Source organism: Patella vulgata, chromosome 7 (assembly GCF_932274485.2).
Source record: "Patella vulgata chromosome 7, xgPatVulg1.2, whole genome shotgun sequence".
Taxonomy (NCBI): Eukaryota; Metazoa; Mollusca; class Gastropoda; family Patellidae; genus Patella; species Patella vulgata.
The window spans coordinates 56,746,738-56,876,822 of record NC_065885.2 but is presented as its reverse complement, the minus strand read 5'-3'; the positions used below and the strand labels follow the sequence as shown (position 1 = coordinate 56,876,822).

General features: G+C 37.4%; 5 protein-coding genes and 2 long non-coding RNA genes across 9 annotated transcripts in view; 6 read left to right on the top strand and 1 right to left on the bottom strand.

Annotated features, from left to right (window-relative positions):
• The first annotated feature begins 40,787 nt into the window (after positions 1–40,787).
• Positions 40,788–60,245, top strand: LOC126826798 (uncharacterized). Of its 2 annotated transcripts, XM_050555881.1 has the most exons (15): positions 40,788–40,833; positions 41,585–41,712; positions 42,392–42,539; positions 44,129–44,221; positions 45,137–45,167; positions 45,580–45,634; positions 46,776–47,606; positions 48,473–48,710; positions 49,836–50,014; positions 50,997–51,026; positions 51,826–51,897; positions 53,253–53,328; positions 56,063–57,038; positions 57,703–57,758; positions 58,900–60,245. In XM_050555881.1, the coding sequence occupies exons 2-15, from the start codon at positions 41,593–41,595 to the stop codon at positions 58,968–58,970; spliced, it is 2,976 nt and encodes a 991-aa protein (XP_050411838.1). In that variant the 5' UTR covers positions 40,788–40,833; positions 41,585–41,592; the 3' UTR covers positions 58,971–60,245. The 2 variants fall into 2 exon arrangements, with proteins under 2 accessions (XP_050411838.1, XP_050411840.1); XM_050555883.2 differs by lacking the exons at positions 40,788–40,833; positions 41,585–41,712; positions 42,392–42,539; positions 44,129–44,221; positions 45,137–45,167 and having other exon boundaries at positions 45,630–45,733.
• A 2,199-nt stretch (positions 60,246–62,444) lies between these two features.
• On the top strand, positions 62,445–71,406 carry LOC126826819 (uveal autoantigen with coiled-coil domains and ankyrin repeats protein). The gene is made up of 12 exons (XM_050555922.2): positions 62,445–63,212; positions 63,469–63,555; positions 64,190–64,411; positions 64,807–64,935; positions 65,115–65,204; positions 65,681–65,788; positions 66,216–66,335; positions 66,533–66,622; positions 67,978–68,154; positions 69,329–69,382; positions 69,850–69,885; positions 70,240–71,406. Exons 1-12 carry the CDS (start codon positions 63,150–63,152, stop codon positions 70,321–70,323), a joined length of 1,260 nt encoding a protein of 419 aa, XP_050411879.1. The 5' UTR covers positions 62,445–63,149; the 3' UTR covers positions 70,324–71,406.
• An 808-nt stretch (positions 71,407–72,214) lies between these two features.
• LOC126826811 (uncharacterized) lies at positions 72,215–77,121 on the top strand. Its single transcript, XM_050555910.2, has 2 exons — positions 72,215–72,859; positions 74,356–77,121. Exon 2 carries the CDS (start codon positions 74,393–74,395, stop codon positions 75,854–75,856), a length of 1,464 nt encoding a protein of 487 aa, XP_050411867.1. The 5' UTR covers positions 72,215–72,859; positions 74,356–74,392; the 3' UTR covers positions 75,857–77,121.
• Positions 77,122–79,178: 2,057 nt separating this feature from the next.
• Positions 79,179–89,989, bottom strand: LOC126826794 (uncharacterized). Of its 2 annotated transcripts, XR_007682397.1 has the most exons (4): positions 89,870–89,989; positions 81,030–81,184; positions 80,053–80,149; positions 79,179–79,302 (listed from the first exon to the last, which is right to left on the bottom strand). XR_007682397.1 is itself a non-coding variant. In XM_050555877.2 (2 exons), exons 1-2 carry the CDS (start codon positions 89,895–89,897, stop codon positions 85,737–85,739), a joined length of 3,054 nt encoding a protein of 1,017 aa, XP_050411834.1. In that variant the 5' UTR covers positions 89,898–89,989; the 3' UTR covers positions 85,346–85,736. The 2 variants fall into 2 exon arrangements, 1 of the variants encoding a protein (XP_050411834.1); XM_050555877.2 differs by lacking the exons at positions 79,179–79,302; positions 80,053–80,149; positions 81,030–81,184 and adding an exon at positions 85,346–88,762.
• A 3,988-nt stretch (positions 89,990–93,977) lies between these two features.
• LOC126826791 (uncharacterized) lies at positions 93,978–99,241 on the top strand. Its single transcript, XM_050555868.2, has 2 exons — positions 93,978–94,262; positions 94,969–99,241. Exons 1-2 carry the CDS (start codon positions 94,232–94,234, stop codon positions 98,217–98,219), a joined length of 3,282 nt encoding a protein of 1,093 aa, XP_050411825.1. The 5' UTR covers positions 93,978–94,231; the 3' UTR covers positions 98,220–99,241.
• Positions 99,242–113,020: 13,779 nt separating this feature from the next.
• On the top strand, positions 113,021–119,594 carry LOC126826857 (uncharacterized). Its single transcript, XR_007682430.2, has 4 exons — positions 113,021–113,260; positions 117,749–117,962; positions 118,628–118,704; positions 119,355–119,594. It is a non-coding gene; the product is annotated as an uncharacterized LOC126826857 (long non-coding RNA).
• A 6,436-nt stretch (positions 119,595–126,030) lies between these two features.
• Positions 126,031–130,085, top strand: part of LOC126826852 (uncharacterized) — a 7,599-nt gene continuing 3,544 nt past the window's right edge. The window contains exons 1-3 of the long non-coding RNA XR_007682422.2: positions 126,031–126,276; positions 127,377–127,579; positions 128,552–128,669. This is a non-coding gene — a long non-coding RNA (uncharacterized LOC126826852). The remainder of the gene's footprint in view (positions 126,277–127,376; positions 127,580–128,551; positions 128,670–130,085) is intronic.

The following is a 130,085-nucleotide window of genomic DNA, read 5'->3' as shown; positions in this document are numbered from 1 at the left end:
GCATTCAGCCCAACGAAAATTTGGGGAAAAGTTGAAGGTGGACAAAGAGGCAGGATTAACATAAAGTCAATGGGGAAATTATTGGTGGTCTGCCTCCAAATCAATGAAGTCGCATTTTCCCCATTTTTCTGCATGCGCCTTTCACACTTTCCTGCACATTAAACATCGATTTATTATATGGAATACAGTCAATATTTTATTACAGTACGACGTTACGAGAACTAGTCTTTTTGCTCTTAGATGTAAACGTAGCCTACCTGACAGTAAGTTGTTTTGAAAGTGTGAAATATTGCCCATAATATAAAGTTTGCTTTCACAATAGTAATATCACTGACAAAAAGCATGGGCGCCGTTCCGGCCTCTAGAAAATTTTGAAATTTGTCAATTCCGAGAACGCTGTTTAGAGCGCCCCTAGCATTCCAAATTCCAACATAAAAAAAGCCTTTAAAATACATGATAATGAAAGAGACAAAAGCCGGATTATTCACAATTTTCGTATCATGAGTAATTCATCTCATAAAACAATTGTGTAATTGATACCCGGGTACCCGGGTTCCGGCGCCCCTGGGAAAAAGAGCTTGCTCCATTTGCTGTCAAATAGGCCATGGGTTGGTTTACTGAGAATTTCTATCATTTTAGACAAACATCATGGATTCATCTTACCGAGTTGCCTCAATTGATAGCCATTACCTATCGTGGTTGTAGCCGCAGTGGGTGATTTAACGTCTGCTTCCACACTATCAATCTGATTAAAACACAGATGCTATTTCGTTTCGTTTCTTCCGATGGCCTACACTTATACACTAGTGTAGTACAGACAAATTAAACGAAACGAAATAGCATCTGTGTTTTAATCAGATTGCCACAGTATTTATGTAAATTAGCATTTTATTGCCTAACAAATAATTAATCGATTAATGAATGGATATACATACAGGCCTAGCGTTGGACCAAAGACATGCCAAAAAAATAATTACTAAAATAAACAAGGATTAACCACTTTATTCACAAGCTTATCCCCTGTTTGACACTAGCCGGGGATCACGTGGCTAAGTGGGTAAGACGCTGGCTCGGTAGCCTGGAGGTCTGGTGTTCGATCCCTGCATTGGCCGAGGAAATGAAATGAAATGGAAATGGGGTTTAACGTCCTACTGCTGACAAGGGGGAACCCGAGGAAGTTCATCCAGATTTTCCGGCGTGGTTTCCTCTTGTCAGTGATGCAGGACGGAGGGCCGGACAAGGGCAGCTGTCTAGTGGTTCGGATGGGACGACAAACCGAGGTCCCGTGTACATATTGGCGTGCACGTAAAAGATCTCTTGGCAGTTGGAATTCGATAAAAGAGTAGGCCGTAGCGCCGCTGTCCGGGCAAAATTTCCCTCATAGCACACTGTATGGCGTATGCCCGTCTTCATTATCCCAGTTTAGGAGCAAAACAGTAGGACGTTAAACCCCATTTCATTTCATTTTGACACTAGCCATGATATATTAATTTCTTCTATCCGTATTGACCATACCATACATGAGTCAGCTGGATCTTCTGTTTTATATTTTATTCTACACCATTCTATGGAATACAATTACTGCTTGTAATTGACTGACGTTTCGACTACAGCAGTGGTTCTCAACCCTTTTTTTTCCAACGGCACACCTTGGAACATACGAAGAAATAGCGATACACCTGGCTAAATATATATGAAAAATATTTTAATTTTGCAAAATAAAAACATGGCATACAACCGTCAGACTAGTCAGAGACACGTAGAATGACTCGAACTAAATAAAGAAAAACACCGCTATAAACTTATTTTATTGCAGTCTTTCGAATTTCATCAGTTAAAGATACATTATGGGAGATTCGGTAACGAGTTGGCAGTTCTCACTTTAATAGTTAAAAACTAGATAATGTAAAGGCAATTTGGTGAAAATTTCATTCAAATTGATCCACTATGAACCCAGAACTAAGCGACTGATATTGCCAGAAGCCTCGGTCATCATTACTAAAGTCAGTACGATAAACAGCATAGACTCGATTATCCATTTAATCGTTTAATCGAGAAGGAAAGTTATGCAGTAAATCGGCTTACAATCCACTAAAGATCGCAGGCTAGCGCTGCCATCTAGAGTTGATTATGGCCTGGATAGGTTAATTAATGTCTAATTAATAATTTAGATAACATTTCAGGCCTAAAGAAAGAACTGAAATAGGCAGATTTAGCTCTTGCATAATGTATGTTTAAATAGCTGGCTTCTTTAGTGAGAAATTTTCAAATTTCGCGGCACATTTAGGAAGATCTTGCGGCACGCAGGTTGAGAATCACTAGACTAGAGAATGGTCACCTGTGTATTCTAGTTCAATTACTAAATGCTATTAAAACAATTGATTTTATTCTTACGAAGAAGAATTTTAAAGCAAAACTTGTACATACAACAACGTCTTTACGTTATTACCTTTATTATGCCTTCTACAAATGTAAACAATCTTAAAAGCTCAATACCACTCTCGTTGTAACCGAATAATATGTCCCAATATTTATTCTGGTCAACAAATTGTACTATTTTACAATATTCCAATTAATTGATGATACAAATATTATCTTAACACACCTAATTTAGAAAAAATGGAAAAATTCAACTAAATGATTTGAAATGCCTGACGTAAAGCTTTTCAAATGTGACTTGGATTTAAAAATATTTTTGAACCCACTGGACAAGTAAAATAGGTGTTTATGGATAATTTACACAACAGGTAAGACACTAACACCTCTAGTACTTAGAATAAGGCTATTTTTTTATTTTCTGGAGCTGTCAAGCCAGCAAGAGTGTTATTGTCCCTTTAAGTAAATCAACCTGTCCATAATAATATATTGGACGTTGAAACTGGTCAGAATATTAAGAACATAATCAGTAGCGCGGCAATTAAAATGGGATTGGGCAAAGGTTGGTCGGTACCGGCGGTGTGGGGTTTAGAAATGGCGATCAAGTTGTACTCCGAGCATTTATTGATATTGCAAACTTGGCGCACCATAAAACACACCGAAATGTTGCCATAAAAACTCGACGTTGAAAGTGCCTTCTTTAAAGAAGAAGAAAAAGTCTTAATAAAGATGGCCAGTTGACTAAAATATTTGGCCTGGTTGTTGAACTCTGTTATAGAAATAATAACTTTGGGTTTTGAAACTGTTTCACTTTCATTAAAACTCGTATTGAACGGTTGGTTTGTAACGCCCAATAGACGTGATGTTTCTTCTGCTGCTAGAGAGAATGCTATGATCAATTCGCTGTTGTCGATTACTGAATCATGTCCCATACTCCATACCTTAGAGATTATTAGGAAACATTGTATTTTATTCTTGTAATCGCACATTCCATCTTTCATTAGTATTTCTGGCCGACATCGAACAATCTTGCAGTCAGTTACATCTGTGATGATATCATTTAGATATGTACACTCTGATTCCAACCAGGGCATAATGTTTCTAGTTCCATCACTGGTCACCCTCAACTTGTTATTCGGCTTTATTTCTATATTAATGGACCACAAATGGTGGAATCTGCCAAAGATTCCGGGTATGATGTTTATAATGCAGTTATCTGGATAAACGGCCAGGTGACACTCAGCACAGAAAAGATTTTTGATATATCTTTCACCATTATATAAATACATTGAGTGTGCTGAAGAACATTTGTCTTTTAGTTCGTCCTTGACCCCTGTTTCACAATAATCTATTACAGTCGTAAAACAGGTGATCAGGTCAACCCCTTCCGGTGGTGTATGGGTTGCAGAGACGTGCTTTGTCTTAATAAATGTCTCCAACCCCTGTCCGTTAGTTATTAATTCATAGTTTTTGGTTTCCGGAACAACCTGAAGGTTCCAATAAATCACATCATCCGATTTGAAGTCATTACAGATTAAACAGTTTATATTGATGAAATGTAGACTTGTATTGGCTAATGTCACGGGTTTTATTATGGTTGACAAACACAATTGTTTTGATTCTTCGGGGGCATTGATTCGACATCCACTGATTACCTATGAAAAGACAAACGTGAATCCTGCGTTATGAAAGAGACAGAGTGAGAAATGGGGTTTAACGTTCACTCGACACAAACTAGGTCATTTCGGGACTAGCATATGGTTCAATTTTATTTCAATAATTCGCTTGCGCGTACGGGTATTTAGCTGTAGGATAGGAGGAAACCGGAGGACCAGGAGAACATCCACGAGGTTGGACAGGCCACCCTACTTCTTGTCATGTACAACCAATGATTCGAAACCACGCCTGTTCTCTCAATGACAGACCTTATGATACAACGCACAAGCGGTTACCATCTGGACCTGGTTCTTGTAAGAAATATGAAAGTAGCCATTGCGCATGTAACTAACTTCCAGATGTAACGCGAAAGTTGACTAGCACGACGGGTATGACGGCAACTCGCGACAATTTACAGAACATCAATGGAGCAGTGGTGACACAGTGGGTGGCTTCATAGACCTAATGCAAAATGAAATTTTTCTCCCTTGGATATCCTGGGAAAGGTGTTACGTCATGCCGGACAAAATTATCAAAAATCATTATTTGTCAAAATCAAAATAAATACTGTGCGAAAAAAAATTAAAATAGTGTCAATAGATTTCTCCCTTAGACATTCTGAGAAAAGTGTCACCTCATGGCGGACAAAATTATCAAAAATATTTTTTTGTCAAAATCATAATAAATACCCCGCCAAAATACAAATTAAAATAACATCAATAGATTTCTTGTAAAACCTCAATCTGATTAAAATACAGATCTATATTTCGTTTCGGTTTTTTTTTTATACTTTTGATGGCCTACACTACATCAAGATCCAACCGGGTGTAGTGATAGGTCGCGTCAGAGGTCATACGAGCGGCTTTTGACCCTATGACATCAGATTAATCAATCAGCATTGATGTTTCTAGTGGACTACCCACAGTTCCGTGCACCAAACGCCAAAAGCTCGATGTACAGACCGTTTCATTGCCTAAAACATCACATCATCCAGAACACGTCAATGATAACAACTGTTCCAGATCCTAGTGTAGTAAAGATAAGTAAAACGAAATATTTTGAACTATTAAAAAACGAAACGAAATAGGATGTATAAATGTAATACTTACCTGCAATCTGATTAAAATACAGATTTTGAACTATAAAAACGAAACGACATAGAATCTGTGTTTTAAAGGCTCAATACCACTCTTCTTGTAACTGAATAATATGTCCCAATCTTTATTCTGGTCAACAAATTGTACTATTTTAGAATATTATTTCAATTAATTGATGATACAAATTTCATCTTAACACACCTTATTTAAAAATTTTGAAAAATTCAACATAATGGTTTGAAACGTCTAACGTAAACCTTTTCAAATGAAACTTCGATTTAAAAATATTTTCGAACCCTCTGGACAAGTAAAATAGGATGTAATGGATAATTTACACAACAGGTAGGACACTTAAACATCTAGTACTTAGATAGAGATATAATTTATTTTCTGGAGCTTTCAAGCCAGCAAGAGTGTTATTGTCCCTTTAATCAGATTGACTTACCTGAAGCCCCATGTCATTTTCTTCAGAACTTTCAGTTTCTATGCAGGTGAATTCTAAATTTAGGTGATCAGGGAATACCTCTTGGATCATCTCCATATCTTGGTGACAGACATCTTCGTAATCTGGACAGCAATTTTTATTGATTAAACAGAACTGATCACAGGAACAAGGGAGTGAAATATATTCACCACATTGTTTCTCACAGGAAATAATTTCCACGTTAGAGCAGTTGTTGAGGGACCTTGTTCCTGACGCATGATGATTTGTATCCGTTGTCGCTTCATTTGAACGGCACAAACCCGTCGTGCTGATTTCCTTGTCATTGTCCAAGGTGGTCATATTATAAAAATCGTCTTTATGAGACGGTAGGAGATTCGTATTATCCAAATCTGAATTCTCTTCAACTGCTGCCCTGAAGTCTTCTGTAATATTGACAACACTGGACCTATCTTCATTTGAACGGCCCAGACCCTTCGTGCTGATTTCCTTGTCATTGTCCAAGGTGGTCATGTTATTCGTATTATCCAAATCTGAATTCTCTTCAACTGCTGCCCTGAATTCTTCTGTAATATTGACAACACTGGATCTATCCACCAGACGGACGTTGCCGATTAAACTGTTACCAGTTTCTTCCCATTTGTTTTCTGTTGTCACACTAGTATCAGTATTGGCATCTTCACCGAAGTTTACTTCTCCCGAGCTTTTGTTTTCAATTTTTGGGTTCCTTGCCATATTTCTGGACAAGAGTCGGTGTGGCTTAAAATTTTGAGCTTGTTTTACATCGGTGAATATTCGACAAACAAGACAAAATGCTAAACCCATGAAGAAAATCAGAGATATTTTACCCATTGTTGTATCAGTAAAAACTAGACAGTAAATGATATTGAGATGAACAAAAAACACACCTCCTCGTTACGGAGTAATATGATTAACTGCCATAAGCATTGGTTATTAATTTAGAAATATACACTAAAAGATATTGGATTAAAGGATCTTTAATCATTAAGATGAAACTTCATTTCGATTAACTGCCACAGAAATTGCTTGTAACTTGAAACTCATTATTAATTTTTGAACTTGAGAATTGTTTTTCGCTTTTATCATTCTTGACAATTGTTGAACTTATGAACTGAAACAAATGAAATGAAATGGGGTTAAACGTCCTACTGCTCTGCTCCGAACTGGGCTAATGAAGACGGGCATACTCCATACAGTGTGCTATGGGGGAAATTCTGCCCGGACAGCGGCACTACGACCTACTCTTATATCGAATTCCAACTGTCAATTGATCTTTTACGTGCACGCCAATGTGTACACGGGACCTCAGACTTTCTCATATCCGAAGGACTAGACAGCTGTGCTTGCCAGGCCCTTCGTCCTGCATCACTGACAAGGGGGAACCACGCCGGAAAATCTGGATGAACTTTCTCGGCCAATGCAGTGATCGAACACTCCGACCTCCAGACTAGCCAGCCAGCGTCTTACCCACTTACCCACTTAGCCACCGTGACCCCCCGAACTGAAACAAACTGAAACACTATAATATGGCTACATGGAACAAAGTTGTCTATTGATCGATGAGGGCCGTGGTGGTCGAGAGGATGAGGATTCATCCAGGTATAGACGAGAAAAATCTTTGGTATTGTTTAAGCCAGATTATCCCTTGTTTGGGATGTCACTTGTGGGGTTGGCAAGAAAAGTGTGCATAGTCCTTCGGATGGGATACAAAAGCGCAATCCATCTGTGTACACATTGTCAGTTGAAATTCGAGAAGAGTAGGCAGAAGCGCTTTATTAACGCATTTATTAATTTCTGTGTAAATTTCTATATTGTCCATTTTGGTGTTAAATAATAATGCTGATTAATATAAGGCCTGGGGCGGAACATCAGCAGGCGGAAATGCCGCAGTCTTGAATGAACAACATTCTAATCCCCGCTCTCGCATAGGTAGTAGCCTAAAATTTTTGAAGCTTTGACAAGATGTGTCAAATTTTGTTTATTACCGTAGCAACATTACTTGTTAATCGAGACTCAGCCTCGCTTCTCCATTTGTAAATTAAATCATTAAATGGCGATCGGTTTAAATGTTTGTCATCCGACATCCCGGAGATTATAGGCTTCTCATGTGATATAAATATCTAAATAATAATTTATATAACACATCCAATGGGCAGATTTAGCTTTTGAATAATGCATTTTTAATGTGAAAGTTGAACCTTGAACGGGACGTCATGCGCAAATGGTTGAATTCCGTTCACCATTGACAAAGATATGATAAATTGAAAGTTGTCAACATTCGGCATCCCCTGCTGACGATATAAATGGGATATGGGCAAAATACCTCACCTCTTAATTCGAGGGGTGTTGGGTGGTCTAGTGGTTAAGCGCGTGAAACCATAAGGTATGTCATTGAGCCAAGTGGCATGGTTTCGATTCCCCGCTTCTACGTGACAAGGAGTAGAGTCGACTGTCCAACCTTGTGAGTTTTCTCTGCCCCCCCCCCACTGCTAAAGACCCCTACGCCCCAGCGAATTATTGAAATAAAATGGAACCATATTTTAGTTCCGTAATTGACCTAGTTTGTGTTGAGTGGACGTTAAACCTCATCTCTCTCTCTCTTTCTCTCTCTCTCTCTTAATTCGATTGATATATTCAGTATTATCTATTAACTGTTAAATGATCAATTTAATTTGATTGCCTTTTAGCCTAGATCAAACCTTAATTTTTAAGAAAATGAGCTAAAAAAATTTTTGAGGGAAAGGCGATAGAAAAAAGAGTGGGGCTTCATTCATATAAGTACATGTGCAGGTCTCGGCTCGGGTTAGCTCCAGGTGTCTGCAGAGAAAGTTCCTATTAATTTCTGGCGTGGTTTCCACATATCAGTGGTGCATGACGGAGGGCCTGGCAAGCATAGTGTCTAGTTATTCGAATGGGACTAAAAAACCGAGGTCCCGCGTAAAATAATCGTTGCCAGTTCGAATTTGAAATAACAATAGGCCGTAACACCTAGCTAAATCTATTTGTTAAGGCCAGTTCAATTTTCGTCGCTGAAATATAAATAAGCTTAGGGCACGTGAGTGTTGGCGAGATTGTAGGTTAGGGTTAGGGTAAGCATTGGGGCTAGGCCCTGGGTTAGGGTTAGGTTTGGGATTAGCGCTAGCCCTGTTTAGATCTCGTGACCTCTGACCAAACTTGAAGTTGGTCTTATCAAATAGATCTAACCCGTAGCACCGCTGCCCTGGCAAATTTCCTCATTAGCCCAGTTGGTACAAAAAAGTGGGACGTTAAACCCGATTTCATTTCATTTCATGCATATTATTTGTAAGATCTCTCGAGATGCGACTTAAATTGTTGTTGAATAGTTGTATATTACGTCCGCTTCCACCGAAGTGATATCGCAGACAATCACGTGTTATGTTTGATGATGTTTTTTTTTGTTTTTTTGTTTTTTTAAAATTCGAATATCTCTTGGATTTTGTAGATGCCCGGCGTTGAAGTGTGGATGCTGGCCTCCGTGCGACTTAAACAATTTTCTCTCGAGATATTGCACATCGTAAACCGTACGAAGGTCAACACACATCAGAATGATGATGGTCTGAATTCACGAGCCGATGCCTCGGAATGATCTTTCCTAATGATGTAAAACACACACTCATCGACATCCACGAGACGTCTTTATTAATGGCATCAACCTATTCGTTGCTGACAAAGACGAGGTTTTATATTAATTGACCGGCATTCAGCGACACATTCTTACTATACTTTATGTGAAGGAGATATCGGTCTAGGGTCTTAGAGTCAATTTAAATAAACCCCGTCTTCACATTGTGATCTATTGTCGATAAACTTGTAGTGACGAGAACTTGTCACGAAAACACTTAGAGGGTTTCACGAAATCAGTAGTCAGTACGGTTATCTTTATATCGATGTATTAACAGACATAGAATCTTCAAGCTAAATATTACAACGTAATCTTGTTTTACTCGGTTTCTTATTGAGTTTACAATTCAAATAAACAAAACCTTTCAGAGAAATTCGAGTAAATATCGGAGAGAAAAAATTAGATCGCATTTCGGGACGTAAACGAGGAAAATTAGGTCGAAAAAAATCCCAGACGATATCCACGAGTTTCAACATACCAACTTTCACTTATATATTGGCTTTAAACAGAACCAACAGGAGGCCTACTGTCCAAAGATTCGATAAAAGGCTTCCTTAATTGACTGTCTATTAAATGTCAAAGGTACTATTTTGCTGACGTTATATTTTATCGGAACGACGATAACATTTAGTTTTTGTTATGGAGTGAAATGGAATGGAATGAAATTGGATTTAACGTCCTGCGCTACGGTTTTGGACCATTGAAGACAGACATAGAACATGCAGTGTAATTTGGGGGAAATTTTCCCGGACAGCGGCGCAACAATCTACCTCGTACCATCCAAACGAATAGACACACTTTCGTTACCAGAACCCACGTCCTCCAACATTGACATGGGCAACCACGCTAAGACATCCCGGTAAATTATATCGGCCAACACCCGGCTCGAATCCAAGATATTCTGTTTTGTGAGCCACACTGACGAATATACGAAAGGATAATAACCCCCCAGTTTTAATTACATTGGACAAGCTTGTAACACAATAACCCCCAGTTTTAATTACATTGGACAAGCTTGCAACCTAATAAACCCCAGTTCTCTCTCTTATTCACGATGTTTACCGACCAACGAACAACAATCACATGCGTATACCTTATCAGTATTCTTACAACATGTTGGAAACAAAATTCAATTAAGTAAGGAAAAGTAACTCGAACCGTAAAGATGGTAAAACACGAGATTGGTCGATCTATCGGTAAATGCCCAAATAATATTAACAACACTATATTTATTACTCGATATTGGTATTTTTAAATTCATTTTGATATATAAATTCGGGTCAAAATAGTTGAGCGTGAAATGTGCGATGTGGGAATCCCTAACAAACTACAATCTGATTAAAACACAGATCCTATTGTAGCACCATGGGCCTTTCTGTCTAACATGGAGAGCGGGGTGGGAAAACCGGTCGCCACATCTTACATACGACCCATGCATCTTTTCTTACTACATATTTCTGTAGCCTTGTGATCGTCTAGCTGTCTTTACTTCTGCTTCACGTTGTGTATTTACTTCTTACAGTTTTCTTAAGACGTTTGTCTTACCAGGAATAACAATGCAACAGTTCGCTTCTACATTTTATATATATATATATATATATATATATATATATATATATATATATATATAGCCGAATACATGTATACAAGCATAATAGATAACAATACTAGCTAAAACCATTTCTCCACCCTAGCCAGCCTCGCGGCTGTCTAGGAACTCAGATGGAGCCTCTCTGAAATCTAATGGAAGTCTGCTTGAAAGTTTCGAATAGATATCTTTCATAAGACTTATGGATATCGTGCACAATCAAGTGTGGTCATGGCCCTGAACCTATGCAATTAACGATATGATTGGTTAAATTAAGCCAAATGATGCAATGGTAAATTTCCATGCACGTGATATCTCGTGGTATTTTATAGACACATGTTTTGGCTAAATAACTCTTTTTATGTGTCAACTGTCAATTACAGACTAAGTTGATTTAAGTACAATTCTACATATATGTGAATCTACCAACTTGCCAAAGATATTAATTAATGAAATATAATATAATTGAAAACAATGTCGCAACGACAATATTGCTACACTATTTCGTTTCGTTTTTTATAGTTCAAAATTTCGTTTTACTTGTCTTTACTACACTAGGATCTGGAAGAGTTGTTATATTACCGGCGTTCTGGTTGAAGTGGGGGATTAGCCAATGAAACGGTCTGTTACGGCGAGTTCTTGGTGTGCAATGCACGGAACTGTAGGTAAACCACTAGACACGTCAACGCTGATTGATTAATTAATGTCTGACGTCATAGGATCAAAAGTAGCTCGTCGACCCCTGGGACGACCTTCCAGTACAACCGGTCAGATCTTCATGTAGTGTAGGCCATCGAAAGTTTAAGAAAACGAAATGAAATATAGATCTGGGTACCTATTCAAAGGATCTCTTAAGTCTATAATAGTCACTTAACTACTAGATTTCACTCAAATATACGTAACTTCCTGTAAGTTAAGGCTAAGTGGTATTCAAAGGCAGTGTCAAGTATCGAATTTTCCCTTAAAGTTAAGCTGCCTTAATTTATAAGTGTTTGGTCTTATAGTGGTATTCAAAGGCCGATTTAAGTGAGAAAACCCCACTTAACTTTAAGTGACCTATGTGAGGTACCTTAACCTTAAGTTAAGTGAGATTATAATGACTTCTTTTAACCGGAGTACACAATGTAGTAGCAGGTCCGTAATGGCGATTTTGAAAGTTAGGGAATTGAGATTTAAACAAAGACAACGTCGCTGAGCGTAGATGGCATCAAACTTTTTTTTTTTATTTCATCATCAGCTTTGATTTTGTACAGCCGTAATAGTGTTAGGTTGCTTAATCAATCATGTTTCCACGACTGTCATAATATAATAAAGTTTGATGCGTTAAATTTATTTGTGAAGTTCACATTGCGATGACATTCCATTGTAGTTTTGATTGCTATATGTTTTTGTCTTCGTTTGTATAAATTTACCAATATATGATGGTGTCTATAATATCCAAGTCTACTTTGACGTATGCTCTCACTAATACTGTCGTTATGTCGTGTTGACGGGTTATGAAAATGGCGAAAAATTACATGCCCACTATCAGCCACCATAGTATTGGAGAAAATCTGCGTTAGAAAATCGTGAGTAGAAAATCTGAAGTGGAAAGTCGAGAGTCAAAAGTTGACAGTAGAAAGTAGAAAGCGGAAAGTCGAAAGTAGAAATTATGTCCATGAAAGTTGAAAAGCTTGATGTTTCTGCAGACTAAGTACATAAATTTATAGGTTTTCACCATAAAAATACCCTTTTAGATAAGAATTTTCCCGTTTACTTTAGATTTTCTACTTTTTACTGTTGACTTTCTGCTTTTTACTCTAGATTGCATTTTGAACCCGATACCCCGCCATAGATGCGTACTATTATAATTTATCATAAATTATACTCATACTATTTCCGTGCGTTACAATATAATATTTTATAAATATTTTCCTAGTAATGACAACTAAGATTTTGATAGAGTATAGTGGTGCTCTTAAGGAGACATAACTTGCGTGCGACGTCAGTAATTCGTGATATTTAGCAGTGGAGGTCATTCCATAAGTTTAAAATTCACACTTTTTGGCTAATGTTGGTATTCCATATTTTAAGTCTGCAGTTAAGTTTTCACATAGCCAAGTATATGTATATATGTAAAATAAAGCCTTTGAATACCGATTTAAGGTAAGACACTAGGTTAAGTTGAAAAAAAATTAAGTATTTTTACTTAACTTTGAGTAAACTTTTGAATACGGACCCTGTATTATAATCAGATTGAACAAACTACACTAATGTAAAAGTTGAATCTCTAATATACAATTTCATAGATCTATGCTTCTCCCTATGTAAATATGCACCGCCATCTTTATGTTTCGTGAAATCTAATTGATGGGACTGTTTTAAATCCGAATGAATCTAAGCCTAGCGATTATCTAGCGTTAGTATTTTGATTTCTTCTCATACATAAATGTTAATTTAAAGGAGCTAAGTCGCTAATATTTGGGACCTAGAAATCGACACAAATGGGTCGCAACGCACACAAAAATAAAATATGAATGTATATAAATTGATTTACATCCATTCGTTTCTGTTTTTACTGTAATTTCTAATCAGTTAGGTTGGGCAAAATACGCCAGTTTTCTAAATCGAATTTCAATCTCTAGCGTCTGGTTATTCCAGTCTACGCCGATAGTATTTATTGGGCATGCTCTCCAGATAAGAATATAGCGTCACCGTTTGACATGACTTGTGGAATATGCCTGGCCTCTTTTTTCGAATCCCTTATTATAAATACCGCTGAAAAGCATTATGGTACAGGATTCGTGTACCAATTGTAAAATGTTTATTTTGTCTTAAATATTGGATATCAGAAGCTCATCTTTTCCCGGTAAGATTACAACATCAATGTTGATTTAAACCGACAAATAATTCGTGTTTTCAATGTTGAAGATTTTGGATGATATTGAGTTAGAGACTTAGCTACTTTTAACATGCATTATGCAAGAGCTAAATCTGCCTTGGGGCCTGAAATGTTATCAAAATTATCAACTAGACATTAATAAACTTACCAAGACCATAATCAACTCTCGATGCCACTCTCGACATTTAGTGGATTCGAATACGTTTTGTGGTGGATAAAATAACCGTAAAAATGGTTAAAATTGTATCGCTAATATCTAGGTTCAAAGTCAGGCGATATGACTGAAATTTTCAGCATATTTTTTTTTCATTATCTATTTTGTTTTAACTATTACCTAATGCCCCTTTAATAACCATTTCTTTATTGTTAAATCTATGTAGGCTACATATTAGCGTGGATTTAATAAAAAAAAATCTATAAATTCATTAGTTGTTATTCAATAATATCTGCGTATTTCCCTACAAAGTCGAATCCCATAAAAAAAAATTATAAGCCATTTAAAATTTTATGCCATAAGCAAACAGGAAATTCTAGTTTAATATGATGCCCGAAAGGGTTTATTTAAGAATTATATTCTCATGTTCAGCTTGTTATTGATGCCACTCACAAACCTCTACATATCAGTTTAAAATAATGTAAATGTATATCCTTCTTCGAGTGGTATTTAGTAATCGAACAGCAACACACTAAAAACCTATTATATGGAATAATAATTCCTGTTTTATTAACATGCAACGTTTAGAATATGGCATTTCTCGTATTTATCAAGCAAATGCCAAGTACATCATCTCAATTTCAGCTTGTTCATGATGTCATTCTCAATCCCCTTAGAGAGTATAAAGTATGTTATATTCGATCCTGTGTTTGAACCTAAAGAGTAGAGACACCTGCTTAACCTCGTGGGTTTTCCGCGGGTACTCCAGTTTCTTCCATCTTCTAAATATTCCTGGGTGAGAGTGGGGAGTGGGGAGTGGGGAGGGTCTAAAACGTTTCGCTTCTCTTATTCTGTCAAATTACTATTGGGACCAGTGTGTACACCAGAAAGAGTAGGTTCGCTTGAACCTAGAGAGTAAAGACACCTGCTTAACCTCGTGGGTTTTTCGCGGGTACTCCAGTTCCTTACATCTTCTAAATATTCCTGGGTGAGAGTGGGAAGTGTAAAACGTTGCGCTTCGATTCTTCTGTCAGATAACTATTGGGGCCAATGTGTCCACGAGAAAGAGTAGGTTCGCGTTACCATTCAAGTATTATTATTATCTGTGTTCTGTGAAAGAAAGTGTGTGGAAAGCAATTGATCTGTTATAACAACGTCTACGAGTCCGTACAAATACTAACTGATTGGCTAGACAACATCTGTAAACACTTCACACAATTTCATCTGAAAAATTTATCTTGTATCCAATCAAACCTTCGTCTGCTTTATGTCCGTCGTATTTTGAGAAACAAGAGTCACGATGGCTCGGTTAATGAAATGACATGGGGTTTAACGTCCTACTGTTCTGCTCCGAACTGGGCTAATGAAACGGGCATACGCCATACAGTGTGCTATGAGGGACATTTGCCCGGCACTATGGCCTACTCCTATATCGAATTCCAACTGCCAATGGATCGTTTACGTGCACGCCAATGTGTGCACGGGACCTCTGTTTTTCGTCACATCCGAACGACTAGACAACTGTTCTTGTCCGGCCCTCCGCCCCGCATCACTGTCAAGGGGGAGGCTCAGTTAATGATATAAGAGCTACATCTGCCTATTGCAAATCTTTCTTTGGGTTTCAAATGTTAAACAAGCTATTACACATACATTATTCAAGAGATAAATCTGCCTATTGCAGTCTTTCGTCAGGCCTTAAATGTTATCTAAATTATTAATTAGACATTATTAACTTATCCAGACCATAATCAACTCTCGATGTCATCGCTAGCCTGCGATATTTACTGGATTAGGATCCGATCTGCTGCTCTACGCTCATTCATGATTAAATCAAGAAATGGATAACCGAGACTATGTATTTTATTGTATCGACTTTAGTAATGGTGGTCGAGGTTCAGAGTGGTTCAATGCGACTAAAATTTTCAGCACATTCCCTTTACATTATCTTGTTTTTAACTATTATTGTGAGAACTGTCAGCTCTTTATCTAATCTCTCATAATGTATCTTTAATTATCAGACATTTATTCACATAAATCAACTCTCTAGACAATTGGATGGCTGGGATATTTTCTATCCTCGTATCTATGGCACTTGACAATGGAGACTTGATTATAGTTAAAACTTAAAGTATGCTGATACCTTCGCTCAGAATCAAGTAATTTGATTGAAATTTTTCGAATATTATTTTTTCATGATCTATGTTTGAACTATTATAGCAAGAACGGTCAGCTTTTTATCTAAATCTTATATAATGCATCTTTACTACGGCGCTGGCGCACTAATCAGGATATATCGGCTTCTGTCTCTGTGTTGGCCGAGAAAGTTCCTGAGATTTTTCTGGCCTGGTTTCCCCTTGAGAGTGGCCTGACTAAGACAGTCTTCTAGTCGTTCGGCACGTTAAAGATCCTTTTCAGTCGGAAATCAAAAAAAGAGTAGGCCGTATTGATGTTTAAATGTAAACGTTAAACCTCATTAGATTCGATTTTCCCCAATAAATCGATCCGAGTAGTAAATGAGTTTTCTTTCATAAATTGTTAGCTATCTCAACTTCTCAAATAAAAGAAAGGCTTCTCCAGTCATTATTAAGCAATAATGATAATGACTAGAGAAGCCTAGTCGAAACGTCGCTCAACAGCAGTAATTGTATTCCATAGAATTGTGACCAGTATCTTCCAGTTCAATTACTAAATGCCATATTTGAGAGCACATAAAATGTTCTGCTCCGACCGGAATAATGAAGACTACGCCATACAGTGTATTATGAGGGAAATTATTTTACTCGGACAGCGGCACTACGGCCTACTCGTATTTCACGGGTTCTTTCACGTGCACGCCAATATGTACACTGGACCTTCATTTTTCGTCCCACCCGAACGACTATACGTTGTCACTTGTCAGGCCCCAGGAGAACTTAAACGAACGTTTAGTATGTAGTTAGAATTTGAAGAAGAGCATCTGAAAACGTCTTTGTCTGGGTAATCCTCCCACCCCGTAATACAATTTTATAAATCTCCCATTTAATTCTTCAGCGAGAAGCCGAACGACGCAGAATGACCAGTGGCTTCACATAATCACACAGCTGTCGAAATTGTTTTAGATGCCATTGGTTCTCGGTAGACATTTTAGATAAAGTCAGTATTGATTTAGCGTGATACAAGACGAAGCTATCAGTCTTAGTTTGGTACTTGGCGTAGATAAAATGACACGTCCGATAATAGGATTATACTGCTTCTATATGGACATTATGACGGATTTATCATCTGGTTTATGTTTCAAATTACACTAGGTCTTCCGAGTGCCAGAATCTAAGTGCTGGGAAGAAATATTAGAGCTCTTACAGAATTTATAGCCTTCCGTCACATTGGCAAGTGCCTTGCAAGGAAAACAGTCTAATTGTTGGGGTGCTATTTTTAAAAAGTAAGTCAAAGTAAGAGATAGCCGTATCGCCGCTGTCCGGGACAAAATTTCCCAAATAACACACTGCTTAGTGTATGCTCTTCTTCCTAAGAACCGTTCTTGCAGATAACGTTAAATTGAAATGAAATGGGGTTTAACGTCCTACTGTTCTGCTCCTAGTGGAGTAAAATTCGGGACAGATTCTCTCGGACCTCGGTATGAAGGTGATTTCTATTATAATTTGACCCGCTGTATCTAATGAGCTTTGGTATTCCTCCTAAAAGTGACGGCTAATTTCGCTACGGGGCCAAATTCACAATGACGGCTCGTTTTTGAGGTAAACTCATAATTCTCCCTAATACGGTGTGTAATATATTGAAATATAGATTTTCTTTGTCGATATCGTCTGCAGACATAAACATAAAACCAAGTTCGACCAAAAAATATTCCAACCCGATGATATTCTTCCCCTTATATTCTTATAAGGACAGGGTCAAACACAATCAACTATCGGACCATCGTGAATTACAGAGAGAGAGAGGGAGAGAGAGAGAGAGAGAGAGAGAGAGAGAGGTTTAACGTCCACTCGACACAAACTATGTCATTTCGGGACTAACATATGGTTTAATATTATTTCAATAATTCGCTTGCGCGTAGGGGTCTTTAGCAGTGGGAGGAAACCGGAGGACCCGGAGAAAACCCACGAGGTTGGACAGGCGACCCTACTCCTTGTCACGTACAACCGGGGATTCGAAACCACGCCAGTTGACTCAACCACAGGCTTTATGATACAGCACGCACGTGTTAACCATTCGGCCATCCACCCCCCCCCCCCCCACACCTCCCCCTGGGCTAATGAAGATGAGCATAAAGTGTGCTATGAGTGGAATTTTACCCCGACAACGGCGCTATGGCCTACTCTTATTTCAAATTCCAACTTTTCAAGGATTCTTTTACGTGCAATGTGACAGGTACCATCCGAACGACTATACGTTGTCTCTTGCCAGGCCCTCCGTCCGACACCACTGACAAGGGGGAATGACGTCGGAAATTCCCGATGAACTTTCTCGGCCAAAGATGACGTTAATAATCTCCCCATTTCATTTCGTTTTGGAACACAAATTCAGTTATATGTTAAACGTCATTTACTTTATCTATAGCGGTAGGCGTATTTTCCGGGAAATCGATACATTTATGTTTGTTTTTGTGTTATTCTTTTCTCTTCATTAGCTTTCTTAAATATGGATTAGTTCCGAAGGTTAAATACCTGAAGAAACGTCTTTGGAATGGCGTATGAATCGTCCTTAAAGGAGCTAAATCTCTATTCTGTGGCGGCACCTAGAAATGGATACAAATGGGTCGCAACGCATATAATAATGTAATCTATATATGAATCTATATAAACTGTTTTACAAACAGTCGTTTCTGTTTTTACTGTAATTTCTAATCAGTTTATGTTCGGCGAAATACGCGAAGAGTCCAAATTCAATGGCAGTCTTTGGCGTCTGTTCCAGTCTACACCGGGGATCACGTGGCTAAGTGGGTAAGATGCTGGCTCGCTAGCCTGGAGGTCGGGTGTTCGATCCCTGCATTGGCCGAGAAAGTTCATCCAGATCAGTGGTTCTCAACCTTTCTTTGCCAACGGCACACCTTGGAACACATAAAAAAATAGCGGCACACCTGGCTAAATATATATGAAAAATATTGAAAATTTGCAAAATAAAACCATGGTATGTCATACGCCATACAACCGTAGACATAGACATATAGAATGACTCGAACTAAATAAAGAAAACACAGCTATGAACTTATCAGCAGACACCAGTGAATACTCATTTGGGATCACTGGTTTTTCGCATTTTCTTAGCGTGCCGTTCAAAATTTCGCGGCACACTTAGGTAGATCTCGAGGCACATAGGTGTCGCGGCAAACTGGTTGAGAATCACTGATCCAGATTTTCCGGCGTGGTTTCCCCTTGTCGGTGATGCATGACGGAGACCTGACAAGGACAGCTGTCTAGTCGTTCGGATGGGACGAAAAACCGAGGTCCCATTGGCATGCACTTAAAAGATCCCTTGGCAGTTGGAATTCGATATAAGAGTAGGTCGTAGCGCCGCTGCCCGGACAAAATTTCCCTCATAGCACACTGTATGGCGTATGCCCGTCTTCTTTAGCCCAGTTTAGGAGCAGAACAGTAGGACGTTAAACCCCATTTCATTTCATTTCATTTCCAGTCTACACCGGTAGTATTCTCCTGTTTAGCCTCGTTCATCTAGTTGCTTTATTATAATAATAATAATAAATTTTTATTCGTACACTAAGTACAATAAATATGAAAAAAAAAATACATATAAATATATACAAGTTCTCAATTAATACAGAGTTGATTAATTATTTCATTTAAGTTTATACATTCAGATGGTGAACAATCTCTTAAATCTATGAATTCCCGTATAGCATTTCCTATTCTCTTATCATTTTCCTTCCAGGATCTTTTATTACGACATGCTATTTTATCAACAATATTTAACAATGACTTACGTTCTAAATTGTATTTTGTTATATTATAATGATATGATAAGTAATTGATATTATTGCACATAGTAGACTGACTTCCCAACAACGCAGTACGTCCACATATATGAAGACATAAATTACTACTATGTATAATACTATGACAAAACTTAATAAAACGTTTATGAAGCTGAGTTTCAATTGACAAATCCTGACATATAATATTCAATAAACTATTGTGGGTTCTTGGGGAAATGTTGAATACTTTCCTAACCTGTTTTCTCCAGGCTACATAAAAACTCTCTAATGACTTTTGTGAGAAATCCCATAGTTGGCTCCCATACAGGGGCATACAATAAGTTTTGAATAATTTATATTTAACTTTAGATGAGGAGAATGTAAAATTTCTTAATGTTACATTACTTTTAACAGTAAAATTATTTATACATTGACGTAAATGTTCATGTTTTGACGAACTATGAAGCAGATTTCTTAAATGGGATTCAGATTCGACAAGTTTGATGGGGAGGCCGTTTATAAGAATGGGTTTAAGATCCTGATTTCCAGTTTCAGAGGGTTTGCATGGAAAATATATAAATCTGCTCTTGTCGGGATTAAAAGTGAGGTTATATTCTTCAGAATATTTACTTGCTATGCGCAATAAACCATTAAGAGAGTTTCTACTTGGGGCGATTAGTGTGAGGTCATCAGCATAGGCGAGTGCACCGACATATACATTCCCAATATGACAGCCATGTTTACTTTGTCTGCACCTTCTCAGAAGTTCATCGATATAGACGGTAAATAGTATTGGAGAGAGTACTCCCCCTTGTTTGACACCGTTAGTTACAGTAAAGGAGTTGCTAACTGTTTTGCCCCATCTTACTCGTATCCTCTGGTTAAGGTATAAATAAAGTAGAAATCTTGTAAATAAAGGACACAGACATCTAGAACGTAGCAGTTGGAAGAGTTTTACATAGTTTACCTTATCAAAAGCTTTGCTAGCGTCAAGTAAACTAACATACACATTAGAGTTGCGACTATTGTACTAATTATTGGTTTCATTAAGCACAAAAGAGCAATGACTTGTAGAGTGTTTCTCTTTAAAACCAAATTGTTGATCAGAACATTGAAATACGTGATTAAACTTATCTAATATAACTTTGTCAAATATTTTACCGAAAATACTACTCAAGGCAATTCCGCGATAGTTGCTGGAATCGTTGAGAGAGCGTTTCCTTTTTTTGGAATTGAGACAATAGTTGAGTTGATAAGATTGCTAGGTGAAAAGCCATGAACGACAAGAGCTGTCAGTAGCAATGATACATGAATAAAGAAAGAATATGGAGCATAGATAATATGATCAGAATATTGACCACTACAGCCATCAGATTTCTTATGTTTTAGAAATTTTGCGGCTTTTGAAACTTCGGTTGGTGTAATATTATGATCATATTTACATTTACCACTATTACACACATGATTGATACCAAACTCAATGTCTTTCTTTAACTTAATCATATCATTTTCATTATACGATACACTGTTAAAAAGTTGCTTATATTTACAGCTAAATAATGAGGCTATATTATCGGCTCCTATCTGGCCATCGACACTTTGTGGAAGCGAGTTACTGGATCCATTAATCCTCTTAATTTCGCCCCAAAAGTCTTGCATATTGCTATTGATAAGATTTTCAGCCATTTTGTTCGAACGGGTTTGATTCTCTTGTTTTCGAGCTAATCTAATGGAATAATGATACCTTGCCCGAGTCATTCTTCTGATGATGGCGAGCAGTCCTGATTGCGGACAATTATTCTCTTTCCACAACCAGTGCCAGAACATGGCACCCAGGAATAACCGCCTTTGAATTACACCTTTTTGTGTGTGGAATACATTTCTCGCCGGCATCGATAGTGATTCGGACAAGACTATCAAAATAGACCTCAAGTTCTGCTTTATGTTCTGTACATTTAGAATTTTGACAGTATAAAGCATTGTATGGTATACTAACATTATCAAGTGATTGACCTATAACGTCTTGATACTCTTGAATGTTTTTAAGCGTTGCTTTATTCCATCGAATACTAGGACGAACAGGATTTTTTATAGTCGTTTCATAATAGTCAGTTGGAATATTCAGGCAAACACCAATAACACTGTGATCGGATAGATTATCTACATCATGACTAGATTTATAGCTTATAATGTCACTAATCAAATTCTGAGATAGAAAAAGGTGATCTATAGTCGATTTTTCACCGTTAATTTTACTTTCAAAGGAGTATAACAAATTGCTTGATATGTGGTTGATACCGCACTCCAAAGAGAGATTTGTGGTGAATTCGGTTAGTCGAATCGTTTGGATAGACGAAAGGCGTTTTAAGTCTGTATTAAAATCCCCTCCTATAATAACATGATCTGTTGGGTTTTGTTCTACAACTGTTTGAATCTCTTGTAACGTGTGATCGAATTCGATCAGATTAGCACTATCACAAGGCATATAAACGTTACACATCAATATGTTTATATCTCTACATTTTACGGTTATAGCGCATATACGTTTCGACTGAAATGCTATTGGTAGTATACAGAAGGCTGCTACGCCAGAGAATTGAACAACCCCCGTATGGCCTGCCAAGAATCGGTTGATTGCTTTGCATGCTCGAGATTCCATGAGAACCTATGTTAGGGATTTGTTTTTCAAAGAGATCAAGCTGTTCGGTTAGAAGCCAATGTTCTTGGATAAACACAAAATCAAAGTCATCACATAGTTTTGAGATATAATTGATACGGCCAGTTCCTGAACCATGCGAGTTATATGTTGCGATATTAAGGGCCGCCATGAGTTAATTGCCTTGTTGTTGGGTGGTATCCTCGGTACGAGGAGCATGGGGAATGAATCGTCGAACTCGAACACCTTGGGGCCAAAGAGATTCATCAAAGAGTTTTCCAAATTCTTCTGATGACACGGAGAGCTTAAAGACACAACTGAGAATTTGGAATCCAAAAACTTTACAATAAATAAACTGGTATGTGTCTCGAACCACAATACATTTTTGCTATGAAATATTTCCTCATATGTGAAATGGCCTAATACAGCAGATTTTACATTATGGCGCTCGAAAGTATTCTGGCACGTTATTCCTGTGCCAATTTTAACATTTTCTTTTTTGTCTTAACATTGGATATCAGAAGCCCATTTTTTCACGGTAAGATAACAACACCAATGTTACAGACTTGCCTTCTTTAGTGTTTTGTCAACACAATACATCAGAGGACTTATTCACGAAAACTTAAAACTAAAATATGTTTAAAATGCAGCCTTATAATTGGTTTAGAGCTAAAATTTTCACTTGATTCTTCGATTTCTAAGCTTACTTTCCAAGTCATCCCCTCACAATTAATGGCCTGACTCAGACAAATTGTGATCCAAAACTAGCAAGACAATCGACCCCTTTCAAGCAAAGTCAATTGCTTACACGCAATCTCTGGTTTTGAAAAGAAAAGGAAACACTAACAATGTTCAGTCTAAATTGAAATATTTCAAGATGCATTATGTAAGTGCTAAATCGGCACATTGCAGGTCTTTTTTTTTTGGCTTCAAATGTTCTAACTATTTTATCGATATTTATTAACATGACAAGTCCATAATCAACTCTCTAGTATATCGGATGAAGGAGACATAAATGGATTAGAACGCCCGCGAGATTTACGAATTTAACGATAATATGGATAACCGAGAATTAGTCTTGTTTGTCAAGTACCGTTGCTAAGATAATAAACAACCAACGCTACATCTCTCAACACTCGTAACTTCGATCAGAACAAAGTAATTTGAATGACGATTTCGATCTACTTGTATTCATTTTGCAGTATCTATTTTTGAACTATTACAGTAAGAACGACTAGCTCCTTGGGGATCACGGTAGCCAAGTGGCTAAGACGCTGGCTCGCTAGCCTGGAGATCGGGTGTTCGATCCCTGCATTGGCCGAGAAAGTTCATCCAGATTTTCCGGCGTCATTCCCCCTTGTCAGTGATGCAGGACGGAGGGCCTGACAAGGACAGCCGTCTAGTCGTTCGGATGGGACGAAAAACCGAACCGAGGCCCCGTGTACACATTAGCGTCCACGTAAAAGATCCCTTGACAGTTGGAATTCGATATAAGAGTAGGCCGTAGTGCCGCTGTCCGGGCAAATATTCCCTCATAGCCCTCTCTATGGCGTATGCCCGTCTTCATTGGCCCAGTTCGGAGCAGAACAGTAGGATGTTAAACCTCGTACATTTCGACTAGCTTCTTATCTAAATCTTACATAATGTATCTTTAAGTGATGTGTTGACAAACACAATCTATTCAGCCAATTTATTCTGCATTTATAAACGCTAATGGGTGTGATTGTGAATATAGATATGTACATGGACGTGTCTATGAATAGTTATACAGAATTATGGAAAACTAACGGTGCCAATATTTGTTAAGCTAGAGTTAACTATAGCCTAATATCAACCCTTTCTGACAAAGAATGAATTAAATATAATGGACTGGTTTCTAGTCCTCTGGATATTAATTAAAATTCACAAATTAATTGCATTACAAATGCTGTATTTTCCAACAACTAAGGATTTGGTGAATATTTTCAAAACAATCCAAAAGTTTCTCTGCAAGATATTTGTCTTGGGTGACAGTCGGCGGCACGTGCTCATACTTATTATGAGATTACCGAAAGGGCGGTCGCTGTAATTCATAAAATCCCTGGAATATCGCTAGGGTTAGGTTGACAGAAATTGCGGAACATAAACGATGTTAGAAGTGAAACGAAATGTAAAACAATATTTATCATTATGACGACTAGGGTTAATCTATATCATGGAAATGTTGGGTTAGTAGACAATACGAACGGTGATTGATATTGATTTGTATTTTCAATTGGCCAACAAATAGTCTTTGTCTTCAAGACGTCGGTTTGAAACATCAAGTTACTATTACTAAATACAAGTCTGGGTAACTTAGTCTATGCCATTAACCGTTACTTTAAATCATTTTATTGGGCGTATAGAGAATTAAGTGAATTAGTAAACCAACTGTGGATGTCTACCACCTGCCTCACACACTTTCCATCCCCTAAACATAATTTCACTAATCCCTGGAAATAGATATGCAAATCGGTTAGTAAACATGCATTATCTAACCTTACACACTGGACCCTTTGTTTTGACTCGGGTGTTCAAGTTACTGATCAACCTGTAATGTGTTGTTTTAGCACGTGCACAGGTGATCATTTGAGGAAAAGTAGGTGTTCATATAAAAGAACACCCCAACATACTAACCCGGTGATTGTCAAAACAGACCATGCATTTTCGTGCGTTCACTGTATTATAAATAACAAGAAACACCGTGTTAGTATGCATGCAGTTAAAACAATAAATAAATATTTTTCAATGTAGATTGTGAAATAGTATCATTAGCTAGAAAACGCACCCAATAGTGTAAGGAACAAATACACAAAATCTAGCGAACTGGGATAAATTTCTGTTTGGCCATGTTTTAGATAATTTGTAATCTTGTAAAATACCTTTCCTACATCATCGCACATGCTATTTTTTTCGCACATGGTTATTTTGTTCTGTGGCTGACAAATCCTGAATGTAAAACGTATTCCAGTCAATGCAGCATACCCCATTCACACCAAATAATTATTATATTTTCATTGGCCTGTTGTGGATTTTAAAGATAGGTTGCCAGACAACGAAACATACGCCCACAGCAGTTAAGTCGTCCGGGCAGTCAATAAGGGTGTCGCATATTTTTTCTTTTGTGGGGAAGGAGAGAGAAATGGGGTTTAACGTCCACTCGACACAAAAGAGGTAATTTCGGGACTAACATGGTTCAATTTTATTTCAATAATTCGTTTGGGCGTAGGGGTCTTTAGCAGTGGGAGGAAACCGGAGGACCCCGAGAAAACCCACGAGGTTGGACAGGCTACCCTACACCTTGTTACGTACTACCAGGGAATGGAACCACGCCAGTTGACTCAATGACAGACGTTATGATACATTTACAAAACATTTACAACACATTAAAATATAAGTACGAATAACAACCCATTAAGTAATTGTCATACTTATTTGGCTTCTAATTCTGCCCCATACTGACGTTGAGTACTCAAAACATTAAATATCAAGGGCCACAAATCAGGAAGTCATTATCGGAAATCATTGAAAATCAATAGGATTCTTCGTCTCATGACCATAATTGTTCAGCCTCCAGGGCATGGACACCGGACGGGAGCGACATTAATATACGATCTGCTGAATAAACGACAATACGTGACAGTCAAAATAATATATTGATACCTGTTATAGACGAATTGGTAAAATTATTTTGTGTGATAAAAGGCCTCTGATTTTCGTCTCTCTCGTATCCGTCCATTTTCATTCACTCATTCATCTTCTTACAAAAACAAAGAATCCAGTATGTAAGTGAGTTATCGACCTTCGACCCTTGGGGTCAAGTTAGATGAACACCCAAGCTCGCGCAATTGAACACTTCGAACGCTAACGCGTTCTCAGTGTACAACCTTGCACGAGCTCGGGTGTTCATCTAACTTGAACCCCTCTGTCTCAGCCGATAACCCTTACACACCAAGACATAATAGATGTGCATCAAACTGATCTGCAGTGAATATTCGCTAGACCGCTACATTTATACTGAGAGGGGTGACATCGGTGCTGGTTAATTAGCTCACAATATTAACTTTTATTTGTTCTGCAAATGGAATTGTAGAATATTTATTTTTTGGAGTATTAGAAAACTAAATAAAGAATTATATCTCATAAAACATACGACGTATTTCTTATTTAGTGTAAACGAAAGCGTAAAATGAGTAAAAGGCACCATTCTGCCCAGACTAGTATACGTTACTACGTCTTATGTAAACAATACTCGACGCCGTCTAATGGGAAATGAAATGAAATGGGGTTTAACGTCCTACTGTTCTGCTCCTAACCTGGGCTAATGAAGACGGGCATACGCCATACAGTGTGCTATGAGGAAAATTTTGCCCGGGCAGCGGCACTACGGCCTACTCTTATATCGAATTCTAACTGCCAAGGGATCTTTTACGTGCACGCCAATGTGTACACGGGACCTCGGTTTTTCGTCCCATCCGAACGACTAGACAGCTTTCCTTGTCAGCCCCTCCGTCCTGCATCACTGACAAGGGAGAACCACGCCGGAAAATCTGGATGAACTTTCTCGGCCAATGCAGGGATCGAACACCCGACCTCCAGGCTAGCGAGCTAGCGTCTTACCCACTTAGCCACGTGATCCCCCCGTGTAATGGGACGTCACACGTAGAATACATTTGAACTTATAAAAGTAAGTTATCTTAGAGAGAGAGAGAAATTGGGTTTAACGTCCACTCGACACAAACTAGGTCATTTCGGGGCTACTCCTTGTCACGTACAACCGGGGATTCGAAACAACGCCAGTTGACTCAATAACAGGCCTTATGGTACAGCGCGCACGCGCTAACCATTCTGTCATCCATCCCACCCCACCCCCTGCCCCCTCAGTCAACTTAGAAGAAGGCTTCGGATTACCCCTGTCAAACAGATAGAATTCGGTAGTAGCGCAGCTGTCCTGGCAAAATTGCCCTCATAGCACACTGCAAGGCGTATGCCCGTCTTCATAACCCCGGATGGAGCAGGCCAGTGAGACGCTATTTTTTTAAACCTCATTTCATTTCATAATGATGTCTACTGAAATTAATGGGTTTTATGTCATGGAAATACAACACAAAAACAGTGAAATTACAATGCTAGTTTATACAATATTATGTGAAATAATAATATCACCTTTCGTAATATCTTATAATTATTTGTTATATTTAGATATCTTTCTATAACGTAATAAAATATTTAATAACTAAATCATATAGAAATAAAAAAAAGTATTAAAAAATCAATAATGAAATCAAACAAAAATGGCGGTTGTTTTGAGGTTATGCGATGTCACCTACATATCTTTGCTAGACATGCCACCGTCTAGCTTGGTTGTCTTATACCTCGGGCGAATCAAGAAATAGAATGTGTGAGGAAATATTGACATTATAAAATTAAATCAGAAAAAAAAAGATGCAGTGTCCGAGTTCAATCTTTTTCGTTGTTTGTTTGTTTGTGAGGATCCAGGGCAGGTGGGTCACTCTGGTTTGGCCTGAGCTTGGGCGGTCACGTGTTGAACTTCGCTGTCGGTAACTATCCCAAAGGCGAGAAATGGTAGGCTACTCTCGGAAACATTCAGCAGCCTGGCTACATCTGTTTGGGATTCACCTGCTTGTAGAGAGAGAGAGAGAGAGAGAAATGGGGTTTAACGTCCACTCAACACAAACTAGGTCATTTCGGGACTAACACATGGTTCAATTTTATTTCTATAATTCGCTTGCGCGTAGGGGTCTTTAACTGTGGGAGGAAACCGGAGGATCCGGAGAAAAACCACGAGGTTGGACAGGCGACCCTACTCCTTGTCACGTACAACCGGGGATTCGAAACAACGTCAGTTGACTCAATGACAGACCTTATGATACAGCACGCACGTGCTAACCATTCTCCCCCCCCCCCACACCACCACCACCTGCTTGTAACCGACCCGTAGCGTTGTTGCGTTGTATTCGTTCAGATGTGGCATCACTTGGCTCGTTGAGTTTTATAGCCCGTTCAGACGCTTAAGTTGAACTGGTTTAAAAACCCCGGGGATCGTTAAACCAGTTTAACTTAAGCGCCTGAACGCAAATGTGGGGCAAATAAACCAGTTTAGTTACATTCCTGTGAAAATATTGGGGTCAGACAGTGCCAATGTTATCGAAAGCGTGCAAGAACCGAATAAAGAATATGAAGCTACCCATGCGTAGTTAACTCTAACCTCCGACCGAAGAGGTCAGAATAGTTAAACTGGTTTGGCTTTTAGTACGTGTCAACGCAACACGATGCTGTCTTAAAAACCCCAGCGATTATGAACTGGTTTAAAAATAAGCGTCTGAACGGGCTATAACATGTCCAACTGATTTTGAAACCCCGGGATTCTAAAGGCGTTAGATTTGAGTTTCATGCGAAAAGCTTGCGAAGTTGTTAAACATATGTGTCTTGGTCAGGGCATAGCCGTGAAATATATATTTGGGGGGGTGTCCGCAACCCTAACCCTAACCCTATTTTAAAACCCCTAAAAAATATAAACAAACACCATGTGGCCTTGCTGTCTACAAACTCGTTTGCTGATTGGCCCACCGCGTGCAAAGTATTATGGTTACGTGGCTGGCTGAGCGGGCGATATATATTTGGTTTAGGCGATAATGTTTTTGGGAACCTACATGCGATTCACTCTGATAAGTGGCAGAAAAAAATTAACTAGACACAATTTTATGGAACACAGTTACTTTTCACTTCACACGTGTTTCAAGGATGATTCTCTCCGTGTTTTATTTTAGCAATGTAAACCATATTGGGATATGTACAGGTTTTATACAGATAGAATCTTAACTAACCCTAAAATTGTTATAAATAAATAGGAGTTAGCGGGGGGCAAGTATATTCAGACCCCCCCCCCCCCCCAATAAAAAAATTTCGGCAAAAAGTATGACCCTACATTTAAAACCAATTATGAATTTCTTTTATCCTTACAATGACATGAAAAACAAGTAAGATTTATGGCAACAACGACCCCGTTCAATTAAAAAAAAATGATTAAAAATGGGCTATGCGTTTCTTTTTTTTTTTTTGAAAGGTATATTTCCTTCGGCACGCTGTAATTTTATGGCATTTGACAGTCTTATTTATTCATTCCCTGTTGATGTTTGTTTAACTTGTATTTTTAAAGCATGCTTCTTTAGATCTATATATGGTTGTCGTGGCCATCTTTAAATGTCAGTGTGTTGCTTTGCGTGCTATAAATATCAAGATGTTGATTATTTCAACATAAACTGACAAGAACATGAAATGAAACAACGTTTTAGCTCATGATTTTATGATAGACGAATCTTTTCTTTACGTGAAACACATCTTTTGTTGACGTGAAACACATATTTTCTTAGCGTGAAACGCAATCTTTATCCAGTTTATATTTCATAAAAAAAATTCTGCGATTAGAAAATAACTCTTGCTTTTTCCAAGAACTATTTATCAAAGATATTTGTAACTTCAAAGATTAGCTCTCTTTCTTTACGCCTTACCATTTTTATACAAAAAATAAATAAATGGAACATGGTTTAAAGAAACGATGTATTCTATAAACAGCGCAATAACAGACCAGACAATATTAATCCCTTGGACGAAATGAAATGAAATGAAATGGGGTTTAACATCCTACTGTTCTGCTCCTATGCTGGGCTAATGAAGACGTGCATACGCCATACAGTGTGCTATGAGGGAAATTTTGCTTCGAACTGGGCTAATGAAGACCAGCGTAAGCCATACAGTGTGCTATGAGAGAAATATTTTGCCCGGGCAGCGGCACTACGGCCTACTCTTATATCGAATTCCAACTGTCAAGGGATCTTTTACCTGCACACCGATGTGTACACGGGACCTCAGTTTTTCGTCCCATCCGAACGACTAGACAGCTGTCCTTGTCAGGGCCCCCGTCCTGCATCACTGACAAGGGGAACCGCGCCGGAAAGTCTGGGTGAACTTTCTCGGCCAATGCAGGGAGCCCGCTTAGCCACCGTGATCCCCCGTTTTGGGGAAACAGTAAATGGAATGAAAGATTATTTACAACCCGTACTCTATGTTCAACCTGATCTAGGATTTGTAGGGAAAACTCACCGGAATATTTTCAATATTTTGTTTTTGAGAAAGGGACACGATGTTAATGAAATCAACAAAAGGGTTCGCGGAAACGACAAGTTCGTTGATGACTCAGAGGCAGACCTTATGATTGGAAGCGTACGTGTTAGAGCCCCCCTCCCCCTCCCAAAGGTTTCGCATTTAAATCCAACTAAAGGATCCCCGATGTAACTGTAGATATAATGTTGATATAATCAAGTCAAATTGAAAAATATATTTTCCGACCTGTGAAAACCTCCTGATTGGTGGTAATGCCTCTCTTTAATGTCTGGGTATTGAGTAGCAATGAAGTATTATGCTGACAGGAAATTATGTCTTTTCAGTTCGTTCGTCTTTCTTTTATCCACGGAAAAATGTCTCCTTTGAACAAAAATTGTTACATCAAATTCTCAGTTTTATTAAGATTTGACTTTTTTGTCCCATTATCGCTCTATATAAAGTTTATAATACAGCACAGAGAGAGAGAGAGAGAGAGAGAGAGAGATGGGTTTAACGCTCACTCAACACAAACTATGTCATTTCAGGACTAACATATGGTTCAATAATAAACTTGCGCGTAGAAGTCTTTAGCAGTGGAGAAACAGAAAAACCCGGAGAAATCTACGAGTTCAGACAGGCGACCCTGACATACTCATTGACAGACCTTGTGATTTCACGCGCACGCGGTAAACCAAAGACTTCCCCCTCCCCCCACACGACACGCCGCCATTTTGTTATCCACGAAAATTTTTTGATAGGCCTATATTAAATCCGATTAAGCGGATTAAGCCGTCTGATATTTTAGCGAAAAATATTACTTTAATAGTAAGTGCAGGGGGACCGCACTACACACAAAACAAAAATCTACAAGATAAACCTACGGATAAGACAGAAAATAGACATTGCACCAAATAAAACAAATATCAAATCAAGTGAATGGATCCGGGGACCAGCTGTAAGCGTCCACTGCGCTATACAGTCATGGGCCTGTGGTGACACAGACTTCACTCGAATTTGAAAAAAAAAATCAGGAATACAAAAAAAAAATAAAATAAAAATTTAACCTGGTGATAAATCATCCCATTATGTTGAATATTAATTGAATTGTAAAATTCCATTAATTTGTTATTCTGTGTAAATTGGGTTAGTCTTATAATCATGTGTCATTAATTAAATTAATAGTGTTTATAATTGTTTAATGGCATACTGAGTTCGTGTGAATTGGGTACCTAAGAGATAATCTAACAACAATAATTCTATTGAGTATTGGGTTATTGAAATGAAATGGGGTTTAACGTCCTACTGGGCTAATGAAGACGGGCATATTCCATACAGTGTATGATGAGGGGAATTCTGCCCGGATAGCGGCACTATGTCCTACTCTTTTACGTGCACGCCAATGTACACACGGGACCTCGTTTTTTTGTCACATCCAAACGACTAGACAGACTTGTTCGGCCCTCCTTTCTGCATCACTGACAAGGGGGAACCACGCTGGAAAATCTGGATGAACTTTCTCGGCCAATGCATGGATCGAAAACGCGACCTCCCGGCTAGCGACCCAACGTCTTACCCACTTAGCCACCTTGTTTAAAGGAAGCAAGTCACTAACTCAATATCATCCACAGTCTTCGGCATTGCAAACACGACCTATTGGTCAATTGAAATCAACAGTGATGTTGTTATCTTAAACCGTAAAAGGGTGAACTTCTGATATCCAATATTTAAGACGAAATGAAAATTTTAAAATTGGCACACGAATCGCGTACCGGAATGCTTTCGAGTGCCATTTGTAATGAAACGTCTGGATGAACGAGGCTTAACATATCCCACCGGAGAATACTACCGGTATAGACTGGAATTACAGTAAAAACAGAAACAATTGAATGTAAATCAGTTTATATACATTCATATAACATGCGTTTGCGATCCATTTGTCCCATCTCTAGGTGCCAAAGAATACAGGATTCACACCACTATGATTCGAGACATTTGATCTGATTTAAAGGGCGTATTGCTCTATGCTTTGGAACATTAAAATAGACGAAAATTGATCTAAAAGCACAATCATATTAATATAATATGAATGTATATAAAGTTATTTACATTCAATTTTTGTAATACATGAACAGTCTTAATAGAATCCTATATTTTCACTGCAAGATAACAACACTAATATTGAAATGAATCAAAATTGATTGAAATTGACCAATATTGAATTTTAATTCGTGTTTTTAATTTCGAATTCTATGGAAAATATTGAGTTAGAGGTTTAGCCCCATTTAAGACAAGCAAAGGATACGAATCTCACGTAAGTCAGTGTGATAAACAAAATCAACTTCATTTATTGACTTCCATTTATTCAACACAACGACAGAAGTATTAAAATCTAAGGCAAAATGTCACTGCAGTTACACCTCGTTAAATAGCGGGGTGGAGTCTTTAATCTTATAAAACATAGCTCGTGTTGCCATGGCGACCTTTAAATAGTCAAATTATTCGATGTAATGGCTGTGGTACTAAATGCTTCTAAAATCGAATGTAAAATCAAAGCAATAAGATCAAAGTGGATTTAATTCAGGTTGATTCGCCTGTCTTGTGTCGGGTATTTTGTGGTTTGAAATCGTTGATATATTTCTAGTCTTTAAAATAATATCATAATAAGTAGTAGCGTGCATAGGTCAGGGGCGGATCCAAGAATTTTTGCAGGAGGGGGTTTGCCAGGTTCCTGAGACAATGTACCCTCCCCCCCCCCCTCCTCCTGCATGGTCTCTATTGTCATTTAGGCGTATATAAATACACATTGAGCTTTTTAACAGAGAAATTCAACACCTCGTTTGACGTCATTTTTTATTATGAATTAATACAATGACATTGTGATTCAATTTCATGGATGCAAAGCATTAATTGTGATATCACATAATGTCTATATTATTATCTCGTGCTTTGAGTGCCCATCCTGCCTGTCCCATATCTGACGATAAAGGATAAAGCACACGGTCGATTTACAAAATTGATTTACAAAATAAATTATGTAGCTGAGCAGGGGGGGGGGTGTTTCGACCCCCCCTTCTGGATCCGCCCCTGTAGGTTAGCTGATATCCTGAGTCAACTCGACTGTTATGGCCAGCCCAATTTTCGTCAAGTTCGCTGAGATGTAAATAAGGTTAGGGCACCTGAGTTTTGGCGAGATTGTAAATTAGGGTAATCATTCGGGCTATTTCCTAATCAAATAGATCTAACCTAGCCAGCTCCTTGATTGTATGCCACGACACCAAGGCGTCAGTTTACAGCTTAGTAGTAGCCTACTCATCAGCAAAGCGTAAAAAGGTGACCATTTTAAATGTCAAAACAGATTAAATAAATAAATTAAAAAGGACAGCTTGTACAACAAAGTTAACATCGATAATTTAAAAAAGACAAACTTAAAGATACTTTCCCTCGTACAAGCTGGGTGATTTGATGATATGTTTGGACTAAAAGCACATTCAAACTAATTAATCTATCAAAATTCTGCTTCAGATCCTTCTCAAAACATTGTATTCACGAGGGAATACCCCTGCTATAAAAATCTATTAAAAGTGGTCATGTTTGTGTCACGTGACTTGGCTGACGCGGTACGTAATCGCTGATTATTTATCATAAATATCGATGCCTATTTAAATTCTCGGATTGTCCGCTGCCCACGTCTTTTTCTGCGCGCTGGTTTCTATCTCAGAAACTGTTGTACGTTTAAGCTCACCATCATGTTTATCAACATATACATCAAGCGCTCACTAAGCTGAGAGATCAGACAATCTTCGTGTGCAACCTTTGACGTGACTCGAGCTGATATCCCTAATCGACACCCTTACATTTTCATCATGTATGCGCTCGATGGGTGTTTTTCAGGGAACACACTATTTTTCAATTTGATTAAAATACAGATCTATATTTCATTTCGTTTTTTTATACTTTCGATGGCCTCTACTACATGAAGATCTGACAAGTTGTACACGAAGATTGTGTCAGGGGTCGTACGAGCGGCTTTTGACCCTATGACGTCAGACATTGATTTATCAATCTGCGTTGAAATTTCTAGTGGTTTACCCACAGTTCCGTGCATGGCACGCCAAGAAGTCGCCGTAACAGACTGTTTCATTGGCTTATCCCACACTTTTGTTATAGTATACAAATATTACGTTCAGATCTTTAGTCATACATGTCTTATCACATCTCCTCGAAAAGCCTTTTTCCTGCACAGTTCGTGTACAGTATAATTATTTAAATATTTAATGATTTTCAAGATCTCTTATTCAACTAGTTAGAGTCGAAACATTAATTGCGGTTTCCTGCAATTATAGGTTCAGACCAAGTTTAGAAACTAAGAGGATTAAAAGTTACTCAACACTGACGATAAGGGTTAGCGCAGATGGGACTGAGTCCCGCCTCTCTTTACTCATTCACACTGTATATACCAGCACCCGAAATAAACGTCTGTTGTTCTTAAAAGTATTCTTTTCCTCTAGGTAAGTTTAAACTACATTACGTCTATTTTGATATTTTAATTGTCTTATTGTAATGTTTTAACTGTCTTATATTTTATGTATATTACTTTATATTTGAGGAGCAAATAGAATACTCTCTAATATTGAGCATACAATGTTGGTACATTTTAAAGACCACATAAGTAGTGTATACATGTGTTTATAATGAAATCTTTGTTTCATTAATAATATCCACGAGCGTATTGGGTGACATATAAACGATGTACAATGTTCCAAGTAGAACTCTGCATATATAGATTACATCTAGAATTAATAATGTAAATATTCAGCAAATATTACACGCGCGCATGCCGGCGGGACGATTTACCCAATACTACCCAATACCACCCAATACCACCCGAATACCACTCCAATATCACCACATACTACCCAGTACTACAACATAATGGTGCCTAATGAGCACGTATGGTATCCTTAATGTTGACTTTATTACATAAAGTACGTTAGCTTTATTACATAAAACATTATATGACATATCAGTCGACATTTTATATTTCTTAAATTCACATTCATAACAATCAAGTATTTTGTATTTCCTATATTCATTATTATGCATTTAATATTATTAGACTCACTCACACTGTATATACCAGCACCCGAAATAAACGCCAGTTGTTCTTAAAAGTATTATTTTCCTCTAGTTTGTAGACGCTCCAGTACCACGGTCACCCCCTAACGACAAACATATCGTCGTATATTTAGTATTGCTGTGGCACAAGGGTTTCCAGTTGCGCATTATCAGAAGACGCCCCTAGGCATTATTTCCAAAGGATTATCAAGGTGTCCTCGAGTAAGGACGATAGATAATTGGAAATAAAAGACCCCGTTCCCACTTCAACCAAAACGCCGGTAATATAAAAACACTTCCAGATCCTAGTGTAGTAAAGACAAGTAAAACGAAATTTTGAACTATAAAAAACGAAACGAAATAGGATCTGTGTTTTAATCAGATTGCTATTTTTCTAGTAAGATTGGATGTTTCTACGTTCTATATACATGTATACCAAAATTGCCATACTTTTATTGGAAATAAACAACCGATAAATACTTCTGTGGGAAAGTATCTTTAAACCTCCTGTTTCATTATTTGAGTGGATGTCTGACTAAACTGAAATAAACGGTTAGCTGGCCACCGAGGCGCCCTAACAGTAAAAGTACTATCAAATCAAGCCAAATGACACGGGACAAGGCTTGTGGCGATACAAGTTTCGCCCATTGAAAAAAAACTGACTAACAAGTAAATACAAACAAAATCGATTCATAACCTTCAGGTCTGTGGCGACTCAGATTTTTATGAGATACAGTTTATCTGCATTTCATTAAATATTAGCCCAGGTCACACAGTTGCGCTTACTTAGAACTTGAATAAATAACAATCTAAAAGAAATAAAAATTTACACCAATTTCAAAGGGCATTCTTCACATCTCGTAGAATATGATCAGCTCATACTCTATCTCTGAATAAAATTACTAGTCAGGTTGCTTCATGTATTTATAAGTGTCTTCTAAAAATAATACCATGGCAGGGGTGGATCCAGAGATGGGGGGGGGGCAAACCCCCTCCTGCTTACCTACATATAGGTGTCAGGGTCGTGTACTTTATCCTTTAGTGTCAGATGGTGGGATGGGATAGGCATTCAAAGCGCGCGATAATGAGATAAGCATGTGTGATATCACAATTAATGCTTTGCATAAATGAAAGTGAGTCATAATATGTTCCTATTAATTCATAATAAAAACTGACGTCAAACGGGGTGTTGGATTTCTCTCTTTAAAAAGCTCAGTGTGTATATACATAGGCGTACGAGCTGGGGGGGGGGGGCTGGGGGGCGGCCGCCCCCCCCCCCCCCCCATTTTGGGCACCAAATGCTGGGAAAATTTGGGCACACAATTGTACTTTGTAAAAGTTGTATAAAAAAATATTGTGTTCTTGAATGTGTCCAATTTAACAGCGAATTTATTATTATTATGTAACATACTAAGAACCTAACTACATTTTTTGGGCACCAACCACCACCGCCCCCCCCCCCCCCAGTCAAAAATTTCCTCGTACGCCCATGTGTATATATATATATACGCCAAAATGACGATGGAGACCATGTATTTCTCAAATATTTCAAGACGGGGAAGAGACTGCCCCCCCTCCCCAAAGATACATTGTCTTAGGTACCGGATAAACTCCTTACTGCAAAAATTACCGGACCCGCCCCTGCATGGTTGCTTTTTAAGCAACTTCCTTAAATTATTATTGATCCATTATGTTCATTACGCTGGTGGTGTTAGTTAATTATAGAAGTGGATAAATAGTTGGTTTTCTTTATAGGTTAATTTAGAAAAGAGAGAGAGAGAGAGAAATGGGGTTTAACGTCCACTCGACAAAAACTAGGTCATTTCGGGACTAACATGTGGTTTAATTTTATTTCAATAATTCGCTTGCGCGTAGGGGTCTTTAGCAGTGGGAGGAAACCGGAGGACCCGGAGAAAACCCACGAGGTTGGACAGGCTAATTTAGAAAATTGTCGTTTTTAGCTGTTTAAAGATTATACCAACTATTATTCCTTTTTACACGTATATGAAATGCTCCGACTAATGAAGACGGCCATGCGACATACAGTGTGCTATGAGGAAAAGTTTGCACTACAGCCTGCTCTTATATAGAATTCAGTGCCATGGGACCTCGGTTTTTCGTCCCATCCAAACGACCAGACAGATGCCTTTTTCAGGCTCCCCGTCCTGCACCACAGCCGTAGTTCTGCTGTCCTGGCAAAATCTTCGTTAGTCCAGTTCGGAGCAGAACAATAGGACTTTAAACTCGATTTCATTTCATTCCATTTATCAACAGACACACAGACTTACGTTATTTCACACAAGTTCGCTCCACGTCAAAATATAACTGATTAACCCTGCATATAAGGGACATCAGAATGTAACAATCTAAACAACAAATCCACCCTACCTACAAAGAAGTTTTAAAAAAGCTAGCTACCAGTTAGTTTTCGAACGTCAGTTACGTACACAGAATATAACAAACAGTAACCTGCCACTTAATCCCACCTTCGTCTTCTTTGTCGTCCCCCCGAAGGTGTGTGGGTGGCCGAATGGTTAGCACGTGCGCGCTGTATCATAAGGTCTGTCCAGCCTCGTGGATTTTCTCCGGGTCCTCCGGTTTCCTCCCACTGCTAAAGACCCTACGAGAAAACGAATTATTGAAATAAAATTAAACCATATGTTAATACGAAATAACCTAGTTTGTGTCGTGTGGACGTTACCCCCCCCCCCCCCTCTCTCTCTCTCTCTCTCTCTCTCTCTTATGGGAGTTAACATACTGTTAAATACCTAAATCTTTTAAACAAGTTCGATCCCGTCTGTAGAAGGAACCAGGGCGATGGCTCCCTAACCGGTGTTGGCCGAGAACGTCCCCCGAGATTTTCCAGCGAATTGTTGAAATACAATTGAGCCATATGTTTGTCCAGAAATGACCTAGTTTGGGTGGAGTGGACGTTACCCTCTCTCACTCTTTCTTGCTCTCTCTTTCTCTCTTTCACTCCATTTTCCTTAGTCAGACCCAAAGGGTAATCGAGCTTGGTACACACCCCCTGCAAACAGGCCATCTATTCCAAAAATAAAGTCAGGTACTATTATAGAGAGAAGAACATCTATAACAGCCATATCAACTGGCGACACCAATTAACCGAAGACTTCATCTATAATAATAAAAAATCAATACCCTTGAATGACGAGAGATATAGATACTGCGTGATCAACACCCGAGATTAAAAGAAACAATCACCAAGAAAAAACCCCCAAACAAACAAATTGTTGATCAATGGGATGAGGTGTGGATTAACGCCATAATTTTACCATGGTTACATTGAGATTATCATATGGTTATTTGTTTTTATCTAGATTGCTCCCTTTCCAAAATGGACTAGAGTCGGCCTCGGCATCTGCCTAGCCACCACTAAAATATGTTGGGGTTTTTTTTGGAAGGGGGAGAGCGATTAAAAAACTGGTACATTTGCTATACGCAGTGCGTATCGATAGGAAAATTTGTTTTGACCGTGTCCTACCAAACCATCAAAATCTCAATGGAAAATGGTCAATTGCCCTTCATTGACAGATTTGATTAGTTACATGTGGGGAAAAATAAAAATGGCACTTAAATGTTATACTTAATATTTCGTGGTGGTGGTGGTGCTGTACCCAACTACCTACCCCTGCCGGCTCCAACATTTGGTTTCGCCCTTTAGATTTAGTTCGATGAATTATCTCTTTAATAAACAAATACGTCATTATTAAGACTGGGATTATATTACTAATAAGACGTCAATCTTTTTAGTATCACGTGATATGTGTAACGTTATTATCGTAATAGAAACTCATGAAATGTAGCGGGTATAATTTAACAGTTATTCGCGGAACAGCCTTTATTTGGCCAAACGAAGGCCGTTTGTGAGGAGGCTGTAACGGCATTATGTACCATGTCCCCTTGTTGACGTCTGCTCGCTCCAAAAATGACTATTCCAATTTTGATGCCCATGACGAATGGCACCACAATATAATAGGCATATATTGCTCTGGTGAGAGCTTGAATCCATTCTCATAAAGTCCTCTAAAGCAGTCAAGGTATAGACAAGTTATGATTTGCTTCAAATCGTACACGGATAAACACATAAGTACCAAAGCACCATTGATTTGCTCGAACCCATTCTCATAAAGTCCTCTTAAGCAGTCAATGTAGCCTATAGAAAAATCCTGATTCGCTCGAAGCTGTACACAGATAAAATCATAAGTACCAAAGCATTGATTTGATCGAACCTTTTCACCCGCTTCTTTCTCATCTCATAATGGATCAATTTGACTGAAATTTTCAGCAAATTACCTTTACACTATCTAGTTTTTAACTATTATAGCGAGAATTGTCATCTCTTTATCTTATCTCCCATAATGTATCTTTAAAGCGGTCAAGGTATAGACAAATCATGATTTGCTCGCAGATAGAAATATAAGCATCAAAGCACAGGAATTTTCCGTAGTAGAACAACATATACCTAATCAAATTATATTCCAGCAGGCTTAGAGACCCGTGAACTGAACAAAAAGTGGTTCTAAGGTGCGTGGTGTAGATTTAAATGACGACATATTCGACATGCTAACGAAAAGAAGACGCAATGGTGTCGTTTCAAGGACTTGTAACTGCGGTTGTAGTTGTGAATGAACTCTATAGGTGTGATTTTCAAACCCGAAAATGCTTGACAATAATTATGTTGGAGAAATGATTGAGTTGGATCAACTCCTTCACTCCTAAAAAATATTAATGAGGACAATTTTAAGAAGTTTGTTTACTGACTATTAACCGACAATTAAATTATTTATGTTTTAAATGCTTTTTTATGAATCTGCTTTGCTGACCTCCGACTCGTACGCCCAAGCGGAGATTCTATACAATCATTTTATCATATGGACATTATTATTAAAATGTCTATATATATATGACTCTGTTTTCTTCGAGATTTTTTATTGATTAATGGCACATTGGTTTATTATGGGTATGGAAGTGTTTTTTTTTTAAATGTAGGCCAATAGTTCAAATTATAGCTGTCTGATTCCGATTGTATTCCAAGGGGAGGTAATAAATCTAAAATCTAGTTATCCCGGAAGTTAAAATACTGAAAAGGGGAATTCCATGTGGATTGTTGCGGTAACATTTCTGTTATTGTTTATTTCTTTTATTTTCTGTAATTATTTATGACCAGAACAGTAATTAAGTGACAATAATCTTTGGGAAAAGAAAAATGTAAATTTGTATCAACAGGGAAATTAAATACGGGCTGTTTTCAATCTGTTCAGTGTTTATTTCAACTGACCTGGCTGTGGCTGTTGAATGTTTTCGTTCAGACTTGTTTGTTATTTTGTATTAAATTTAACTAGGCTATATGAGTAGACATATTTACGGAGTGGGTAAATCCTACCATCACTACCAATTTGATTAATTTCAAAGCAGAATATGAAAATCAGTGTCATTACCATGTTTGTTGTGTTTATTTAAATTTAATAAATATTTGATACAAATCTGAAACCAAAGCCTATATAATAATAGGCCAAGACAATAGTCTATAGACAAGGAAACAGATGCAAGGAAAAGATTTGAGCTAAATATATCCAGCCATTTGGTAATGAATGACAAAATTACTAAAGAAGTACATGTAATTAAATCTAATACAGTGACATGATAAAGGCGACAACCACGCTAAGGAAATATTCTACTGTTATATAGTCTACATGGTTATCCAAACACTATCGCAGGTGTCAATATGAAAACTTGTCCTTAATTAAAGGACTATATAGGATAAAGGATTTGTAAGAAACCTTCACATACAGTTTTATTCGTTAGAATGCTTTCCTTTTAGTGTATGTATGTACAGTAAGTCAATTTCTAATCTATTTTTCAGGTGACAAAATGAAGAAAATATGCTTGTCAGACGTAGATGCTGATTTCTTCGCAGATGAATTGGATCCAAGAGAGTTTGATTTTTTTCAGAAACACAAGGAAACCTTTAAATGCATGTGGGTTGAACAGGTAAAACATTCTGTTATTAATTAAGTCATAATTAATTACCAATCTATTTAAGATATTTTGATTAGAGCTAATCCCACTTAACACTGTTGTAAAGGAAGCAAATTTCTGTCCCAAATTATTACTGGTCAATAGTCTGATTAATAACCAATAGCTAACTGCGTAACAATATCATTACACGTTAAACAGAGTTCCAAATTGGACCCATTATGTTAATATAACGTTACGTCATGACTCACGATTTTGTTATGCCCAATTAACCAGTGCATAGCAGAATATTGCAGAAAAAAATAATTGTGTGACAAACGAGGTTATCAACATGGATACAATGTAAACAATGCTGTTTGGAGACGAACATACTTTCACCGTTTTTAATACCTTAAATCACTGTTCAAAGTTTTAGGGAAGGCCCCAGATTAAACGAAGGACAGTCATGTTGCTGTACTTAGGAGAGATTTGATTGAACAGGAAGAATAGACATACTTCCTCAAAAGCTCAAGTATCAGAAACCATTGCTTCATGAATATGCGGTACCTGATATTTTGAACTTTATGCCAAAATTTATGCCTGACAATGTCTGCGACAGGTGTCATGTATACAGGTTTTCAGGTATTAAAAATAGTCAGAGAACAGTTCTCTTGCACTGTACTTGTAACTTGACATATTTATTGATATTTTACAGGGTAAATCATTTTGGAACTGTTTTTTCATAACGTTTAGAAGTTATACATCAAAGCATGGTATAATAAGGGACATGCCTTATGAGTCAGATAGACTCAAAGATATCTTGGACTTTGCATTTATAGTTGTTCATGAACATTGTGTTGACGGTAAGTATGGTTTAAAATATAAAATTTGATGCATGTTCTAATTTTTGTTTCTTGTTGTTTAGAGAAAGCGGGTAACTATTAAAATGTATCTGTCTTTAGGTCCGTTACATTTTTTGGAACAGAATCACCCTGATTATGAATGCAGAGTGGATGTTCAAACTTGACTGAGTTTGATGTTAAGTATTTTCTGCTTAAGCTTAGAAGCATATAGGGTGCTTTTTGTGCTAGCACTAATATTACGCTTGGATGCATTGGAAGCAAACATCAATAATTGCATCGGTAAATTTGACCGTCGCTGAATCTTGCGCCGAACGAAAATTCTTTACTCAAATCTCGGACATAACTTCTGTAAACTTGTCATTCTGTACCAACCTTCGATACTACTGTCTACCATTGTGATGCATTCGATAATATTTATCCACTTTTGTGAAGAAAATCGATGAATGAATTTTATTTTATCAAAAAAGCACATGAACACAAAACCATCGCTAATTTTATCACCGATTTACAGGGGGTGTAACTCTGTATGTAATATTATAGGAGGCGCTAAACGTCTGTTTAACAACAAAGTGGCAATGGAAAAGAGATACTAGATGATCGTGACAAAACTCGCCTTCGCCGGTACTTTTATTTTATTCAGTCAGTATGAAATAATGTTTCGTTACGCGTGAAAAAAATGATCAGGTTAGTCGTTTAATAAAACAAAAGATTAATTAACAGATAATCCCGGGTTTATTGTTATTTCACATTTCTTTTTACCTGATCAGTGGGGGACCAGTTAATTAACTACTACTCACAGGATTAACAGGGCTGTTACGAAGAACGACAAGATGGTATCATTTAACATTGGCCGTTGAATGGGCGATGTTTTGTTAAATTTATTAGTAAAATAGTGACCGCTGGCCGCGTTAGAGGAGTGACTGTTGAATAAAGAGATGAAACAATAGAATTTTTACGGGGTGAATTTATCGTGACCGCTTACAAGGAGATGTTGCTTAATGGGAGTGGCTGCTCATACAGATTCTACTGTAATATCTTTCGAATATCAGCTTCAATACTGATAGATTCCATTATGGCTAATTCTTGCAGGGATTCTTTTCCATCTAAAAGACTTTTATACATTATGACTAGTTTTAATAGTTTATATAGATGAAAGTAAAAGAGAAAAAGGAAATTCCAGTAAATAATTATAATTTAGTACTTTTCAGTTATAAAAATAGATTTGAGAAAATGGAAATTCCAGTAAATAATTATAATTTTAGTACTTTTCAGTTATAAAAATAGATTTGAAAATTCCCGAAAATTCTCAACATTGAAAATTCCCGGAAAGTTTCCCACCCTTTGCAACCCTAGAAGCATACATGTAGATAGGCAATTTGACTTTTCGATGCTTTGGACTTTGGAGCATGATTAGTCGGATTCTAATTGAGCGAGAGTGATGAAACTTGGTGTATAGCTTCATTACATCGTTACACCTTGACTAAGTTCGATAATGAGCATTTTGTGCTCATGTTATGTAGAGTGATATATACATTGATGCTTTTAAATTTAAATTAGATTGATTTAATGTGTATTTATATGTTATATAGGTAGTGCTGCTACAGCTAAGAATTTTATCATAGATATAGCCAGATTGGCACAAAATAAAGATAAGCTACCGAATCTAGATTCCAAAAAGTTTTGTGAGTATTTATCCTTAAAGTAGCTTAAAGATATTTTCATACAAAGGTGATTAGCTTGTTTAATGCAACCTAAAAACTGGAGTTGTGGTCATATTTTATCATCGTCCCATGTCCATCGGTTGGTCAGTGAGAGATTTGATTAATAAGGATAGTGATATCATGATAAGGAGAGTGATTCCTTTTATTTGTAAGACAGAGGTACTTAGGAGTGCACTATTTAGAGTCTGTTTGAAAATTGGGGTTTGAAAAAAAAAAGGCTATTTTTCCAGCGTTAAAAATGACCGATGGGTCAGATTAGTTACGGTCATTTTCCATAGCCCTTGGTCCTGACCGGCATATACAGCTGACATGGAACCCATGGTCTGTACAGCTAGTACCTTTTTTGAAGATGCAATGTGAGTGACAGAAAACTCTCCTCGATCGAAATTTAGGCTGTCGGTCGAGATGGAGTGCCTTAAAAATAATGACTGTGAATGACAGAAACTCTAATTAGAATAAATGATTATTGCATTTAGTTATGATTAACAATTAAAATTTCTTTTTAATTGAAAGACTGACAGAAGAAATAGTTTTCCTGTGTGTAGTTGTAAAATTTTGTGTCCTGTTTATTATTGTTTTGCGGGGTGGGGTGGATGGCCGAATGATTAGCGCATCCGCGTTGTATCATAAGGGGTGTCATTGAGTCAACTGGCCTAGTTTCAATTCCCCAGTACTTGACAAGGAGTAGGGTCGCCTATCCAACCTTGTGGGTTTTTCACCGGGTCTTCCGGCTCCGGTTTCCTCTCACTGCTAAACAGCAACCGATTTATTGAAATAAAATTTTACCATATATTAGTCCCGAAATTACCCAGTTTGTGTTGAGTGGACTTTAAAACCCTCTCTCTCTCTCATTATTGTTTATGATCTTTTTTGCAGCTCGTGATCCATTTTATAAACATGAGACTAGGTAAGTGTAAATACTGTCATTTATTAAGCTGGGATATGGAGGATTATCTGTTCATTCTCTAAATGTGATCGATGACATTGAGAGCTGAATGACAGATTTATATGTGCACCATGGACAATGTTCAAACTGTACCCAGCATCTAACTGGCTTCTCATGACCTCACATGACGAGTGATACAATCAAATACTTCTGTATGAAATATGTTTTATCCTTTCCAACTCGAGCAGAAATAAACCGAAAATAATAATGGAAAATAGATCTATGTTTTTATTTGCAAAAATTAATTTGGAGTTGACTTACTTGCATAATTTGACTTTTTTATAAAAAGATCTAGTTTGAAGATTGTAAATGGGAAAGAAAAACCTTTGTTTTATTTGCTTTATGTATATTATATATCCCTTATATTTTCTAGAGATATTTTCCGAAAGTTTTTTGGTCCACCATCTGAGAAGTTGTCATATGTAAAGGTAATATTGCTTCAAATTGAGGGGGAGTTGCAGGGACTCAGTGAGTAAGGCCCCAAGTTGTAGTGACTCAGAAAGTAAGGCCTGAGTTGATGCAAGACGGTGAGTAAGGCCCCCATGTTGCAGTGACTCAGTAAGGCCCGAGTTGATGCAATCCAGTAAGGCCCTGAGTTGCAGTGACTCAGTGAATAAGGCCTCATTTTGCAATTACTCAGTGAGTAAGGCACTGGGTCACTAACCAGGAGGTCCCAGGTTAAGTCCAAGCCTCGATTTAAAAAAAGCATTATCTTTGATCCAGAAACACAAAACTTTGCACATAGTTTCTTATTGATGTATTTGATACTTTAAAACAAAAAAAATCTCTATATTTTAGTTAAAATAAGGCGAAAAATTTTGACTAAATTCTTAACTTATGTCTGGTAATGCTTTGTGAACTCGGGGCCCGGTCTTGGCTAGGGCCTGACAAGAACAGCTGTCTAGTCGTTCGGATGGGACGAAAAACCGAGGTCCCGTGTACACATTGGCGTGCACGTAAAAGATCCCTTGGCAGTTGGAATGCAATATAAGAGTAGGCCGTAGCGCCGCTGCCCAGGCAAAATTTCTCTCATAGCACACTGTATGGCGTATACCCGTCTTCAATTAGCCCAGGTTAGGTGCAGAAGAGTAGGACGTTAAACCCCATTTCATTTCATTTCATTTCCGGTCTTGGCTGAGAAAATGTCTCTAGATTTTCAAGCGTCACAGGCAGATGGGATGAAAAACCGAGGTTCTGTACACACATTGGCATGCAGGTTATTACAAAACCCTTGACAGTGAAAATTTCAACCCAGAGTAGACCGTAGCACGACTGTCCAGGAAAAATTTCCCTCTCCCTTTAAGTTATCCCCTCCCCCCTCTTAAATGGAGCAGAACACAAAATCGCGTCTTCTATAAAAAAAATAAATCTTATATGGGTCAGCATAATTTGATATCAGTAATCTTCAAAATCTAGCATCTCGGGGTCAAAACATCTGTTTCTTCATTTCAATGAAAGAGACAGCCCACATCAATTTTAAAAAGATATACGAATTACTGGTGAAATGAAAATAAAAGACAAACGGATATAAGGGTCAACATAATTTATCATCAGTATTTTTATTTTCAGGTCTATGTTTTGTTTCCAGTTTATTTACGATTATGTGGATCAGTTTGTCGATGTTTAATGAAGTGGATGGATGCTCCGAAACAAGATTCGGACGATGACTCGTACTGGATACCCCCGGAACCTATAGAACCGACGCTAATCGATAAGAAGTCCGACGAGGAAAGTACTCTTTATTTAAATCGTGTTTTAATGTGTGAGTCTTGTATTGAGAAATGTGGAATTTTGTTTTTGAAAGAAACACAGTTTGGTTCTCCGGAAGGACCGATGCATCTTCCATTGTGGAAGTTCGGAAATCCACGTCTAGAGGATTCGGAAAATCCTATTTATGAGGCCTCATTTTCAAAATCAGATTGGCGAGATGGCTTGGTTATTGATGAATTTCGTGATTTTATTTATTATCTGAAAATCCGTTATGGACTGCCAGACGATAAATGTAAAAGTTGTGAGAAGATCCGAAATGCCAAGGAAAGAATGATTGCGTTTGGTGACGATAAAGCGTCCAAGAAAAAAAAGAAACGATCAAGAAAAAATAAAGAGATTGAAGCGGGCAAAGAAATTGAGAATTTTATGGATAGCATTAGTGGAAGTGGACCAAAGGTAGACCAGTTGAAATATCTCCATGGTTTCGATGCTTCTAATCCGGCGGTTAATTCCTCACTGCTGGCCGACAAGCTTACAGATAGTCGCGTGAAATGTTTCTCACGGAAAGTGCGTATTGTTCAGAGTGCCCGTAATGGTATTACGTCTGGTGGATGTAAAGTTGTTAAGATATTGGATGAAAGTACGCGATGTCGGGAGACTACTATATACATGCAGTGTCAACACTTACACGTAAGTATTGTGGGGTGGGGGGAGTCGCAGTGGCTTGGTAGTTGGTAAGGTGCTGGCTCGCTGACCAGGAGTCCCTGGGTTCGATTCTCGTGTTGGCTGAAAAAGTTCCTAACGATTATTCGGTGTAGTTTTCCCCTTGTCAGTGTTGCAAGACCGAGGGCCAGTCAAGGGCCAAGTTGTGAACCAGGGGTCCCTGGGTTCGATTCTCATATGTTCAAAAAAGTTCCTTATCCGGTGTGGTTTCCCCTTGTCAGTGATGCAAGACAGAGGGCCAGTCAAGGAACGGTGTCGACTAACTTGGATAGGATGAGAAAAAAACGAGGTCCCATGTTGGTGTGCACTTAAACAGAGGGGATTCGATTCAGATTTTAAAATTCAGTACAGACTGCCTGACAAGCAAGTGTTTGGTCGTTTGGATGGAACGAAAAGTTGAGGTCTCGTGATATTTCTATGATATCCTTGTGGAAGTTGTACCTGACTTTTTTCAATTATTGACTGACATGTATTAAAAAGATTGATAAAAATACACAAAAGAAAAACAAATCTGTGCACAGCAAAATAAGATGGTCCACTCGACACAAACTAGGTATTTCGGAACTAAAATGGTTCCATTTTATGACAATAATTCGCTTGCGCATTGTGGTATTTAGAAGTCGGGGGAACTGGAGAAAACCCACGAGGTTGGATAGGCGACCCTACTCCTTGTCACGTCAAGCAGGGAATTGAAACAACACCACTTGATTCAATGAAAGACCTCGTGATTTCACACACACTTTACACCACTAGACCACCAACCCCTCTATGTACTTGTCCAAGCCTGAATTCCAGTCTTGATCATAAAATGTAAATTGTTGGATTTATTTTAGACGGAATTGTTGAGCAAGAAGAAAATTTCTGAACTTAAATCTGAAAGAACAAATATCTACTCTCCCAACTTGGTACCAAATCTGCCTAAAAAGTTTGAGTGGGCGGAAGGCAAGGGTTGGTGCGTAGCCGTCTTAAACTATTTTGAAGAGGAAAAGAAGATCCATAGAAACTACACAAACTTTACACTTAAGGTGGCTGGAAATAACAAGACAAATGTTGTTTCTATTATGGACTGTTGTAAGTATACATGGAGTCATGATGGCTAACTGGGTAAGACACTGGCTCGCTAGTCTGGAGGTCACAGGTTCGATCCCAATATTGGCAGAGATAGTTTATCAGGTTTTTTTTAACATGGTTTCCCCTTGTCAGTGGTGCAGGAAAGAGACTGATAAGGACAGCTGTCTAGTTGATTAGATGTCATGAAAATCTGAGGTCCCACGTACACATTGGCATGCACATAAAAGACCCCATGGCAGATGGAATTCGATATATGAGTAAGCCGTAGCGCCACTGTCCAGGCAAAATTTCCCTCATAGCACACTGTATAGCGTATGCCCGTCTTCATTAGCCCAGTTGGAGCCGAACAGTAGGACATTAAACCCCCATTTCATTTTATTTCACTTTGTAAGTATACATGTTTGTAATAGTTAGGGAACCACGAATCTAAGAAGTTCTGGGTATGCAATGGTTAGGGTGTCACAATAGCTTGATCCCGATGGTTGCCCAGACATTTCATGAGCTTTTCCAGCCTGGTTTCTCCATAGCAGTGGTACAGGACGGAGGGCATAACAACTTTACAGTGAAGTGTTAGGCACATGGGTACAATTTAAGCGTAATGTGTGTGTCCCCTCTGCTGCGTCGCCTCAAGGAGAAGATCAGCCTTTGAATGGCTACTTGTGGGATCCTTCTTCACTCTCATTGTAATACAGGGAGCCGCTGTGGTTCAGTGGATAAGACGCTGGCAATCTAGCCATGAGATCTTGGGTCCACTTCCTGTGTTGGCATAGATTGTTCCTCAAGATTTTTCATGTTGTTTCCCCTTTTCAGTGGTGCTGGGAGGAGGGCCTGACAAAGGCAGCCGTCTAGTTTTTCAGATGGGACGAAAAACTATGGTCTTGTGTACACATTGACGTGCGCGTAAAAGAACCCTTGACATTTGGAATTCGATATAAGTGTATGCTGTAGTGCCGCTGTCAAAACAAAGTTGTCCTTATAGTACACTGCATCGGGTATGGGCATCTTCATTAGCCCAGTGGGTGCAGAAATGTAGAATGTTAGACGCCTTTGCATTTGATTTCGTTACAATGTAAGATGTTAGTTTGTGAAAATGTTTTATTGATATATATGTTTGATATATTTCAGTGTTGAAGTATGTAGTTGCACGTAAGAGTCGTTCATGTCCTGGCTGGGTATTAGATGAAGAGGATGTTTTAACTAGTATCATTGATAATAAAAATTGTAAGGGAATGACTATTATTATAACACAAGGAATAAACTACAGGGAGTTTTTAACAGATTGGGAAAAACGTACAGAAAACAAGGTAATTTCTTTTTATACGACCACATTTCGCTTGTGGATGCTCTAGAGGCTAAAGTTAATATTCAAATGACTTTAAATTTATACACAGTGTTTAAGGTTATGAGACAAAGAAGCCTATTGAAGCTCTAGAGTTTAAAGTTAATAACTGATTGACTTTAAATTTATACAGTGTTTAAGGTCATGAGACAAAGAAGCCTACAGTTATGGCCCTTGATCACTTTGAAAAATCTTGTGGCCACTCTACAGGCTAAAGTTAACATCCAATTGACTTTAAATTTATACAGAGTGTTTAAGGTCATGAGGCGAAGAAACTTGTTGTTTTTCAACGATTTCCAATAATTACTGACAGAGTTATGCCCCTTGACACTTTGAAAAATCTTGTGAATTCTCTAGAGGCTAAAATTAATATTCGATTGACTTTAAATTTATACACAGTGTTTAAGGTTTTGAGACGAAGAAACCTATTGATTTTCAACTATATCTGATAATTACTGCCAGAGTTATGGCCCTTGACTTCGTTGAAAATCGTGTAGAAGCTCTAGAGTTTAAATTTACTAACTGATTGACTTTAAATTTATACACGGTGTTTAAGGTCATGAGATGAAGAAGCCTGTCAATTTTCAACGATTTCCAATGATTATGGATATTGATATTAAATGTTTTGTATGCTAAATGTTAGAATAGAGCAGAACTAGAAGCTAAATGGGTTGTTACTTGTAATCAGATTTTAGTGTATTGTAAATGTTTTCATTTGTGAGAAAAAAAAAATATGCGACAACCCTTGTTGATCCCAAGGACGACTTCCGGGCGTGTGTTTCGTTGCCTGCCAACCTATCTTTAAACTATTTTTAAGAAACAAAACCAAATGAGAAATTGTTTGATACAAAGAAGAAATATTCAAAGACTGGAGAACATTCCATAATTTATTTAATCTGTTTAGAAATTCTGTTGCTCAATATATTTTTAAAAATTTCTTGTTTCAGGTTGAATTAACAAAAGTATCCGATGAAGAGGTAAATAATCAAGAAACTTTTTTGTGTAGGAAAGGAATGTGAATAATTCAAGTGACAATTTGAAGAATGCAAATTATGTTATTCCTGCCACATAAAATATCAGAATGAAATGGCTATCATCTTAATTAAATAGAGTAACTGCACATGTTACAATCAGATCTTGTTTAGGAAAACTTTGATACAAATCTAGATGTTTAGTTTTATAGCTTTTAACATAACAACAGTCGATACAAATTCTCCATTCTTTCATTCTATTTATTTCATCCTTCCATAATTTGACAGAGCAACTACATGTAGACCAGTTCTGATCAGGTTGATTTTAAAAAGTTTACCTTATACATTATAAGATTAGTTATTACATAAACATTTGAAAGCATACCTTTAGATTTTAACAAAACAAAACAAGTTTGATTATTTAACATGTCAGCTATTTCCTTTCACTGGCTGTCAGTAGTACCAGTAGCCCCTGTTATTGTATTTTACAATAACCTCATTGGCACATGGCATCGTGGTAAAGTGATACTATAAATACTTTTACTTTCTTGTCTTTCTAGTAAGACGCTGGCTCCCTAGCACGGGGTCGATTCCTGTGTTGGTTGAGAAAGTTCATAGGGTTTTCTGGCACCGTTCCCTGTGTCAATGTTGCTTTGCTTTAAGTCTGTAACACTAGACTCGTATTGATTTTACCCGTATTTATATTCTGAAGAACATTTGCTACATCCATTTACATCTCCAAATCTGATTGAACAATTTTATCAGCTTGATGTAAATGGTGATTATACAAGTCTTTGTTTTACAGGTTCAAGAAGTAATGAATACAGTTGAAAGAAAATTTAAGAGGAAACCCAAACTTATTTTAGAAGAACCTACAGTAAGGATTGTTTTTCATTTAATAGAGTATATTTAATTTTTCTTACATCCTTGTTAGAGATCATTAAAAATAATAGGGAATTGAGTTGATGCCATCTGACAGAAACATACTAGACTAAGTATAGATAATCAGTTTGATTGCTTGATACATTTTTATACCACAAAATGTGGTCGTATATTGCCGTCCGTTCGTCCTTCCGTCGTCCACAATTTCTTGTGAACACTCTACAGATTGTTTTGAAATTGATATATGTTGTTTGCATTAGTCAGATGAAGAAGCCTATTTAATTTCAATAACTTCTGTTAACTTCTGCTGGAGTTATGGCCCTTGTTTCACTTTGTTGCACCTTGGAACGCTCTAATGACAAAAGTTATCAACCGATCTGTATGAAATTTATATGCATCATTTAAATTAGTAAAACAAAAAATCCTATTGAATTTCAGCAATTTCTGTTAATTACATCTAGAGTTATGGCCCTTGTTTCACTTTGTTGAATCTTGTGAACGCTCTAATGACAACAGTTATCATCCGATCTGTTTAAAATTTATATACATCATTTAAATTAGTGAAACGAAGAAACCTATTGAATTTCAACAATTTCCGTTAATTACGCCGTGAGTTATGGCCTTGTTTCACTTTGTTGTACCTTGTGAATGCTCTGACGACAAAAGTTATTATCAACTCAAGCCTATTGAGTTCCAGCAAATTTCCGTTAATTACATCTAGAGTTATGGCCCTTGTTTCACTTTGTTAAATCTTGTGAACTCTCGAAAGTTATCACTTAATATGTATGAAATTCATATGCATCATTTAAATTAGTGAAATGAAGAAGCCTATTGAATATCAGCAATTTCCGTCAATTACTTCTTGACTTATGCCCCTTGTTTTACTTTGTTGAACTATGTGGACGTTCGAACGACAAATATTATCATCTGATCTGTATGAAATTTATATGCATTATTTGAATTAGTAAAACGAAAAAGCCTGTCAAATTTCAACAATTTCTGTAGATTATTTCCAGTGTTATGGCCCTTGTTTTAGTTTTTAGAACCTGGTGAACGCTCAAACGACAAAAATTATAATGTCATCTGTATGAAATTGTCTATTAAATGCCCCTAATTACCTACAAAAGAATAAATATGCGACAACCCTTGTCGACCGCTTGGACGGTTGAGCTGCTGTGGGCGTATGTTTTGTTGCCTGGAAACCTATCTTAAAATATAAATGTGCAATTAATTAGAATTTGTCATCTATTTATTTTGGGATTTCGGCGTAGGACATCAGCATCACTGTTGGCTTGTTAAGTTTTATTCTGACATGTTGGGGCTTTAATAGAAATGTTACTTTTACTTTAGGTGTGTCAAGAAGTAGCTGATGGTTGGAGACTTTATTTTGATATTATTAAAAGAATCCGAGATTTTTGTGAATTTAGTAAGTAATTTAAATTAGTTAACCTTATACATTAAACTGATTGTTGAATTACCTGAGAAGTAAAGGGGAGGGGAGGTTGAGCTGTGTTGTTGGTCGAGTTGTCTAACACGTGCCCTTTAGATCATAAGGTCTGTCATTGAATCAATTGGTGTAGCATCAATCTTAAAGTTACAATTTCATATTTTTAAGTTATATTTTTAAAATGTATTAAAATAAAGCCCTAAAATAGATGGTATCTATAAACAGTCCTACCTTGTTAAAGAGTAATCCTATTAATCCTATAATTCACTATTGCCAGTTGAGAAATTGGCAAAAATATCATTTTCAACTTCAAATTCAAACGTTTGAAGATAGCTATTACATGGGGGGGTAATAGGAAAACAGGGGAGGTAATTGTGTTATTATTTCCTGTGTCAATGATTTTTAAGTGTGGGAAATAATGCCTATGATCGTATAATAGTGAGTTGATAACCTATTGAGCAAAAGACATAGAAATAATTATATTTTGACTTTCTTAGAAAATATGAAATCATCGCTTTAAGCTTGTACGTGACAATCAGTATGATCACCAGCCTAACCATGTGGGTTTGATCTGGGTCATCTGGTTTCCCCCCACAGCTAAAGACCCATACTCGCAAACAAATTATTGAAATAAAGTTGTACCATATGTTAGTCCCGAAATTACCTGGTTTATGTTGAGTGGAAGTCACAACACTTTTTTTAAAGAAATTACTATATTTTAAACAGATCGTCATGTTCAAACATTGATAAGTTTATTCTACTCAAAAAAATTAACTTTTAATCTATTTGTGATTTTAAAACTCTGGTGATTTTTTTATTCATTCATAAGGTTAGTTTAGTCAAAAGAAATAATTATTGACCTATTTGAGATTTTAAAACTTTGGAGATTTTGTTTTCATTGATACAAGGTAATTTTAGTCAAAAGAAATAACTTTTAATCTACATATTTGAGATTTTAAAACATTGGTGGATTTTCTTATTCATTGAAAAACTTATTCTAGTCAAAACAAATAATTATTAATCAATTTGAGATTTGAAAACTTTCCGAATTTGTTTCCATTGATATTATGCAATTTTAGTCAAAAGAAATAACTTATTTGAGATTTTAAAACTTTGGGATTTTTGTTTTCATTGAAATGAGGTTATTTTAGTTAAAAGAAATAACTTTTAACTTATTTGAGATTTTAAAACTTTGGTTAATTTTTTATTATTTTTTATACGCCCACATTTTCATGTGGACGTATATTGTCGTCGCCCCTGTCCGTCCGTCCACAATTGTTTGTGAACAGTCTACAGGTCACAATTTTTATCCGATTTCAATGAAACTTGAAATATAGGTTTATCACCCTAAGATCTCGTTTCCTTTCGATATTGGCATGTATCGGACTGTAACTTCATGGATTATGGCCCCTGATTGTACGAAAAATCACATTTTTGGCTTGTGAACACTGTAGAGGTCACAATTTTTATCCGATTTGGTTTAAACTTGAAATGTATGCTTATAACCCAAAGATCTCGGTTCGTTTGAATATATTCGTGCATATCGGAATGTAACTTCCTGAATTATGACCCCTGATTGTACGAAAAATCGCGTTTTTAGCTTGTGGACCCTATAGAGGTCATAATTTTTCTCCGATTTAAAAAACCTTATTATTATATCACCGTTACACCCTAAGGACAACTGAGTTCGAATTTCATGAAAATCGGCCCAAAACTGACAGACAAAATGGCCGCCCTTCGTTCTCAAATAGCGTAAAAATATGGTATATCAAGGTTGTGGACCCTATAGAGGTCACAATTTTTATCCGATTTTGTTGAAACTTGAAATGCAGGTTTATAACCCAAAGATCTCGGTTCCTTTCGATATTCGCGCATTACGGACTGTAACTTCCTGAATTATGGCCCCTGATAATACGCAAAAACACGTTTTTTGGCTTGTGGACCCTATAGAGGTCATAATTTTTATCCGATTTAAAAAAACGTGTTCATATATCACCGTTACACCCTAAGGACGGCTGAGTTCGAATTTTGTGAAAATCGGCCCAAAACTGACAGACAAAATGGCCGCCCTTCGTTCTCAAATAGCGTAAAAATATGGTATATCAAGGTTGTGGACCCTATAGAGGTCACAATTTTTATCTGATTTTGTTGAAACTTGAAATGCAAGTTTATAACCCAAAGATCTTGGTTCCTTTCGATATTCGCGCATATCGGACTGTAACTTCCTGAATTATGGCCCCTGATTGTACGGAAAATTGCGTTTTTAGCTTGTGGACCCTATAGAGGTCATAATTTTTATCCGATTTAAAAAAACGTAATATTATATCACCGTTACAACCTAAGGACAACTGAGTTCGAATTTCGTGAAATATCGGCCCAAAACTGACAGACAAAATGGCCGCCCCTCGTTCTCAAATTGCGTAAAAATATGCTATATCAAGGTTGTTGACCCTATAGAGGTCACAATTTTTATCCGATTTTGTTGAAACTTGAAATGTAAGTTTATAACCCAAAGATGTTGGTTCCTTTCGATATTTGCACATATCGAATTGTAATTGCCTGAGTAATGGCCCTTGATTGTAGGAAAAATCACTTTCGTTTTAGCTTGTTTTCTGTCCATCTCTCGAAAATGTGGGCGTATCCTGCCTGGCAGCCGCTGGTTTTCATTAGTAATCTTATTCTAGTCAAAAGAAAATATTTTATTTTTTCACAGATGAGCAGAAGAGGGGAAGTACAAAACGTCTGATTGAGATTGATATTATCAATGGAAAGATCGACTTTGTTCATTACGATAAGAAAAAATTCCCGGACTGGTATTATCCTGAACTAGAAGAACTCGATTTTATGTACATGAAGGCGTGGCTTAAACTAGAAAAACTGGGTGTTCAAACAAAAGGTAGTTCTATCGACCTCTACACAGTTATTCAGCAGAAACAGAAATCAGCAGTTTATGAGGCAGAACAAGAAAAGAAAAAAGTGTGTCTCGAAGCCGCTAAAAAATTTGAAGCTGAACGTAAAAGCAAACAAGGCAAGAATGGTAAAGTGCCGCAAACAACTTTCACCCATAACCATGGCAATATTAGCATACAAGTCTCGAAAACTTGTTTTTCACGAGTTGACGGGGAGGATCACCACCACCACCACCACAGTAAATGTTGCAATGCACACCATAGACCTGAATGTGCTTCAGCCTCGAAGAAATCGGGTTCATCTGACTCAAAGACTTCCATTTCGCCAGAGGATGAATTGGAGGCGACTCTGACTAGATATCTCCGCAGACAACCTCGCGAACATTCCAATGAAAAACCAGCAAATAAACCGAAAGTAGAAATAGTGGTGATGAACGGAAAAAAAGATGAAAGTGTTTCTTTCGAGCCGGAAATATCCAAAAATGATGTCATGATAAAGATAGACCGCAAACAACTCAAACCTGATGTCAAGGAGGAGAAAGGCGAGGAAGAAGAAAAGAGCCAAAAATTCGAAAATTCGAAAAATAGTAAAACTGAAAACAATAAAGAAAATATGGACCAAGAGAAGAATATTAAAAAAAATGAAGATGATGATGATGATGAATCAGAAGTTGATTCAAGTGATGATGACAATGATGAAGTAAAGAAAAAAACATTGAGAATTTGTTCATACTGTAATGTTACAGAACCAGTTTTTAGAACCTATAAGAAATGTCAAAGGTGAGAATTGAATTTAAACTATGCAAGTGCAAAATCTGCTTATTACAAGTCTTTCTTTAGGCCTGAAATTTTATCTAAATTATCAATTACAAGTTTACTGACTCATCAGATAACATATATCCACAAACATTATAGTTACATACAAACAATATATACATGGCAAGTAAATACAAACATTATAGTTACATACATACAAAAACAATATATACATGACAAGTAAATACAAACATTATAATTACAAACATCACAAACACAATATATAAATGTCAAGTTCATACAAACATTATAATTACATACATACAAACACAATATATACATGGCAAATAAATACAAACAGACAAAAAAGTATGGGGTGGGGTGTAAATAAATTGTGTTGAATTGCTAGCCTAAATAGCATACAAAAATTAAACAACGGAAACAACAAGATTAGTAGCGCTTGTGGACTAGTTCCTGATCCAAAAATGACTTGGACGGTGGTGAGCTAGTAAGAGCAGTAGTTTCGGTCGGTCAAAGTGTTAAAGGTTTTTTTTGACATGGACTATCCTACCCGCACCCCTGACCCAAGCTTTTCAAATTTTTCCTCATCCAATTTAAGGACTGAATAATATTAAAAAAGTGATGTTATTTTACACATTTTAAGAACTGTGTAATTTTTATATTCCAGATGCCAACAAGAACATATAGCCAAATGTCGTTATTACTGTAGTCGAGATTGTCAAGGTACGTATACAATTCTTGTTTCTTGATTGTCAGGGTACGTATATGATTCTTATTTCTTGATTGTCAGGGTGTGTATACGAGTCTTGTTTCTAATATACAATTGTGTGAGACTTGATTGTCAGGGTACATATACAAGTCTTGTCTCTAATAATATACATTGTGGAGACTGGATTGAATATTCTTGTCTTGAACTCCCTCATCTCAAACTGTCTCAGCTTCAACAACCACAGATATTGGTCTGCACAAGTGAAATTACTAGATGCTGTTACCAGTACTTTGCTGCACCACTGACATGGGGGAAACCAAGATGGAAATCCCAAGGAACGTTCAATGCTCTAAAGTGGCAGTTAAACTGTAGTAACACTATCTTAGTGATAACACAGATCAGTTTCGTACATATAGGGTTTATTTACATCAGAACAGAATATAACACAGCTACATACAAAACACTACAGGAACTTAAACTATACAGGAACTAGACTACGACTTGAACACATCAGGACGGTACATAACTATATTAAATCCATTTCGCCCCTCTGCCAAGGCTCTCTACTCCTCCCCATTCGTCTGTCTAACTATCAGCAAACTCCTGGTTATATAGCGTTCGACAAAATGGATAAGAATCGTCATCATATATGGTATTGTTTATTTATCAGATTATGGTATCTGTAATTGCCTGCATATTTCCTTTGAAGTAATTATCAGGTCATGTATGATGCACTGATCACTGCATTTTCCTTTTAAGTCATGCCGAGTGTTGTACACAGATCTTTTATAGCTTGTAAGGGACATATCGGATTAATTACATGTTTAATTAGATCATAGCCAGTTCGTGCCTTAACAGAAGTATATACAGAGTTGAATAGTCTATATCATTTATTATCAAAACCAGCTGGGGTCAATAAGTTCATAGAATCCAAATAATAGTTTATATTTTATAAAATAGAAATTAAGCACTTTGTCACACTGCATTTCAATTTTATTTAAGTTCTTTTGGTGAGAAATATATTGTCCTAATTCTTACATTCTAGGATTACCCACCAAAAACTTTTGTGGTGTTTAACTTGGTTTTGGGGAATTTCCAACTTCACCAACTAACTTGAATATAGACTCTTTCATCTTTTATATTTATATTTTACAGTTGAGGACTGGAAGAAAAAACATCGAATGGAACATCAAGAAAATCTTCTTAAGGTGTTAATACATCTATAAACTTATTATTTTATTTGTGTACCCTACTTTCAATTTGTGTACACATGTACTTTCATTTTTTGTGTACATATACTTTTAATTTTTGTGTACATATACTTTCAATTTCTGTTGTTAAATATTATTGAGGGATAATATGTATGTGAGAATCATATTTGATATGAATTTTTGATAATTGAGTGGGTTATATTTTTATTAATATTCATTAATATTACAAGAGGTGCTTACAGTCTTAGATTCCTTATTGTATATAATTTGGGAAGCCATGGTGGCTCAGTGAATAGACATTGGCTCGCTAACCTGGAGGTGCTGTGCTCAATCCTGATTTTCTGGTGTGGTTCCCCCTTGTCAGTGTTGCAGAACAAGGGTCGACATATTGTTGTTAACATTGGACGAAACATTGGCGTGCATGTAACAGAAACCTTGACAGTTGGAAATCAACAGGCTGTAGTACCACTGTCTGGCAAAATTCCCCTCATAGCACACAGCATGGTGTATGCCTGTCTTCATTAGCCCTGTGACAGCAGAGCAGTAGGACATTAAACCATATTTCATTTCATTTTGTATAGCTTGTCATGTAAAGTGCTTTAAAAGAAACATAACTATTGCTGAGTTTAATTATAGATGGTGCTCCAGGATACTTTAAATAAAAGTGTTTTCAGGTATGTAAACGAAGGGTCAACTTGTGACATTATAACCATGTCACAAAGTGCTAGACGTGTTAACAGGATGTTATACAACTCGTTTGTTTAATGGTGTAGTTCTGTTGTAGTAGATGACTAGATAATCACAACAATCAGTTACTACCATCCAGGCACTTATATTGCATGGGATTTGATGACAAGGAAACCTAAGTTTGGATTTCTTCTGAACAGTATCCCAGTTATCTGCTGTGGATTAACCAGTTCTATGGACTGGGAAGATAAAATGTCAAGTTCTTCGGATGGGACGGAAAACTAAAGTCCCGTGTATAACATCATTAACACTTTAAAAATCCCCCGACAGTTTGGGCAAAATTTCGTACTTAGCACATTTCATGGTGTATGACTGTTTTAATCAGTTGATGCAAAAACACTTAACCTCATTTCATCAGCATTTTCATTTCTATTTTTTATAGGATACATTCAGAATATCAAGAAGTGCGAAAATATTTTGAAATATAAATTATTAAATTTGGACATTTTATTAGTTTTAAATTGTTATTATTATGTATATTTGTTTTTTCTCCATACACTGGTGTATAGATGCTTTGCTTAGAATAAATATTGTAATAAACATCGTTTCCAGTTTGTATTAGCAGAAACTTATACCGTTATAGAGAGGGAGAGAAATGGGGTTTAATGTCCACTCGACACAAACTAGTTCATTTTGGGACTAACATATGGTTCAATATTAGTTCAATAATTCACTTGCGCATAGGAGTCTTTATCTTTAGTTGTGAGAGGAAACTGGAGCACCCGGAGAAAACCCACGAGGTTGGACAGGCGATCCTACTCCTTGTTACGTACAAGCGGGAAATTCAAACCACACCACATAACTCAATGACAGACCTTATAGCGCAACACACAGGGGTTTTACTGTTATAACTACCATTCTTGTGGATTTGACGAAGGAAGGGACCAGAACAAGAAATTGTTCTTAGGTCATCATGGATGGTTAATTCATAATATTTATGGAATAAGCACAGTTATAGAGTCTTTAACTATTCTAGATGTCGTGAGGATGGGATCTTTGGGAACAATCATTGAATTCTTCATATTAACAAACGTTAATATGTTATATACAGAATAATTCATTTACTCGTATCACATTTTAATCACCATTTGTTCGTATATTCAAAAGAGATTTATTGATAACTAGCGGATAAACTGGCGCTGCCCGGGTTGATCTCGTAACACCGGAAGTGGTACGTAGGCCAACGTCACCTAGCCTTTATCACTGCCCGGTCCGAGGTATGCCCTATGTATACACCAATTTTCAGCCTCGGGACAGCTCTAGTGTCATTCTGAACATCAGAGACACGCTACCTGCGGAGAAGAAAAAGTCAGCTACCATTTAATTTCCGTACGTTAGTTACGTACGCTCTGGTGTAGCCGCCAACCTTGAACAGACAGACAAACGACAATCACAAATATTAATATAGATAAGATATCAGAGCATATTGTTGATATCAATTTCGTGAATTCTTGACATTACGATCTAGGAGGCAAGTAGTCGCCCAATGGGTTATTGATACAGTGGTATAGGCGATATACGGGAAATAATGGCACCTTGGAATCGACTAAAAATGGCGGGGGGGGGGGGGCGCATTGGTTCTTCGAATGGAAAATGGAAAGCCAAGTAAAATGGGGTTTAAGGTCCTACTTTTTCAACACCACGCGGTTTATCACGAAGGCGATTGCTGTGTTAAAGCGGGAATTTCATATTTTCTAAGAAAGACAAAACATAATTATTTCTATGTCTTTTGTTCAATAGGTTATCAACTCACTATTATACGACCATGGGCATTATTTCCCACCCTTAAAAATCATTGACACAGGAAATAATAACACAATTACCTCCCTTGTTTTCCTATTGCCTCCATGCATTAGCTACCTTCAAACGTTGGAATTTCAAGTTGAAAATGATATTTTTGCCAATTTCTCAGCTCGCAATAGTGAATTATAGGATTAATAGGGTTATTCTTTAACAAGGTAGGACGGTTTATGGATACCATCTATTTTAAGGCTTTATTTTAATAAATTTTACAAATATAACTTAAAAATATGAAATTGTAGCTTTAATCATGACGGGTATATACGCCACACAGTTTGTCATGAGGGAAATTGTTCCCGGGCAACGGCATGTCGGTCTGTTCTTCATTCCTAGCATTCCAACTGATCAGACCTCGTTTTTTTTTTCATTCCATTCTAACGACCAGATTGGAAAATCCCGTGCAATTATCTCAGCCAACATCGGGATCGAATCAATAATCCCCTGATTAGTGAGTCAGTACATTACCCACCTCTATATTAATAGACCTATTGAAATACGTTGATAGATATCAGTATTAATATTATTATATACACCAGGCAACTTATATCACGTGATCAAAACAATATTCTTTACATTCACGATAAGATAGATCAAATAGGGCTCGATTGAGGTGAATTGAATTTTAAGCCTACGGGTTTATTCAGTGGCCAATCTAAAACCCAGTTATCTTTATGAAGCTGCCCGCTATCTTAATGAAAGTCTATACCCACCAACCTATCAAATTTGTTCTGCCCTTTGCCAATTAGTAATTTCCCGGATTTAATCAAGACTCTTCTTATTTCATATTCAGTCAAATAATCAACATGTCTGTATATAACAGATCAGTATCCCCAACAGAGCCCCTCAGATATCAGTAATCCATGTGTAAACTATTTGTTGTATTGTTCAATGATCAAAAGACGACGTCTTAACAAAGTTCGATAAATCTTCTTTAATCGAAACAGAACGTGTGTCGTCAGGTTAATAATATAATTCTACTTTTTGTTTTGTTACGTCAGACCACTTTCCATAGAATGTCTATCGACTTGCTTCAATGTAGTCCGTAATAAGAGAATGGAGAAATAACGTCAACAAGTCGACAATATTGGGAATTATGGATGAATGAAGATTATTTATGTGTTTGTAGTGTTTGGAATAATTTCTAAATAAGTTGAAATGTAAACCAGTGCCAAGAATGAAGATCTTATGTCACATAAATTTAAGATCTTCGCATAAATCTTTTGGGGGAGTTTCTTAAATGTAAACATGTACATTCACAGTGTACGTACGTTATAGTAGACGAAATTACCTGTGAATTTGTCTATATTATAAACCTATAATACAAAACACACCTGTGGGTAACACCTGTAGTGTGGTAATATACCTGGTTTGGTTTTATTTGACTGTGTTAAAATACGGTTTAAAGGACTTGGGTTGTGGATTCACGTAGACGGACAGCGTGATTCAATGTGAATTACCTGTGTTTTATAAATGTACACTCAATGATAGTTAAGACTGTATTTAATGTTATTTAATTGAAGTGTCGCCTACAGGTTATTTATTCAGTTGATAATGAATTTCAAGAACGATAACTCCGACTGTCTTATATGACCCTAAAAGAAAATTTATATTCTTTTATTCGAAAAGTTAACATAAAAAGTCTCAAGAATGCCAAGTAAAACTACTAAAGAGGGCAACGCCCCAACACCAAGATTATATGAAGCACAGTTTGTAAGTAAAAGTTTCATTATGTTAATGCCAGCGCGGTTCCAGTATTTTTAGGGTTGGTGGTGGGGTGAGGGATTTTGCACAGAGACTCCCTAAAACTCGCTAGAAATGGTCATTTTACAGTTTAAATCGACACATTTTAGTGAATATTTTTTAATACTTTTTTAATACTTTCGTTTACTTACTTTCAATTTTAACATGTGTTGATGAAAAGGGGCGCTTAATATTGTTTATTTTTTTACTAAATTACTATTTTCAGAATGATCTTCATTCAAACTGTCTTGAAGGATCAGTCGAAGATATTAAAAATTTCTTTAAGAAAGGAAACAGAATAAAACATTATGACGTGAGTATACTGTATACGTCCGGAATGCCGCCGACAGTCTTTAACATTTTAGGTCAATACCTTCATTGTAAAATACAAACAGTACAATTTAATATTGTAAATGAAATGAAATGGGGTTTAACGTCCTACTGTTCTGCTCCGACTGGGCTAATAAAGACGGTGTACTATGAGTGAAATTTTGCCCGGACAGCGGCGCTACGGCCAAGGAGGAACCACGCTGTAAAATCCCTATGAACTTTCTCGGTCAACGCAGATCGAACACGGGACGTCCAGGTCAACAAGCCAACGCCTTACCCACCCATCCACCGTGGCTCGTCATGTTGTAAATACAAACAGTACAACTTCTTATTGTGAATTACAAACAGTACACCGTCTTATTGTAAATACAAACGGTACAACTCCATATTGTAAAAATTTAAAACTTTGAAAATATATTGGAAGTGGTATCAAGTGTTTTAGAAATTTTAAGTATATCACTATTTCATTTAATAATTTTCTGAAATCTGTAAACAATACAACTCCATATTGTAAATACTAAAACTTTGAAAATATATTGGAAGTGGTATCAAGTGTTTTAGAAATTTTAAGTATATCACTATTTCATTTAATAATTTTCTGAAATCTGTATTTTCAGAGTGGATTAACTCCCCTACACGTGGTTGTTTTGAGTGGAAGAAAAGATGCACCAGAGATAATAGATCTTTTATTAGAACAAGGTGTAAATATTGATGCTGTGACAACTGCTGAAGAAAAAACCGCATTACATCTAGTGACAGAGAACGGGGAATTCCCTCCAGCCTTTAATATTGTTGTTAAATTATTGGAATGCAAAGCCGATACGACACTTAGAGACAGGGTTTGTTGTACATTTGTAAACTTTAAATTTCAATTTCCGTGAAAAGTATACCAACAACTGTAAATATCTCATAATCGCTCCATGAATTTATCGTAATGTAAATAAAAATAAACACCTCGGTTAATTAAATTCATCCCAATGATAATTTGATAAGCTAGCTAAAACATCCTGTTTCTGATTTGGTTGTTCCGTGACTATGGACCCGACTCACTAACGAGGAGGTCCGGGGCACTATCCTGTTGCTGGCCGAGAAATACTGCGGGATTTCCCAGTCGGATTCCCAGTTGTCAGCGGTACAGTCCATATAGCACACTATATAACACACAAAAAGGACCCAGCTTTATAATTACTCTAGAAAAAACACATTTGATATATAATATAAACGTCTGTTTTAGAATTTACGAACAGCGTATGACTTAGCATTAGCCAGAGATAATGACGTACTAGCTGCAGCTCTGGATGGCACCATGGAAACAGAGGAACTTAAACAATTCTATTATAAGAAAATGGCCGAAACTTATGGGGTAAGAAATAGACGCTCTTATATGGACTGTTCATTTGGATATTCACGATTATTGTTGTATATCGTTCTTTCAAATTTACATCATGTTTATTCCTCTTTATTTAATATAATAGAAATTAATTTTGTGTATTTTATTTTATTCTTATTTATTTATTTATTTATTTATTTATTTATTTTCAGCCATATCTAATACAAGCTGTTATAGATAGTGATGAAGACTCAATTAGAAGAAATATTGATTTTCATGCTGATCCTAATACACTTAACAGGGTAAACTAAATATTATTACATCTAATGTAATTGATATTATACACCCTGTATTTGTATAGTTAATGAACAGGTTGTATGTATATCGTTATACAAATGTTATATTTGTATATACCCAATAGTTAATGAACTATTGTGTATTGAATACACCAAGAGGGATTATATTTATTATCTGATCAGTTAGTAAAATAGAAGTAATCAGTGAACATTAAATCAAGGCCATTTACTGACACAGAATATAACAACCCAGATGTATCAGTAACTTTGCATTTGTTTCATTTCCTGTCAATCCAAGTCCCTTTTTAGTATCCACTATGTAACGTTACTTTCTAATTATTTCACATCGTCATCTATATTGTCTTAGACACGCCAGTCCACGAATGAGGAATAGACCCAAGAAATTCCCTTTTATGAACATTACCGTCAAGATGAAGTTGCTCACAGGTTTCCCATAAATTGTTTTTGGTATTATTTTATAGCATGGGGCTGGTGCTATCCACTATGCTATCACACATTGTAAATTACCAACACAGAAAACCCTGCAGATGTTGGTCGATGCTGGTGCTGATGTTAATCTTAAAGATCACGTAATATTATTTTTTTATCACTTTTAAAACTAGATAAACAATGAAACAAAGGTATATATATATATATTTTATCTTTCCCAAGATCATTGTTATTCTGTCCGAAGTTCGGATAGCTTTTGCATCACGTTTAGCTTGTGCATCAAGTTAAGCATAAGCAATAACAATATAGACATGTTCAATGAGCACTGCTCTCTACATCGGAAACTCCAAGAAAGTTAGTGGCAATAGTAAATACTATTCAGGCCTTTTCTTATGGAACGAGGCCTGTTTCACGAAGCGTATGTAATGGAACAGGGGCTCTATAGATATGTAGGGTAAAGTGTTCGGGTTTGTACGCGGTTTACAATGGATACAAAGAAATCTGTTAGATACGTGACTTCCTAAGTAAAAGTGCTATGGTGTATTTTAAAAGTTTCATTCATTTCAGGAGAACGATACAGCTTTAAATCTGGCTATAAAAACAGAACGATTAAAGAAAGAAGGTACAATGACCAATGTGGTTTCTAGTCTATTAAAATGGGGAGCAGATCAAACTGTTAAAGATTTGGTAAATAATTTCATACTCTATTCTATTAAGGAAAACTACTGAGAACTGCGAGTGCCAGAGCACATTCAATTATGCTTCTTTGGCAAAACCACGTGTAAATCATTGAATGTGTAATTCAGGATGGATGAAAACCATTTCGAGTTATCGTACTTTCTGATGTATTGTTAATGTTGATTTTTTTTCATGTGTGATTTCAGGATGGTCGAGACGCCTATGATTCGGCCAATAAACGAGGTTACAAGGACATCATGGCGCTGCTCAAATCAAAGCCAGCTAATCGGAGAGAGGTAGGCTTAATTTTATCTAAGTCTAGAGGCTATGTGCCCTGCTATATCCTTTATGCTTTTTGTATTTATTAAAACTTCCTCTGGCATGACATAAAATAACTAAATTCAACTATTTCATTGTGAAATCTACAACATTGATAGATTCTAAGCTTTATAATAATAGCCTTATACTGGCTTTGTACTTTTGAATAATCTACCCCAATGTAACTAATATTCTGGGATCTTATTCACACAAAAACTTAAACTAAGATATTTTAAGAATACAACCCTTTCATTAGTCAAGATCCATAATTTATTTTAGGGTTTTAGTTCCTTTAAGAACGGTCTCTGACCGGACGCTGTCCTCTGACCGTTCCAGTTCATTCCTATTAAGCTGCAATATGAAAATACCACTCTTTCCCACCTCCTTAATTCAATTTGTCTTTACCGTAATTCTTTTATTTTCGCCAAAACACCATTTTCTAGTAGAATTTGTTGACTAAAAACATAACCAAAATGCGTTTTAACTGATCCACCATTACAAAGCTTGTTTTTTTAATTGCGAAATTCTATTTTGAATTTTTATAAATTTGTGTAAGATGTAGTAGAAATGACTGCAATGATTCCAAAATAGTCTTAGATCAGAGATGAGTAAGGGCGGTATTTTCATATTGCAGCTTATTAGAGACGAGCTGGAACGGTCAGAGGACAGCGTCGGATCACAGACCCGTTCTTAAAGGCTGAATGGTTAGCACTTGCGCGCTGTATCATAAAGTCTGTCATTGAGTCAACTGGCGTGTTTTCGATTCCCCGGTTGGACGTGACAAAGAGTAGGGTCGCCTGTCCAACCTCCTGGGTTTTCTCCGGGTCCTCCGGTTTCCTCCCACTGCTAAAGACCCCTACGCGCAAGCGAATTATGGAAATAAAATTGAACCATATGTTAGTCTCGAAAAGACCTTGTTTGTATCGAGTGGACGTTATACCCAATTTCTCTCTCTCTCTCTCTCTCTCTCTCTCTCTCTCTCTCTCTCTCTCTCTCGTCATTGGCATATGACGAGGCGTATGACACGAAAAAGCGCATAGTCGTTCGGATACGTGCACACAAAATAACCCTTGACAACGAGAATTCGAGTAGTTGGAAACGCCGCTGCCAGAGCAAAATGTCCCCCAGTGCACACTGCATGTCATATATATTCGTCTTGGATCACCAAAGTAGTAGGACGTTACTCAGATCACGCCACATGCTATTTAGAACGTGTAGTCTTGACAGAATTGTATTGGCTTTCTTACCCAAACTGCTTTCCTACTAAGAATTGCCCGTGTGTGTTTGTATACTAATATAACATGTTTGCGGTTCGTTTTTTGTATTATTAAAGGATTCATTTATTGCCCAAACACCTATTCCTGAAACACCTCGTCGTACACCAGTAGAACACCCAACAGCTCGCGTTGCTAATAAATCACCCAAGATGTCAGCCAAGAAATCACCGACTAAAAATAGCAACCCATCAGATTCCAGTAAACAGAACGCAAACTCTCAAGTAAAACAACAGGTAACACCAGCAAGTTAAAATGCAATGCTATCACTGGAATTCCTTTATTAAAATACAATGGTATTGCTGGAATTCCTTTATTGAAATACAAAGGTATCAATGGAATTCCTTTATTAGGATACAAAGGTAGTAATAAAATCCCGGTATCAAAATACAATGGCATACTTAGAATTTATTTATTAAAATACAAAGGTATCGATGGAATTCCTTTATCAAAATACAATGTTATGAATTCAATTTCTTTTTCAAAATACAATGGTATCTCTGAAATTCCTTTATTCAAATACAATGGTATATCACTGGAATTTCTTTATTCAAATACAATGGTATATCACTGGAATTCCTTTATTAAAATACAACGGTATCACCGGAATTCCCTTTTTACAATACAATGGTAGCACTGGAATTCCTTTATTCAAATACAGGATACGAATATGACATTTTTATTTCATTGTAAATGTAAACCATTTTAGGGACATGTAGCATACAGACGAAAAGTTGGAAGGGCCGATTTTGATTGAGACTATTCGTCCTGTTGCCCCAAAGTACTCCAGCGCAGCTTGCAACTGATGGATTATTACGGCCAATTGGCCACTTGCTTATATAAGCATAATAGATTATTTGTCTTAAAGGAGCTAAATCGCTAATATTTGGGACCTAGAAATTGACACAAATGGGTCGCAACGCATATAATGATGTAATATGAATGTATATAAATTGATTTACATTCAATCGTTTCTGTTTTTACTGTAATTTTTAATCAGTTAGGTTCGGCGAAATACGCAAGTATTCTCAATCGAATTTCAATCTCTAGCGTCTGGTTATTCCACTCTACGCCGATATTATTTATTGGGCTTGCTCTCCAGATAAGAATATAGCGTCATTGTTTGACATGCCTAGCCTCGTTTTTCGAGTCCCTTATTACAAATAGCGCTGAAACGCATTATGGTACACGATTCGTGTACCAATTGTAAAATGTTTATTTTGTCTTAAATATTGGATATCAGAAGGCCATCTTTTCCCGGTAAGATCACAATATCAATGTTGATTTAAACCGACAAATAAATCGTGTTTTCAATGTCGAAGATTTTGGATGATATTGAGTTAGAGACTTAGCTACTTTAAATACGGTATTCAAGCTTGATATCACTGCATGTATTATTTTGTGTTACAGAGTGAATCATCATCTAAACCTGATGATAAACCAGAAGAAGGGAATCAACAGAAGGTAAGAAGTTAAAGAAGTAACTCTCCACTAAATGTTGAAGTTGGGTTGCCAGGGTGGATCAGTGAGTATGGCACTGGTTCACAAATCAAAAGGGCCCGGGTCCATCCCAATTTTGTCATAGAAAATTGATTGGGATTTTCCAGCCATGTGACAAGAACACATTCTAGTCGTTCGGATGAGATGAAACACCCAGTTTCAGTTCTAGTCATTCGGGTGAGATGAAACATCCAGTTCGGATGAATACCACTTGCAACACGTTAAAGATACCCTAACATTTGGAAATGGAATAAGAGGAGACCACAGAGCAATTAGTTGACATATGCCCGTCTTTAATATCCCGGTTGGTGCAGAAAAGTAAGACGTTCAATCCCATGTGATTTTTATTATATCTATAGATAGGTCTATTTGATTCCATGACATACTATGCTATGTATTTGGTGCCAAACTAACGGTTTTCTTTTTTACAGGATAATAAAAGAAATGGTTCAGCTAAACAAGATGCGGTAATTTTAAAGTTTATATGTTTACATTCAGTTTTAATTTCCTTCGTTTTGATGTGATTATTATTGATTTTATGATTATTATTGATTTCTTTTTTTGAACCTTAGGGGCGCTTACTTCGTCTCATGGGGTGTGTGTGTGTGTGTGGGGGGGGGGGGGGGTAAGCGAGCCACTTATAAAAAAACGACTAGATATTGTACGAAGACACGAATCGGGTTCCTATTCAAATTCGAACCTGCAAATCGTAAGAGTTGAAACCAAAGTAATCTCTTCATGGTCCATTCGCATTAATTAATAATGGTACAAGATGTTCATTTAATTAATATTAGGTCATATTATTATTGTTTTTATTATAGAATGATAAAGATAAGGATAACAAGGAAGATAAATCGAAAGATTCTGAAGATAAGAAAAAAAGCAAATCGTGTGTTATATTATAACAATACACCGACTTAAACATACATTACGCAAGAGCTAAATCTGCCTATTTCAGGTCTTTCTTTAGGCCTAAAATGTTATCTAAATTATTAATTAGACATTAATTAACACACAAAGACCATAATCAACTCTCGATGCCAAAGGATGCCCCCGGTTTTAACTAGATTAGAACGGTTCGCCATTTAATAATTTAATTTAAAAATGGGAAAGCGAGGCTAAGTCTCGAATATAGCAGTACCCTGGTTACCACTATGCACAAATCTTGTCAAAACTACCAACAGTGATAACTTGGCTCAGAATGAAGTAATTTGAATGAAATTTTCAGTATTTTCATTTTACATTATCTATTTTTGAGCTATTATAGCAAGACTCTAAGCTCTTTAGCTAAATCTTACATAATGTATCTTTAAATGATCATGATCACTTTATATACACATATGGGATACAAACTATCGTTAATAGTTAAACATACATTATGCAAGAGGTAAATCGGCAGGTCTTTCATTGTGCCTGAAATGTTATATAAACTATTAATTAGACAATCAACTCTCGATGCCGTCTTATGATCGTGGCTAGGCCTAAAATTCAATTGCTAATATCTCGGTTCAGATCGGAGCCATTTGACTGAAATTTACAGCATATTCCCTTTTACATTATTTAGTTTTAACAATTATAGTAAGAACAGCCAGTCCTTTATCTAATCTTCCATAATGGCCCTTTAATGTTTGGTAACAAAGAATATCGGGATACTTTACCCGTATATATTGTTGCCAAATTTCTGATAAAAACAAACGTATTGTATATTGTAATTCCAGATCTCAGTGAAGTTATATATTAGTATTATATATAATTGTTCACAGTGGAGAAATTTTCTATTTGTATTCAGTGAAAGATTATATTTGTGGTATCATTGTCCACTGTGATGTTTCATATTTGTATTATATATTGTTGACTTGATATTTTATATTTTAATTATATATTTTTATTATTTTAGAATTATTTAGCAAACAAATTGTGATATTTAAACTGATATTTGTGATATTTGAGTGCAACTCAAGCTATTTTCTTAATAAATTTAGTTAATACATAAATAATTAATGGTTGCATTTATAATATCTTATTTTGAGAGTGGGCGGGGTCAAGGATATTAGGTGACCCTATTTCTTGTACATAAAGCTTGAGGAGATGTGATGGGGGCCCTAAAACGCCACACTTATGTAATGATTGGTGTGTGTGTGTGTGGAGGTGGGGGGCAAGGGGGGGGGGGCACCACCAGCGGGCTCTGTTCAATTACCACCAAAATTTATTTCATAACACATCTCGGGTACATCTATGAAACTTGTGGCAACATGTTTCTTATTATTCCCGATGACAATATAAATCCTTCTAAATAGTGCACTTTGGGGACGAAAATCCGAATTCCCGTGTACACATTGGCGTCCACGTAAAAGATCCCTTGACAATTGGAATTCGATATAAAAGTAGGCCGTAGTGCCGCTGTCCGGGCAACATTTCCCTCATAGCACACTGTATGACGTATGCCCGTCTTCGTTAGCCCAGTTCGGAGCAGAGCAGTAGGACGTTAAACCCCATTTCATTTCATTTTTTGGATAATTAACCACATATAACTCCCGGTTTTGTATGTACAATGGAACTGTTAGCTATTAGGATTAAACAAAGACACATTTTGTTCTGAAATGGCAAATCTTAAATTAATTTCATGGGCGTCAACATCTTGTTTTATGGCTAGTTACCCCCCTTAGATTTTATTTACGATAATATAAAAGACTGGATAATCTCGCCAGTGACCTATTTATTCTAAAATTCGTAGAATATTTGACTGAATGATTATTTTCAAATTTGAGTGAAGTCTGTGTCAATACAGGCCCGGACTGTACAGCGCAGTGGACGCCTACGATCCATTCACTTGATTTGATATTTGTTTATTTGGTGCAATGTCTATTTTTGGTCTTGTCCGTAGGTTTATCTTGTAGATTTTTGTTTTACGTGTGCGGTCCTCCTGCACTTACTATTAAGGTAGCCAAATGCCTCGTCATGGAATTAATGTCGAGTTTGAATGGATTAACGAGATTTGCACTCTCCCTAACTACTAACTATCAAAGCTACAGCATGGAAGCTTTTCGGATGTCTCTGTTATGTAATGAATGTGGGGTATGGTGGCACTCAATTCCCCCAACTACACCTAAAGTTATAGACTTTCAGTAATTTATATAGATGCTATGTGTGTATTATTTACATTATTACCTAGTTACGTCGATTGTGCTTGTAACTTGACAACTACATTGATCCATTATTCAACTACAGTTCCCGTTCTATCCATGTTGTTGCACGCGGCACTAGTTTAAATGACGTCATCATAGATTTGGACATTTCATCAAGTGTAGGCCTAAAATAAATTTTATGACAATCAACGACTGTGAATGTTTATTGGCACGACAACACCAGGTTTTCTTGTACAAAACATTATTGTGTTTGATTCAAGACAGAAAGTAAACAAATCACCTGTCGATTTCACAGGTATGTTCACAGAACAAATTGCAGGTGTATTATAGAATAAATGAAACTAATATTTGTAACATTATCAGGGGAACTTCGGTTTCTGGGTCACATTAATGACTAGTCACATCTTTTGATAATCTCCTATAGAGAGTGTAATTAATCTGACTCACCTGTAAAATAATTTTTTTGTATAGTTGGTAGTAAAGAAGTCATCTTAAACATTGATAAATATTGCTAATTTTCCTCCAAATATTTATGATTGATTCCGATTACTAAATTTACAAACCAATAGCTAAGATGGTCTTTATAAACCACGTTGAAGCTGGGGCAATGGAGAGAAGTCGACCAAATCACCTCTTTGTAAAATCGTCAACTCTCTTTTCATGCATGTCTTCAAGGGGTACTAATCTTACAATTATGTTCTCATCCATATTTTGTATATTCAACCATCACATAGACAATGTTATCAGCAACATGTATGAGTGGTATCAGATGTTCTTTGAAGATTAACATATTGTCATCAAAACATTCCGAATATGCATTTGGTCACTGTGACGTCAATGGCGCCTGAGGGGATTAAGAATGTTTTCGATTATTGGCAAAGTCGTTTTTACGGGAGGTCTCTTTTTGCGACTTTAAAGTGAAGATATCTCAATTAATTTTAATCAGATTGGTGTGAACTTGCCGTTAAGTGGATATATTAACCATTAGCTACACGTACCGAAAAGTTTCCTCGCCCATCTTATGTGCCCTTTTTTAAAGCGTAAATGAAATGAAATGAAATGGAGTTTAACGTCCTAGTGTTCTGCTCCTAAACTGGGCTAATGAAGACGGGCATACGCCATACAGTGTGCTATGAGGGAAATTTTGCCCGGACAGCGGCACTACGGCCTACTCTTATATCGAATTCCAACTGCCAAGGGATCTTTTACGTGCACGCCAATGTGTACACGGGACCTCGGTTTTTTAAAGAGTAAAGTCGCTTATAGTCATCTGCATATTTAGGACAATATCTAAATTTTGCATAGCCTAATCCACGCTAAGATAGTCGTTCGGGTGGGACGAAAAACCGAGGTTCCGTGAACACATTGGAGTCCACGTAAAAGATCCCGTAGTGCCGCTGTCCGGGTAAAATTTACCTTACAGCACACTGTATGACGTATGCCCGTCTTCGTTAGACCAGTCGGAGCAGAACAGTAGGACGTTAAACCCCATTTCATTTCAATTTTCTCACAGTGATTCAATCAGAACAAAAAGAGCCCCATCAACAGAATTCAGCTAAAATCATAGGGTGGCGCTGGCTTGTACTGGCTTATATCCTACATGTCGTCTATAGTGGATGACGAATTGTGACAATATTTATATCGTTGTAAATGCTGTTGAAATTGAACCATTTTGAACTGTTATTCCTTTCTCAGCAGCCTATTGTAGTTTGCGACGGATTTCCCAACCATTCATATGACTTTAATATTGAGATTATAATTTAAACGAAACAATACTATTTATATTTGTAGATTTGATATGGTATGATTGGATATGGTATGAAACTCCATGCTGGTATGTGTTAAGGTTTTCAAAATACTAAACCCGGATTTCATTAACTTGTTATCAAGGAAACCATCATGGAGGCGACTAGTGTTACTTATCGAAAAAAAAACTCTAACTTTACCTTTTAAATATAGCATAGATCATATTGGCACCCATTCCTTAGCGTGGGGTGCTTTTTTCAAAATCCTTTCCTGTTTCATAAGTGGTCATTTTTACAACAATACGTTTAATATTCGGAACAGTTTGAACATTGAATCAGCGTGCAACTGGCACTATCCTAATAATATTGCGTCTTCTTGGTTCAACAACGGTCTAAACCCCATCAAGGAAAATAGTGAAACTGTTACAGCTGTCGTGCCTATAGGCGAGGTTCTAAACTTTTACTTAAATGTCACTGCGGTCGAAGAGATGGACATTTTTTATACTGTAAATGACGCACTACCGTTAAAAGCACCCTTTAGTTTCAGATGTGCAAAGCTCGAGTTATTTCAGATGTCATGGGAATACATTTACATCGAACCGTTCAACAAAATAATCCAAATTGAAAAAGATCTCTTCAAGATGAAATTGTGTCTGAGTCCAGATGGATACGGAACTTATAAATTTTTTATAAGTCAACAAGTTTTTAACAAGAAGTTGAATACATCAGAGATAATAGAGTTTCAATATCCTAGCGTGGTTAACGTCTTGGCTGATAAATCACAACTATATGATAATATATTCTTTACTTTTTCGACAATTAATAATGGACCCCTCGAAATAAATGAATCTACGGCTGGATATATTCTAGCAGAGACCAGACTTTTTTGTATTATTGATTTTATTATTGTTGTAGCCATCGAAAGAGTGGCTTTTTACTTGGCATTATGGTTATCAAATAATTATGTTTTTACGTTATTTGCTTTGTGTCAGTTTATTAAACCCCGAAATGCTCATTTTACACGTGTATTAGAAAACCATTCGTGTAGTGTTCACTATGAAGGCTATACAAGTATCCTTGAGATTTTAATTCTTCTTAGTTTCCCAATCTTAAATCTGTATGTGACGGACACTACATTACGGGAATATCTTTTATATATTGGTTTAGCATATTTCTTTTACTGGACTTTTCTGAATCATGAATTGATCTTTACCTATTATGAACCAGTTTCAGATGACAATCGTGAATTGGAAGCATTAGGTGGAATTCCTCCCATTGATGAGATTGTAAAAAAGTATGATATTTATATATCTTATTCTGATCGCGATTTTTTATTCGTTGGAGAAGAAATTCTACCTATTTTACGAAACAGAGGGATACGGTTGTTTTTTCGGCATTGCGATATATTGCCTGGAAAGCCAGTCTTCTATGAAAGTGAACGCGCGATTTGTTCGAGCAAGGCATTTATCGTAGTGGCTACCGATAACTATTTAAATGACTACAGTCGAAATAACTTCGAATTTGGGCTTGTAAAAAAAAGTCGTTAACCAATCCGATATTCCAGATACTAATCTGTTAATTTTGATTTCCTCGACTTGTGCTTGGAATGAGCATGTGTTTGATAAATACATGATAATTGCTATGAAAGATGATAGGGTTTTAGACGATGACGAGAAATATGAAATTGGTTTATGGCTATGTCAAATTGATGATGACTGTAATGGCCTCGCTATTGGACATGGTTAAAGATGCCCTGTGGGAAATTCAGATAAAGAGCTGATCGTTGTTGACATGATAGATCTAAATTAGATAACAACAAATGAATATATTGAAATTTCAGTCAAATTACTTGATTCTCAGCCATGTTATCAGTTTTTAAGTCTTAACAAAGAATTGAACAAGGAGTATTGGTTTAGAGCCCGTAACGGAGGATCAACCCTAGATATAAAATTGTTCTGATTGAGATACAAGTTTTAACATTCATGTAATAGGACTCGTTTGTAGGAAATAGTAAAAAAGAAGAATAAGATACCGTTTCAGGGCCGTGTTAACCAATGGACTTGTTATTTATTTATCTATTTATTTATTTATTTATATTAAGTTAAAGGCAGTTTTAACACATACTTACTCGTTTTTTAAGATTATACTCTGTTTTAAACAAATGTGCCGAGAAAAAAAGATTAAGACTAAAAAAGTTTTACCCCATTTTATAGTTGTGTGACGTCTGTAGTTAAAAACAGCAGTCCATTGAGAATTCTTAATTTTTTGCTTTCATCAATTCATCCTCTTTTTAAAAATGATGATCAGATCTACTATACGGCTGCTATGATAACTAAATTTAATGTTGAGCTGCCATTCATTACTGGGTGGATCTCTCTCTCTCATCGCTCTCTCTCGTGTCTATTCTGTTTAACCAAAACACTAACTTATGTTACAAACATGCCTGTAATAGACCACGGAAAATAACCATTTTTCTATGATTCACATGCAATGTTGACGTCTGCGCACAGTCTCTTAATTAAATGCTATTTTTATTATTATTTAACACTCTGAAGCAAGAGTTCAAAGCCAGATCATTCCCATAAGCGAGATGTTATATGTTTTTTTATGTTTATGATTGTGATTTGAGTGTAACTGTTTCTAGTTTGAATAAACACTGAATAATATTTGTGTTGTCATTACCCCCAACAAAACAATACTTATACCCGAGCTCTCCATTTTGTCTATATTTTCAATACTAATTGCTAGATTTAAGAAAACCAATTTACAAGAAAAAAGTTATCTTATTGCATTATATATTTCCATCTCTACATTGTCTGTAATAAATTTAATTATTGGATACAAAAACATTTTGTTTGTAATATCTTCTTCGTATTAAGCATAGTCTGCTTCGTGTAAAACACCCAGATTCCAGACTGATCGCTTATAGATGCTCCTAACCCTGCGTAGACAAATCAATCCTTGGTATAAAATAATTGCATCATTTTTGTGGTATAAGATACTAAGATTCTCGGAATGTTCAAAAATATATGCCAAGAAATGTCATGGAACTACGTGGTTTCCCTTTGTCAGTGATGCAGGACGGAGGGCCTGACAAGGACAGCTGTCTAGTCGTTCGGATGGAACGGAAAACCGAGGTCCCGTGTACACATTGGCGTGCACGTAAAAGATCCCTTGGCAGTTGGAATTCGATATAAGAGTAGGCCATAGTGCCGCTGCCCGGGCAAAATTTACCTCATAGCACACTGTATGGCGTATGCCCATCTTCATTAGCCCAGTTTAGGAGCAGAGTAGTAGGACGTTAAACCCCATTTCATTTCATTTTGTCATGGAACTAAGTCAATAAGAGACCATTGTTTCTATTGACTTTTGCTCCAGATCCAAGACCAGTCTCCATCCAGTTTCGTCATCTTTTGCTGGTGTCGTGTTTCACAAAGCACGAACAAATGGCGATGCCAGATATCATTTTAATTGTAAAACAAATACGATAACAATAACCATTTTACCTATGGTTTTCAGAATAGCAAAAGTTTTCATAAATTAGATTTGATAGAAGGATAATACAATCACGATCAGCAAAAATAACCCAGATTGATGGAAGGATACTACAATCACGATCAGCATCCCCATGGGCAATAACTCAGCTTGATATAATACAATAACGAGTAGCACCCAGTGGACAATAACCCCGTTTGATAGAAGGATAATGCAAAAATAACCCAGATTGATGGAAGGATACTACAATCACGATCAGCATCCCCATGGGCAATAACTCAGTTTGATATAATACGATAACGAGTAGCACCCAATGGACGATAACCCCGTTTGATAGAATGATAATGCAACCAAGCGTAGCACCCCATGACCAATAACCCAGCTTGATAGAAGATAATACAATCACGAGTAGCACCCAAATGAGCAATAACTCAGGTTGATAAACGGATAATATGAAATAGCCTTACAACAGAAAGTTAAAGGTATCCGAATCAACCCATTATCAATTCGAAAATGCCCAACTCTATGTTGTTGCATAATAAAAGAGCAATGTCTAATATAGACATCTCCGTTTAACATGAAAACAAATTTAAAACTGTACGGAAAGGAAGGCAGTGGCGGCGCCAGAATTTTCCAGTAGCGGGGATTGCGGTCGAGGGCAGGTGAAAGGAAGTGGAATGATTTGGAAAATAGTTAGGATAAGGAACACCCTCGATATAATTAACTGCATCTGAGGATTGATCAGGATGGAGATAATGTGGCCCATGGAGATTTGTTGTGTCTAGCTTTGAATGGAATATAAGTAAATTTACTTAAATTTGTATTTACAGATCGTCCCCTCACAAAACATTCTCAGACTTAAGTTAAGAAATTACTCAACTTTCGATCCAGAAACGCAAAACTTTGCACATAGTTTATATTAGTGTATTAAAAACATTAAAACAACAAAACAAGAAAAGTTTTATAAAGGGCTATATTTTAAAATAAGGTAAACAAACTTAAGTCTGAGAATGCTTTATGAACCCGGGGCTAAATCTATATTGTTGACATATGAAGATTAGCAGACTCGAACTACTGGTCTTAATCCATAACTTTAAAGGATGACGCAGCCTGCACTAAAGATTAAGTTACAGACCGTTCGTTGGCTAATTCCTCATATCAGCTAAAACGCCTGTTATATAACAACTCTTCCAGATCCTAGTGTAGTAAAGACAGGTAGAAAGAAATTTTGAACCATAAAAAACGAAACGAAATAGGATCTGTGTTTTAATCAAGTTGTGTTCATGTTGTTTTTTTTTTATTTTTATTATTGAAAGATAAATAAAATACAATATTTTAAATATTTCATTAGTCTATCAATAAGTTTTTAGTGTCCCTGTCTATATTATGGTATTGAGAGACAATATTTCATTTTCACAATTCAAAGTAGACATGGTTACTAGTTAATTTAAAACTGAAAACGAGCTTCTACTGGATAATGGTCGCTTACATGATATGCCTGCAAAACAATAAAATAAGAACGATAGGCCTATTATCTAAATGCACATGTTGGTTGAGGTGGGTGAGAGATTGGGCTAGCGAGAAAGGAAAACACAATTTCTTCGGCCATTTTATCATTATGGCTGATTGTGTTTCATGGGTAACGTGCGCAATGAATGGGCGGATGGGGAGTGCACTCAGACATTGGTTTTCTGTGAAATCCAATACTACCCAAAGTGCTTCGTTTAATAAACCGAAACCCATCATCACTATATTAATAAAGTAATGCACCGGAAGTCTGTTGGTCGATCTAATAGCTCGCGGTAATTAGGTTTTTACTACTTTCTCTTTGACGACTGCGGATACGTAAAAAGTAGAACTTGTTGCCCAGTCTCTTTACATTTGTATGTTTTACGCGGTAGTTGATTGGTTGCTAAAGTTCTTGTGGACCTATCGTAATTTGACACAGACAATGGTGCCCATTTCGTACTTATTAGCATCTCGTAGAAAGGGAAATCCAAGACTTGCGAAAGAAAAGGATGATATCCTAACGACTTAACACACTCTTCTTTTCCTAGACAATTGCTGCTCATGACCTGACCCTCCAAAATCCGTTTAAAGTTTTAGGAATACGACCCAAGGTATCTCCACCATGTGTAAGAAAACAGGACATTTTATTCCACCGAGCTCGGGGGACTGTGTGACAGGGATAACCTGTCAAAGGGGTAATTATAAGGCGATAATCTCCACAAAGCAAAAAAATACCCACCTCGGTTGGGCTGAGTCCATGATCAATATCAAATCGATATGTAATAGCGCTGTTCAAAATGAAAGCATTTTCTAGTAAATCACCACTGATAACAATTCTGAAATAAACCCAATAATTTAGCAGGGATCCTGAATTAATGCATTAATTGTTTTCTTTATCTGTGGTTAACATATACTGTACAATTTATCACAACTTAACACAAAGGGCATAATATCATATCCACGTAGGAAGTTCCGCAATGAGTGAGGACAGTGAGAACAGTAAATATATTCTGAGAATCCCCATTAACAAAAAGGTTTACTTTCTATTAATTTATGTCTTAGAACGTCAGACATCTGCTGAAGAATAACTAGTTTCTACCATTGGTCGTTACAGTCAAGATGGAATCTAATCTAGGTTTATAGATTTAATTGTCTAGTTAACAGCAAGAACAACTCGAAGTCCTTGTGTCACTACAGTCAGCAATACTACTGTATAACCATCCTCGGTATCCAAAGTGGTCTCATTCCGTTCCACTATACTAACCCCCGGGGTTCATCCATGGGGGAGACACCACGCATTCAATTTATCTGCCCTTGACGATTGTGCTATTTTTATCGACCAATCAAAAGAAGTCGTTAAATACATTAGTTCTTACATAAAAACATCTTTCACATCGAAAAGATGTTTAAGAACTCATTTTTGAACTTATTTTTGAGTTCATGCCATATTGTTGTGAATGTAAACAGCGAGGCTATACAAGACTCGTTGCAAACTGTTTTTTAATTTTTTTAATTGGTTCGTAGAATCAAGCTACGATCAAGGGCAGATAATTTGAATATGTGAAGATAATTTGATACGTGAATACTCCATTGATGAACCCAGGTTATAGTGGATTAGAACGGAATGAGACTACTGGGGTATGTATTACTAGAACACATATTTAATGCTTTGCAAATATTGAACAATGTAAAACACATAAAATAAAAACACTATACCTATCATAGGCACAGTCCGTAGAACTGGTAGTTGTATCTTCATCGGACGAGATTAACCAGTGATATTTAGAATCGGTGTATAGTGGATTCTCATTCAGTTTAGAAGCCGACAAGTAACCACATTCGGCATTAAAATCACCCATAATTATAACATTCTGCGAAAAGAAAAATTAGATACGTGTTGTATTGTATACTTCAGTGCCGTTAAAATTAGTGTCAGGTTACCACACCACACATAAACAAACACAAACTGAACCCATCACACAAACCGAACCCATCACACAAACACAACACACATAAACTGAACACATCACACAAACACAGCATGCATAAACCGAACCCATCACACAAACACAGCACGCATAAACCGAACCCATCACACAAACACAACACACATAAACTGAACCCGTCACACAAACACACACACAATAAACACAGACATTTCAAACAATAAACAACAAACGTATGAGGTTTTTAAAATGTCCTCTCGACACCAACTATGTCATTTCAGGACTAGCCTATGGTTCAGTTTCATTTCAACAATTATCTTCAACTCAGCTGGGAGGAAACCCGAGAACCGGAGCGTGACAAGGAGTAGGGCCACCTGTCCAACCTCGTGGGTTTTCTCCGGGTCCTCCGGTTTCCTCCCACTGCTAGAGACCCCTACGCGCAAGCGAATTATTGAAATAAAATTAAATCATATGTTAGTCCCAAAATGACCTAGTTTGTGTCGAGTGGACGTTAAACCCCATTTCTCTCTCTCTCTCTCCCTCTCCGAGAACCGTAGAGAGCCCCTGAGATTGTGACGAGTGGACGTTAAACCCCATTTCTCTTCCTCTCTCTCTACACGCCAGCCTAAAAAACCAAAGGTTATGTTCCTTATTAAGACTTTTAAGTGTTTTCATTTTTAAAAGTTATTTTTTAGTTCTTTAAATTGTTGTTATAGAAAATGAAACACGCAGTCGCGCCATAACAGTTAATTGCATATGTTACAAGTCCCTGTAGGTCCTTTCGTTCAATGTCAGTTCTCGTGTTACGAGACATCCGGGTTATCTGTATTGTAATGGTGGTCTGTCAATAAAAATTGTCAACAGTTATCGCTGTCTGTGTTTATTCATATAGCTCTTCCTGCTAAACTGTCACAGTTTCCAAGAGATGCTAGCATTGTCTCTCCATTGTGATGCTAGACGATTTTTTGCTTGGATGTTGTTCAAAATAAAACAGTTATTGTAAATGAAAATATCACTTTAAAACTAGGTGTTACAGCTCGCTGCGATAATAAGAGACGGCGAATCATTTTCTACCTTCGTCATAATAGAAACAAATTATTTAGGGGGTCCAGTTGCTTGATGTAGTTTCAATAAGGACCTAATAATAATAGATCTAAACAAGATGTGATGGATAGACAACTTTCACCCACAAGATGCACATATTTATTACTGCATTGCAGATTGTTGTTAGATATGACGTCATGCTTCTCCAGGAAATCCGAGATATAAGTGGCTGGGCTGTGGCGGAACTACTCAAAATGGCACAAGCGTAAGTAAATAAAGGTCCTCATTGATCGGATATCCTATCTATTGATGATATATTTCCATTGTCATGTTATATAACTAGCGTTAAGACTGGTTAATTACGCAAACAACAAAACTTCTCCTTTGATAACAACCCAATCTGATTAAAACACAGATCCTATTTCGTTTTGTTTTATATAGTTGAATATCGACAAAGCCTGGCCAACTATTGTCCCACAATGGCTATTTAGTTAGTGCTATTCTTTTCACTTTCACGCGGGGAGAATTGTGGTGGAATAATTTGCAATTTATCAAAGTTGAAGCATCTCTAGCATTAATATCGTCCAGGCATTATCGACATCGTTCCGCAACAGGGTTCTCTCCTGGACACGCCGGTGGCAACTACTTGGGCAATGTCCAATTCTGGAATCTGCTCCCTTCAGCACAATCAACTTGATCTTTAGCTGTCTTAGACCTGTTATAATATTAGATTTATTTATTTTTTACAGGATAAACCCTAACTATGACTATGTTATAAGTGAACGACTGGGCAGATCATCTTATAAAGAACAATACGCTTTCTTCTACAGGTAATGCAAAATTTAGGCTTCAATCTATGGTTCAAATAGTGGTTGGGGTGGTCTACTGTGTCGCGCTTCGAGCTCCAGCTGGCGGGTCACCTGTGGCTCGCTGTCGTTGTTTCGATCCTTGGTGAGAGCCCCGGTTTTTTTTTTACTTTATCGACTTGTGTTGATATTTTTTGATATAAAAAAAGACTCGAAGGAGATTCTCAATTTATTGCCCGAAAAATGCAATTGACTATCTGTGGTTTCGGGATTTCAACTATTATTATGTATTATGTTTATTACAGAACTGACCTTCTGAAGATAAGGTCAACTTATCAATATGATGATGGCCCTGATGATGGTACAGATGTATTTGAATGAGAACCATACTGTGTGGAATTGGAACCTTTTAATACGGGAAAATGTTCGCATTATATTGTATTTATTAATATATACCTTAATACCAACCCGCCCCCATAATACGGGAAAATGTTCGCATTATATTGTATTTATTAATATATACCTTAATACCAACCCGCCCCCATAAAAACACATAGAAGAAAAAGAAAACAACCTACAAAACCCAAACAATTTAACCAGTGTCATTACTGTGATCATAATTTAAGACAAACTCTTGGAAAATGAAATGAAATGGGGTTTAAAGTCCTACTGTTCTGCTCCGAACTGAGTTAACGAAACGTCGCTTTAATTACAATAGTAATTGTGTTCCATATTATATTTTTTGTGATTGATTTTTATGTTAGGTCTCAAAATCACTTAAACGTCAATATCAAGAATTCAATTTTGCTCTTACGTCGAGACAAGCTGTTGATCCCGTAATACATATGTAAATACTCTATTTATAGGTGATTTATAAGTGGATTTTGTCATCTATTTGAGCAGATTTTGTTGTTTGTGGTATCCATATCAAACCAGATTATGTAGTCAGTGAGTTGAATGGATTGGTCGATGTTTATAACACACTTATGAATGCTCCATTTTCTTCCAAGGTAAAATAACTTTCTTATTTAAAAACAAATCCTGCGAATAATGAACTTTTAACTTTTCATAAATCAATACAAGTGATTTGCAATGTAGGGTATGTCAGGTTTTTCCGATGGGGTAGTATTTGGTAGTATTTTGGTAATATTGAGTTAGCATTGGGTGGTATTGGGTAGTATTAAGTAAATCATCCAACCAGATGTAATATTTATTGAAAAAAGATGGCTTATATTGTCAACCACGTGACCCCCAAAATGATATTTTATGGATAAAGTGAAGCTGAAAACCAGATATAATTAGCTTTTCAAATGCAATATATATTGGGTTCTTTGGAACGTTTTACAAAATCAATTTATTCTGAAAAATAAAAACTGCTATTTAATTTCTAAGTTGGAGAAATTAATCAAGTCGATGTTGGTCTCAGAATAGCAACTTTTAGGTTAAGTGGCATTATTTATTCAAAAAATGTTCTTTCCTCCAATAAATGACACTTTCACTGGAACATATTTAAGGGACATGTAACTTTATATTGGTAATGAATAAAATGAAATGGGGTTTAACACCCACTGTTCTGCCCCGATTGGGCTAACGAAGACGGATATACGCCATACAGTGTGCTATGAGGGGAAATTGTTCTTGTGCACGTCAACTTCGCGTTTTCAAACCACCCGAACAACTATACGTTGTCACTTGCCAGGCCCTCAGCCCTACACACTGATAAAGGAGACCAAGAAGGAAAATCTCGATGAACATTCTCGCCCAACGCAGAAGTCGTGTTAGTGAGCCAACGTCCTAGTCACTTAGCCACCGTGGCTCCATATTGGTAAAAAATCACGTGGAGTATATAGGACTAAGAAGAACAATTACTTTCCCTCATCTCATGACAGACGAATGTATTATTGGCAAAGCATCGACAGAGGTCCAGTCATGTGATCAGTGCATTATTCGATCAAGATGGAGTAGAATGGGGAATTCTTGGCCCGCTTCTGTTACTTGGCTTTTTGGCACGGCGGCGGGGACGAGAGCATAGCTGTGAGTTGTTTACAGGAATATCGTTTTTGACTAACCCGAAATCATATCTTTAGGAAGTTTCTTGATTTACGGACTAAGATGCATATTGACCAAAACAAAATTAGATGCATTACCCCAACTTACTTCATGAAATATATAACATATTTGTGCAAACACGTTTAATTCCATTTGTAAACAGTCTACAATAAATAAAATACACGTTTACAAATACACAATTTAACTCAATTTGTAAACAGTCTACGATAAATAAAATACATGCTTACAAATACACAATTAGCCACAACATGAGCAACAATCCAATACACAATTAGCCACCACATGAGCTATAACCCAATGCACGATTAGCCACCACAATAACATAACCATGAGCAATTACCCAATGCACGATTAGCCACCACATCACCATGGCCAATAACCCAATACACGATTAGCAACCAAATGAGCAATACACGATTAGCCAGCACAATAACATCACAATGAGCAATAGCCCAGCTTGATAGAAGTATACTATAAAATATCTTTACAAACAAAAAGCTAAAGGTATCCGAATCAGCTCTTTATCAATTCAAACATGTCCAAAAAATTAGAGACATCTAATCTGCTGTTTCATAGACATTTTGTGATTTCGTATTTGTATTTTCTAGATATTTGACCGAACTTGACATTATCCGTGTCTTGTTTAACACCAAAATGGCGCATATAGCCAGGAACGTCCAGCTTACACCAATGGCGGATGTAAAATAAAGATAGTAAAAGACAGTACTATCTTCTAGACCTTCCAGACAACCAAACGTAAACTGTACAACCAAGAGACCGGTTACCAGAATATTACAAGAATAGAAGATCTTATCTTTTTCATACATCTTACGACGAACTATTCTGTAAATATGACAAAATGCAGTTATTACAACTGCAGCGGAGGCTGGTAAGACATAGCCGTAAAGGACAACGTTTGGCATAACACAAAATATATGGCTATTACTGCCGTAACCTATATCCCACGGCGGGTCGTTGATATCTCCCGTTGCACAGATGACAACAGTTGCTATGGGAACAACTGCAGATATTACAAGATGTCGGCAACAACAACTGGTGGTTCTTTTAGAATTTGAACTAATCATGTTGATGCACCAAGCCATTGAATTGTACAAAGCAAATAACCAACTGAAATGAAGCATAATTGGCAAAATGGTGGGTACGTTTACGTTTGTTAAATTTTCCAACAAATGTACAACATCAATGAAGGAGGTGGTCAGTGCTAAAATATAAAAATAGGCTCCACCCTGCACGGAATATGTCCTGCAAATACTGACAAGAAACGTGAGAAGTTTTAAGATAATGGATATGATTGTTAGGATGTTTTTATACAAGATCTGTGTATTACGATCAAGAATTAACGATTGTTCGGGAAGCAATGATTCACGGCAGACGACCAAATCATCACCATTTCTTACAAAATCACTCTGTGCTATTAATTCACCTGTCTTCAACCTCACTCGTTCCCCGATTTCATCAAACATTTCGCTACTTAGTGTCAGAGTACTGTTACACATTAATGACGTACTTCGTGGTAAATTTCCTCCCGAATTTACAGTCTGCCCTACAGCATAGTCCCGATTACAATACGTTATTGACGCCACTATCCAAGAATTATTATCATTTTTACGTATGGTGAATCTCGCTTTGCTGATGTCTACTAGCCTTTCCTTAATGTCCACAAATACGTGTCGCCCAATCGAGATCATGGCTAAATTGTTATGCGTTTCTAAAATACCCACGGGGCAGATCTGTGTCGTGTCGGCTTCGTAATTTCGAATAATCATATTTTCAATACTAAAGAGGTGCTTTGATATTTCCCCATACATCAGATCGTGTAGCGTTTGACTCGTATCATTGAAGAGGATAGGAACGGTAACTGTAAGTTGCAGGAGCGTCAAACTTTGTTCAATTAAGATTTCGCCATGTGGTGTTGTAATTTGTTCAGTAATAACGCTTTCTTTTACGAGTTCTAAAGAGGTTAGCTTTATGCTTCTGTTAACTGAAACCATTCCAGATGATTGATCAAGTTCTAGTTTAATCAAGTCCATGGATTCTAGATCATCAACTACATTCTGTACCAGGTCCAGATATCTGCTATATATCCATTTAGTGGAGCCGTTAATTGTAACGTACAGTGTAGTGCTGTCGTTGATGTTGCTAATATAGAGCGAATATAATGTTGTATTGACACATGTCTCATAGTATGGTAATGAACCCCGTGGACACCAAGTTCTCTTGCAGGTTTGTGATATCATGTCATAGACAGCTGCTATACCACAATTACTGGGAAATCCATCAAGTACCGTACCTAGATCCGATGAGTAAAATATAAACTTATTTTCATAAACACCAAAATCGTGGTTGACTTCTTTAGTATATGGCCACTGTGATCTGCCTCCAAAATGTCCTGACAAGTAACAAGCTACTTCATTTGAAGTCGTGTTTGTGTCTTTAAAGACACCCCACCCATGCTGACATGCATAACAATGTGGGTTCTTATACCACAGTCCATCTCTTTGGTATTGGTAATGATAGGCGTCACATAGCAGGGAAAGGTTGTTCTCGATAAGATCATCCGAATTCGTATTCTCCGAGTCCTGTATATCTATTTCTGGTTTAACAGTGACAGAATCCTGAAATGAATTGACACTAGTGACGTTGTGTCCTGAGTTGTCGTGTCTTTCCATCGTATTAGTAATGTTTACTTCTTGATTGTCACCAGCGTTGCGTTTCTTAATAGCATGACCATCAGGAGAAACTGTGTCTTTATCATTAATTCCACTAGTGTTAAAGTCCTCTTCTGCAACTTTAAAACCGGAATCCGAGACGCTTCTAACTTCCCTGTCTGGCGGCTGTAGTATAAGGGAATTACAGGCCGGCTGTTCAACAAAACCATCACAGAATCGCACTCGTACACCAGTTGGTTTTGTCAGTCGTGTTTCACAACGTTCTTCTGGATAAAGCCGAAGTTCTTCTATTGTTCGCAAAGTAACTTCTTTATCCACCTGACATTTAATTTTAGCCGACCAATACTTGATACCTTCAGTAAGATCCAAATAATTGCAAACAGCACAATACACGTTTTGGTAGGTCATGAAGGGTGTTGACAGCACAGACAGTGGAATATCCAAAGGAAATGCCCGGGTTCTTCCTTCACATTTGTCTTTAATATCTCCATCAGGGTAATCTTTATTACAAGTAGCAATAGACCATATGTGAGTCGGATAATCGCCAACGGTGACTTTATTACAGCTGGCCAATTTAGAGAAACTTATTAGATCGTTATCCTCTCGTTCATGTATAGAAATTTTGCTTTTGACTACTATAAAGTTCAAAATGTCTTGGCTATTAATAAAAGTTTTACATTTCGTGTAGTAATCTTGACAGCAGTCACCAAATGTAACACAATACTCATCACACATGCATTTGGCCACTGGGGCCGACAGAGACGTGTCAGATTCTGTGCAGTTACTCGGCACGCAGGATTGAACTGGTATACCGCATCCAAATTTAAGTCCAAAGAATTCTTCCAAAATAGCAAGTGTTGGCACCATACCCAAAGAAACCAAAACCATTCCATCTGTAACATATTAAAGGTTAAAGCGTTCTTATAGATAGATAACAAGTGTTATTTTAGAAAGACGCTGGTTAGACTTTTACAGGAGTAACCTATGTATCCAGTGCTTGATATAAAATGTAAAAAACGAACTGATGCATTGTTATTCCTGGTAAGACAAACGCATTAACTACTGAGATAGTATAGTAGAATATACACAACGTGATTCCTAGCCAAAAGAAGATAATTACAAATATAACCAGAGACAATACTAGACGATCGCAAGGCTATCAAATTATGTAGCTGGCAGAGGAGTGAGTATGAGTCACACGTTGGATGTGGGAAGTTTTCGGCTTACTGTGGGAAGTTTTCGGCTTACTGGCTTTCCACATATAGCCAGCGACTCATAGCAATGCATAGTACTATATTATATCAAATTCCAGCTGCCAAGGAATCTTGTACGTGCACGCCAATGTATACACGGGACCTCAGTTTTTCGTCCCATCAGCATAGCGCTCGGGTTGGTGCAGAAAAGTTTTTGCAAATATTGAACGTAATTAAAAGATGTTACACTGACATTCCCTTTGGAGATTACAGATTCACAATATTGTGGTTTGCAAATGAAGACCAATGTTTTTATAAGAATTAAAAAAAAATTGGGAATATTGTTGAAAAATATATTTACAGAAGTCGAATTGAATATTTTTTATTTGAAGACTAGTATTTTAGTAAATGGCAACATAACATCTGACTTTTATCTTTTACTAAAGTTCGACTGAGTATAAAAAATAATAAAATGAAATGAAATGAAATGGGGTTTAACGTCCTATTATTCTGCTCCGACTGGGCTAATGAAGACGGGCATACGCCATACAGTGTGCTATGAGGGAAATGTTGCCCTGGCAGCGCCACTATGGCCTACTCTTATATCAAATTCCAACTGCCAAGTGATCTTTTACGTGGACGCCAATTTATACACGGGACCTCGGGTTTTCGTCCCATCCGAGCCACTAGACAGCTGTCCTTGCCAGGACCTCCGTCTTACAACACTGACAAGAGGAAACCACGTCGGAAAATCCCGATGAACATTCTCAGTCAAAAAAAACCCCAAAAAACAATAAGCATACTTACAAACAAGAACAAGCATATAATACGCCATATTGAAATATCACCATGTGATGAATCGAGTCAGTTCTCTCAAATAAAACACTTTGATAATCTCATCGTATAGATTAGTACACATTGAATGTTTTTTTTTATCATGTGGTTTTTATCTATTCTGTCTCTACTTCATACACCTGAAAACACGTTCAGTGGTAGTCACCAGGGTCGATAAATGGAATATCTCAATAATATTGTGTATAATCTCTTTTGTTATGGTGCATTGTTCAATAATCATTTGTTTTCATTTGTATGCTGATTGTTCCGATATCGTAATAGACACCTTTAACTAAAAGCTATTAACTAGATGAATTATAAACTACTGGTACATGTTTTAAAAAAAGTGTTTTACGTACAAAGTTATTCATTTGATTCTACTTATTAATTAACGCTATTTTGTTATCAATGATTATAAAAGGATGCAATTAAAAGTAATATACAGACTAAAGTATTGGCGTTTTATTAGGGTGGTGGCATTTGCTTGAATGGCGCTAATGGGTACTTTTAATACTAAAGGGACAATATTCTAGAATATAGAGCATGGGAGTCAAACATGCGGCCCGCGGGTCACATCCTGCCCGCCAAGGGTTTAAATGTGGCCCTTGGAACACATTTCAACAAACTGACGTGTCGATAATTTTTAGAAACCAGCGGCGGAAATCATTTATTATTGTTTCCGGTTTCAATAAAACTCTGACTTCTGTACTGTATGTCATAGATATCTAAGTTGAATGTTATACAAGTGAATGTTATGTTCAATTTTATATCTTCGCAATTTGAAACCAGTTTAAAAGATTACCCATTTCAAGGATGTTTGGCTTTGTTTTTAGAATTCAGTAAAGTTCAAGGACGTTTGACTTTGTTTTTGGAATTTTCGTATATCTCCGACCCACGTGATGTAAAATTTTAGTTCATATGGCCCCTGAATCGTAATGAGTTTGACACTCCAGACCCTGAGTTCACAAAGCATTCTCAGACTTAAGTTAAGAATTTACCCAACTTTCAATCACCGTTTCATGAGAAATATCTTCGATCCAGAAACACAAAAAGTTGCACATAGTTTCTTATTGATTTATTTCATACATTAAAACAACAAAGGTTTTATAAATGTTTTTTGTTAACATTAGGCAAAACATTTTGAGTAAATTCTTAACTTAAGTCTTAACAACATCGATTTCACCGTATTTCAGAGATGGACAACCCCTACCATTATCAACGTAAAGACTTTCTTAAATATACTAACGAATCCATACAACAAACCAGAAAGTGCCAGACCACTGATTCTTTGAAATCAATCGGCGAACAAATCTCTATACACATATTGACAATAATTACATGCCTTGGGATGTTTGGACATCATTTAATAATAATCCGCAAATATCCAGGCCCCAGGAGGATGGCTTCAATTCTAGCGACCAAGTATACCTTCAGACCTCTGGAACCGTTTCTGGAACACTTGTTCCTGGTTATTCAAATCCCTTTATGGCACAGTGGAGAAATGGAAGTTCTCGCACATTCCCTTTTGAAAACGGTTTCCCCTGTTTTAGCCAAATTTGTTAAATTACTAAATTATCTTTTACGATGCGTCTCTGAGAGCCTTTTATTGCAATAATTTCCAGTACAGTGCATGTACACAGTTCAAACCGTTAAGGGGATCACGTGGCTAAGTGGGCAAGACGCTAGCTCGCTAGCCTGGAGGTCGGGTGTTCGATCCCTGCATTAGCCGAGAATGTTCATCCAGATTTTTCGGCGTGGTTCTCCCTTGTCAGTGATGCAGAACGGAGGGTCTGACAAGGAAAGCTGTCTAGTCGTTCGGATGGGACGAAAAACCGAGGTCCCGTGTACACATTGGCGTGTACGTAAAAGATCCCTTGGCAGTTGGAATTCAATATAAGAGTAGGCCGTAGTGCCGCTGTCCGGGCAAAATTTCCGTCATAGCACACTGTATGGCGTATGCCCGTCTTCATTAGCCCAGGTTAGGAGCAGAAAGGTAGGACGTTAAACTCCATTTCATTTCATTTCATTTCAAACCGTTAATATTGACGTTACTATTTTGTTTGTGCATTCCCTAGGCATCACTAGGCAATGCGCGATCGCACCAATTCATCATAGATTGTCGTAAAAATTAACTCTGAAGAATCTCGAAGAACTTAATGGTTTTGTTTATAGAACGAAAAAATTCCAGGTGGTTTAAATGACTTCCAGTGAATGGATCTGTATTGGCGAACACGACTCTCGATGAAACATATCTTTAATTTTTGTTATGATGTTAAAAAAAAACAACCTTTCTGGCATGATTACTTAATGTTTATTGATCGAATAGTATAATTACACAGTTATCTACTGTATTGATGATGTGTTTTACAGTAATTATTAGAGAATGAGAGTTTGAACATAATACAACAACATCAGGAACGATTATTAGAAACGAGAGTAATAAAATAAAAATAAAAAAAATTCTAGTAATAAAACAGTAAATGAGTGGTCTAAAAGGGTATAAAAAATAACTACCATTAAAACGACTAAAATAATAAATAAGTTTTTAAATAAGATTTTTTTTTTATTACGATTGTGATTTTCTAGTTAAACAACGGCAATTTGTTATAAAGTAATGGTGCATAAAAATAAAAATCTGCTGGTTTGAAGTTATGCTAACAATAAATCATCACCCGATGAGACTGATTCTAGGGTCAGCAAGGGATAAATATTAATATTATGTTCTATAGCAAAACGGGGGCTGATGATGGCTCTTGTGTCTCTTGCAGATTGTTGTGGGGATATGCCAGTTTTACAAGGTGAACTTTTTTTTAATAAGCAAAGTTTTGAACCAATTCGTGGATATTCAGTTTTTGTCATCGTTTAACATAGAGGTTAAAGTCACTGTTTAAATTTAGACTTTGAAAATATGACATGATTGTCCACAGAATTTAAATGATAGATAAATCATAGCACCCAATATTTGCGCACTATAAACACTAAAACGTAATGGTCCAAAAGCTGATCCTTGATGGACGCCACACTTGTGGGCAATGTGTGATCACCAACTGTAACTCTTTGATGGCGGTTTATTAGCTTGTTAAGTATAAGATTTAAGGTAGTATTTCTCTGAGCCCAAATACAATCTGTGGTCGATTTAGGAGTATTAAATGGTCAACGGTATCGAATGCTGTGGATAAATCTAACACTACAAATAGAACCGAATCATTATACTAATGATAAATAGTTCCGTTGGTGAAATTCAGAATGTAGTATGCTAGTTGGGAAATTTTGCATTTTGTCTTGCCAGGCTGAAAGTGGGGATACATGATAAAGCAGTTCTCGACTTGGCAAGTCTTTGTGTGTAGGATAAAGCACGAGACTGAGGTTATGCTGGGGAAAGAAAGACTTCAGAAAAATCCCAAGAAAAAGAAAAACCGAGGCCGGTAGGTCGAGGTTTTTCTTCGAGGGTTTTTTCTGAAGTCTTTCTTCCCCAGCATAACCGAAGTCGAGGACTTTACCTTGCTTATAAACCGTCTATGTTTAGATGTGCGTAAAGTGAGAATATCCCAGAATTCCCGTAAGAAAAACTTTATATCATGTTTTCTTATGGAAAAAAAACCTACCCTGGAAGTATTACCCCAAATTCCTCTCTATATATTCAGACAGCAAGTTATTCCGGGCATAGAATATACCCCAAAGATCAAAGCGATTTACCATTATAGGTTTATAAAATGACATGAAAATAGTTCCGAACTGGAAAATCATACTTCGAAATTGAACATCCATAGTTCATGAAGTGAAGCAGCTTTCGTCATTTAGAAAAAAAACACGGTAATTCTAAACAAAAATACCATCATAGAAGACAAAGAACACGGGATAATGAAACATTAATGCATTAATTGTAACGACACGATCTACTTTATCGAGCCTACATTTCATTAATTTGAAAGAGTTAACAGGGATTGGGATATAGTTATAAAACATCATCATTGTATTATGAGAAACCCATTAGAAGCAAATGACTTTATGTTTTAAAGCGGGCATATAAAAAGGATTGTTGAAGTTGTGCTTCATTCTTAAATAGATGAGTAAACTAATGAGCAGGTTTGCCATATTTTGGTTTATGTTAATGGAACCGTTCATTTCAATTCCTAAAATTACAACAGGGCTAGGACTAAAGTATCCCATGTTCTAAAAAGTGGTGTTCCCGGATTTTAATTTGAATGATATATTACGATAGAAACACAAGCTGTGGGATTTTCATTGACATTGTCAAGATGGATAAGTAAATCCAGATACACAACAATGTTCACTTTGATAAACAGATAACCTGGACGAATAAACAAGATAACAATGACGATGTTAATTAAAGCTTGGCTGTTATGTAAGTATTATTGAATTTATAAATTCTAAACATGCTTTGTGAGGTGGTGTCCGAAGGGTGGGGTGGGGTGTGTGAGCACATCGCAGTCATAAAATCCAAATAAATGCCGACCTTTCCAATTATTATTCGTGTCAGTGAGTATCTTTTTATGTTACAAAATAACATGAAATTGGGGTGCTAGAGCTTTCTCTTTTATTAAATTCCAACTGCGAGGGGATTTGTTACGTGTAAGCCAATGTATACATGGGACCTCGGGTTTTCGTCCCATCTGAACGACTATGTGTTGATCTAAACAACTATGTGTTGTTCCTTGCACCACTGACGGGGGGAACCAAAGTCCCGTGTACACATTGGCATGGAAATTGATGAAGAGCAGGCGCATGACGTATTTACCCACATTCATCATCGCTTTTGGGGCAAACAAGTAGGATGTTAAACCCCATTTCATTTATAAATTGGCTGATGATTTCAGAAAATTACCATGGTACCAAAGGTCCAGTAGCTTAATATATGTTTTGTGAACACCTCAAATTAGAAGTTGTATCGGATGTACTAAATAAAAATCACACCCTGCCTCGTATATGATTGCTTGCTTCTAAATAAAGTGATGCTATGGACCAGGGTATGTGAAAAAAATCGGATCAAAAGCCACCAGCAAACTCCAATATCCGCGTTATTTTTATACGTTTAATTATTTTTATTGTAGGTCAGCTGGCGGTGGTTTCTGTCGAGATGCTCGAATCACTACCATCGATGGAAACATTCTTTGGACTAAAACTTACATGTACTTTTCCCCCAGCGACGTGTTTTAATAGATGTTTTGGAATAGACTCCAGGGGATCTTCGTGCAAGTGTGATAAACTGTGTGTTGTGTTCGGCGACTGCTGTCCCGATTTTTACACTTTTTGTTATATTTTCCCTAATAATGAAATAATGTTAAAGTTTATAAAATCTAACGGTAGGCCTGAACTAACTGAACAAGAGATGAACAGAATCGAAGCGTTCGCTGATTCCTCAAGTTGTAATAAAGTCATGATTGGGAATTTTGGGAATTATATTTACATAAGATCTATTGCTACTTGTAATAAAGATTACCCGAATGGAGATATTAAAGACAAATGTGAAGGAAGAACCCGGGCATTTCCTTTGGATATTCCACTGTCTGTACTGTCAACACCCTTCATGACCTACCAGAACGTGTATTGTGCTGTTTGCAATTATTTGGATCTTACTGAAGGTATCAAGTATTGGTCGGCTAAAATTAAATGCCAGGTTGATATAGCGGTTACTTTACGAACAATAGAAGAACTTCGGCTTTATCCAGAAGAACGTTGTCAAACACTTCTGACTAGTCCAGATGATGTACAACTTCGAATATGTGATGGTCATTTGGACCACCAGTCCTGTAGTAAGAACAAGGAGGTTCAAATTCCACCGGATACTTCAGAAAGGGAAGCTAGAAGCGTCTCGGATTCTGGTCCATACGTCAAGGCAGGATACGTCGGTAGCGGTGGGGTGAAATACCCATCTTCCTCTGGTCGTCATGATATTAGAAAACGCAACGCTGATGACACTCAAGAAGTAAACATTACTCTCTTCAATAGTGGAAGCGACAACACAGGACACAACGTTACCAAAGTTGATGCATTTCAAAGGTCTGCTTCAAGCAGTAATGATAATCTTACCGAAATCGATAAAGCATCTACACCTTCGCTATTATTAAAGACTACCAGTCTCCCCACCGAATCTGTAACCATCGCTGAGAAAACAATCATCACTACTCAGGTCGTTAAATCACAGGTAGTTCCTATGAGAATGCCATTTAATCTTGAAGCTGATAGTAGTAACAACACAGTGTCGACGGTGGCTAGCACCGATTCGCCACGCGATCCTTTGCAAGCTGAATTAAATATACAGGACTCGGAGAATACGAATTCGGATGTGCTTATCGAGAACAACCTGTCCCTTCTATGTGACGCCTATTATTACCAATACAACAGAGATCGAATGTGGTACAAGAACCCACATTGTTATGCATGTCAGCATGGTTGGGGTGTCTTTAAAGATACAAACACGACTTCAAAGCGAAATGAAATAAAGTGTCGGTTCACAAGATTGTTCGACCAGGAAATGGGACTTTGGCCATCAGGAACTAAAGAAGTAAATCACCAGTTTGGCGTTTATGGGAATACGTTTGTATTTTACTCATCGGATCTTGGTACGGTACTCGATGAAGTTCCCAGTAATTGTGATATAGGAGCTGTCTATGACATGATATCACATACCTGCAAAGCAACTGAGTGTCCACAGGGTTTCTTACCATACTTTGAGACATGTGTCAATACAACATTATATTCGCTCTATATTAGCAACATTAACGACAGCACCACACTGTACGTTACAATGGACGGGTCCACTACAGCAATATACGATAGATATCTGGACCTGGTACAAAATGTAGTTGATGATCTAGAATCCGTGGACTTCAATAAAGTAGAGCTTGATCAATCATCTGGAATGGTTTCAGTTAACAGAAGCATAAAGCTAACCTCTTTAGACCTCGTAAAACAAGGCTATCTTACTGAACATATTACGGCACATGGCGAACTCTTTATTGAACATATATTCACGCTCCTACAACTTAAAATTACTGTTCCTATCCTCTTCAATGATACGAGTCAAACGCTACACGATCTGATGTATGGGGATAGTAAACAATTCCTCCTTGAAAATTACAACATGACCATTCGAAATTACGAAGTTGGTACTGTACAATCCTGTCCCACGGGTATTTCACAAACTCATACTAATTTACCCATGATCTCGATTGGACGACACGTATTTGTGGACATTATGAAACAGTTGGTAGACATCAGCAAAGCTAGATTCACCATCGGAAGAAATGCTAATAATTCCTGGATAGTGGAGTCTATAACGTATTGTGGTCGGACCATCTTTACGGAAGGGCAGACCGTAAAAACGACATCGACTATATCACTATTATGTAACGACACTGTCACACTAGATCGGGCCATGTTTGATGAAATCGGGGAACGAGTGAGGTTGAAGACAGGTGAATTAATGGCACCGAGTGATTTTGTAAGAAATGGTGAAGATTTGGTCGTCTGCCGTGAAGCATTATCTCAACAATCGTTAATTCTGGATCGTAATTCACAGATCTTGTACAAAAACATCCTAACAATCATATCCATTATCTTAAAACTTCTCACGTTTCTTGTCAGTATTTGCAGGAAATATTCCATTCAGGGTGGAGCCTATTTTTATATTTTAGCACTGACCACCTCCTTCATTGATGTTGTACATTTGCTGGAAAATTTAACAATCGTAATCATACCCACTATCTTGCCAATCATGCTTCATTTCAGTTGGTTGTTTGCTTTGTACAATTCAATGGCTTGGTGCATCAACATGATTGGTTCAGATTCTAAAAGAACCATCAGTTGCTGTTCCCGACACCTGGTAATATCTGCAATTGTTCCCATAGCAACTGTTGTCATCTGTGCAACGGGAGATATCAACGACCCGCCGTGGGATATAGGTTACGGCAGTAATAGCCATATATTTTCGGCTAAGCCGAATGTTGTTCTTTACGGCTATGTCTTACCAGCTTCCGTTGCAGTTGTAATAACTGTATTGTGTCATATTTACAGAATAGTTCGTCGTAAGATGTATGAAAAAGATAAGATCTTCTATTCTTGTAATATGCTGGTAACCGGTCTTTTGGTTGTACAGTTTACGTTTGGTTGTCTGGAAGGTCGAGAAGATAGTACTGTCTTTTACTATCTTTATTTTACATCTTCTATTATTGTAAGCTGGACGTTCCTTGCTATATGCGTCCTTATTTGGATGAAGAAGCCAACTAGATTATCCAGTTCGCTGAAATACATGGAAGCTACAACCACGAAATCGGAAAATATCTACGAAACAGCAGATTAAAAGCGTGTTTGGTTGCCAATACCACACACCTAGATTCTGTTTCCATGATCCAGTCCGTTGTTGGCGTGTGACTTGGCCACCATCCAAAACATCCACCGCGGAGGAAATTCGAGGATTTTAATTCGTTAGGAATAGAATCGTGGCAAACAAAATAGTTTTAAAGCAGAATCAGCTAAATAGATTTACTTTTGCAAGAATTGGTTGATTCTGTAAGTCGTACATAAATTTATCTTTTCTTTCTGTATTCTCCCGGCATACGGCAACACCTAGTAACTCACGTTTTTCTTTTTTTGATAAACAAGGGAAAACGTAATGAATGAATATTAAGCCCCAGCTTATCCATTGATTTGACTATTTGAGTTACTAGGTTTTTCTGTGGCATACTAGGCAAATGAAGCAAGTTGCTCGGCTGTATCATGGGTGTAACTGCTTACAAAATCAAAAGATCGGAACATCTACTACAACAGGAAACACATATCCTAGTAACTACAAATTTGGTCCTAACTCAATTTTGATAAAAAAAAAAAAGTGAGTTACTAGGTTTTGACTTTTGACGGGACCAACCACCTACTACTGCTTAATATCTCTTTGTGCGAAATAAAGAAGTACCATATTATATCAGTTTACTAATGACCCGGCTTGGGTCGAGATTAAGTTAAAGTATATTCGATTCTATTTGTTGTTCAGTGCTGATTTTAGTATTGTATATTTCATATATTCTTAATTAAATTTGTACACTCGATTTACGTATATGTTGTTGGGATAATACTTTTCGTTTTATATTTGATTATGTACTATAAAATCAGAAGAATAACAATTGTTTATATTTTGATGATCTGATAATCTATAAAAATCAGGCAAACAATAGATAATTGGAATCTAATTTTATTTGGATTGAATAGAGAATAGGGGTATTTAAATAACTAAACATTTTGAAGGAATTATAGTCAAATTAAGGTCAGGTCTCAAATACATTTTATTGTATGTGTCATGGCACTATAAGAAAAACGAAATTGTATTCTAAACTTATTGTACTGAAAAATAAAATATAAAAAACAATGCCACATTGGAAGGGGATGTTCTCGCACGCTGCCAATTAAAACTGGATATGTACTTGATATCTGTATTGTCCATAATTTAACAAATGCCACCCACCTGTCCAGTTAACTGCAAGTGGAATTTATAGCATAGATTCCCTTGCTACCAACGTATTTAAAAGCTATAATACTCCCAGCATATATTCTCTTTATATACTAGACATCAAGGGGGTCACGTGGTTAAGTGGGTAAGGCACTGGCTCGCTAGCATGGAGGTCGGGTGTTCGATCCCTGCATTGGCCAAGAAAGTTCATCCAGATTTTCCGGCGTGGTTTCCCTTTGTCAGTGATGCAGGAGGGAGGGCCTGACAAGGACAGCTGTCTAGTCGTTCGGATGGGACGAAAAGCCGATGTCCCGTGTACACATTGGCGTGCACGTAAAAGATCCCTTAGCAGTTGGAATTAGATATAAGAGTAGGCCGTAGCGCCGCTGCCCGGGCAAAATTTCCCTCATAGCACACTGTATGGCGTATGCCCGTCTTTATTATCCCAGTTTAGGAGCAGAACAGTAGGACGTTAAACACCATTTCATTTAATTTCACTAGAAATCAAACTGTACTAGATCACATCATCTTCAACAGAGCATGTATACAAGTATTGACAATACTACATGAATTGTGAATGTTAGGAAATGATTCGTTAATAGTCCTCACACATCCAGACTTGAGGATGTCCATGTATACCTTCGCGCTTCAGGAACCGCTATGGGAAAGCCCATTGCCCCTAGTTATTCAATTATTCAAATATCTTGATGCCTAAGTTGGGGGAAGGGAATTCCTCTCCCAGGTGGAAACGGTTATCACCTAGATGCAAACGGAGATAAAAGCTGTTTTGGTCTTATCCCTATTCAATTACCAAATTGTTTTACAATGTCTCGCTGTGGGCCTTTTAGTACAATAGCGTACGCACTACACAGTGCCAACAGCTGAGCCTGGCGTTGCTAATTTAGCGTAGGCATTGTCCACACGTCTATTCATCGTGAGAGAGAGAGAAATGAGGTTTAACGTCCACTCGACACAAATTAGGTCATTTCGGGACTAACATATGGTTTAATTTTATTTCAATAATTCGCTTGCGCGTAGGGGTCTTTAGCAGTGGTAGGAAACCGGAGGACCCGGAAAAAACCCACGAGGTTGGACAGGCGACCCTACTCCTTGTCACGTACAACCGGCCATTCATCGTACGTAGATTGTCGAAGAATCTCGAAATATAGAAAGGTTTGGGTAACAAATATAAATCGATGCTTATGTCTTAAAAATATAGTATTAATTTGTGTTATGATTTTGAATTAACATATATCTGTATATCAATTAGTAATGCGCTTTGTTTCTCCAAGTGCTAAAACAATTCCGTGACATGATAGCTTTAATTTATTGTTTATTGCAGGTATTTGTATTATCATACAAGTATCTACTGTATTGGTGATGTATTCACAATTATCGAGTAATTATTAAATTGAGAGGGATTGGTTAGTAATAGCACGTCATCGTTTATTACACGAGGGGCGTCAATTCAATCATAAATCACTATTAATCAATATAGAATATGACGTAGCCGTGTCATGTATATAAATCAATCCAATGTGTTTCATCAATGGTAACCGATATAATACAGCAATGTACTTTTATTATGGTACATTGAAAGGGGAAGTAACTCCATTGCAATCTCACATGGTGACTGATACAGTAACGGAGGCACACAGGGGTACGATTGATGTGCAATGCAGATTTGATATAGAAAGATAACTCGTGTTTTCCTTTTGCTTTCTTCACTTCCGTTTCTTGAAATCTTCATTACGCATCTATCGCAGCAATGGTCTCTGTTTAAAAATATATTTGGAACGTGTTTAACCAGTTCTATCACATATGTAATAATGACTGACACCAATATTGTCCTTTAAGAACAAGAAGGTCCCATTCGAGTGTACAACAACTTATTTTTTATCGTTACGGAGTTGGGGATTACGGCCGAGTCCGTTAAATGTTTGAAAATGGTTTAGCATGATTATACCTTGAAAATGTCATTAAACCCATGTGATTTGTTCGATTTGAGTGGGGGGCAAACAACTATAAACCCACGATGCATACGCGTCATAGTGTCCCTATCATTATGTAATGAAATTAAATATCGAACATACAATAGCATAGTAATTCGTAATTATTGTGTAACGTAATACTATTATTCTGCCGGAATGACACGTGTGATAAATGAGAATGAAATGACAACTCCTATTATATATACCCGTGTGAGTTTATGACATATATAGATAATAAATACTGATTTGGTTAATAAATCAACAGTAGAGAAATGATGAGATTGTATCATTAGGGTGTGCAACAACAAAGACATAACAATCAACATACACAAAATGAATGTGTCACAGCAAATATTCAATTTGTATACGTTTAATCACTGTGGTGTTATGTATCATTACAGCTAGAGCCATGTTATTAATATAGGGTTAGCAGTTGAATACCGTATATATACAGATATCTGCCCGATTAATTATCCGACTATCTACAGACTATCCGAACAACTACAGAAGGGTTAGTCAATATAGTTTTAAAACAAAAGAAATGACAATAAAATGGGGTTTAACATCCTACTGTTCTGCTCCTAAACTGGGCTAATGAAGACGGGCATACGCCATACAGTCTGCTATGAGGGAAATTTTGCCCGGGCAGCGGCGCTACGGCCTCCTCTTCTATCGAATTCCAGCTGCCAAGGGATCTTTTACGTGCACGACAATGTGTACACGGCACCTCGGTTTTTCGTCTCATCCGAATGACTAGACAGCTGCCCTTGTCAGGCCCTCCGTCCTGCATCACTGACAAGGGGAAACCACGCCGGTAAATCTGGATGAACTTTCTAGGCCAATGCAGGGATCGAACACCCGACCTCGAGGCTAGCGAATCAGTGTCTTTCCCACTTAGCCACGTGATCCCCCAGTTTTAAAAGAATCCTGTGGATTTGTTTAGGGTGGTTCTACTTTGTTTTAAACCCCGACTGTTCCAATCTGATTAAAATACAGATCTATTTTTGGTTTCATTTTTTTATACTTCCGGTTGTAGAGGAAGGCCGCGTCAAGTGTCGCACTAGAAGCTTTTGACCCTACGGCGTCAGACATTGACTAATCTATCAGCGTTGACGTTTCTAGTCGTTTGGCATGAACTCGCCGTAACAGACCGTTTCATTGGCTAATCCCTCACTTCAACCAGAAGGCCGGTAATATAACAACTCTTCCAGATCTTAGTGTAGTAAAGACAACGAAAATTAAATTTTGAACTATAAAAAACGAAAGAAAGATCTGTGTTTCAATCAGATTGCGACTGTTCCTAAGGTATTGCAATCAAGTGATACAGAATTAAGCCCTGTCACATTTCTGACGGTCCCAATAACAGATGTGGTATGCCGTAATTCCACAATGATGTAGTTATTTTAGCAATGCGGACTCGACGAGATAGTATTGTATTCAGCTGCAGGCCCTTGCTTAATCGTCCAAAATTCTCACCGATTGACACAGTTTGTAGAAATTATAGAATTTAATTTAGGTATTGTGGTTTAGCTCAATTCTGGATATGTTTGCAAAATAAATGGAAAACACATAGTACGGGTCACATATACAGACATAGTCTATAGTTATTACATGAAAATACAATATCTCTTAATTAAAGAACATCATTGACTAACGTTAAAAAAAAAAACTAAACAAAAAAAAGTAAAAAAACAACAAAAAAAAAACCCTTTATAAATGAATATTTGTGACACAAAGGACAGTCGCCATTTTATATATATGATGTTATTAGTTAGTTAAAATAGTTAATAATCAGACAGTACTGAGTCATCAAGTAGCTGTTATGTCATAAGGCGTCAAAAAAACAAGACTATTGAATCATAGACACCACTATTAGCCCGGATTGCGTATTCAATAGTAAGTCACCCTTCTACACAAGTAGTAACATCTTTTACAGCTAGTTACACAACTGATAATTAATGGCTATTGTATACTTTTTAAACACTTTCTATATATAGTTAACATTAGTTTAGAATAATGATCACGAGTGTGATTTAATGACAAAAATGTCACTGGTAAATGGCCGAGGTTTATTAGTCAATGGTATGAGGTTAACAGTGATATATTGTTCACATTTGTCAACACTGAGATGTGGAAGTTTATCATTTCGTTATTAAACACCAGACCATCCAAGTCAATGTTCTGTTTCAACTTATTCGATCCCTTTAATTACCTAACTAAATGTGGAATAATAATAATAAGCTACCATACGTAAAATCGGGCAGTTTTTGTCATTAGAGAAAAACGGTAATTCTAAACAACAAAACAACACAATAAAAACATAAAAAAATGATAAAGCAGAACAGAAAAAAGAACATATTAATTGCAATGACACTATCTACTTTAAAGCATCAATAAATTATTAATTTGGAATCAGTTAACCTGGTTTTAGGTTGGTGTTATAATCCATTATCGGGATAATCAGATAGCCATTATAAGCAAATGACTTTTTCATTTCAAAGCCAATCAATTAAAACTTCGTGGGTTGATGGTTGCATTGAGAGTTCGTTGTTCATATCGAGATAAGCCCGCGCAAACTGGGCCCACGAGGTTTCATCTTGTACAATCCAGGACTGTTTATTTTGGTTTATGCTATAACTAAAACATTCCATGTGCTATGCTATCTAGAAGTAACCTAACATTGTAACATATAATATGTTCCTACGATTCTAATTCAAATGATATACAACGGTAGAAAGACCAGATTGAGAAATTAATCTTGAACAACTGGGTGAAAAGGTTACCCGGAAGAATATAAACAAGACGACCATGATGACGATGTTTCTGAAACCTTTGATATTATGTAAGTATTACTGCATTACTAAATTTATAACGTAATATTGAACCTTCAAATGAAAGGATTCCAGACAAATAAGAAACTAAGTTTTTAAAATTTGTTTCGCTTAACATTCAAAAATGAAAACTGAATTGTCTAGAGTCTGGCACGTCAAACCAATTCAAGGTTTAGTAAAGTTTGTTTCGCTTAACATTCAAAAATAAAAATTTAGTTGTCTAGATTCTGGCACGTCCAACCAATTCAACACTTTGATCTAAAGCATAGAGATATAGGATTAGTTCGTTGTAAAGAGATATAATAATATAAATATTATATTTTCGCTTTTTTGCTGTTTTCTAGGTCTGATGTTAGTTTCCGTGGAGATGATCATACCACCCGCCATGATGAATACATTCTTTGGACTAAAATTTTCGTGTAATTTCCCCCCAACGACGTGTTTTAATAGATGTTTGGGACCAGATTCCTCTATACAGGACATTGGGTCTTCGTGTATGTGTGATCAACTTTGTGTTGTGTTTGGGGACTGTTGTCCCGATTATTACACTTTTTGTAATATTTTCCCTAATAATGAAATAATGTTAAACTTTATAAAATCTAACGGTTGGACTGAACTAACTGAAGAAGAGATGAATAGAATCGAAGTGTTCGCTGATTCCTCAAGTTGTAATAAAGTCATGATTGGAGTATATGAGACTTACATAAGATCTATTGCTACTTGTAATAAAGATTACCCTGATGGAGATATTAAAGACAAATGTGAAGGAAGAAAACGGGCATTTCCTTTGGATATTCCACTGTCCATGCTGTCAACACCCTTCATGACCTACCAAAACGTGTATTGTGCTGTTTGTAATTATGTATATTCTTCTAATAGTATCAAGCATTGGTCGGCTAATATTAAATGTCACGTTGATAAAGCAGTTACTTTGCGAACAGTAGAAGATCTTCAACTTTATCCAGCAGTACGTTGTGAAACACTTCTGACTAAACCAGATGATGTACAAGTTCGAATATGTGATGGCCATGTAGACTACCAGCCCTGTAGTTCCTCTCTTGGTGGTAATAAGAGGGAAGTCGTTGATAATACTGGCCCGATTCTATCTCCATCACTGGACATTTCTGAAAGGGAAGAGGGAAGCATCCCAGATTCTGATTCTAATACCAAGAAAGACAACTTTAATACTAGCGGTCATGATATTAGAAAACGCAACGCTGGTAACAATCAAGACTTAAACATTACCAACGCGGATGGAAAAGGTGAACGCAAAGAACAAAACGTCACCAGCATCAATGAATTTCAAGATTTAGACACTAATAAACAGCTGTTCTCTAACAACAGTGATAATCCTGCTAACCACGACAGCACTTCTACACCTTTGCCATTGTTATTAAAGACCACGAGTCTCCCGACTAATTCAGTAACAATCATTGAGAAAATACAAATTACTGCTACTGCTCCGATCCCGCGAGATCCCATAAGCATGTCATTCAATGTGGAACCCGATAATATCACCAGCACAGAGTCTACGGTCGCTAGCACCGATTCGCCACAGTATCCCATTATACCAATAACACAACCAGCAATAAACATAGAGGCTTCGGAGAATGTGAATTCGGATGATCTTATCGACAATAACCTCCCCTTTCTATGTGACGCCTATTATTCCCCATACACAAGAGATGGAGTGAGGTATAAGAACCCACATTGTTATGCATGTGATCATGGTTGGGATTTCTTTAGACGCACAAACAAGACTTTAAAGCAAAAGGAAATAGGCTGTCAGTTCTCAACATCTTTTGGGCGTGTTTTTGGTTGGCCAGATACTAAAGTAGTAAATCATTATTTTGGTGTTTATGGAAATAAGTTTTCATTTTACTCATCTGATCTTGGTCGGGTTCTTGATGAAGTTCCCGGTAATTGTGGTATAGCAGCTGTCTATGACATGATATCACAAAGCTGCAAGAATACCAAGTGTCGACAAGGTTCCGTGCCATATTATGAGACATGTGTCAACACAACATTATATGCACTCTATTTTAACCATATAAACGACAGCACTACATTGTACGTTAAAATAAATGGGGCCACAACAGGGGTATATGACAAATATCTGGACCTGGTACAGAATGTAGTTGATGATCTAGAATCCATGGACCTGAATAAACAAGAACTTGATCAATCATCTGGAATGGTTTCAGTTAACAGAAGCATAAAGCTAACCTCTTTAGACCTCATAAGACAGGACTATATACCTAAACACAAGGCGGAATCTGGTGAAGCTTTGACGCACCTGCAACTTAAACTTACAGTTCCTATTCTATTCAATGATGCGAGTCAAACGCTACACGATCTTATGTATGGAAATAACTCAAACTATCGCTTTAGTATTGAAGATATGATTATTCAAAATTATGAAGTCGGCACAACACACTCCTGCACCGTGGGAATTCCAAACACCCATACTAATTTAGCCATGATCTCGATTGGACGACACGTATTTGTGGAAATTAAGGGAAGCCTAGTAGACATCAGCAAAGCTAGATTCACCATACGTAAAAATACTAATAATTCCTGGACAGTCGAGTCTATAACGTATTGTGGTCGGGACTATACTAACGGAAACTCTATAAATTCGGTAGGAAATGTGCCACCAAGTGCGTCATTAATGTGTAAAAATACTCGCACGCTAAGTCGCGCCATGTTTGATGAAATTGGGGAACGAGTAATGCTAAAGACTGGTGAAGTAATAGCACCGAGAGATTTTATCAGAAATGGCGAAGAACTGGTCGTCTGCCGTGAATCGTTGCTTCCTGAACAATCGTTACTTCAGAATCCCAATTCACAGACCTTGTATAAAAACATCCTAACCATCATATCCATTATCTTAAAACTTCTCACGTTTCTTGTCAGTATTTGCAGGAAATATTCCGTACAGGGTGGAGCATATTTTTATATTTTAGCACTGATCACCTCCTTCATTGATGTTGTACATTTGCTAGAAAATTTATCAAACGTAACCTCACCCACTATCTTGCCAATTATGCTTCATTTCAGTTGGTTGTTTGCTTTGTACAATTCAATGGCTTGGTGCATCAACATGATCAGTTCAAATTCTAAAAGAACCATCAGTTGCTGTTTCCGACACCTGGTAATATCTGCAGTTGTTCCCATAGCAACTGTTGTCATCTGTGCAACGGGAGATATCAACGACCCGCCGTGGGATATAGGTTACGGCAGTAACAGCCATATATTTTCGGTTGTGCCGAATGTTGTGCTTTACGGCTATATCTTACCAGCTTCTGTTGCATTTGTAATAACTGCATTGTGTCATATTTACAGAATAGTTCGTCGTAAGATGTATGGAAAAGATAAGATCTTCTATTCTTGTAATATTCTGGTAACTGGTCTCTTGGTTGTACAGTTTACGTTTGGTTGTCTGGAAGGTCTAGAAGATAGAACGGTCTTTTACTATCTTTATTTTACATCCTCCATTCTTGTAAGCTGGACGTTCCTGGCTATATGCGTCCTTATTTGGATGAAGAAGCCAACTAGATTATCCAGTTCGCTAAAATACATAGAAACTACAACCACGAAACCGGAAAATATTTATGAAACAACAGATTAATGGCGTATATCTGATTTCATTGACAAAAATATATTCTAGACTCTGTTGCAGCATCAAATCAGTTGTTGACTTGTGATGACCACGATTTTGAATCCAAAGAATCCACAGCAGGGAAAGAAATATATGTCTCGAAAGACTAGGTTCAGGGGCCTGTTTCACGAAATGTTAACTAAAGATAAAATCCAAATTTTAGTAGATACTTCAATTTTGATTGGCTAATCACTAAAATCAATCTAATATTATTCAATCAAATTACTAAAATTTGGATTTTATCTTAGTTAAAATTTCGTGAAACAGGCCCCAGATCTGTGGCATTCAAAGCCGTTAAGACAGAAAGAGCAATATAGATTTGACGTTTGCTTCAAGTGATGATGAGTTGATTTTGGAAGACATACAAACGTTTATCTTACCTTTTCGTATTGTGCAACCGCATGTGCTAAAAAATCTCTTTGAGCAATGGAATTGTTGAAATAACCATATATCATAATATGTTTGTTCCTAAATAAGCTAGCACATGATGAAGCATGTAAACTATTTATTTTCCATGTTGTCTTACAGAATACTCGCCGAAACGTCGCCAGAAATAAACATCTAAGTAAGTTTTTACTTATTAATTTATCATGTGTTTACCTACAGTGGTATTAATATATACAGGTAAAAATTCTACTGTCTTTACTGAGGATTACTGAGCGACATTTCGTCTAGGCTTCTCTAGTCATTGGGGGGTTGGATGGCCGAATGGTTAGCACGTGCGCGGTGCGCTGTATCATACGGTCTGTCATTGAGTCAACAGCCTGGCGCGGTTTCGATTCCCCGGTTGTACGTGACAAGGAGTAAAGTCGCCTGTCCAACCTCGTGGGTTTCCTCCGGGTCCTCCGGTTTCCTCCCACTGCTAAAGACCCCTACACGCAAGCGAATTATTAAAATAAAATTGAACCATGTGTTGGTCCCGAAATGACCTAGTTAGTGTCGAGTGGACGTTAAACCCCATTTCTCTCTCTTTCTAGTCATTAACATCAGCAGTAACTGTATTCCATAGAATTGTGACCAGTCCTGTATATTCCAGTTTAATTACTAAAGGCTATTCAAACAATTTGTATATTATTTTATGTATTTTATATATTTGAACTAACTTTGTACGCAGTATTTACTTTTATGTTTTCTGGGTGATGCTTGGTATAGAACATTTTGATTAAAATTTGATTTCAAGTACTCCTCGTTTTGTTTATTTTATGATGTATTATATTATAAACATCAGAAGAATACCAGAAACAAATATTATTCAAATCTAACGTTCGATGGCCTACACTACATGAATAGCTAACAAGTTGTACTCGAAGGTCGTGTCAGACGTCATACGAGCGGCCTTTGACCCTATGACGCCAGACATTGATTAATCAATCAGCGTAGTCGTTGCTAGTGGTTTAGCTACAGTTCCGTGCCAAAACGCCGGTAATATAACAACTCTTCCAGATCCTAGTGTAGTAAAGAAACTTTGAAATATAAAAAAAAACGAAACGAAATAGGATCTGTGTTTTAATCAGGTTGACATGGTGGTAGGTGTGGCAAGGTAGATGTAACCAATCTAATCGTAACCAATTGTCAAGTGCGGCCGAAAGCTATATTGCCGAAACGTGTTTCTTCCGGGCTGACAGGTAGTTTCGTCAACTCGAAATTTGTATATCCAAAAACAACTCTTACTCCCTATTTTTATACATTTATAAACAATTTGCGGTAATGGTGTTAAATGGCTAATTCAAGTTTCTCGTATGTATTTTAAACAATAAACAGGTTACTCGGGTTATTTTCTACTCCAAAGCTAAAATAGCTGTTGAAAGTTTTTCTTTCTTTTTTTTTGTCATTGTTAGTTTGATTCTTTTGTATTTTAATATTCATAAATTTACCTTATTTACATTAAAAAGTAATGTTTCTCAATATTGTCCTCTCGGGTGATGATGACGTCGCTTAGTTGTTGCACATATACTGTTTGGCTTTCTGATAATGGCCCGGATCCTAGATGCCTGTTCTGAACAAACATAGTCAACAGACTTTTAATAGTCATAAGGTTTCTCAGCAGACGGATCCGCATCGGAACACGGTCGGCATGCGCACTCAAACGTTGCAGCCAGACACTTGGTTAGCGATTTCCTTCCAGGACATTCGAAAGTAACATTTCGACATCGAACTATGTTTGGCTGACAGCATGTGCAATGTTCTATCATGTGGAGATCCTGTTCCAGGAACCTCCATTCCGGTACGTTTCTCGAATGACAGGTTCCTTCGCAAGCAAACGTCACCACCGCTTTTGGAACACATCCGGGTAATCTGATGACGTTTCTGACCATTTGTTGACGACAGGTTTCACTAGCCGAGAAATAATCAGCCCTTTCATTGTAGCTTTCTGGGTCGTTTTGGTTCATGAGGATGTGGGAGCTTCGGGTAGACATCACTAGAATATGACAATAAACAACGGAGAATATGAGCATCAATGCAAAGCGAAGCATCATGGCTGTTGTTGTTGTTGTTTGTGGTGGTAGTGTTGTTGCTGTTGTTGTTGCTACTGCTGTGTCTATAGGCGACTTGTTTCCAAATGGTACCCACAGTACACGGATAATTATCGTTACAGAAGCCGGAACATTACTAAAAAAGACACCTGAACATCGTCTTTTGTAGAAAACTAAGGAATAGTCTCAGACAGAGGAATATCACAAGAAAAGACCAATCAACCTGGACCAATGAATATAGAAGAATGATTTCATAATTCAATTCATGAGACTACATGTACTTGGACGAAAGGCTACGCCTTCGTTAAAGTCACGAGAACACTTTTCAAAATTACAAAAACACCGCTCAAAAGAAAAAGAAATAAATGAAATGAAGGTCCTACTATTCTGCACCTGCCGTGATAATGAAGGCAGGCATATGCCATCTGGTGTCCTTTGAGGAAATGATGCCCGTAGAGCGGTAGAGCCAACGAGCGCAAGGGGCCTTGGCTTTACGTCGCTGTTTCTTCCCATGCCACTATTCCTGTATTACCGAGAAGGGGAAATCACGCTAGAAAATTCCGATGAACAATCAATACGTGCTAACACAGGGCCACAGAAGGTAAAGATAAGCATCTGAAAATGTTGAAGCATACATGGGGAAACTCTGTCCCATATAGGGCTAAATAGAGATAGTTAGAAGCGTCACTTTTAGACAGTCGCGTGCCTAGAGTTTGAACCACTCGGGGTGGGAAGAGGGAGGGGGGGGGGTGTATCGCCAAAATACACATCAAACTTGTATACCATAATAAACAGTATTCGTTGCAAAATAAAATTATGCCTGGCAGCGTGTATACCCCTACTGTCCCCACAACAAAACAACTCTTATTTCAATGCAGTTGACCGACCTTGCCGCCACTCAAAACAACTGCCCCATCCAATTCAGATCATTTGACTGGTCCGAGGTAAGCTAGTTATAAACCTTTATACATACAGCTTTTTCTATAGAAATATATATCATAGTCACTTTAAACATGTTTATGGAATTTCGTAGCATGTTTTGAAGATGTCTAACAGAGAATTACATAGAATCGTCTCCTTTTAAAACAAGCCGATGCTAAAATATGAACTCCCCCATTGTTTATTATACACACTAGAAGGAAAGCATTGTGAAATATGGCGAGTAAACAAGAAGGTGTCTATTTTGTAAAAAAAATAGTCTTTAATATACATAGTGTTAACTAAATGAAATGAAATGGGGTTTAACGTCCTACTGTTCTGCTCCGAACAGGGCTAATGAAGACGGGCATACGCCATACAGCGTGCTATGAGGGAAATTTCTCGTCCTGTCTGAAAGACTAGACAGCTGTCCTTGCCAGACCCTTCGTCCTGCATCACTGACAATGGAGAACCACGCCGGAAAATCTGGATGACCTTTCTCATCCAGCGAGCCAGCGTTTTACCGACTTAGCCACCGTGACCCCCACCCCATATAATGTTAACAATGAGTCAAAGATTATGACGTTCTGGCCATTTTTAACCAATAAGATAGAGAGAAATGGGTTTAACGTCCACTAGACATAAACTAGGTCATTTTGGGACTAAAACATGGTTCAATTTTATTTCAATAATTCGCTTGCGCGTAGGGGTCTTTAGCAGTGGGAGGAAACCGGGGGACGCGGAGAAAACCCACGAGGTTGGACAGGTGACCCTACTCCCTGTCACGTATAACCGGGCAATCGAAACCACCCCAGTTGACTCAATGACAGACCTTATGATACAGTGCGCGCGTGCTAACCATTCGGCCACCTAACCCCGTTTGATAAATAAGGAAAATATAAAATGTATTTAACTATCGGTCATTTGAAGGATACCGGGCGTCTAATGAAAGCGGAAGTGACGCATTGTGAACCACCGCATTTATAGTGGCATACAGGCGGAGAGGGGGGGGGGCACCAAACTTAGTTAATATGGCTTTAAAATGAATAAAATGTGTTTTTCGTCTGTTTTTTGTTTATATATTTAAAACGTCTTACTGTGTCACACTCCTCAGTTCTCAGTATTAGGCCGCTTGGGCTACTTGGGTCTTAAGAGAGAGACACACAAACTAGGCCATTTCGGGACTAACATATGGTTCAATTTAATTTCAATAATTCGCTTGAGCGTAGGGGTCTTTAACAGTGGGAAGAAAGCGGAGGACCCGGAGAAAGCCATGAGGTTGGACAGGCGACCCTACTCCTTGTCAAGTACAACCATTGACTCGTACGTATTGGGTCTTAAGGTGCATAGAAGCAAACTCTGCACGTCACTGACGTAGTAGGGGTAAAAGCGCACCAAACGGTTCAGTTGAATGAGTTCTTTTCCACTACTGAATAATGATGTATAGACATGTGTTAATTTCCTGTCATCGTTATACATCACTCCTTTATGAGGTCGCCCATAACGAGAGTGAATGATTTAACGTCGTCACAACTAGCTGACTACATTTATCGTTGAAGTCACCAAAACATGCATTAAACGTCACACGGCAAAACCCACATGATGAATGCTAATTAACAAGACCCCACATCTATCACAAATGTGACGAGTATGCGGTACAATTTCGTGAAATGACATAATTATCTTCTTGATGGATGAACTTCAAGAATACGCGTGTCACGTGACATCGAGCAACTTAAAATACGAAATTACAATTAATCCGCCCATATGAATATCAAGACACCTAAAACCCGGACCGTTGCAACAGTTTCAAATATCCAACATCCAAAAATCTTCAAAATGATTCTATTTGTACTTGTGGTGTTTTTGGCTGGATGTGAATCCTATCCGAATGGTGCTCCAACTGGAATTTGTAGTGTACAGAAACAGAGACCATATCATGGACGATTTTTTCCACAAACGTCGCCACCGCCATATCGAATATACACGAATTCTTCTTCGTACAGACCAAATGACCCCATTAACAGTAAGGAAAAATTTAATCATTTGTATTATACCATTATTAGGTGTCTTAGGATTTGTTGGGGTTTTTTGCGAGGGGAGGGGGAGGGGGTAAAAAAAAGATATAACCAGCTATGTTTTTCTCATATTTTGAAACAATATTGGTATTTACTAATATTGATTACAAATGAAAAGTCCAGAGGAAGAACGATCTAAGTCACATTTTTGTTTTTTCGCATAAAAGGCAAAACAGACTTGCTTGACGTGAACAGAACAACGAGTGGGTTTAATTACAACTTCAAAATGATGTTTAATACGAATGATGATTACCAGTACAACAACTGACTTCCACTTTTCAGCCAAATTAAGGTCAAATAAAGAGTACGATGGACATATTTGTCCGGGGGGCCATTTCAGAAGCGCCATGGTTCGAGGTGACTTCGATCGTTTTTACCTGAAATTGATTGTTCCACGGAAAGCTCATACAATTTGCTACCAGATGGCGCCATAAACTGGGGTTCGTTGAAAAAGTGAATGAGATCGTTCTTCCCCGGGCTCTTCAAATGCATGTATTTCAGAAAGTAGCTCTCTGGTTTGTTCTATATTAGCCGATGGGTTGGATGGCCGAATGCTTAGCACATGCGCGCTGTATCATAAGGTCTGTCATTGAGTCAACTGGCGTGGTTTCGATTCCCCGGCTGTACGTGACAAGGAGTAGGGTCGCCAGTCCAACCTCATGGATTTTCTCCGGGTCCTAGCGAATTATTGAAATAAAATTAAACCATACATTAGTCCCGAAATGACCTAGTTTGTGTCGAGTGGACGTTAAACCCCATTTCTCTCTCTCTCTCTCTAAAATAGATACCACAAATTTCTAGCGTACGTTTGTGGAAGGGCTTGTTTTATCACTGGTTGATGAAGAGATTGGCTGCCAAAGGGCCCTAACCATAAATGCGATTTAGACCCCTTTTCTGTTGGTTTAGATACCAACTGGAAACGATGCTTTCGTTGCCCAAGTGTGAGGAAAAACAAATTAAAATTGGATGTAACATCTCTGCACCAAATTGACTAATGAAGATTACCATACGCCAAGCAGTGTGTGACGGGAGGTTTGACAGGCCTATTCTTCTTCGAGATCACGGTGTTGGCGGAGAGTTCCTCGGAAATATCTGGCGTTGTGTCAAGTGTACACGTTGGCGTTCGTGTAAAAGAACTCTTGATAGTTGGAAATGGAAATAATAGTAAATTGTAGCCAGGCAAATATCTAATTTTCTCCCCAGATTTCTTTCTGGAGAGCTTCAAACTAGAGATTGGTGCCAAATTTGTCAACACCGTCATCGGCTATAGTCTCATAGTTACCAGTCAGTCCTAAAATTCAGCTTCAGTCAAGAATTCACCCATATCTATCAAAATATAGTCTAAAAGAAGACTTATTAAAAAATCTTTTTATTTTTAGTTAGATCTAGTCGTTTTGATGCATGTAATTCAATTTAAAATAAAGCAGATATCTATGACACAAAGTAGTGCGAACTTAAAAAAATCATTATGGGAGATTAGATAAAGAGCTGGCAGTTCGCACTATAATAGTTAAAAACTACATAATGTAAAGGGAATTTGCTGAAAATTTCAGTCAAATTGATCCACTATGAACTGAGAATTTAGCGATTGAATTTTAGGCCTAGCCTCGATCATCATTACTAAAGTCGGTACGATAAAAAACATAGCCCCGATTATCCATTTTTGGATTAAATCATTAATGAGCGTTGAGCAGCAGATCGGATAATAATCCACTAAATACCGCAGGCTAGCGATGACATCAAGAGTTGATTATGGTCTGGATAAGTTAATTAATGCCTAATTAATAATTTAAATAACATTTCAGGCCAAAAGAAAGACCTGCAATAGACAGATTTAGCTCTTGCATAATGTATGTTTAACTTAGAAACATGTGTTTTCAAAGGTACTATTAGCCCTACAATTTCGACTGTATTCTTTTAATCAATTTTCTTGAAGAGTTTTTAAGGACGCATGATATGAAAACTACGGAAGCTGACATTCGAACTATTTCATACATAATATAGATTTGTTATTTCTAATTTCAAACCTAATTTCTACTTTTAAATACAGGTTTTCAATTTTGTATTTGCAATTCTCAATTTCGTAGAAAACAGTATATTTTCCAAAAACTTTAACTATCACTAAACATTTTCGTCGCTTTAGTTTGCGGTACCTGAGGCGGTTTGTGTTAATATAATTTTTCAACAACAACGGGTTGTGCATATCTAGTGCATATATTGTTATTCTTGGATACATAATGATCTGCCTGGGGCGTTTCCTTACCATCCTCATTTAACTCTGGGCTGTACATGTATATATTCATGTTTTGTGACAGATTGTCACGACTAAAGTTGATGGACAGTCTTATCTTTAATGGCGTTTAAATCATCGGTTTATTCTCAAATAGATAATATTAGGTGAAAGATATTTTTTTTTTTTTTTTTATAAAATTCGCATGGAAAAAAGTTATATATTATCGTTTAACTGAGTCCCGACATATATTCATTTTTTGAACCAGGACATATTTGTTATTGTTATAAATTGAATAGCTTGCGTCAATTTCAAGTAAACTGTTTTAGAACATCCACCATTTTCTCGATTTAGTATTTATATACTTCGCCATATGTAGTCACGAGCACTGTCTGTGATCTCAAAGCTGTATTCATTTGACTTGCATGTTACAGCCAAAACCCCAACAATCGATTATATTGCACCCCTTCTGTTGGAGTTAGCTTGATGATTTTGTCAGATCGTACGCACCTCATTTCAGCAGCCACTGCAGAACATTGTAGCTAGATTGAACAAAATGTATATCAATCAATTAAAAAGATTGCGATATATGTGGCGTCGTGTCATCCACAAAGTCGATAAGTTAAAAAAAACGAGTCTTTGACGAGTTTTTATTTCTAATTTATCGACGAGTGTTGATCATTTTTGATATAAAAAAACGAGTTTGAGATTTTATTTATCACCCAATCCTTTCTTACATATAATTCTTTGCTATAGATTTAACTTTTACTGAACCTGATGACATTACGGCGTAGTGATACGTCATTTTTTGACAGCAATTCAACCATTGCAAAATCCTTTATATTGACCCAGTGTTTCCATTAAAGTCAATTAAATAAAATTAGTTCCTTTTTAATAAGAAAGAATTTACTTTTAATAAAAAATTAATTGTTCTTTGAAAATAAAAAAAGTAGTTCCTTTTTAATTGACCAATCCAATTCAGTAGATTATGAAATTTATCACACAAGCGATATCTATTGTAGAATTTGTTATTGCATGATAAACTTCTTTCCATTATCTGTTTTTAAATTATAATAGCGAGACCTGTCAGTTCTTTATCTAAATCTGACATCATGCATCTTTAACTTGACATATTTAAGACATTGTTACTTGACTAAAGGGCCCTTCTCATTGTTACTTGACTAAAGGGCCCTTCTCATTGTTATTTGACTACAGGGTCCTTCTCATTATTTTTAAAAATTCAATGATTGTTTTGTAAATTACAGAGCTGAAACACTTTTTTCTATAACTAATGTTGCTTTTAATGTAAATATATTAGTGGGTGAAGATTTCAGTACTGTTTGGTAGGGCGACGTCCTTTGTTCTCCACAGGAATCTTGTACAAAGGTTTAAGATGTGCAAAACTGTCCATGTGGGATCTAGCAATACCTTTTTTTTGGGGGTGGGGGGTGTTTGTGTCTGCGGAGCTCTTATCACCTATCACCACGCCGTCAACGAAAACAAAATCCTAACGCTTTGTCCGGGTTGGCTCTTCCATAGGACAAGAAAAATGTTTGTAACTTCGGTATGTCTTTCATTAGTTTGCGGGTGTGGGTGCCCTGTGCTTTGTGTTACAAGTTCGAGATTGACCTAAATATACGTACTTTTCGCTCTCTCAAATTGTACTAAACGCGTGAGATTTTATCTTTACATCATCGGTATTGCCCCACTGGTCCTTAACTTTTATTACAAATTAAATATACATTATCCAAGAGCTAAAACTGCTTATTGCAGGTCTTTCTTTAGGCCTGAAATGTTTTCTAAATTATTAATCAGACATTAATTAACTTATCCAGGCCATAATCAACTCTCGATGGCATCGGATTTCTCCGATATTAAATAGATTAGAACAATTCAGCTATATTTTGATTTAAGCTAAAAATGAAGGAGCGAGCTTTCGAACAATCAATACGGTGGTTGAAATTATTGCACACGTCTTGTCAAACCTTCCTAGGCTAATATCTTCACTCACAATAGAGTAATTTGAATGAAATTTTCAAATTATTAATTTTACATTATCTATTTTCGAACTATTATAGCAAGAATGGATAGCTCTTTATCTAAATCTTACATAATGTATCTTTAATAATTTGCCCCCAACTATACTTGCTATCCTAAATATATGCCCTGGTGTGCCCTGATTCAATTGGATTTCTTTTATTTTCAGTTACTATTTCCGGGGATGGAGCCAGTTTTAAGGGATTTTTCTTCACGGCTGATACAACATCAGCGTCTTTTAATGGTCGTGTAGATAATGTGACAAGTAATGTCCGAACAGCGGGTAACTGTGGAATGACGCATACTGATAATTCACCAAAAACATCCATTACATTTCTGTGGACTCCACCAGAACTTGTCCATATTGGAAACGTTCAGTTTATGTAAGTTTTGTTTATCAACACAGGGTTAATTTATTTAGTCTAGGGTTCAACGTAAAGTTCCATTTGTATAAACATTATATGTCTATGGTATAAACAATAAAAATTTAGATTGCTTGATAACAATGGGGGTCACGGTGGCTAATTAAGGTGCTGGCTCGCTAGCCTGGAGGTCGGGTGTTCGATCCCTGCATTGGCCGAGAAAGTTTATCCAGATTTTCCGGCGTGGTTCCCCTTTGTTAGTGATGCAGGACGGAGGGCCTGACCAGGACAGCTTTCTAGGACGAAAAACCGAGGTCGCGTGTACACATTGGCGTGCACGTAAAAGATCCCCTGACAGTTGGAACTCGATGTAAGAGCAAGCCGTAGTGTAAGCCGTAGTACCGCTGGCCGGTCAAAATTTCCCTCATAGCACACTGTATGGCGTATGGCCGTCTTCATTAACCGATTTCGGAGCAAAACAGTAGGACGTTAAACCCATTTCATTTCATTTCTCGAAAACAATGACGTTTCAGATTTATGTACGTTTTTAAACAATAAAAGTTCAGATTGTGTACAGACTGTGTACAGACAATGGCAGTTTTTAAAAGATATACATGTATTTTATATTTGTGTATATTAACAGTAAACGTTAATAAGAATTTATGAATTAATTCATTTACTTACAGATCACTGGTTTTGACTAATTTCTCAACATTCTGGAATAATATCCGATCTGAAGTTTTGGAGCCGGATTTTACCGTATGTAAGTATGGCCATTGTTATCTAAATTCTTCTGCGTATTATAGTTATATTTACATATTTACTACCATTTCTCACAATATTTGTGTAAAATTACATTTACGACTACCTAGCTAGAGAAGGACCCGTTTGCCTCAATGACAGACAACCACCGATGTGAACTGAAATGGGCCATTCATATAAACATAATCCAATATCAGAAAGCAAAGGCGAAAGATGAGTTCTTAAAACGGCCACAGTATTGTTTGGGGAGCAATTGCCTCCATAACATCGTGGACATTCCCTACAATATCTAATCTGAATAAAACATAGATCCTATTTGGTTTGTTAGTGACGTCATAGGATCAAAAGCCGCTAGTTTGACACCTGACGTGAACTCCCGCTATAACTTGTCAGATCTTCATGTAGTGTAGGCCATCGAAAGTATAAAAAACGAAACGAAATATAGATCTGTATTTTAATCAGATTGCAAACCATTGTGTTTGGCCCTTCACCTAAAAAGTTTGCCCGCCACTGCGTTAGGGTGTACGAAAACCGCAGGTCCCGTGTATACATTTGACGCAGAGTAGGTGAAAACGCTGCTATCGGATATACATTGGCCTGTTTGGAAGTAGTAGGACGTTAAACCTCATTTCATTTTCCATTTCATTTCAGACGAAACGCACAAATCCGTATGGACAAAGATGTACGCTGAAGCCCAGAACGGTCAGCAGCAAGGTGGTACACTAAGTGGTCAAACCCAGAACGTTCAGCAGCAAGGTGGTAGACAAAGAGGTCAACGCCAAACCAACACAATGCTTAACGTCAATGGAATGCAATCTCAGTTTCGCTCAATTAATGGTTAATGAATTTAGCAAATCGACAAAATGTGCTCAATTTTTTATTGTATCAATAACCCGAAATTTGCAATGCAATGCATTTTAGGAATATATTTTATTTATTTTTGCTTAAAAAGTATAAATTTCGTTTAAACTGCACTTCATTTATTATTACTAATTGTAGCGCAAATCTGAAATTTCCCCCGATTCCAATTGGTAGAATAACTTGGTCGTATGGACAATAAGCTCCATTTTGTTTTTCAAGGTGGCTTACTTTCAGTGGCGGCGCCAGTGGGGGTGGGGTGGTCAAGGAGCCCCCCTCCCTCCTTTATTCGGGTCTACCCTCCGTCCCCCCACCCCCTCCACAATTTTAAATAAATAAAACATTTCTGATATGTGTTTTGGTAATCAACGCCTTCTACGGTGATTAGACCCCACATTCCCACCCAGTCATAGACTTGCATGTGTAGCAACATAGGTCCTTTGTCTGACGTGGAGAGCGGACGAGGAAACCGGTCGCCACATCCTATGTACGACCCATGCATCTTTTCTTACTACATATTTCTGTACATATAGGCGTACGGGCTCGATGACAGTTAGGGGGGCAGAACCCGAAATGCCCGAAAAAATTTCGGGTTTACAGACAGCGGCGTCGGTCTTCCTCGAGAGGCGAGAAGCAGAGCTTACCTTGCATGGACCCCCCCCCCCCTCCCCAAAGGAAATTTTGGAATACCTGACGGCTGCAAACACGTTTTCCTGCTATTTCAGTCCTTGAACAAAGTGGTCTATTATAGCCTAATTAAGATGGCTGACTCGAATTCCAATCAAAAGATCAATCGTTTACAGTCCACGAAGACGGGACCGTTAGCAGAAAATTTTGAAAATTTAACTGCCGCAAACGCGTTTTCCTGCTATTCCGGCCTGTGAATACAGCAACTTCAATTTGGTCCAATATAGCCCACCTGGCTGACCCGAATTCCAAACAACCAATCAATCGTCGCGGAGTATGGAGGCCTCACCCTCCCGGAGAAAATTTTGAAAATTTAACCACCGCATATGCGTTTTCTGCTATTCTAGCCCGTGTAAGCAACTCCAACAGTATCCAATGGTTTTGTAACCTAAATCCCATTTTGAATTCCAACCATTCAATCAGACTGTTGCAGCTGCATTCACAAATAATAATCGATGCCCGAAAAATGTCGCACAAAGTAGAGTGGCTCCAGACAAAATGTTTTAATCCATAGTCAACTCAGTACAAATTCGTGGTATTCAATTAAAAGATAAGTAAAATTAGTGTTTTATTAGGGCTCGGTGACAGGGAATGCCCGAAAAATTTCAGGTTTACAGACAGCGGCGCCGGTTTTCTTCGAGAGGCGAAGATGCGGAGCTGACCTTGTAAGGACCCCCCCCCCCCAAGAAAAATTTTGGAATATTTGACGGCCGCAAACGCGTTTTACTGCTATTCCAGCCCGTAAAATTAGTGTTTTATTAGATTTCGGGCACTTTATTTTGCCAAGTAGATGAAATAAAAAATTTTTTTCACTTTACCCGTCTGCCCGAAAAGTCAGCTTGCCCGAAAGTTAGGGGGGCAGCTGCCCCCGCCCCCCCCCCCCCTGCCCTCCCTGGCTCGTACGCCTATGTTTCTGTAGCCTTGTGATCGTCTAGAATATTTGTCTCTAGCTGTCTTTACTTCTGCTTCACGTTGTGTATTTACTTCTTACAGTTTCTTAAGACGTCTGTCTTACCAGGAATAACAATGCGACAGTTTGCTTCTACATATTTTATATATATATATATAGCTGAATACAGGTATACAAGCATAATAGATAACAATACTAGCTAAAACCATTTCTCTACCCTAGCCAGCCTCGCGGCTGTCTAAGAACTCAGATGGAAGCTCTCTGGAACCTAATAGAAGTCTGACTTGAAAGGTTCAAATAGATATCTTATATAGCACCCACGTTTATCACGCAGAAATAAGCGTGTTCATGGCCCTGAACCTGTGCAATTAACGATATGATTGGTTACTTTAAGCTAAATGATGCAATTAGAATAATTCCACTCACGTGTAAATCTGGGGGGTAAATTATTGACACGTTTTGGCTAAATAGTTCTTTTTTATATAACAATATGTCAATTATAGACTAAGTTGATTTAGTACAATTCTACATATGTGGGAACCTACCAACTTGCCAAGGATATTAATTAATGAAATATAAAGCCATCTTATTTCTCTATTCTTTGTCTATAAATTTAAAACCAATGTCGCAACGACGAAAGTGCTACATATGTTGTAGAGTCAAAGTGATTTTTTACCAAACAGACCCGGCGGAAAACAGACCACGCGGAGTGGGGGGGGGGCAAGTACTCCGACGCCTGATTTTAACACAGAAGTGAGACTTCTGGAGCGCAGACTTTTAGAAGAAAACCCTGCTGATCCCTGGGTTGAAAGACCCATAGTTGCGAGGGTCACGATTAGTTAACTGAACAGTCGATCTTTATTTCAACTCCATCTCACTTCCTTGTGTCCCTTATCCATCAAATAATTCACTGCTATCAGTCATGACCAGTTGAAACAAGCAGTTGTCACGCAAGATACACCCACATTTTGCAAGATATGTATGGGGAAGAGGTAAAATCAATACGGCTCATCCTCCCATTCAAGATCTTTTGATCCTTAACATATTTGTTAAGTTTCCTCAGAATGGGACAACAATTGTAGACCCTCTGGAGGGCCTACCAAATCCATACATATTTCACATTTTGCGTAAAAAGCAGGGACTATATCTCTTGAATGTGATGTCTCGTGCGTACCAAAGTCGAACTCGTCCAAAAACTTTTGATCCTTAACACACAGTTTAAGTTTCATCTCATGAATCGGACAATAATTTTCGCCACTGGAAGGTCCACAAACGTTATTCATATTTCATATTTTGCGTAAAAGGCAGGGGACCATTGAGCACCAAAATTGAACTCATCCAAGAACTGGTGATAGTCGTTTTAAGTTTCATCAAAATCGGATAAAAATTGTGACGTCTAGAGTGTCCACAATCTTGGTATTGATATGCTGTGTAATTGTAATTGTATTAGCCGGAAATCGCTCAGAAAGCTTCTCGACGTTGAGTGCCTGAAATACCACCAGACTGCATTTCCGGCAGTCTTTTTTTTTCGCCCCCAGACAATATAATGCTAACTGTATTAATTTAAAGGGCAAAAATTCTAACAATACAATCTTGATACATCACCACGAATCCCAATCCCCTATAAGGATGCTTCCCAGATTGTTCTGAGTTTAGTCACTTATACAAATCTTATATGTGTAAGCCTTTGTTAGTCTGCCGGTAGCGGATTAGCTTTGTACCTGGTTTGGCTAGGTTCCCTTTTTATTTTGCACATCGACCCACACACCCCCTATAAGGATCATACGCGGCTTGCTCTGAGTTGAGTCACTGACACAAATCTTATTAATATAGCCTTTGTCGCGGTTTGGCTTGATACCTAGATTGGCTAGGTCCCCTTTTAAAATGGTCACAAAACAGGCTACCTTAAAGTAAGGTGAGTAAATGGTAGGCCTATATATTAACAGATGAGTTGTTAAAGGCGTTTAGCAGAGTATAAGCTGAAGACAATAACAAAAATATAAACCCACGGAATAAATCATCCAAACCGGGTACCGAGTCAATTCCACACAAAGAAGCACCTCCCTGCAGTTCTTATCGCCCAGTTTCGGTTGTGTACAGGGAGTGGAAGGGTGGCAGAGGGAGCGACATCCCCAGACACCGATTTCAGGGTGGAGAGGGCATCCAATTATATTTAATTTGAATAAAAGGTTTATTTCAACTGTTTGCCATACGTGTATTTACAATGTCTTTCCTTTTTCACTTTCCTTAGTACTCCGATTTATACCTACATGTATAGGCCTACTATCAAGGCGTAAGACCCGGGCCCTTATTCACGAAAACTCAAAATAAGATACAATCGAAATTTTAAGAAATACTGCAATTCGATTGGCTGACCAATATGCAAATTGTATATATGCAAATTGATTTTACTGGTCAGCCAATCGAATTGCAGTACTTCTTAAAATTTCGATTGTATCTTAGTTTAAGTTTTCGTGAATAATCGCCCCGGGCATCACCAAACCTCTGTATGCCACTGCCCAGTTCAAAACTCGTAGAACCCATGCACGATAATATCCTTGGTGGGAGAATACACTTGGCGTATATCACTGGCCACATCGCTGCTGCATACAAACTGACATTCTTAAAACTATCGATAATGATGCTGGTCCAATTTTCTTTCCGATTTATTTGTCTGCAGTGTTCGACACGATAGATCATTCTGTATTACTGAAGACAACTGAACTCCGAGTTGGCATTACCTGGGGTGCACCTTACTAGCTATATAAGTGTCATATTTATCAGTACGTAATAGGGCAGTTTTTAATTATTGATTTGATTGGATCAAGCAAACACTAATGTGAAATCAAGTTTGGCGTGCCACAAGGATCTGCATTAGGTAATTGAGTCAATTGGCGTAGTTTCTAGCCTCCGCTTGTACGTGACAGGCAGAAGGGTCGCCTGCCCAACCTCGTGGGTTTTCTCGGGCTCTCTGCCCCCCCCCCCCCCCACTGTTAAAGACCCTTACGCGCAGGCGAATTATTGTAATGCTGTTGAACCCGGTAGAACGATGTGTTAGTCCCGAAATAACGTAGTTTATGATGAACATATAGATTTTTTTTTTCTTTTTTGGCCGCATAATGCCATTATGCCTACGGTAACGACGCGTATGGTCCCTGTTCCATTTCGTACTCTTTTTATACCACGTGACTTGTACTGGCTCACTAACTTGAAAGGCCTGGCTAGGAAACCCGTCTAGTCGTTCATGTAAGAGACAAATGAATGAAGTTTCTAACGTCCTAATATTCGGTCCCGAGTGGGCTAATGAAGACGGGCATACGACATACAGTGTGTCTACTATTATATCGAATTCCAACTGTCAAGGGACCTTTAACGTGCACGTCACTTAGTTTTTCGACCCCATCCGAACGACTATTCGTTGCCCCTTACCAGACTGTCCTAGGCTCCACCACCGACAATGGGGAACACGCCGGGAAATCCCGAAACATGAAATACATATTCATGGTAAAAATGAAAATATATCGGAAACATAATCCTTATAAGACATATAGAAATAGATTTCACTAACGAATATCGGGTTATTATTTCTTGCAGCTTAAATTGGGGTGGTTTGCACGTATGCGTGGGGGTTTTCTTCATGATCGTCTTAACTTTGTTTTCAGGGAATATTGCACGACGTTTTTGTTAATTAATCATTATTTGCTTGATAACGATACCTGTATGAGTATTGAAACGTAGCATGTTAATAAAATTCAGAAGTAGTATATCCATATTAGTGTGTTATTTTTATATCGGAAACATTTAAAAATGTAGGGGCCTATATACATGTTAAGAAATTAAAAGAAATTGTAAGAGACAAACTTGAGGACCCATGTATACCAATTACAGCACGGTAGAGACCCACCGACAGTTGGAATCGAATTAAGAGTAGGCCGTAGAAATCTAAAGTATTTAAACTCGATTTAATAGCAGCACTATATATTAATTTCTTTTCCCGTAGTTTCTTTTAAAATTATGTATAACAAATTCAAATTATTTCAAATCTTAGTCATTTGGAAAAAATCTAAAAAAAAAAATAAATGAATATACGAACCCGTTATAAACTTTAAAAATTTAGGCATTAAGTGATCCCGTAAATTCAAAATTCTGGTAAATGTTGATGAGTTTAGGCGTTCTCTGAATACAGTTGAGTTTGGGCGAGCCAATTAATGAACTCTAATAGAAAAGTGCTACTGTGGCTGAATAGGAGATAAATTTGGTATGTTGTTATCTAAACAGTATCACAGAACACGACATACTCCCCCAGTTTAAAAGGCCCCAGAAAGGAATAGGGCTAGACCAAAAAAGGTCTCCCCAAATCATATATCAACTAAATACATTTAAACTTAAACCATTGGCGGTCCTCTGGGGATAACATGATCAGGGCCACGACTAAGACCCGCCAATGAAATAACCCTGCAAAACTGTTTACTGGGGAAAAAGTTAACCGATGGGAATCGGCCATTGAAACAATCTGCAAGCTCGTTCTATTTCCTGGACATCCCCCGGAGAAAGGTAATGCAGATCGGTAACCACCCTAGCCCGATTCACTAAACTCCATATAAGGCATAAATTTGTCAAGGAGCCTCCAGTGCGGGATATTTTAGCCGCAAGTATTTTTACTACTTCTAATTTTTGGTACATGTAAAATGTATAGTCTAGGTCTACTGAATTCTTTCTGGTGTATTTATGAAAGAAATTTTCCAGACAAGCTCCCAGGGACCATGATTTCAAACAGATTCGTCGAGATCTCGCCCAGAATTCGCCAGAATCGTCTCTCCACGGTAATATTGGCCGGAAAAGCGGAAGGACTGGGTTATCAAGACTGAAATTATTTACGACAACCGTTCGTAAGACGTGTCTGTTTACACGTGAGTTGAAAATATTGTAAACAGTGCTTTGGATAAATTCTAAATTCTCTGATTCTGTCCATATTAACAAATTAAACTATGTCTAGACGATTGAGAAACCTTAAAGCTATTGATGATGGCAGTGACGAGGAATCGGATGCTGATTTTGATGATTTAAATAATGAAGAAAACAGCGAAGAAGATGAAGACGAAGAGAGCGAGGAAGGGGGTAACTAACTTAAAAATATGATTGCATGGACTATGGGCATGAAATGGAGTTTAACGTCCTCAGTTTATTAGTAATGAAAAACACATAAACAGTTGATGCAAAATACATAAACTATTACTAATAATAGTATTAGTGAAGTAAGGCTAACCATATAGAGCAGGACAATTTCCTTTATAATTATTATACTCATGATCTTGCTCTCTAACAAGCCATTCTCCATTCTTGTGTAAGGTTGTCAATACATCGTTGATCAAGTAAAATTGGTACTGGTATGCAATATAATATATGGACAGTTCTTCAAACCTTTCAAAGCTTCTACATCTAAGTGACAGCTTATAAAGTCAACAGACAACAATACAGAATTTTGTTCCCTATGTGAACTCCTTAGCATATATAGCGAGGGGGGTTGGATGGTTGAATGGTTAGCACGTATGCACTGTATCATAAAGTCTGTCATTGAGTCAACTGGCGTGGTTTTGAGTCCCCGGTTGTACGTGACAAGGAGTAGGGTCGTCTGTCCAACCTCGTGGGTTTTCTCCGGGTCCTCCGGTTTCCTCCCATTGCTAAAGACCCCTACGCGCAAGCAAATTATGGAAATAAAATTGAACCATATGTTAGACCCAAAATCACCTGGTTTGTGTCGAATGACCGTTAAACCCCATTTCTCTCTCTCTCCTTAGCATAGCATACACTGCCTTGTGTATGGCACTTATTCATAAAGATGAATTACATGTATCTGCTACATACATGTATTATAATGTATCTTTGTGTGGGGGGTGTGGAGGGGGCGCGGCCGGCGCGCAAATGGTTAGCATGTGTGCACTGTCATTAAGTCAACTGGCATAGTTCCGATTCCCTGGTTGTACGCGACAAGGAGTAGGGTCACCTGTCTAACTTTGTGGGTTTTCTCGGGACCCTCCAGTTTCCTCCCACTGCTAAAGACCCCTACACGCAAGCGAATTGTTGAAATAAAATTGAACCGTGTGATAGTCCCAAAATAGTCTAGTTTGTGTCCAGTGGATGTTAAACCTAATTTCTCTCTCTCTCTCTCTCTCTCTCTCTCTCTCTGTCTCTATAATGTATCTTTGTGTGTTTTGTAGAGGAGGAGGAAGAAGATAACTTGTTGTTACCAAGTGATGTAGATGATGACGACAGTGATGCTGCTCCTGAAGATATTGGTTTCAATGTCAGCAAAGATTTAGCTTTGAAAAAGATAAAGAATGCTATTAATGTGTTAAAAAATGAAAAAGCCACCACGAAAAATAAACGAAAGCTAAAGGATGAATTATTTCAACAACAAAAGGTAAGTGTATTTATTGTTCACATTGGTTTCAGTATATCACCCTAATTTATAGCTGTACATGTACATGTAGGTGGTGGTAGCTGTCATGCAAAATGAAATGAAATGGGGTTTAGCATCCAACTGTTATGCACCGTTCTAGAACACACGATATACTTTCTTTTTTGAAGTAAGAACTATGTAGAGGAATGGATAAATATTTGGTGCTACATGTATGTTCCTGTAGCTTACATGGAATGGAGTTTGGTGCCTCAATATTTTGTTGGTCATTTTGAGACTAACATATGGTAAATTTTGTGTGTAATGTGGGGATTAGATATTTGTTAGGACACCAACAATTATGTTTACTCTTCTTCAAACTGCCAAGGGATCTTTATATGCATGTCAATGTGTACCCGGGACCTCGGTTTTCCATCCTATCCGAATCACTAGATAGCTGTCCTTGTCATACCCTTCTTCAAATTCCAATTGCCAAGGGTTCTTTTTAATACATGTCAATACTTGTATGTACATGGGTGGAGGTTGGTGTGCACTTAAAAAAAACCCTTGGCTGTTGGAATTCAAAGTACATGTAAGAGTAGATCATAACATCGTTGTTCAGTCACACTGCTACATGTATGGTTCTTTCCTTTTTCTATAATGTTTGGGGGTTGGATGGCTGAATGGTTAGCGTGTGCGCGCTGTATCATAAAGTCTTTCATTGAGTCATCTGGCTTGGTTTCGATTCCCCAGTTGTACGTGACAATTAGTGGGGTCGCCTGTCCAACCTTCTGGGTTTTCTCCGGGTCCTCCGGTTTCCTCCCATTGCTAAAGACCCCCTATGCGCATGCGAATTATTGAAATAAAATTGAACCATACGTTAGTCCCAAAATGATCTAGTTTGTGTCGAGTGGATGTTAAACCCCATTTCTCTCTCTCTCTCTCTCTCTCTCTCTCTAATGTTTATCTGTCTTTGTTGTATTTTTGATTCAATAGAAACAGAAATTAAAGAATTTTGAGAAGAATAAATTATCAGATGATATTTTAGAAGCTGTTTCAGGAAAACCACTTAAAAAACATCGAAAGTCAACTGATAATGATGTTGAAAATAACAGTAAGTTATTCCCTTTTAAAATATAACAAATGAAAGTGTGAAGTAGTTCCATCAATTTCTTTTGATGTTGTTGAAATCAAGGCACCATGTGTGCATGTACAATCAATTTACAGACGACAGTGCATGAATTACCACTACTGTCACTGGTCAAATTGGCAGTCCTGTGTCCAAATTTGCACGGACTTGTGAGCTGCCATTTTGTAATATACTATTCAAAAAAAGTAGGGGATATTTGATTTTTAAGTGTTATTAAAGTCACCTAATGAAACTGACGAAGAAACAAATGACAAAATGAAATGAAGTTCACATTCATCGATTTATTCCAAATGATCGTTAGACTAAGTAAGGCACAGACTGACCATTATAAGGGTAAAATGATACCCGGGGTCAAACAGCAAAGTTACCACAGCATCACAACCAAGTCAGTAACGGGTAAATCCTCCTCTGTTTGCCAAACAAGCATTGATCCGACGTGGCATACTCCTAATGAGACGTCTAAGGTCATTTTGGTCCAGATTGTCCCATTCCTGTTGCAACGCAGCAGCAAGTTCTTGGACATTGGCAGGACGTTGTTGACGTTGACGTAACCTCTGTCCAAGCATGTCCCAGACATGCTCGATGGGGGAGAGGTCGGGACTCAGTGCTGGCCAAGGTAATGTGGTGATGTTCTGTTGTTGGAGGTAACCTGTAACGATCCTGGCCCTGTGACATCTTGCGTTGTCATCCTGGAAGATGAAACGGCGGCCATGACGTCGTGCGAACGGCACAACATGGACTGCCAAGATGTTGTCCCGGTAGTACTGGCCTGTAACACGCCCTGCAACAACATGTAAAGCCGTTCTTCCAGCAACAGTGATGCCTCCCCACACCATAACAGAACCACCCCCAATTCGATCATGTCTGATGACGTTAACGTCTTGGAAGCACTCGTTTCGACGACGCCACACCCTCCTACGTCTGTCCAAAAAATCAACAGTGAACCTTGACTCATCTGAAAACATCACATCGCTCCAGCGTCGATTATCCCAGTGTTGACGATCCCTACACCAACGACGTCTTGCCTGAATGTGATGATCTCTCAAACAAGGGATCACGCGAGGACGTTGGGCGCGAAGGTGACCCCTATGCAGTCGATTCCGAATCGTCTGGCCACTCACTCTCACACCAGTGTATGTTTGAAGATGAGCGCTGATCTGATTTGCTGTGATGACACGATTTCTCAAGGCCAAGGTACGGATAAATCGATCCTGGGCTTGAGTTGTCGCCCTTGGTCGACCTGAGCGTGGTCTGTCCTGTACAGATTGTGTATCACGGTATCTGGACCATAGCCTGCTTATGACAGACTGAGAAACATTCATCGTCCGCGCCACAACCGCCTGTGTTGTGTCGATCTGTAGCATGCCAAGGGCACGTAAC

Coding starts and splice junctions, on each gene's coding strand:
- LOC126826798 (XM_050555881.1), top strand. CDS start 41,593: ATGAAGAAAATATGCTTGTCAGACGTAGATGCTGATTTCTTCGCAGAT. Junction 47,607..48,472: donor TGCAGTGTCAACACTTACAC/GTAAGTATTGTG, acceptor GATTTATTTTAG/ACGGAATTGTTGAGCAAGAA. Junction 51,027..51,825: donor CAAAAGTATCCGATGAAGAG/GTAAATAATCAA, acceptor TTTGTTTTACAG/GTTCAAGAAGTAATGAATAC.
- LOC126826819 (XM_050555922.2), top strand. CDS start 63,150: ATGCCAAGTAAAACTACTAAAGAGGGCAACGCCCCAACACCAAGATTA. Junction 66,623..67,977: donor AGCCAGCTAATCGGAGAGAG/GTAGGCTTAATT, acceptor GTATTATTAAAG/GATTCATTTATTGCCCAAAC. Junction 69,886..70,239: donor GTTCAGCTAAACAAGATGCG/GTAATTTTAAAG, acceptor TTTTTATTATAG/AATGATAAAGATAAGGATAA.
- LOC126826811 (XM_050555910.2), top strand. CDS start 74,393: ATGCTGGTATGTGTTAAGGTTTTCAAAATACTAAACCCGGATTTCATT.
- LOC126826794 (XM_050555877.2), bottom strand. CDS start 89,897: ATGGCGTATTATATGCTTGTTCTTGTTT. Junction 88,763..89,869: donor TTATATGCTTGTTCTTGTTT/GTAAGTATGCTT, acceptor AATATGTTACAG/ATGGAATGGTTTTGGTTTCT.
- LOC126826791 (XM_050555868.2), top strand. CDS start 94,232: ATGACGATGTTAATTAAAGCTTGGCTGTTAT. Junction 94,263..94,968: donor AATTAAAGCTTGGCTGTTAT/GTAAGTATTATT, acceptor TTTTTATTGTAG/GTCAGCTGGCGGTGGTTTCT.